The 144,179-nt window shown below is 40.7% G+C and overlaps 1 protein-coding gene across 3 annotated transcripts; it reads right to left on the bottom strand.

Moving 5' to 3' along the window:
- Positions 1-79,850: 79,850 nt before the first annotated feature.
- Positions 79,851-140,887, bottom strand: SH3BGRL2 (SH3 domain binding glutamate rich protein like 2). Of its 3 annotated transcripts, XR_009054308.1 has the most exons (5): positions 140,633-140,887; positions 103,671-103,856; positions 87,998-88,078; positions 80,900-84,655; positions 79,864-80,387 (listed from the first exon to the last, which is right to left on the bottom strand). XR_009054308.1 is itself a non-coding variant. In XM_057738865.1 (4 exons), the coding sequence occupies exons 1-4, from the start codon at positions 140,134-140,136 to the stop codon at positions 84,644-84,646; spliced, it is 324 nt and encodes a 107-aa protein (XP_057594848.1). In that variant the 5' UTR covers positions 140,137-140,273; the 3' UTR covers positions 79,851-84,643. The 3 variants fall into 3 exon arrangements, 2 of the variants coding, with proteins under 2 accessions (XP_057594848.1, XP_057594847.1); XM_057738865.1 differs by lacking the exon at positions 140,633-140,887 and adding an exon at positions 140,092-140,273 and having other exon boundaries at positions 79,851-84,655; XM_057738864.1 differs by having other exon boundaries at positions 79,856-84,655.
- Positions 140,888-144,179: the final 3,292 nt, after the last annotated feature.

The raw sequence follows: 144,179 nt of genomic DNA, 5'->3' as shown, positions 1-144,179 counted from the left end.
CTTGGAAAGCATCTCCCACGGATAAGGGGGGGACCTGCTGTGTTTAGGGATGGAGCCTGCATTCAGCCCCCTGCCGTCTGCTCCCAGATCCTGTACCCTGTCCATACTGTGCTCCCTCCACTCACTCCTCCTCGGAGGCCTAAACATGTATCACACATGCTGATACCTCGAGGGCTGCCCCGCATTTAAATATGGTGGGTGAAGGGCAACCTCACAGGCCAAAGGTATTGGTCATGCTTGACTCCTTTTCTCTTTTTCTCACCCTTCACACCCAATTCATCAACATGATCTGTGAGTTGTATTTGTAAAATACTTTCAGAGTTCACTGTCTTATCACCTTTCGCTGTATCCACTCTGGTACAAGCCGCTGCCATTCCTTCCCTGGATAAAGTGTGGAACAAGCACCAGGGCACCTTTTATATGTGAGTGAGATCGCATCTCCCCTGGGACCGGTGGCCTCCCACCCCACTCAGAACGCAATCCTTCCCGTGTGTGGCCTGTGTGGCCCTTGGTAATGTGGCCTCAGCCCCACCACGGCCTGCCTTGCTAATTCTGCTCTACCCTCCCTGGCCTTTCAGTTGTCCTTAAGAACAAAACAAAACCACCAGCAACTTTCTTCCCCCAGGTCTGCACATGGAGACCGTTACTCCAGGCAGGGCTCTGCCCAGAGGTCCCCTCATCACAAAGTCCTTTTCTGACAACTCATCCGGGACAGAGCCCCTCTCCTCTCTCACTTTGTGTGGTTGCCTGCTTTATTTTTCTCCTCAGCTCATATGTTATGTAAATAGACCTGAGGTGGCCTCTGTGTATTGGCCCCCAGCTTGCCTATTTCTTCACTGTGGGCAAAGCCCCATTGGCTTAAAAGCCTACCTGAGCCCAAATCAAATTTTTTACACATCCAATTATTTTAAAAGTAACCCACATGTGCAGATTTTCAGCCATTTAAAGCCTAACCACCTGCTTTGCCTACCCCTCAAAACCTCACCGCTGGGTGTTACTCACGGGTAAGATGGGCAGTGCCGCTCTAAGGCCCCAAGGCAGTGCTGCCCCTCGGAGCTCTGACCCGAGACTCCCGCCAGGCTTCCGAGTGCCATCAACCTGACATTTAGCCCCCTCCCCTGTCCCCTCGTGGGCAGCGGACCCCTCTCCACAATCCTCTGGGTGGTCTCATGCTGGGAGGTACTTCCTTCTTATGCAATCCCGTCATCAGTAAAGCTTGTGTGTTCCTGCCTCTCTCGTAGTCGTGTGTTTTTCCTTGGTCAGCCCCCAAATCACTCGAGCTCAACCCCTCTAACCTGCTGAAACGAGCAGGGCCCTGTGGGGCTCCTGTGCACAGAAGCCTTTCTGTGCCCATCCTACCCAGCCCCATTTCTTGTTTGTAGGGAATAGGCTTGAGCCTTCATGACCTTCCCTGATCCAAAGGGCAGGTTCAAACAGTTGCTAATCAGGGAAGGGAGGGGATGAAGAGAGAAGGGAGGAGCAGTCAAGAAACAATAGTGTAGACTTGGGGCAGGGTCCTGGTTCCCCCTCAAGGGATACATTTAACAATATCTTTGAACTCTTCTGCAGAACTAAACCCCCCAACAAATGGACGATGTTAACTACTTGATGAAACATTCTTCATTCCAGACAGTTTGATAACCTTGAGAACCACAGAAGCTCATTAGGACCTGAGACCAGATTAAAGGGGTACAGGCCCTGCACACACCCTGATCCTTACCAGCAACCCTCCCTCAAACCATTGCTATAGAACTCCTCACCAAATCCCCCAGGATTGGGACGCACAGTTTTGAGGACATTAGCCCGCTGTGTCCCCCTTTGCCTGGCAAAGCAATAAAGCTCTTCTTTCCTACTTCACCCAAAATTCTGTCTCCAAGATTCAGTTTGGCATTGGTACACAGAGGCCAAGTTTTGGCATCACTACCCCCTTTATGTATTTTCTGTCTCCCCTTAAAGGAAGGTAAGTCTCAAAGAGCAGGGCCTCTGATGTGTTCACCCATGTGTCCCTCCATGCCTACAACATCTCCAGGTTCCTAGGAGACACTTGATACATGCTTGTTGAAGTAGCCAATGAGTGAATGAGTCATCACTGTTCATTCCCCTTCCACGCAGTCGTGTGCACCACTACCTCCCAACAATGACTCCTCTTTCACAAGAGAGCAGAGGAGAGGCCAGCATTATGGTGGAGAACAATAAGGGAACTTGCAATAGGGAAGCCACACCCTAATGAAGGAAACTAGACCCACGTCTCCCTCCACGCAGGTGTTGGTTGAGATTTCCACCTCCCACTTTGCCACTCCCAGCAACTCTTCTTTCAAGTCATGAGTTGGCGAAAGAGATATGCAGGCTGCCGGCTCCTGACCTTCTGCTCTACCTTCTGCTCCACCTGTCTGTCTGCAGCTTCAAACCCAACACCGCCACACTGCCTCTCACTGAAATTTATGTAAACACAGACTGACTGGCCTCTCCCTCTTAGAAGAGAACAAAATAAGCCATCTCTTGTAAGAGGAATGGGTGGATTGGTGGGGAATTTAAGGTCCCAACCATTTCTAAGTGCAAATTAGTTCATCCCATAAAATTTGCTAGCAGACATTCACACATCCCTGTCTGCTTTAGGGAGAATGTAGAATTCTATGGTGCAAAGAATAGAGAAGATTCTATTGGCAAAGCATGAGAGAAATTCCCTCACTGCTCAGTATAATCTGGCTGCCCTTTCAGAAGAGCACAGGGATAGCATGGTTAACTTGGGGATACCCTGGATATCTGCCCACACCAGGCCATTTTAAGTTCACTCCCAAAGCCACAGCCTTGATTTTGTCATCACTTTGATCTATTCTACCAATGGCATCTTAAATTCTAACCCAGATACCCGCTGCTTATCCACAAAATTTCCCCACCTCTCCCACTCCGACAACTTCCACTAAGGCTCCTTTCCTTTTTGGCAAGACCATCCAGTTCCTTCCACCTTCCTTGGGTCCCTGGAATGCAGGATTGCTCCCTATCAATGGTTTCTTTTTTAAAAAAATAAATTTATTTATTTATTGGCTGTGTTGGGTCTTCGTTGCTGCGCACAGGCTTTCCCTAGTTGCAGTGAGTGGGGGCTACTCTTCACTGTGGTGCGCGGGCTTCTTCTCTTGTTGCCAAGCACAGGCTCTAGGCACGTGAGCTTCAGTAGTTGTGGTATGTGGGCTCAATAGTTGTGGCTCGTGGGCTCTAGAGCACAGGATCAGTAGTTGTGGTGCATGGGCTTAGCTGCTCTGAGGCATGTGGGATCTTCCCGGACCAGGGCTCGAACACATGCTGGCAGGCGGATTCTTAAACTCCGCACCACCAGGGAAGTCCCTATCAATGGTTTCTTGAACCATACTTTAACTCCTTCAATTTCTTCCCCTGTGACCCCTCTGCTGCACCTGCACTGCACCATCTTGCCCAAACCACCTCATTTTCTCTCTTCTCCTGTTCCAGCACCCCACGTACGCTAAGGGAGACATTAACATGCCAGGCAGTTAACTGGCTGCTCTCTCTGCTGAATGGCTGCCTCCAGCACCACCACCCCCATCCCCGCCCAGCAATACTATGGCCAACTCCATCACCTCCTTCAAGTCTTTGAGGACAACAAGGACTCCCCTGAAGAGCTGATTTAGAATTTGTAGTCACAGTTCCCACACCCCACAACATCTGACATCCCTTATCCTGATCTATTCCTTCTGTAATATGCATCACCTTCTAGCCTTCCATTCTACTTACTCATCAATTATGCTTACTCTTTATTTTTAGTTCCCCTCCCCAACTAGAATATTTCCAAAGGCATGGATTTTTTTTTTTTTTAATTTTTGCCCACCAAGTGCCTTGCAGGTTTGTGGGATCTTAGTTCCCTGACCAGGGATTGAACCTGGGCCCTTGGCAGTAGAGTGCAGAGTCCTAACCACTGGACTGCCAGGGAATTCCTTATCCTCATCTTTTAAAACAGTGTGATCACATAATAGATGCTCAATAAGTATTTCTTAAATACATAAGCGAGTGAACAACTGGTTTCCAAGATCCCATGGGCCCTTATACAGGGCCTCTCTCTCTGTAGCCCCCCTTTTCTGCAAATATGCTTCACCCTTACTTACTGTTCTCCTCTCCGCTTTTGAACATGACATCTGTATCTGTTCCATAATGAAATATGGATGGAAACTGGCTCCAGGTCTCCCCAGTTCACTTCCCTCCACTAGCGTCTACCCACCCAGCCTCCTTCTCTCCTTTTAAAGTCTGACCCTTACTCTCTCTGTCTTCTGCCCTCCCCATTTTTTAGGAGGGAGGGCTTGCACAGTTAATGTTTCCACAAATTGATGGGATTTGCACACTGAGTGAGGCACCCTTCTTTCTGTGAGAACTAAAAAAGAGAGGACGGCCTTCCTGCACTCTGGGGTCGGGGGAGGGAAGCCCTGAAGAAGAAGGGGGCAGAGCCATGCAACTCAGAGTTTGTGCAACTGAGGCAGGATCTCTGGACCCGGCCAGGATGATTGTGAACGTGCGCCTGGGAAGATTTAGGCAGTCGATTGCTGAGTGCAGGTTGCTCAGCCCCAGTGGGGCAGGTCTCAGGGAGACACCCCTGAACACAGTGAGTCAGCAGAGGCTCCAGGGGAAGAGGCAGGAGCTAGGCCTCCAATATCTCTTCCTCCTAAGTTGGCAGCTGCACAGGAGGTGGTGGGGTATGGAGCGGGGGGATGGAGGGGCCCAGTCAGTAGGTTCCCAGGACTGTGCAGTTCCAACCCAGCCCCACCTCCTCCTCCCCTCCAAGGTCAAGGAGTGTTGCAACCGCTGGAGAATCAGTGCCACCTTGTGGCCACAACAGTACAGGCCGCCCCTGCAGATGGAGCTGGCCCCCCATTCTCTTTGCTTCCTACCGCTGTCCCGTGGACGCTTAGAGGATGCTTCATGGAGCGGACAGTGCCTAGGCTGATCTTAAACAAGATTCAGGGGCCTTCTTACAGGATATTTATCACACTGTCAATGTGATGATCTCTTCAGGTCTATGTATTCATTTCCTAGGGCTGTCTTAACAAAATTACAACAAACCGGGTAGTTTAAAACAACCACCAAGGGGTGGTATAAAATGTATTGCCTGATAGTTCTGGCTGCTAGAAGCCTGAAATCTAGGGGTCAGCTGGGCCATGCTCTGTCTGAAGGCTCTAGGGGAGGATGCTTTCTCTTCTCTTCTAGCTTCTGATGGTCGCTGCAAATCTGTGGCTTTTCTTGGCTTACAAATCCATCATTCCAATCGATCTCTGCCTCTGTCTACCCTGTGTGTGTCTGTGTCTCCAAATAATAATATGTTTTAAAAAATTTTTAGTTTCCAATTTTTTACTTGCTTCATAAAAGCACAGTGTAAGTAAATATCCTTACACATGTTCTTTTGAGCATTTGTCTATTTCCTTAATCTAAATTTTCAGTAGTGGAATTTCTAGTCTCTCTGTGTCTTCAAATCTCTTTCTTTTTGTAAAGATACCGGTCGTTGGATTTAGGGTCCACCCTAATCCAACATGACTGCATCTTAACTGATTACATCTGCAAAGGCCCTGTTGCTAAATAAGGTCACATTCACGGGGTCCAGTGGTTAGGGTTTCAACAATATTTTGGAGGGATAACACAATCCAACTCATAACAGCTTGTGTGTTGGTATTTTTTTACACTGAGAATGCATGACTTTTATAATCAATCTGAAAACATATTTCATTAAAAATAATAGGAGAAATTAGTTTTTAGCCTATTGGACTAGCAAAGATAAAAAAGAATGATGACACCAATTAATGATAGGCTCGGGTGGAAGAGGAGGGAGGAGGGATTGGTCCAATCTTTGTTAAAGGCAGCGTGCAAATAAGTTTAAAATTTTTAAATGAGCATGCATACTCTTTGACCAGAAATTCCACTGCTGAAAATTTAAATTAAGGAAATAGACAAATGTTCAAAAGAATGCATGTGAAGCGACTTCCCTGGTGGCTCAATGGTTAAGAATTCGCCTGCCAATGCAGGGGACATGGGTTTGATCCCTGGTCCTGGAAGATCCCACATGCCGTGGAGCAACTAAGCCTATGTGCCACAACTACTGAGCCTGTGCTCTAGACCCCATGAGCCACATTTACTGAGCCCGTGTGCCACAACTACTGAAGTGCACGCACCTAGAGCACGTGCTCCACAAGAGAAGCCACTACAATGAGAAGCCCACACATCACAACAAAGAGTAGCCCCCACTTGCTGCATTCTAGAGAAAGCCTGTGCACAGCAACAAAGACCCAATGCAGCAAAAAAAAAAAAAAAAAAAGAAAGAAAGATAGAAAAAAAGAAAGAGAAAAAAAGTGTGAGGATATTCATTACAGTGTGGTTTTATGAAGCATGTGAAAAATTGGCAACTACTTAAAAATTTTTTTAAAGTAGATTATCCAACAGTATTTTGGTGAGAGAGAGGGTGTGCATGTATGTGTGTTTACAGAGAAAAAGGTATGGAAGGATATCAATCAGAATATAAATGCCCACAGGTGTATGGTGACGATGTTAAAAGTGGGGTGGGAAGAGGGAGGATCCAGAGTACCTGATCCTTACCTGAAACCATTCTCACCTCCTTCCCTAATGCCCCTTCACCCATGCAGGTCTGCCCCTAGAAGGCTGGTCCCCCGTCCCTCTCCCGACGGTTCTTTACTGATGGCTTTTTTGTTGAAAAGCTAGGATGGAAGGATATGTTCGCTCACCCCCATTCTAGGCATATTTCTGGGTGGTGGGTTTTTAGTCTTTATTTCTTGACTCTACTTCTCTGTACTTTTTGACTTTTTGGCAACAAAAATGTGCTATTTTTATAATAATAAAAAAAAAGCTTTTCTAGTCTTTTGATAAGAAGGTGGGTAGGTGTTTCCCAGGCAGATGGCTGGGGGCGGGTGGGGGAAGGCATTCCAGGCAAAGGGAGAAGCAAAATCGCAGATGGGTTGGAGGGAGAGTGGAGAATAGTGTGACATTTTAGGTAAAGTGCACTTGAATCAATGTGATTAGAGTTTAGGCATTACAGTGAGAAAAGAGGGATTGAGAAATCAGGCAGAAGTCAGCTCTGGGAGGCTTTGTTTGCCATGCTGAGTGTGCCTTATTATATGGGTCATAGGAGAGAAGGATTTTAAACAGGGGAGATAATTGATGGGAGATTGCTTTAGAAACAAGACTCAGATGTATGGATTGTATCGAATAGATGAAGGGGGAGAGGGAGATGAGAATGGATGAAAGTTGGGGGTTGACCACACTATCGCGGGCCACCCTGAGGGTCTGAGACAGGAATAAGGGGTTGGGAGAAGTAAATAGATATGACAGATGCTAAGAATGGGAATCAAGCTAGTCTATTGAGGGGAAAGGGGAGGACATGGTGTTTGGTTTGATTGACTCAGTGGATGGTGGTGTCAATCACCGAATTAGAGAACTGAGGAGGAAGAGGAGCAGTAGATTTGGGGAGAAAGTACATGAGTTCGTTTTGGGTTTTGGGTGCCTAGGAGGAGAAGGGCAGTTAGGTAACTCCATGTGCATGAGACAGCTCTAGGCTGAAGGTAAAAGCAAGCAGTGGGCTGAAGCCATGGGAGTGGGTGGGATGCGCGGAAGGTCATGTGCGATGAGGAGAGAGGAGAACTCAAGGCCAAATCCCAGAGTATCACTTAGAGTTCTCTAGTTTCAAGGTGAGAAAACAAGCCCAATAAATGTCAGCAGTAGATAACAAAAGAGCATACTGGAAGCCTGATGGGTAGGTCACAGAATAGCTGAGTAACCAAGCTGCAAGGGAGGACAGGAAGAAAGGGAGCTCCAGGGACTCTGGGCAGAACTTGTGACCTGCTGTCTCTGTTAGTTCTGGCTGCTATAACAAGAATATCATAGATTGAGTGGCTTAAACGATAAACATTAATTATTCATGGTTCTGAAGGCTGGCAAGTCCGAGATCAGGGTGCCAGCAGGGTCAAGTTCTGGTGAGAGCACTTTTCCTGAGAAGGAGGAAGTAAGTACTCTTTCTCTCTCATGTAAGGGATGTGTCTTTTCTTATAAGAGCACTAATCCGTAGGGCAGGCCATCAGGAAGGGCAGGCCAGGCTCTCCTGCACAGTCTGAAGCTGCTGTCCATAGGCAGAACTTCTTTTCAGGGAAGCTTCAGCCTGGATTTTAAGGTCTTTCAACTGATTGAGTCACGGCCACTCAGATGATCTAGGATAATCTCTCTTAGTTAGTCAGCTGATTATGGACTTTAATCATATCTACAAAACACCTTCACCATAACACCTAGATTACTGTTTGGTTGAATCACTGGGGATTGGAGCCCAACCAAGCTGACACAGCAAAACATCTTCACAAACATATTCTAAATACTCAACACACTCTAAACATGATTCCAAATATTTTAGCCAGAACATTCTTTTCAGGTTCTATGCTTACTGTTTTTATTTTATTTTTTCAGATGAAGACATTAAAACTCTGAATGAGTGAACAACTTGTCTAATATTTTACTGCTAGTAAAAGATGGAACTGAAGTTTGACCCAGATAATCACTCTACAATCAACCAGCTGAGCCATTTACTTGGCTGCCTTCTTGGAGCAGAATAGGATTAAATGAGGGACTTTGCTGGTGGTGCAGTGGTTAAGAATCCACCTGGCAATGCAGGTAACTCGGGTTTGAGCCCTGCCCCAGGAAGATCCCACATGCCACCACAACTATTGAGCCTGCTCTCTAGAGCCGATGAGCCACAACTATTGAGCCCATGCGCTGCAACTACTGAAGCCCATGTGCCTAGAGCCCGTGCTCTGCAACAAGAGGCCACCACAATGAGGAGACCACACACCACAACGAAGAGTAGTCCCTGCTTACCACAACTAGAGAAAGCCCATGTGCAGCAACGAAGACCCAACACAACTACTTCTGTGCTTATGCCCAAACCCCTCTGCCATCTCTGCCAATCCATGTTATTCATCTCTTTTCAGAGCTCAATAAAACTTCTCTCCTTCAAAATAAATAAATAAATAAATAAATCAAAAATTTAATTAGTTAATTAATTAATTAAAATTAAAATTACAAAAAAGAATAGGAGTAAATGCCTCGAAAGCGAAGACCAGCTGTACTCATTCTGTATTCTTAGCACCCAGCCTGGTAGATAATAGGGACCCACTTGTTGAGTTAACTAGTTAAGGTATAACATTTAAAATAGTCTGTGTATACCCAAGGGAAGATCAATGAACTCCATTTAACGGATTCTTCCAACTGAAAACTCCTAAAAACAATTTTCTTAATTTCTGTTTAATTGTTCTTTGGTTATCTAAAGGAATTAAGTGGTATTTAGTTCAGAGCTGAAGTTTTAAGTAAAATACTTCATGAGAATTTTTTCTAAATTGGCCCTTTAATTTTCTACAATGTGGCTTTATCCCTTTATGCATGACATGAAGCCAAATTCCAAATTTCATTAAAATTCAATATTTTTATGAGCATATAGGAGGTATTTTTATGAGTTCTTTCTTGGAAAACTAAATAGAACATATTTAAATATACTAGTGACAAAAATCAAATTGGGGTTTTCAGTATTTAGTAATAACATAATGAAATTGCAAAACAAATTCTATGTGGCTCACAAAATGTCTTTCAATCAAGAAAAGTAAAAGAAAACCACAATTATTTAAAATTCTGGAAAATCCAAGTGGAAAAACACTTCAGAAAAGAAGTGAGAAATGGGGCGAATAAATTCTATTGTATTCATGAGGCTTCTTTTAAAACTCAGTGAGAGCTGATATTCTATGAGAATAAGAATCTGAAAGAAATTTGGCAGATGAGAGAATCCCAAAACTCTAGCACTTTATAACTGGAAAGGGGTCTTCGAGATTATTTAATCCCATCTAGGGCATTTGACAGAGAGATAAGACCTAGAGGCCCAGGAAGATAAATACAATGTCCAAGGGCACAGTAGGACTGGTCCAATCCTGCATTGAGTCCCCCTGCCCACCCTACGGCTTCAGCGAGCAGAAGGTGTTGTGGGCAGGTGTCCACAGCTTCTGCCCTGCCCACCCATCATCCACTTTTTAAAGAATTAATTAATTAATTAATTAATTAGTATTATTTTGGGATGCGTTGGGTCTTAGTTGCGGCACACAGGATCCTTCGTTGCCACACACAGGCTCTTTGCTGCAGCCAGTGGGCTTCTCTCTAGTTGTGGCGCACAGGCTCCAGAGCACATGGACTCTCTAGTTGTGGCGTGCAGGCTCTCCAGCTGAGGCGCACGAGTAGTAGTTGTGGCGCACAGGCTTAGTTGCCCTGCAGCATGTGGCATCTTAGTTCCCTGACTAGGGATTGAACCAGTGTCCCCTGCGTTGGAAGGCAGATTCTTTACTACTGGACCACCAAGGAAGTCCCCCATCATCCACTCTGAACTCACTTGACCTGCAATTATTCTTTCTTCCCTCTCTCAGATGCCTAGGTCTACCCTAGCCTTTCAGAGACGCCCCTCCTCAACGCAGGACTCAGTTTACCTGCTTACTTTTCAACTGTTTTCTCTTTTGGTTTTGAGGGTTCCTGGCTGCTTTGGCTGAGAAGACGCTGCTTCTTCCCCTGAACCTGTAGACAGAGCCAGCCTTCCCAAGACAAGGGAAGCGAGAAGTTCAAACACAGTGCTGTGTCTCAAGTTTGAGATTAAGCTTGGTGAGGAAGCCTATTTGTAAGGTAACCCCCAAGGTACTTTCCAGCATGGATGTTTTGTTCTCAGCACTTTGTGCTTTTAAAGCCACAGAATCCTGGGTTCAGACAGGCCTTTGAGTCCATGTCTTGAGCTAATCTTGTGACACATGGCTGACCTGGTTAGCGTTCTTGTCCAGGGGTTGGTTCCAGCACCAGGAACAATAACCCATTCACCTTCAGATAATACTGGCTCTTACAAACTTCTTTACATGAGCTAAAAACCTTTCCCTCGGAGGCTTCTGTCAAGGAGCTGAGGGCTTCCCTGGTGGCGCAGTGGTTAAGAATCTGCCTGCCAATGCAGGGGACACGGGTTTGAGCCCTGGTCCGGGAAGATTCCACATGCCTCGGAGCAACTAAGCCCGTGCGCTACAAATATCGAGGCTGTGTGCCACAACTACTGAAGCCCAAGCACCTAGAGCCCGTGCTGCACAGCAAGAGAGGCCACCGCAGTGAGAACCCCGCACACCGCAGCAAAGAGCAGCCCCCGCTCGCCACAACTAGAAAGAGAGCCTACCCGCAGCAACGGAGACCCAACGCAGCCAATAAATAAATAAATCTAAAACAAAATAAAGTACTTTGATTACTTTTTATTGCCCTTTGCTCATTGGAATGAAATCTGAACTCTTCACCATGGTCACTTTTGCCTTCTATGATGTAATTTCCTTTTCTCCAACCTCTTTTTCACCCTTTCCTTCACGCACTACACACCCTTTAGCCTCCATGCAGGTTCCCAAGTTCACACTTCTCCTCTTTTGCTCTGCATGTCTCTAACCCCAAATCTCTTTCTCCTCGCTGGCTTCTCCTCGTGTCTTACATCTCAGTGGGCCTGTCCCCAGTGCAGATAAGCCTTTTCTAGCCATCCTTTATCTGAAATAGACACTCCCCTCTACCACCAGACCCACATCTCATCACTCTATTTACTTCAGCCACAGCAATGATCAGTTTCTAAATTTTTCTAACTTGATTACATGTTTACATTCTAGACTAGAAGCTTCACGAGGGGTGGGACCTTGTCAATCTCAGTCAGAAACCCCACAACTGGGGATGGTTCTTGACACTGTGAAGTGAGCAGTGAATACTTCCCTGCAGGAATAAATCATGTGACTTAAGCTCACATCATATTTGGGGGATACTGACCTCACGTGGTACCTCTAGTAGTTCCTAGTATTTTTTTGCAAGCACAGCTGGTTCACTTATTTCTGTTTTCTTGCTGAGTCAGCGCTGTCTGCAGCTCTGTGTATAACACTGATGAGGAAGATCGCTTTGGAAGGCAAAATGGAGTCCATTCCCCAATGGCCTAATTTTTTTGAATAGTGAGAACAACATATGAATGTATGTGTTCACATATGATATTCTGCTCACCAGTGAAGCTTCTGTTGTATGATAGGTGCTGTGTTAGGCATTGAGATGCATATGATATGCATTTCTATATGTATATATATATTGTTATTATGCATATAGAGAGATATAGACAAAGGTCAAAGTTTCCATTAAATATAAAGGTACAGATATTCTCCCAAGACCCAACTGTTCATCAGAATCAACAAAACGTGTCAGAATCTCAACCAAGCTAAATGGCTAACAGGATTTGGGATGAGAAGAAAAGATGTGCAAAATGTGTCTTAATCATGGTGGCTAACCTCTCTGTCCCACGTCATGGGGTTCCTGTAAGTATTGGGTGAGATGCCCACACAAGCCTCTTACCACAGAGCCTGGGACAGAATACGTGTCCAGTAAAAGCTAGCTCTTCCCAAGGACAGTTTCTACTCATTGCATAACAGGCTTGCCGTTGTGACTGCTGGGTGAAAGGGCTTGGCCTCTGGAGGTCATGAAAGTCTTATGGAGGCTTGGGTGGGGGTGGGGGGCAGCTCTGCTTCACAACTTCCAGGGCCTGCACTGCAACTCCTCCAGCAACCAGCAGTGCATAAGGGTTCTGATTTCTCCACATCCTCGCCAATCCTTTCTCCCCCCCACCCTCCCTCTCCTTCCTTCCTTCCCACCTTGCTCTCTCTCTCTATTCCTCTTTCTTTCTTCTTTCTTTCTTTCCTTCCTTCCTTCCTTCCTTCCTTCCTTCGTTCCTTCCTTCCTTCTTTCTGTCTTGTCAAACTAGTGGATATGAATGATGTCTCTAATGACTGATGATGTCTCGAGCTGCCAATCACTGCCCTGCCTGGATGCAAATCCTGAATCTTCATTTCGTCCTCAACCTCGGTTTGCTCCTTATAGGGCCACATTTCCTTTTACCGCAAATTGGTCTCCCAATTTCAATTGTTCTTAGCATCTTCTTGTGACTGTTCTTCGTTGATGCTCTTGGACATGGTAAAATCCATGGTCTCTACCTGCCCGTGAGTCTGAACTCCCTGTTCCGGTTTTGTGACCTCACCCATTCCACAACACCCCATCTCTAGTTAAGACACAAGTAAGTGAAAGGTCTGGGAACAAAGGACAAAGCTGAGAAGGGAAGAAGCAGGCCACTGCCCAGGGTCCCAGAGGCAATTTCAGAATTTAGGAGTGAAACTGATATGGACAGGACGATTCAGCCTCGGGCCTCCTTCATATATTTCTTGTTAAATGTGAAAAGGAAATTACTGAAGAAAGGACTGCAGTGAAGTATATCATAGGTCAGTGTTTCTCAGACCTGATTGATGATTCGAATCACTGGCAACACTTTTAAAAATCCCAATTGCTGTACCTCACCTCAGAGAATATGATTCAAATGAGGACAATGAATCAGCATTTGTAAAAATCTCCCCTCCCCCCCCCCAATGATTTCCATGCGCAGCGGGGGCGGGGGGGTTAAGAACCACCAGACTACGGGGAACCAGGACTACAATTATTCTCTGATTGTGGTCAGCAAAGCATAGGAAACCTGGGTGAGCAGAAGTTGCTTAAATGTGACAGCTGCGGTTTAAGAAGAGACATACCCTCAGCCTCACAGAAGAATATAGGGGAAAACATCCGGCTCAAAAAAGCCATCAGTTACAACAGAACGTGATGTCCACTCTAGTCATCTTTCCTAGAATGTTTCCTCTTTCAAATGAGCCAGGAAAATAGCATCAATGTCTAAAGGTATATTCATAAGCTTTAAAAAATATAACATCTGCACAGTTCCATTGTTATGCCTTGCTCAGCATGAGGTTGGAAAAACGGCCCATGTTTATACAGCATTCCATACACATTAATCAGAGAAAAGCTTCAGGGTTTAGGATGGACCTGTCGGAGGTGTGCTGGAACCTGCTGGTACCAACTCCGAAGATTCGATTGTATTTATTTCTCAAATCCATGTCCAGTCACGCTGCATATGTAGCTTGACTCTGCTGTTGTGGGAGTATTTACCCCATGAAAAGTGGCAAATGCTGCAAATCAAGACTTTGCTTTTAGACTGCTGATTCTTGTTCCCAGCACACCCCTGGGCCCGATCCAAAAGTCCGATGCTCACTCTTTGATCGGTTCATGCCAAATATTCCGCTGCATCATTTACTTTCAATGAAATGAAACGTTACTGCTGATTGTGCAGGTGTGATGGGGAGTCAGTGCACTGGGACACTTAACCTGGCGCCACCCCAGAGACAGAGCCTAGTAGGGTGGGTACCAGGTCAGTGCGTTCGGTCACGCAGCTCCCCTCTGTTCCACTTTTATCCACACTGATTGATCTCTTTTTGGCTTTGCATGTTTCATCCTTTTGAGAACTTGGTTAGAATTCTATATCACTTAATGATTAGACAGTTCTATCCACAGTAATTATAGATGCTCTTTTAAGTCTTGCAAATTTGAAAAGACTGTGACATAGGAAATATTTAAAAAGAAAGCATGAAAGGATGTTCTTCAATCAAATTACTGAAAGAAAGTGGAATTCCTCTCATAAACAAAGACTATGCAATTTTTGTTGCTAAGTTACTGTATAGGCTATGTACTGACCCTATATATATACATTTTTAATTTTACCTGTTTCCTTTAATTTTTTAAAATATTTTTAATTGAAGTATAGTTGATTTACAATGTAAAACATTGTAACTCATATATAGTATGAGTCTTTATATATATATAAAGGCTAACTTCATTGCTCAAAGTAGTATCCTGGGAAATTCAGAGACAAAGCCAATGTCATCTCAGTTCACATCTTAAAGTTTCTTAAGTATCTTGTCTTCAGAGGTCGATTCCTATCCTATCCCAGGACTGATAAACTTGCTTCCTTCCTATTGATCCAAATCATTTTAATGTAGAAAGACAGATCCCTTCTGTTACCACTTGATGAACCACTTGATAAACATTCCTCAAACTCCTCACCCTTGGCCATAGCATTTAATCTCCACCTGAGATGGTATATGCAATTGGGTTCATTGTTCTCTGAAGGGCTATAAACACTGAATTTTTATGTATTGCCTCACACTATCAGCCCACCGAATTATCTTTTTTTTTCTTGGCTTATTATTTCTTAATATTTGGCATTGTTCAATACATACAGTGCTGCTGGTGATAGGAAATGGGGCGGTTATTTACCTCAAGATGAAATGTAATTAAAAATCACCAGATTGTTTTTTAAATGTCTAACCTATGCCATGTGGGCTTCTGAAATGATTGATAATTCCAAGAAAAACTGAGACAGAGCCTGAATTACTTAGCATCCATTTTCCCAGGGTTGCCAGAAATGACTATTTTGGGTCTTGGGTCAATGAGTGCAATACATTTATGAATAGAGTAGAAACTTACTTCTAGATCTCTGTTAGTCCACTTCCCAGTACATGAGTCAGCATCTCTCTTTGGAGTGATCTTGTCTGTATGTCACTGCAGTTAAAAGCAAACCTCTGTATGCACACCCTTGAGGAAAGAAACGCCCTCCAGTGATTTCCATGCTTTACCACTAGGGGAGCCAAAGAGCCAGTCATCCAGGTACAAAGCCAAGAGGTAACTAAAGACATTGACGGACTTTCACATAGAATTTGCCAAGTAATTCAGCAAATGGCCAAAAAGTGTATGGCGCTCTTAAAGCCAAACAATGACAACTTCATTTTTCCCGAATGGAGTGTTCTCTTTTCTCGTGCTTTTTCCCACAGAGCCCAAGCACATGAAGGCTTAATGCCCTTCTGGCATTTTAACAGAATTTCCAAACATTTATCTGTTTAAATGTCTAGATCCTTTTAAGAAGCAAAAGAGAGAGTTACTAATTAACTATTCCGAAGAAAAATTCAATTCATTACAACTTATCTGGCAGCTGTACGCTCCATTCCAGCTGTAGAGAATCAATCCTTCTCAGGGAATTATGAGCCCTAGCTTCTATATTAAATTGGTGCCTGCCATTTAAAATTATACACGGATGTATACACACCTGAGTGCGGAGTGAGTTATTTATATGTAAATAGTACACATACCCAGTTTTTCTAAAAAGCAATTCATTTGTTCCAGACTTTAAAAGCTGTCTTCTCTACCTGTACTTAAAAAAAATTTTTGCCAGAGCCTGAATTTAAAGCTTTCTTCAATAAGCAAGTAAGAGTCGCACGCCAATCCTTGAAGAGATATGCGATGCAAAATTAACATGACTGTTCAATAATCATATCTGCGATCTGATCCCAAGCTTACATCTGCCTCCAGATAGCAAGAGAAGGCCAAGTGTCCCCCTCCCCCTCCCCACCAAAGAGTATTAACATGTTGGATTCTTTTTCCATTTTCCTTCTTTATCAGCACTGAGCTTCCATCACAGCTGTTAAGGCTACAGAGCTGAGCCACATGACAAGAGGTGTAGACTTGCAATGGCTCAGATGAAAACAAAAGCATAAATGAAAGAAGTAGCTGCAGTTTCTGCGGGCGAGGAAGGTGTAGTCTGGAGTGAAGGCTGGCTCCCTCCATGGGAAAACTTGGGCGAGTCAGCATACTGACTGGAAGCTCATAGTCCCTAGATCAGGGAGATTTACACATCCCAAGAGGAGTTGCTTTATGTATTTGTTTGTCAGTTGGTTTCCATTCCACTCTGTTTAAAAGATACATGCAACTCCTTCTCCTCATCATATTTTAAAAACAATATGTGAAAATGCAGGGGGAAATTCTGGCCAGTGTTTGCTCCAGGGCTGTATATTTATAGAGACAGAGAAATCTGTAAGTAGCAATGTCAACCACACTCTTCCTCTGTGAGCCTTGTCACGTGATTGGCCTCAGCAAATACTGTGCATCCACCCAAATTTCCAAGCAAATATTTATTCCCATAATTTACAGTATCTGTGAAATGTGAAAGCCTAAAAATGAGACTGAATGGAAATATTTAATGTCATGCCTCTAATGATAGAGTCCAGGAAAAAAAACCTAGAGCAAAAATGTAAACCGCAGTTTTAGTAACACCAGAAATCTCAAAGTTTCACACTCAGCTGACACACACTTTAAAGTCTTCACTGCTATAATTTTTAAATTTTCTTTGAGAGTTGAGTGACAGGTTGGTATCAATATACTAAAAACATTTATGAACTAGTTGTGTCTTCCTTACACAAAATTTTGTAAGAGGTAAATTTGCCTTCTGGGTCTCAGTCCCTGCTTTGGGGGAAGTTTTCTCTGCACCCCTGTAATATCTTCTATCTTCAAGCTTTATTTTTTTACTTATGAAAACCTAATCTTAGGAGCTGATAAATTCAATCATGATAAGGTATAAAAACGACGGGAAATAGACTTAAGGTTAAGCCTTAAGCCAACACTAAAACAAATTCCGATACTGGAATTTTAACCAAAATCATGATAAGAACGAAGTTTTAAACTTAAAAATATCAGAAAGGGACTGGCAGTTTTGCCCTATATCATAAATAACATCCATGAATGAAATGCCTTGCCTAAACTCTACAACTGTAAATGAATGTATTCTAAAATTTTGCCACTGTTTAAAAACTCCATGGTGAGCTAAAGCCATTTTAGAAAAATCTCTATCCATAGTGAGATGCATGTGACATGTATGTTTAGATTCATGACAGCAGTATTTGTAATAGCAAAAAACTGCAAACAACATAAATGTCCATCCACAGGAGAATGGCAAATTAATTGAAATATAAATATATGTATATATTTCAATCATTTTGAATGATTGCATATATAGGCAATCATTTGAATGACTGAATACATATGCAATATATATGCAATAATATATGCAATCATTTTTTGGTGATTAAAAAATGCTCGTAAAATACCCATATAAAATTTCCCATTTTAACCATTCTTAAGTGTACAGTTCAGTGATAATGCAAGCATTTAAAACCCAGGTTGACCTCTGTGTGCTGGAAAGATTAAAACCCTTCAAGACATTGTTACATGAAAAAAGTACAGTGCAGAACATCATGTATTGAATGAATCTACTTTGCTTTTAAATTTTCATTTAAAATACATTTAAATATAAATAATGTACAGAGAATAAGTTTCACCCATGGACCTACTGCTGAAACTGACAATTCTTAACATAGGTCATATTTCCTTTAATATGTGTGTATGTAAAAAATTTCCAGATAAATTTGAAGTCCCTTATGCTTTCTTTTTTTAAGTTCTTTATTGGAATATAATTGCTTTACACTCTTGGGCTGGTTTTTGAGGTACACCAAAGTGAATCAGCTGTATTTTTACATATATCCCCATATCCCCTCCCTCCCTCGACTCCCTCCCACCGTCCCTGTCCTGGCCCTCTAAGGCATCAACCATCATCGAGTTTATCTCCCTGTGTTACGCAGCAACTTCCCACTAGCTATCTGTTTTACATTTGGTAGTGTATATATGTCAATGTTACTCACTTCGTCCAAGCATCCCCTTCACCCCCTCCCAACTCTGTGTCCTCAAGTCCGTTCTCTACATCTGCATCTTTATTCTTGCCCTATCACTGGGTTCATCAGTACCTTTTTTTTTAGATTCCATATATATGAGTTAGGATACAGTATTTTTTTTCTCTTTCTGGCTTATTTCGCTCTGTATGACAGTCTCTAGGTCCATCAACCTCATTACATATAGCTCCATTTCATTCTTTTCTTTGGCTGAGTAATATTCCATTGTATATATGTGCCACATCTTTATCCATTCATCTGTTAATGGGCATTTAGGTTGCTTCCATGTCCTGGCTATTGTAAATAGTGCTGCAATGAACATTATGGTACATGTTTCTTTCCAGATTATGGTTTTCTCTGGGTATATGCCCAGTAGTGGGATTGCTGGGTCATAGGGTAGTTCCATTGTTAGATTTTTAAGGAACCTCCAAACTGTTTTCCATAGTGGCTGTACCAACTTACATTCCCACCAACAGTGCAGGAGGGTTCCCTTTTCTCTGCACCCTCTCCAGCATTTTTTGTTTCTAGATTTTGTGATGATGGCCACTCTGAGTGGCATGAGGTGATACCTCATTGTGGTTTTGACTTGCATTTCTCTAATGATTAGTGATGCTGAGCATCTTTTCATGTGTTTGTTATCCATATGTATGTCTTCTTTGGAGAAATGTCTATTTAGGTCTTCTGTCTATTTGTGGATTGGGTTATTTACTTTTTTAGTATTGGGCTGCATGAGCTGCTTGTATATTTTGGAGATTAATCCTTTGTCCATTGCTTTGTTGGCAAATGTTTTCTCCCATTCTGAGGGTTGTCTTCTTGTCTTGTTTACGGTTTCTTTTGCTGTGCAAAAGCTTTTCAGTTTCATGAGGTCCCATTTGTTTATTCTTGATTTTATTTCCATTATTCTAGGAGGTATGCCAAAAAGGATCTTGCTTTGTTTTATGTCATAGAGTGTTCTGCCTATGTTTTCCTCTAGGAATTTTATAGTTTCTGGCCTTACATTTAGCTCTTTCATCCATTTGGAGTTTATTTTTGTTTATGGTGTTAGGAAGTGTTCTAATTTCACTCTTTTACATGTAGCTGTCCAATTTTCCCAGCACCACTTATTGAAGATGCTGTCTTTTTTCCATTGTGTATTCGTGCCTCCTTTGTCAAAGATATGATGCCCATATGTGCTTAGGTTTACCTCTGAGTTACCTATTCTGCTCCATTAATCTTCCTTTCCATTTTTGTGCCAGTACCATACTGTCTTGATCATTGTAGCCTTGTAGTATAGTTTGAAGTCAGGAGGCCTAATTGTACCAACTCCATCTTTCCTTTTCAAGATTGCTTTGGCTATTCGGGGTCTTTTGTGCTTCCATACAAATTGTAAGATTTCTTGTTCTAGTTCTGTGAAAAATGCCATTGGTAATTTGATCAGGATTGCATTGAATCTGTAAATTGCTTTGGGTAATACAGTCATTTTCACAATGTTGATTCTTCCAATCCAAGAACATGGTATGTCTCTCCATCTGTTTGTGTCGTCTTTGATTTCTTTCATCAATGTCTTAAAGTTTTCTGCATACAGGTCTTTTGCCTCCTTAGGTAGTTTATTCCTAGGTATTTTGTTCTTTTTGTTGCAATGGTAAATGGGAGTGTTTTCTTAATTTCTCTTTCTGCTCTTTTGTTGTTAGTGTATAGGAATGCAAGAAATTTCTGTGCATCAATTTTGTATCCTCCTACTTTACTAAATTCATTGATTAGTGTTAGCAGTTTTCTGGTAGAATCTTTAGGGTTTTCTATGTATATCATGTCACCTGCAAAGAGTGACAATTTTACTTCTTCTTTTCCAATTGCGATTCCTTTTATATTATTTTCTTCTCTGATTGCTGTGGCTAAAACTTCTAAAACTATGTTAAATAATAATGGTGAGAGTGGGCACCCTTGTCTTGTTCCTGTTCTTAGAGGGAATGCTTTCAGTTTTTCACCATTAAGAATGATGTTGGCTGTTGGTTTCTCATATATGGCTTTTATTATGTTGAGGTAATTTCCTTCTATGCCCATTTTCTGGATAGTTTTTATATAAATGGATGTTGAATTTTGTGAAAGCTTTTTCTGTTTCTATTGAGATTATCATATGGTTTTTATCCTTCAGTTTGTTAATATGATGTATCACATTAATTTGAGTATACTGAAGAATTCTTGCATTCCAGGGATAAACCCTGCTTGATCATGGTGTATGATCTTTTGAATGTGCTGTTGGATTCTGTTAGCTAGTATTTTGTTGAGGATTTTTGCATTTATATTTATCAGTGATATTGGCCTGTAATGTTCTTTTTTTGTGACATCTTTGCCTGGTTTTGGTATCAGGGTGATGGTGGCCTCATAGAATGAGTTTAGGAGTGTTCCTCCTTCTGCTTTATTTTGGAAGACTTTGAGAAGGATAGGTGTTATCTTTTCTCAAAATGTTTGATAGAATTTGCCTGTGAATCCATCTGGCCCTGGGCTTTTGTTTGTTGGGGGATTTTTAATCACAGTTTCAATTTCCGTACTTGTGATTGGTCTGTTCATGGTGTCTATTTCTTCCTGGTTCAGTCTTGAAAGATTGTACTTTTCTAGGAATTTACTTGTTTCTTCTAGGTTATCCAATTTATTGGCATATAGTTGCTTGTAGTAGTCTCTCATGATCTTCTGTATTTCTGCGGTGTCCGTTGTTACTTCTCCTTTTTCATTTCTAATTCTGTTGATTTGCGTCTTCTGCCTTTTTTTCCTGATGAGTCTGGCTAATGGTTTATCAATTTTGTTTAGCTCCTCAAAGAAACAGCTCTTAGTTTTATTGATCTTTGCTATTGTTTCCTTCATTTCTTTTTCATTTATTTCTGATCTGATCTTTATGATTTCTTTCCTTCTGCTCACTTTGGGGTTGCTTTGCTCTTCTTTCTCTATTTTAGGTGTAAGGTTAGGTTGTTTATTCGATATTTTTCTTGTTTCTTGAGGTAGGACTTTATTGATATAAACTTCCCTCTTAGAACTTCTTTTGCTGCATCCCATAGGTTTTGGGTCATCGTGTTTTCATTGTCATTTGTTTCTAGGCATTTTTTTATTTCCTTTTTGATTTCTTCAGTGATTTCTTCATTGTTTAATAATGTATTGTTTAGCCTCCATGTGTTTGTATTTTTTACAGTTTTTTTCATGCAATTGATGTCTAGTCTCGTAGCATTGTTGTCGGAGAAGATGCTTGATACAATTTCAATTTTCTTGAATTTATCAAGGCTTGATTTGTGACCCAAGATGTGATCTATCCTGGAGAATATTCTGTGTGCACTTGAGGAGAAAGTGTATTCTGTAGTTTTTGGATGGAATGTCCTATAAATATCAATTAAGTTGAGATGTCTAATGTGTCATTTAAAGCTTGTGTTTATTATTTTCTGTTTGGATGATCTGTCCATTGGTGAAAGTGGGGTGTTAAAGTCTCCTACTAGTACTGTGTTACTACTAATATTGTGTTTCCTCTTTTATGGCTGTTAGCATTTGCCTTATGTATTGAGGTGCTCCTATGTTGGGTGCATAGATATTTACAATTGTTATATCTTCTTCTTGGATTGATCCCTTGATCATTATGTAGTGTCCTTCCTTGTCTCTTGTAATAGTCTTTACTTTAAAGTCTAATTTGTTTGACATGAGTATTACTACTCCAGCTTTCTTTTGACTTCCATTTGCATGGAATATCTTTTTCCATCCCTTTACTTTCAGTCTGTGTGTGTCCCTAGGTCTAAAGTGGGTTTCTTGTAGACAGCATATAAAAGGGTCTTGTTTTTGTGTCCATTCAGCCAGTCTGTGTCTTTTGGTTGGAGCATTTAATCCATTTACATTTAAGGTGATTATTGACATGTATGTTCCTATTACCATTTTCTTAATTGTTTTGGGTTTGTTTTTGTATGTCTTTTCCTTCTCTTGTGTTTCCTACTTAGGAAAGTTCCTTTAGCAATTGTTGTAAGGCTGGTTTGGTGGTGTTGAATTCTCTTAACTTTTGCTTGTCTGTAAAGCTTTTGATTTGTCTGTTGAATCTGAATGAGATTCTTGCTGGGTAGAGTATTCTTGGCTGTAGGTGTCTCTCTTTCAGGACTTTCAGGATATCCTGCCACTCCCTTCTGGCCTGCAGAGTTTCTGCAGAAAGATCAGCTGTTATGCTTATGGGTTTTCCCTTATATGTTATTTGTTGCTTTTCTCTTGCTGTTTTTAATATTTTTTCTTTGTGTTTAATTTTTGTTAGTTTGATTAATAGGTGCCTTGGGGTATTTCTCCTTGGGTTTATTCTGTATGGGACTCTCTGTGCTTCTTGGACTTGGTTAATTATTTCCTTTCCCATGTTGGGGAAGTTTTTCCACTATAACCTCTTCAAATATTTTCTCAGACCCTTTCTTGTTTTCTTCTTCTTCTGGAATGCCTATGATTCGAATGTTGGTGTGCTTAATGTTGTCACCAAGGTCTCTGAGACTGTCTTCCATTCTTTTTATTCTTTTTTCTCTTTCCTGCTCTGTGGCAGTTATTTCCCCTGATTCTATCTTCCAACTCACATACTCGTTCTTCTGCCTCAGTTATTCTGCTGTTTATATCATCTAGAGTATTTTTAATTTCAGTTACTGTGTTGTTCATTACTGTTTGCTCTTTAGTTCTTCTAGGTTCTTATTAAATGTTTCTTGTATTTTCTCTATTTTGTTTTTGAGATTTTGCATCATCTTTACTATCTTTACTCTGAATTCTTTTTCAGGCAATTTTCCTATTTCTTCTTCATTTATTTGGTCTTGTGGGATTTTATCTTACTCCCTTGCCTGCAAGGTATTTCTTTGTTTTCTCATTTTGTCTATTTTATAGTATTTGCTGTCTCCTTTCCCTTTGCTGCCTAGTAGTAATTCCTCTTGTTTCTGCTCTCTGTCCACTGTGTTGGGGTTATTCCAGTGTCTTGAGTAGGCTTCCTGGTGGGAGGGTCTGGTGCCTGCTTTCTGATGTGTGGATCTGAGTCTCTTCTCTCTTATGAGCAGGGCCATACCAGGTGGTGTGTTTTAGGGTATCTGTGAGCTTAATATGGCTTTAGGTAGTCTGTGTGCTGATGGGTGGGTTTGTGTTCCTGTCTTGTTTGTAGTTTGGTGTGAAGTATCCAGCACTGGCAGTTGTAGACAGTCAGGCAAAGCCAACTCTTAGGCTCTGATAGAGGGCTCCATGAGAATTCTCTGCAGTTAATCTTCCCTGTGACTGAGGATTCTCTAGTGGTCTAGCATCCTGGATTCAGTGCTGTCTCCAACTTGACTTCTGGTCAAGTAATACAGACTTCAGACGTCGCCAGTTATGCTGGGATCTTTGCAGTCCTTTCTGGTGTCCAAGGTCTTTTGCTGGTGTTCAGCTGGTTTTCTGTGGGAATTATTGCATCTTTTGATGTATTCCTGATGCATCTGTGGAGAGGTATGCATTCCACATCCTTCTACTTTGCCACCATCTTTCCAGTCCCTTATCCTTTGTTTCTTATTCTTTGCACCTTTCTCACCTCTTGAGAATCATGGGTTTAGTGTGTATCTGATTAATCTATTTTTATTCTTTTTCATACATATATAGGTAACATGAATACAACATTATTGTTTAGTATGCCCCTTAAAATTTGCTTAAATGTATGCCCTCTTGAACTTGCTTTCTTATTCCTCTATGACTCTGAAGCTTGTTTTCTTTATTTGACATTGTTTCTGAGTGTGAATGCCTGTGCATTTTTTGTTAAAAAGAAGTGTGTATTTGCTTGGTTTTGCAAGACAGCTTCTGGATAGCATATCTAAGACATTGTTAATAGTGTTCACATTTGGCAAGAAATGCTGGGAATCAGTTGGGGGGGTGGTAGAATTTTTGCTTTTCATTTCATACCCTTTGAAGTGTTTAAAATTTTCGTTCAGTTTTTATTTTGTAATGAAATAATTAGCTTAAAGATGTAAAATTTTGATCCTGTTCATGTGGCAAGGGGTGTGAACATATCATTGCAGCTTACATGGGTTAAGTGAGTTTTCCTTGTCCACATACCACGTTGCCCATGTGAAATGGGGATGTCAGGGATGTCATATGTGACAATGAAAGCAGCAGAACTTTAACAGAAATTATAGATTCTAGAAGGTAGGAGGCCAAGAGATTACATAGAGGAGGTCACTCAGCTCCTAGCTCGTTGAGTTTATGAAAACTGAAAGAAATCTGTTTGTTGGGAATGCATTGAATAGGAGCAGAGAGGGTGACTGAAAGGGCCACCAAAACATGTACACATTGGAATGGGAGTCAATAGATCAGTTTTCAAGTCCTGGTTCTGTCAGTAGCAACCACCTGTTTTGACCAATTTGCTTAACTTTCTCATTGTAGTATTTCTCGGCCATAAAATGAGAAGACACAGGTTTCTCATTCATTCATTCATTCAGTAAATGTCTATAGAACCTCTTGTAAGTGTCAGGCACTGTATTAGGTACTAGAAATATAAAAGTGGACAAGATGGAATTCTTGGGACTTCCCTGATGGTGCAGTGGCTAAGAATCCGCATTCCAATGCAGGGGATGCATGTTCGATCCCTTGTCAGGGAACTAAGGTCCCACATACCATGGGGCAGCTAAGCCTGAGCATCACAACTAGAGAGGAGCCTGCATGTCACAGTGAAAGATCCCGTGTGCTGCAACTGGGACCTGACATAACCAAAAATAAATAAATAAATATTTTTTAAAAAAAGATGGAATTCTTAGCCTCATCCCAGAAGCTGCTTGACATTCTAAGAGTCTAAGCCACCAAAGGGTAAAAATAGACAGAATGCCAACCATCAGAGGCTGGTGAATTCTGGCTATTTCCCTAGACAGACTTGATGGTGCTAAGTCAGAAGCCAGATGACAGATGAAAGAATAGTTACTTGAAGGGTTCAAGCAGGAGTCCTGGGGCCAAAACAAAAAAAGTCCCCATTTTGAGGGGACTTGGGGAACTCGGCTTCAGCTGAGGAGCAGTGGGATGAATGAGAAGAATCCCAGCCAGGACTATAGAGGAAACTTGAAAGCAGAATGTAACAGTGAGTGACTACAAGAGGGTATTTGATTCTTTTATTGTCAATCAAGTTAAATGAGAATATGGAATTTATTCTACATCTTAATCGTTTGTACTTTGAGATTCCCTTAAAAATTCAAGTGTATGAACTTAAAAATGGCTGACCACATAAACTGTATCAAAATGGGTCATATAGCATACACACATTACTATGTATAAAATAGATAACTAATGAGAACCTACTAAATAGCACAGGGAACTCCAGTCAATGATCTGTGGTGCTCTAAATGGGAAGGAAATCTAAAAAAGAGTGGTTATATGTATAACCGATTCACTTTGCTGTACACCTGAAACTAACACAATATTGTAAAGCAACCACAGTCCAATAAGAATTAATTTAAAAATCAAAATAATAAAATATAAAACAAAAAACACAATGGGTCATATAGGAGATGGAGTCACTTATGGGGAGAAATCTCCCTTTTCATATTGGACTTGCCTATACGGTGACTGCAGCGATACCGTGAGTCGCACAGAGGCGGTGTTTTTGTGCTGGGGACTGAGGAGTGCTCCGAGGGGTTGTCTAGGTTTCTCAGTGAAGGATTTGTCCACCATCAGTGGAGCCAAAGTTGTGGATGAGCAAAAAAAACACTCCTGTCTTAGGATTAAACTTTGAGTCCCATCATTTAAGAAAGTAAATTAGTAAAATGGGGTTAATAATATCTACTTCAGAGGATCACCATGAGGAGGAATACTTTTTAAGACATAAGACATATGTTGTAAACTATAAAGGGGTTTGCAAGCATGAGACTGTCATTATTACTCTAGTAGGAGTTCCAGAAGATATAGGTAATGTGTTTCCAGGAATCGTTTCATTCCCTGGTGCGTGGGTTGTGCCAAAAGCCCAATCTATCTCAAGCCTCATCCTGTGGACCAGCCTCCTTATCTCTTATTTGTGAGAAGGACTCTCATTCCTAGAGTTTAGCAGAGGTCTGAGGACATTTAGAGAAATATGATTTTGACAAAATCCAGGAGGGAAATTCAGTGGCATTTAAATCAAGAAACACAAACACACCAGAACCTTAAAAGTCCTTATGGGGTTTGGCTCGTGATGGCAAATGAGGAATTGAATTACAGTCTCTCTGTTTCTTGGATCATCCTCAACTATTCTTAATCATGGCAAATACATTGTCATGAGAATCTAAAATCTAGAAAGACATTTCAAAGACTTCCAAGCTAATAACGGCAATGATGAAATTTGTCTTGTATCTTTTTTTTCTTAATATCCTTACATTTTTTGCCACAAAAGATACAGTGCTCAATAGTTACACATTTAGAGAGAAATGAGCCCAAAGATAAAACGCTTTTGAAATTGCTTGATTCTTTTCCTGTAAACACTAACAAGGAAAGCAATTTCTTAGCCCAATACAATCAATATTCTCAAAAGATTTTCCAGTGTTCCAATGATGAAATGCTTTCTGCATACATAACTCAAATGTAACAATTTCTACTCATTATTTAAATGAGAAATTTGAGTACGTTAACAATTTAGAAGACGTTTACATAAAAAGAAATCATTTCAACTTGATAATTATCCAGTCCACAAGAAAATTATGGGGCACTCCTCTGGGAAAGACAGAGCAGAACAAATGGAAAGAAAAAAAAAAAAGAATATAATGGAAACTTGGAAAACAAAAAAGGAAATTATGTCATTTGAAAAAGCATGAGTTGCCCTGATTCATGCAATAGTTTTTGGCTAGTTTATGAGAGAGAATTTTGTGCATATTGGACCCAGGTACATATTTTGGAAACAGATTCAGAACTAAATGTTTCTCCCTTGGGATTCTTTTTTTTTTTTTAATAAATTTATTTTATTTATTTATTTTATTGGCTGTGTTGGGTCTTTGTGTAGCTGTGCGTGGGCTTTCTTTTAGCTGTGGTGCTTGGGGGCTAGTCTTCATTGTGGTGCACGGGCTCCTCATTGTCATGGCTTCTCTTGTTGTGGAGCATGGGCTCTAGGCACATGGGCTTCAGTAGTTGCAGCACATGGGCTCAATAGTTGTGGCTCACGGGCTCTAAAGCGCAGGCTCAATAGTTGTGGCGCACGGGCTTAGTTGCTCTGCGGCATGTGGAATCTTCCTGGAGCAGGGATCGAACTCATGTCCCCTGCATTGACAGGTGGATTCTTAACCACTGCACCACCTAGGAAGCCCTCTCCTTTGGGATTCTTGAAACCATAGGTAATATGGGGATAAAGTCAAAGTCCAAAGAATAACGCCAATGGGAGCAAATCCCTGAAAGAAATTCACAGGCCAGACCAGTACAAGCCTAGAAACAAAGGACCATAGAACACGGACCAGACAGGAAAACACACCAGGTTTCTGCAAACAGCAGCATGGGGACAGGAGGGCATCCACACATCTTGTATCAAATGGCCCATGAGGAATCTGAGTTTATCCAAGTACAAAAATGAAAGTTTCTATTTTTTTCCAAAAACGTCTGGTAACTGGGCTCTATTGACACCTCATTTGCATGCGTTTTCCCAGCAGGTGACAGACCCCCCTCGAGGACATCTTAGTCTGATTCCATAACTTGTCAAACATGTATGATTATTAAGATGGGGCCATTTTCTTTGTTAAAAGTTAATACTCTCCACTTAAAATTTCACTCCTATATTCAGTAAAAGGTCTACCCATACTCTTGCTTTGCCTCGCCCCCACCCCCACCCACTACTTAGCTTGCGGCTCCAGAGGCTTGATGGGATGACATGGGATAGGTTTGGGGTCAGGGAGAGTGGAAATGGAAAATGTTGTGTCCTTATAAGGCTCCACAGAGCAAATTGACTTCCTTTTTTTTTTTTTTAAACTCTATCAAGGGGCCAGTGCTTTGTTCATGATAATGAGGTTGCTGTTCCCTTCTTTTGCTAATATTGTTTCATTATCTAGACTTTTCCCAAACAACTTCCTTAGGTGCCATAGCGCAACTCCAGGGCCTCAGTCACAAGCACACGCTTGGAAATTTGGGGACAACCCTGTCCCCCCTCCACCAGGCTGTGCTTTCTTTCTCCCACTTGGAGACACTAAGGCATGTCATCAAGCTTGATAGCCAAGCAAGCACGCCATCAGGAAACAAGAAACCAGTTCCCCTTTTTAAAATAAGGCCACAGATCTTAAAAATGATTCTCTCGTCTGGAGAATCATTACAGACCAGTATTTACCAAGACAGGCTGCTGAGAGGGGTCCACCCTGGTACAGGCAGCAAGGCAGTGTGTCATCGGCAGAGAATTTAAAAACAGTAATAGACCAACTATAAATTAGTGCTTTTTATCATCACCACACACTGGGAATTCTAAACAACATCACTGATAAAATATTTCTCCCTGTAATTATCTTTTGTTGGTCTAAATTCTAAACAATTATTGGGGGGATGTGTTTCAAATTAATACACTTTTATTATCTTTTAATAAATATTTATTCTATATGGAAGTTAATTTGGAGAATTCCCCATTAATCAGCTGGCTCCCAACACACAGGGATTCTGTAACTTGCTTTCCCTTCAAGAGTAAGTTCGTAAATCTTCAATTTGGAAACAACCGCTATGGTTCTCCATATTCCTTCTTTTCAACAGTGATTCAGAGTTAAATAATGGTTGATGAGAATGTAAATTGATACAGCCACTATGGAAAGCAGTATGGAGGTTCCTTAAAAAACTAAAAATAGAACTACTATATGACCCAGTAATCCCACTCCTGGGCATATACCCGGAGACAACCATAATTCAAAAAGATACATGTACCACAATGTTCATTGTAGCATTATTTATAATAGCCAGGACATGGAAGCAACCTAAATGTCCATCGACAGATGAATGGATAAAGAAGATGTGGCACGTATATACAATGGAATATCACTCAGCCATAAAAGAGGATGAAATTGAGCTATTCGTAATGAGGTGGATGGATCTAGAGTCTGTCACACAAAGTGAAGGAAGCCAGAAAGAGAAAAACAAATACCATATGCTAACATATATTTATGGAATCTAGAAAAATGATACTGATGAACCTAGTGGTAGAGTAGGAATAGAGATGCAGACGTAGAGAACGGACTTGAGGACACCGGGGGGAGGGGAAGCAGGGACGTAGTGAGGGAGTAGCATTGACATATACACCCTACCCAATGTAAAACAGATGGCTAGTGGGAAGTTAATACAGAGCACAGGGAGACCAGCTTGATGCTTTGTGAAGACTTAAAGGGGTGGGATAGGGAGGTTGGGAAGGAGTCTCAAGAGGGAGGGGATATGGGGATATATGCATACATGCGGCTCTTTCACTTTGTTGTACAGCAGAAACTGACACAATAGTGTAAAGCAATTATACTCCAACAAAGATTAAAAAAAAACAAAGTTAAATAATGGGAGTTTGCGATTAGCATATACACACTACTTTACATAGAATAGGTTACCAACAAGGACCAAATACATAGTGTAAGGAACCATACTCAATACTCTGTAATAACCTATAAGGAGAAAGAATCTGAAAAAATGGATATATATGTATGTATAACTGAATCACTTTGCTGTTCACCTGAAACTAACACAATATTGTAAATCAACTATACTTCAATTTTTAAAAAGCAAAAAAAAAAAAAAAAGAGTAAGAAACATTAATTCTCTAATTAAAAAAACAAAGTTAAATAATGATAGCATAGCAATTGTGAAGAGAAAGAAATAGAACTAGAGAACTTCAGTTCTGTTATTTTATGTGGCCACTTGGAGTTTTTATTTGTGTTTGAAATGTAAAAGAGTAAAACCGCAAACTGTGAGGTATGATATATCTGATATATATATATGCTATATATTTGGTTTGTGCAAATTTCAGTTTGTACATGCAATATTTTACTGCATTTGAATGCTATCTTTAAAGAGTTGAAACATATTCTTCTTTTTAAATTGCTAACTAAAGAATGGATCAAGAAAATAAAGCGTTAAATCAATGGCACCATTCAGTAGTGGCAGATGTTTTAAAAGCACAGTGCTTAGGAATTACTTTTGCTAGTACTCTCCACATTTCATACAGTAATTGAACATGCAAAATGATAAGATACATCCATAGTGAAGATGGTAAAGTTGAAATAAAGGAGTCATTCTTGGGCTCCTTTGCTATTTCTGGAAAACACTGCTGAGCCCACAGAAGAGATGTTGAAACAACTGAATGGTAGTGGATGAGTATAATCACCTATCAAAGCGGAAACTATGACAGATACTCACAGTGGCGTCAGGCACCAATTAAAAAACTACTCCCAATCCTTCTGTGTGTCTTGTGTGAAGCACTCTTTGAAACTTCACAGAGTTCACGTCTTTCAGAAGTGTTATTTTAGGTCTGGTTCTTATGCAACTTTGGAAAACTTTTATTCATTCATTCAGTTCCCACCTCATTGATAGAAAACACCACAGAATGTGTGTTTAACAGTGAAAAGACCTTCCCAGGTTAGACGACACGCTCGTTTTGGAGCTATAGAGTCAAAACAAATTTGAAAAGTTGATTTCAATCTTCAAAGTACAATACAATCTGAAAGAAAATGTGGACCCAAGAGGATTAGCTTAAAATTTCTCTGTTGCACGCAATTTTTCTTTCCTGAGTTAGCTTTTTTCTGGTGTGAAGTGTTAAATGAGGTTCATCAGACCTCAAAATATTTGCAAACAGCCCAAATCAGCCTTGAACAACGTACAGTGAAACACCAAGTTTTAAAATTATTGCTTGAATATCAACACTCAGAAATTCTGAAGAAGGCTGTAATTATGCCACCTAGCATTGAAAGAATCAAAAGCCCACCAAAATGGTATCAAAGTGAAAACATCTGAGCTACAGCAGATGCGACAAGAAATTGTACCTGAACTTTCCTTACCCTTTACAAGAATCAGCCGTCATAGAGGCGACGGTCCTTAGGTGCTGGAATATTCAAAAACATTGTGTAAACAAGCTTCATCGGAATCTTCTTCCATCCTTTGAAGCTCTAACTCAACACCCCTTCCTCTTATTAAGCTGGTGTATAAACCTATTTTCCTACCTGTCTCTGTAAAGTACTCCCACATGTGTAATACATTTTTGTCCTGTTACTCTGTTTATTGTCAATTTATTCGCAGGGCCCTGACTTAGAGAGAATAAGTTTTTCCTCCCAAGATAAAAGACAATGGATGTTTACAGAGAAAAAAAATCAAATTTTAAAGAAGAATGTCAGGAGAAATAACAAGAGATGCTGGTCCTCCGTTAGTAGGAGATGTAGAAACAGCTGGGATGGAACCACCTCATTGTTCTTACAGAGAATTGGACATTTGTTCTAAAGCTAAGGATCAAATAGCATCTCTAATTTTTGCAGAAGAAAAAAATCCAAAAGTTTGTATGAAACATGATAAAAATGTATGTTGAATTTACTAGTTAAAGATAGCTTAATGAAAAGTTTTTTGATGGAAATATTTGAAAGATGCCAGAATGGAGTGCAAAGAAACAATGACATGCTTAGTATTGCAATTTCTGGAATTCACTGTGAAATGGGATTTTTATGAATCTCTGTCAAACATCCTTCTGCTTAAGACTTTTCACTACTATTTGTATATGTATTGCATCATGTGAAAGAAAGTTTTGAAATTAAAATGAATAAAAAGTAGTTCTTCAACCAACCATGAGAGAAGATAGATGGACAATGCTGGCAAAATATGAATTTACACAGAAGATCCATTTTGAAAAAATTATGGTTTGAAGACAGAAGTTAATGTTATTCATTACTGTGCTAGACCAATATGAAGGAATACATTTTTCCTTTTCTTTAAGAAATGTATTGGGAATTCTCTGCTGGCACAGTGGTTAAGAAGCTGCCTGCCAATGCAGGTTAGATCCCTGCTCCAGGAAGATCCCACATGCCACAGAACATCTAAGCCCATGCACCACAGCTACTGAGCCTACGCTCTAGAGCCTGCAAGCCACAACTATTGAGCCCATGTGCCACAACTACTGAAGCCCACATGCCTAGAGCCCATGCTCTGCAACAAGAGAAGCCACCACACTGAGAAGCCCAGGCACCGCAACGAAGAGCAGACCCCGCTCACAGTAACTAGAGAAAGCCCGTGTGCAGCAACAAAGACCCAATGCAGCCAATAAATAAATAAGTAAATAAATAAATAAGAAATGTATTAATATAATTAAAATACAATTAAGCCATTACTTTTTTACCTTTTTCTACAATATTTTGTTCATTTTTTATTGCTTTCTTACTGGCATGATTATAGATACAGAAATTCATGAAGTACCCTTCACTGTTTACATTTCTTTTCTGTCCATTATTATGTACTTGTTTCAGTCTACGATAATTACTGAAATAATTTTATGATGAGGGGGTATGAAGAATCTATCAAAGATCCTAGGTGGGCCTCTAGGTGCACCACTGCTTGAGCCCTCTCCTCAGCCTCCCCCCAACAAACTTGCCTCCCACCCAGCCTCTCCATCTCAATCAGGGACTCTGAGGTTGAAATGCAGGCTTTGCACCATTGAGGTCAATCAACACCCCCTCCCACACACACACAGACACACGCAGCTCTAATCATTCTTTGAGCTAGAATATGGGGTACTTAGTACCATTTATTCTCAGAATTGCTTTTATCTTCAATTCTGGAAAACAGGAAAGATTTTAATCAGCCCCTCACAGCTCCACACATTTTAAAATAAGTAGGAAATCAGTTCTTGAATCACTTCTTCTATTGAACTTGATCGTACCAGATTGGCAATGCTTAATATGAATATAAAATAATTTTAGTTTAATGGGATAATTTTGAGACTTTCCCTAACAACAATTTTGTAAAAAAAAATTCTCAACTTTAAGTATCTTACATCACATAAACCTGTAGTTTTAAAATAGAACAGTAGAGAAATTTAAAATATGTGACCACACACCTTTAATGCACAGGAGAAAAAATCGTATGAATTAACATCTTTGCAGCTGTTGCAATACTAACAGGATTTGCCAGTAATGGAAACTTTGCTTCTATTCCCAGTTGAAAAAGACAAAATTGGTTCCGATTGGCACAGCATTATTTTGCAAAGAAGACATATACTTATTAAATTAGGTTTAAAAACTTGAGACTACGTGACATAAATCCTCTCTGCAATTGTTCAGAGTTGCTCTCGGGCAAATCATTTTCCGATTTCTTCATCTGCTTTTGCTTCTCCAGGCTACAAGTGTGAGAGTTTGAGGGCAAATGATTCTCTGTGTGGTTCCCTCCTGGGAAGAAGTCATTAATGCAGGACCGCAAATGAGCAGCCCAGGCTGTGTTCCTTCATCGAGGAGCCAGGAGCCTGGGCAAGTGGAAGCCAGCTTTTGTTTTCTTTTCCTCCTGTTACCGGTTGGCGATTTACGGTCTTGAGATCAGTGCGTATTTGAGTTTTCTCTGTGTAAACTAAGCCCTTTGGGTACAGCCCTTGCAATAACATTGCAGAAAGGGAAAGAGAAAAACAAGGTCGTGAAGCTTAGGTGCCTTTTGCTTTGGAAGGGGATTTGTATTCTGTTTAGTGATTTCTTTATAATATACACTGCATGTAACTTGAAATTAAGGCTTTTGAATGTCTGCTCTCCATTTAAAGAGAATATTGGTTCTTGCTCACTGACACAGAGGCAGGAAAATTAGTAAGCTGAGTTCAGTCAACATAATTGATGGCTTCCCAAGAAAATCTTTAAAATCACGCATCTTTTATCTTTTAACAAGAGGGGCCATCTAGATCTGATTTTTTAAAAAATACCAAAATGTTTAAAGACTGAGACTTCAAAGGAAAAAAGCTTAAGCATAATGGTGACAGTACAGTCTTGATATACACAATAAGGTCTTTTATTTTGGGCTACATCACGAGCATTATGCCATTTCCTTTTTATCATTCCTATATTTCAATCGATACTTCAATGAAATACACTGGAACCTGAAACATATATTTTCCCAATTAATTAAGATTGGCTTCCCGTCCTGTAAGTCACAGACTGCTTGGGCTGGGTGCTTCAAAACCTTTTTTTAACGTCTTTAACCTGCAGTGTTTGCCCAGTGTAAGGAAATAAATGTGAAACGCTAAACAGGTGCTGACTAGAAAGAGAATACTGGTTGTGTAAATTTTACTAACTTATGGTTATTGAAGTCGACCAAGCCTGCGACTGGAATTTGTCTCCCCAACAAGCTTGCCAATCCCATTCTTCTCAAAACAGACTCTGGTCCTTTGGCCACAGGGCTGGAATGAGCTAATTCTCATGCATTTTCTGTCTTGGAAACAGTGCTGATTAAAGTGTGCGTCTGTGTCCATGCAGGGCAACTCCTTCCCCGAAATTGATAAATAAACACTCGGAGGAAAAATGTTCTTTCTCTTTGCTACATTAGGACTGCCGAGGGCCAGGTTCCCTGCCACAAGGAGAGCCATAGCAGCGGACGAGCACAAGTAAAAGAACTGAAAGTCAGATGTGGAGAAAGAATCTGGCCTCAGTGATCTCCAAGTCTGTCTCCTAGCTCGTTCCTGAAGCCCTAGCCTTTAGGTTGGGCATCTACCACAGGAGCTCATCCAGCTACCTGAGCAGTGAATCAGCTCGGTCTCGCTCGCTCTCTTTTTCCTTAAAAATCATTTGTTTCACTTATGGTTACCAGGGAGTAAGGGGTGGGAGGGACAAATTGGGTGAATGGGATTGACATATACATACTATTATATATAAAATAGATAACTAATAAGGACCTACTGTATAGCACAGGGAATTCTCCTCAATGCTCTGTAATGGCCTATATGGGAAAAGAATCTTAAAAGAGTGGATATATGAATATGTATAACCGATTCACTTTGCTGTACACCTAAAACCCATATAACACTGTAAGTCAACTATACACCAATAAAATTTTAAGAAATCATTTGTTTCTGCAACTTGCAGCCCCAAAGTCCAGACATGAACCATTTTTACAGCATTTTTTTTTTTAGTTTACATACAGGAAGACTCTCTTTCTTCCCCTTTTTTTTTTTCTGATGGTGCAGTTACATCAGTTATGTTACGTTGAGGAAATGCATAGAGTCATGTAACAACCACTGTAACAAGATACAGAACAATTCCATCCCCCCCTGCACCCAAGCCCAGTCCCTGGGAACTTCTCCATCCCAATAGTTTTGCCTTTTCCAGAATGTTATGTAAATGGAAGCATAGAGTATGTAGTCGTTTGTGTCTGGCTTCCTTCACTTAGCACAGAGATTGGCAAACTTGTTCTATAAAGGGCCAGGTAGGAAGTATTCTAGTTTCATGAGCCATATGGTTGGTCTGTGTTGCAACTGCTTAACTCTGACATGAAAGTCATGAAAGCAGCCACAGACAATACATAAATGACTAGGTGTGGCCCAAGTTGCCCTGCAGATCAGATAGTTTGCTGACTCCAGACCTAGCACAGTGCTTTTCAGATTCCTCCATCGTATTGCCTGTTTGTTTCTTTTGATTGTTGAGTAATACTCCGTTGTATGAATATACCCAGTATATTTATCCACTTAGCAATCAAAAGACATTTGGATGGTTTCCAGTTTTGGGTGATTATGAAGAAAACTGCTATCAACTTTTGCATACAGGTTTTTGTGTGAACTTCAGTTTCATTTCTCTGGGGTAAAGTATGCAGGTGTGAGATTGCTGGGTTGTGTGGTTGTTGTATGTTTAGTGTTATAAGAAAGTGCCAAACCACTTTTTAGAGAGGATACAACCATTTTGCATGCCCACCAGCAACACATGGTGATGCCCCTTGCTCCTTGTCCTTGCCAGCACTTGATGTTGCTAGCTTTTTTTTTTTTGCCATTCTAGTATGAGTATAGTAGTATCTCATGTTTTTAATTTCATTTTCCCTATCGAATAATGATGTTGAGTATCTTTTTAGGTGCTATCCATTTATCTTGTTTGGTGGCTGTTTATCCAAATCTTCCGCCCATTTATAAATTGGGTTTTTTGGGTTTTGTTATTGCTGAGTTTTAAGACTTTTTCATATATTCTGGATACAAGTTATTCATCGTGTATGATTTGTAAATATTTTCTCTCAGCCCATGGCTTGTCTTTTCAGTCTCTTGAAAGCATCTTTCATAGAGCAAAAGTTTTAAAATTTTGATGAAGTCTGATTGATCATTTTTTGTAGTCATGCTTTTGAAGTTATATCTAAGATTTCTTTCCCCAATTCAAGGTCACACAGCTTTTCTCCTATCTTTTCTTCTGAAAGTGGTACAGTTTTGTATTTCACATTTAGGTTCATAATCTACTGGGGGTTAATTTTTCGTACAAAGCGTATAATGTCAACTTTGTTTATGGCTGGACGACTATTCTTTCTCTGTTGAATTGCCTTTGTATCATTGCTAAAAATCAATTGACTGTATTTCAGTGGGTCTATTTCTGGACTTTCTATTCTGCTTCATGGATGTACACGTCTATCCTTTTGCCAATATCACACTATCTCGGTTAACGTAGCTTTGTAAGAAATCTTGAAAGTAGGTAGCATCCATCCTCCAACTTTGTTCTGCTTTGACAGAATTGTTTTGACTATTCTAGCTTCTTTGCCTTTCTATATAGGTTTTAGAATCAAATTTTTGCTATCTTAAAAAAAAATTGTGTCAGAATTTCAATTAGGGTTTTCTTGAATCTATAGATCAATTTGGCAAGAATTGACTTCTTAAAGATATTGAGCTTCCCTTTAACATGGCATGTCTATTTATTTAGGTCTTCTTTGATTTTATTCATCAGTGTTTTATAATTTTCAATGTGGAGAAACTGCATACGTTTTATTAAATATATACTTAAGTATCTGATTTTTTTTGGAAAGGATAATTTCCTATTATTACTAGTATATAAAAATACAATTGATTTTTATACATTAACTTTGCATCTTGTGACACTGTTAAACTTACTCATTAGTTCTAAGAACTCTGTTGTAGATTTCTTAGGATTTTTCAGAAAACAATCATGTTATCATTGAATAATGACAGTTTTATTACTTCCTTTCAATTCTCAATGCCTTTTATCTTGTTTTCTTGCTTTACTGCACTGTTAAAACTTACATTATGGTACTAAGTAGAGTAACTATGGTGAGAAAGAACATTCTTGCATTGTTTATCAATTGTATTCATCGTTTTAAAAATACTAGCTTTTCATTGTATTGATTTTTTTTTCACTGCACTGATCTCCTTATACTTGCTTTGCATTTAATTTGCTTTTTTTTTTTCTAGTTTCTTTGCGAGGAAGTATAGAACACTGATTTGAGACCTCTCTTTTCTAATATGAGTTAATGCTATAAATTCCCCACTAAGCACTGCTTTAGCTACAGCTGGAAATTCTGATTTTCATTCAGTTCAAAATATTTGAGGCTTTTTCTTTGATCCATGTATTATTATTTAGAAGTGTGTGTGTGTGTTAAATTTCCAAATATTTGGAGATTATTCAAATATCTTCTTATTGTCAAATAGGCACATGAGATGTTATAAAACCATCTAAGCTTTCATGAAAAGAATCATAAAAGTCTGAGCAATTTTGACAAAAATGACTAATACAGGAAAATATAACTTTAGACAAAATCGTTAGCCAATTTCAGTTCTCCTCTCCTCTTTCCCTCCCATATTTTACACTTTAGAAATGTAGATAAATATTTTCATACACAGCATATGCTTTGCAACTTGTTTTTCCCTTCAATTTAGCCTCAGCTTGATACCTGTTGTTCCACTTCATTCACATGACCCACCCTACTGTTAACCACTGAACAGTGACACAAGCATTTATTTATCCATCTTTCTCTTGATAATACTGCTTTCTGACTTATGCTATTGCAAACAATGATGTCTTATTTAAACCATCTTATTTCATATTTGCTGTTTACTTTTATTTTTATTTTCTTTAATTTCTGCCCCCCCCCCGCCCCCTGCCAATTTGGAAGCTATAGCTTGTATTTTATGCCTGAAAAATTACCTTTAATTTTTCAATATAAATAATTAACTACATATTTTTCTAACAATACTTAAAGTTTTTCAGTGTCTCAATTGTCTTCCTCAATAGGATACAGACCACAGCATGCTTCAGCTATTCATTAAGCAACCCCTTCCCTCCTGTTATTTTTATCTACTTTTAATTTTTAAGTGTTTTGACACACAAAAAATAGTAGAAGCTATATACTTAATGGCTAACTTGACTTACTTTAATCTCTTTTTGTGATGAATTTTGTTTCTTGTAATTCAAGCCTTATGAATTCATTTCTTTTTGCATAGTATGTTCTTTAATAATTCTTTAGTGAGGGTTAACGGGTTGTACACTTTCTTAGTTTGGGTCTGAAAATATCTATTTTTTAATCTCAATCTTGAATAATAATTTACCTGGACAGTAAAATTCTAGATTTACAGTTATGGTCCCTTTAGCATGTTAAGGATATTGGTGTATTACCCTCTGCCATTCACTGCTGCCCCTGACAGATACGCTGCCAGTCTAATTGTGATTCCTTTGTCACAACAGCTAACACTCTTCGAGCACCTGCTCTGTACCAGTGTGCTAAGCACAAATAGGAACTCACACTTCACAATTACCCTCTGAGGAGGTATTGTTAATATTTTCATGTTATAGATAAGGAAACCAGAGCACCAAGACTTGAAGTGTCTTGATCAGTGTCCACAGCCAGTTGGTGGTAGAACTGGACGTGTGTATTGACCTTTCTGATGCTCAGTACTCTGAGTGTGCTTTGAGATTAGTATATCACGTCTTTCAACCCTGGAAAATCCTCAGCTCAAATCTCTTCAAACACTACTTTTCCACTATTCCCTTCTTCCTCTCTTATCAAATTTCTATGTTGGCAAAGGTTGTGCCGGTAGCGCACTGCACAATTCTAGGCGTACCATTCACACCAGAGGCTATGAGCCTTTAATTTCCAACTTATTTTCAGCCAATTAGCATAGAGATGATTTTGTCAATTCTCAAAGAATTGATGTTTAAATGAAGAAATTTCTACCACATGTCTGTAACATAGGAACTATGTATCTGGTGCTCCAGAAGATGGTTTCCGATGACAAATTGCTTAGTCATTCAGAATTACCTCAGCATTTAATGTAATAATAATAATAAAAATAATGATGACTATAATATTAATTATAATACCTTCCTCATGTGTCATGTTCCACCATTTTAAAACTGATTCACGTACACTATTTAACCTGATTCTCATTGAAATCCTGGGAGACAGCTTGGGAGTATGGTATCATCACCCCCATTTATTAATAGGAGACCAGATCTTAGTTAAACCAAGTGGCTTACACAAACTCACAAGGTTACAAAGCTTTGAATGGCAATTGGACGCGTGTCTTTGAGTCTAAAACAGTGCTCACAACACTCTCAAAGAAGTAGAAACGTGCAGAGAAAGGTCCAAGACCAAAGGAACATCTGTGGACATCGATGAGGTCTATTGCCCCACCCTTGACATCAATGAGGTCTACTGCCCCACCCTTGACATGTCATTACTATTACAGTATTAACTTTACTGTAAAATGAACTGCATTCAGCAACACAATTACCAATGGTACAAGGGAAAAAGTTTTGATGTGACACACAATTATTTAACATAAATATCACCAGTGGTTTCCATGACTGAAGGACAAAGTCTAAGCACCATAGTTTTCCACATCTTGGTTCCTCCTTACATTTTTCTGGTCACTTTTCTTATTATTCCTGTTCCTGGTATTATAATTTTTCAACATTCCTGAACATCTCAAGCCCTTTCAGAGCTGACATTTCTCTTCTTTCTGGTTTCTGCCTCCTCTGCCCTTCTGTGGAGCCCGTGGAACAGGAGACCACCTAAGAGGTTGCCAAGGATGAGATCACCTCATCTGTGACTTCTTTGCCAATTTCTTTATTTTCTGTGCCTGTTTCTTTCCCACTTAAACTATGAGCTCCGAAAGAGTGGGGCTAATTCTCAGTTGTCTGTGAATTCTCAGGTCTTAGCGCAGGGCTTGGGCCATACACAGTGAGTGCCTAACATTTTGTGAATGAATGAATGAATTGAAATACAAAACGGATTTCCAGATATACTAGTTTCATGAAGTTTTACAGTTGAAACTGCTTTCATATGTTAATACTGAACCTTTTATTTTCACACTCTCTGAAAAACACTAAATACTGCATTAATATACATCAAAATAATAATAAGTTAACTAATGAATAAATTAGTGGATCATAGCGATAAAATAATGCAATACCTTCATGTGTATTTAATAATAACTACTCACTTTAAAATTTAAGGCAGTCAGTTTCATGTGCAATTAACTCAATGTTTACTGACATTTAAATCTATAAGCACACACACTTAATCTTTAAAATGAATGCAATGTAAAATGTTTAAAATTTGTCAGGGAGCCCGAACAAAAAGGCACAAGCAAATACAACTTGCCATGTTAGATGTTGATTTCATCATTTCTGACTGGGGAATATAAAGTCGATGTTTAATATGGCAGCCGGTGATGAATGCTGGGGGCTAGATGAGCTTCCTGTGTGTATTCATTCTGATGATAAGTGAAACAAAAGGGATCCATTGTGAATTACGTCTGTGGCGAAGTTGATTAAACCTGCCTGCGCAGTCACAGCGTGACTGAAAGAGCATCACAGCCACGATGCGTTGCCCCTGCAGAGGCTGTTTGCCTTGCGGGAGCAGCAGGCAGGCAGATCCTCTGCAGTTCAGTGATTTTACTGCGTATGTACAATTTCAGACAAGTGACACAGAAAATACTCAGAATAAGGGCAGCCCCGGAAAGATAGCCAAGCCATAAATGAGAGATTGGCTGTTTCAGAGACGCAAGGAACAGGGCAGCTCGATAAGGGCTAAGAAAGGAGCAATGGACACCTGGCAGGCAGTTCATTCCAACGTCAAAGCCGGACTGGAGAATATCACGTCTCTGCTGGGTTTGTAAGCAGGCTAGGAAGGAAAAATACAAGCAAATATTCAAGGAGAGAAAACTGTAAAAGCACTCTTTTCACGGCTGGCCCAAGTACACCATGCCAGATGAGAAGAGGAATTTAAGAGCTGTAGAGACAGGCATGACCACAGGGAAAGAAAATTCCATCATGTGGTTGTTTGTGATGGTCCACTTCCCTTTTCATTCAACAGATATTAACAGGATGTTGCTAGGATATATAGAGAATGCAAAGGGAACAGTTTACACCTGTGCTCATCTAGCCTTCTTTGGTTAAAAATGCCCTTATATCATGATGTTTGTGGTGGTAGTTAGAGGTTATAATGAAAAATGTCTGATTCTTTGTGTGTGTGTGTGTGCATGTGTTTTATTTTATTTATTTATTTATTTATTTATTTTTCATTGACCCAAGATGTGATCTATCCTGGAAAATGTTCCATGTGCACTTGAGAAGAAAGTGTAGTCTGTCGTTTTTGGATGGAATGTCCTATAAATATCAATTAAGTTGAGATGGTCTAATGTGTCATTTAAAGCTTGTGTGTCTTTATTTTCTGTTTGGATGATCTGTCCATTGATGTAAGTGGGGTGTTCAAGTTTCCCACTATTATTGTGTTCCTGTCGATGTCCCCTTTTATAGCTGTTAGCATTTGCCGTATGTATTGAGGTGCTCCTATATTGGGGGCATAGATATTTACCATTGTGATATGTTCTTCTTGAATGGATCCCTTGATCATTATGGAGTGTCCTTCCTTGTCTCTTGTAATAGTCTTTACTTTCAAGTCTGATTTGTCTGATATGAGTATTGCTACTCCAGCTTTCTTTTGACTTCCATTTGCATGGAATATCTTTTTCCATCCCTTTCCTTTCAGTCTATATGTATCCCTTGGTCTGAAGTGGGTTTCTTGTAGGCAGCATATAGAAGGGTCTTGTTTTTGTATCCATTCAGCCAGTCTGTGTCTTTTGGTTGGAGCATTTAATCCATTTACATTTAAGGTGATTATTGACATGTGTGTTCCAATTACCATTTTCTTAATTGTTTTGGGTTTGTATTTGTAGGTGTTTTCCTTTTCTTGTGTGTCCTACTTAGAGAAGTTCCTTTAGCACTTGTTGTAAGGCTGGTTTGGTGGTGCTGAATTCTCTTAACTTTTGCTTGTCTGGAAAGCTTTTGATTTCTCCCTCAAATCTGAATGAGATTCTTGCTGGGTAGAGTATTCTTGGCTGTAGGTTTCTCTCTTTCAGGACTTTCAGTATATCCTGCCATTCCCTTCTGGCCTGCAGAGTTTCTGTAGAAAGGTCAGCTGTTATCCTTATGGGTTTTCCCTTATATGTTGTTTGTTGCTTTTCTCTTGCTGCTTTTAATAGTTTTTCTTTGTGTTTAATTGTCATTAGTTTGATTAATATGTGTCTTGGTGTATTTCTCCTTGGGTTTATTCTGTATGGGACTCTCTGTGCTTCTTGGACTTGGTGAATTATTTCCTTTCCCATGTTGGGGAAGTTTTCCACTAGAACCTCTTCAAATATTTTCTCAGACCCTTTCTTGTTTTCTTCTTCTTCTGGGATGCCTATAATTCGAATGTTGGTACACTTAATGTTATCACTGAGGTCTCTGAAACTGTCTTCTAATCTTTTTATTCTTTTTTCTTTTTCCTGCTCTGTGGCATTTATTTCCCCCATTCTATCTTCCAACTCACTTATTCATTCTTCTGCCTCAGTCATTCTGCTGGTTACAGCATCTAGAGTATTTTTAATTTCAGTTATTTTGTTATCCATTGCTGTTTGTTTTTCTGAGTTCTTATGAACTGTTTCTTGTACTTTCTCTATTTTGTTATCGAGATTTTGTATCATTTTTACTATCATTACTCTAAATTCTTTTTCAGGCATTTTTCCTATTTCCTCTTCATTTATTTGGTCTTGTGGGGTTTTTTCCTGCTCCTTTGCCTGCATGGTGTTTCTTTGTTTCCTCATGGTTGTCCAAGCTTTTGGGGTTGCTTGTCCTGGCGATAGAGGTGTTTATAGAAGACTGTCCAAGCCTCAGACTAATGTCCAAGTATTGGATTAAACGAATATTAGGTCTAGGAAACACATACATGTATAAGAGACACAATTACTGAATCCGTTAGGACATAAGGCTCTAGAAAGACCTGACAGAACCCCAGTGTGCTATCAGATATTCAAAGAGAAACCCAGCAGAAATTGACAACTGAAACAAAACAAATCAGAGACAAAAGCAAAAGCAAACAAACAACAAATAACACCTTACACATACAAACATTAATCCAGGGAGATTTTGTAAGCTAGGATCAAATATAGAAAAGAGCCAGAGTACCACCAGAGAGAATGGAGATTCTCAGAATGTAATTAGACAACTGTACTAAGAACTAAGATAAAGACAAAAGCCTAATATTAAATACCAAGGCAGTGCGTCATCTGGAGAATAGAGCAAGGAGTCTGAGCAGACCGATAGTGTTGCTTATACGTATGTTAAGATAAAATAAACTTAAAATGGCTGGAAGAAAGGGGAACAGAAGAGCGTAATGTGGTTGGAAATATGCAAATAAAAAGAAAGGAATAGAAATGTATAAAAGATAGGGATGAAAGGAAAGTATGAGAGATATATTGTCCGTACTACCAAAAACTTAGCTACATATAGAAGTATATAAAAAGGCAAAAAAGAAAAAAAGAAAAAAGAATAAAAAATATCATTAAAAAATTATGTTATAAAACTTGTAGATCCCTTAGGGCTAAGATCGTATTTAATAAAGAAAAAAAAAGAGAGAGAGAGAGAGAAAATGAAAAAAAAAAAAAAAAATCCAGAACTGATCCCAGAATGGACTAGTTCAATAGGTATTGATACTACTATTTCTGTTTCCTTAGGGTCTCAGCTGTAAGTGTCCTTCTCCTTGCCTTGGGTTTTTTTGCATTATTCTGTGACCAGCAGAGGTTCCTTTATTGTTCGACTGTAAGCATCGGTGTGTGGGGAGGGAGAGGGTACAATAGTGGCTCCTTCTCCTGGGAGTGAGTGAGCAGTGGTGCACTGTTGTTTCAGTCGGGCTTGGAGGTGCCTGTTGCAGAGGGACGCCAGTGGCTCAGGCGTAAACAGAAAGTCTTAGAGTTGGGCCTCTCTTGGGTTTTTTTTTTTGTTGCTGTTGTTGTTGTTGTTGTTTTTTCTCTCTGCAGCCTCCCTGCTGCTGGCGTTGCAAGGGGTTTTAATCTAGCCCCGCCCGAGTGCCTGAGGGTGCTTGTTATCCCTGAGCACCTTAGGTGGCCCATGGGCGTCTCTCCACTGCCTGTTGCAGAGGCGCCAAAAGAGAGAGAGAGAGGCTACGCGCGGCTCCTCCCCCCTGCCCATGAGCCTGCAGCCTCCAGCCACCATCATGGCCGGGCAGCTCTCAGGGACGGGCACTCCTCTCCACGGACCTCCTCCCTCCTGTCCTCTCAGTCTGTCACCCTACCAGCAACAATGTTTCTCCCCCTGAACCAGCTCTCCGGTTCCCCCGCTCCTGCTCCTGGACCCTCCGTTCAGCCGCGGATCGATGTCTCGGTCTGGGCACGCTGAGCTGCGCTGCGGACCCTCCGTATGTTTCTCACTCCCTCCCGTCTGCCACAGCTCCGCCGCTTCACCCTCTTTGAGCCCTCGTAGATGCCTCCCTACCGGCTATGTCAGGCTCCCCGCAGCCCTCTCTGGTGTCCGAGGCCGTCTGCTGGTGTTCAGCTGGTTCTCTGTGGGAATGACTGCGTCCTTCCGTGCATTCCCAATGCATCTGTGGAGAGGGATGCACTCCACGTCTCTCTACTTAGCCGCCATCTTTTCTCTCCCGTGTTTTATTTTTTTATTTTTATTTTTTGAATGCATAAGTTTTATTTTTTTTATTTATAGTTGTTTTACAATGTTGTGTTAGTTTCTACTGTACAGTGGAGTTCCCTGTGCTATATAGCAGGTTGTCATTATTTATCAATTTTATACATATTAGTGTATATATGTCAATCCCAATCTCCCAATTCATCTCTCCCCCCCTTACCCCCTTGGTGTCCATAGGTTTGTTCTCTATATCTGTGTCTCTATTTCTGCCTTGCAAAAAAATGCCCATTGACAGATGAATGGATAAAGAAGATGTGGTACATGTATACAACGGAATATTACTCAGCTATAAAAAGGAACAAAACTGGGTCATTTGTAGAGACATGGATGGACCTAGAGACTGTCATACAGAGTGAAGTAAGTCAGAAAGAGAAAAATATTTTTCCTTTTGTGGGATGCTCTGCGTCTGTGGGTTTTCAGAGCAACTGGATGTAGACATATTAACATAATCACTTCACAAGCAGAACTGAAGGAGGAAACATCAGTGAATGTGAATGAAATGCATTTTGGGGGTCTTTTGCTATTTTAAATAATTCTCTGAAATACTATTGTAGGCATCTTAATGACAAGCGGTCTTTATCAGTCTTGACTATATCGTCTCAATTATTTGGCAATTTGAACAAATACTTTACTTTCCATTATGTTACACTTGTTTAATTCAATTCAATAAACATTTTAAAGCTTCTACTTATACTCTTTTTAACTGAAAAATGTGTATCCCAAGGGCTGTGTGCTGGAAAGTCTAACTAGCTAAAAAGCAAAAACTGTGGGGCAGTTTCTAGAGTCTAAATTTTACACAGGAGTCAATTTAAACATTTTTTCACAAAAATTACTGATACTATATGATAGATTTGAACATAAAATTCACTTGAATTTTTAAGATAAAGCACAGCTTCAAAGAAATTTCATCCTAAATCAGTCTGAAGGCATGTAAGTGGTACCTAAGGGGAAAATGTGAGAACATTCTATGCCAGACAAGTGATAAGTCACAGAGCACTGAGAAGTACAGAGAGTCTCGCCATGGTCTTCTTACTTATGGAGATTATAATTAGGAGGCAGAAAATACGTTCACGATGAACACAAACAGAAGCTGTGAAAAAACACAAGGGAAAGATCGATTCTGATTAATACAGGTGCCATGTGGGTGTGAAAGTTTGGAAAGGGCCTGGAAATCCTAGCAGAATTCCAGCAGGTAGAATGTGGGGGAGGGTGTTCCAGGTGGAGGGATCAGCCTGTGCAAAGGCCCAGAGGCATTAACTGGGATGGCAGATTTAGGAACAAGAATCTGTGTTGTGCACCTACAACATAAGTGCAAGAAGCAAGAAAGAAGATTTATCAAAAGTTGTGCTTAAGTGTATTTTTCTGTGTTATTTTTCTGTGTTATTTCAGATAAACCAACATCTTTAAAGGAAGATTCCTTAACTTTGTGAAATGAGATGAATCCATTTATCTGCAAAAAGATTGGATTTTTAAATTCATTTAGATTGGGGCACAGCTGCATATTGTCATCTTTTATAACAGAGTAGGTGAGCATGTTTTTCTTCATTTACCCACAGAAGGATTTTTTTTTTAATTTTCACGTACAATTATGTAGTGCCTACTATTGCCAAACACAGTGCTAAAGCCAACTGGCAAAGAATGCCTCTCCCCTTAAAAAAGAAGATAGAAAAACTCCTCTGAAAGAAGACTGGGCAGTTCTGCTGTCTTCCTGTTACCAACACATCCCAGCTGAGGCCTGAACTTAAGTGCACAAAAAAAAAACAGTCACCATGAAGCCACCAATTACAGACACTGGTTCCCAATATTCCCACAAACTTGGAAGAAAGCAAATAAATCACATCATTTAACTCAATACCAATATTTCCTCCCCAAGATGTGGTGGATTCCCATAGCAGCCTCCCCTTCCTTCCTCTTCCACTCACTCAGAAGTGTATCCTTGGCTTCCTATGAATAATACTGAGAAATTATATATTGTGAAAAGTTAGGAATAATGACCGCATTTAAAACTTTTTATCAGAGTGAAAAGAACAGCTGCTGAGATGGAAAATTATTTCAGTGTCAAGAAGAATATTAACACTGACCCACATTAAGGTCACTGAATGACGTAGAAAGCAAAATTAATTGGGACCTTGTCAGAAGAATTTAGTGCTGCCTGAGACAGGTCGAGAGGGATGAAGTAGAAAGACTGACCAGGCCAGAGGGCAGTGTGTAGTGTGACGAGTCCTTGCTATGGTCACCACAGCCAGTGTCTGTGCACCAGCTCTCTGGGGTCAAGAACTGAATTTTTCCAGTGCTCTCAGAGCTATCAGGCTTGAGTGATACAAAAAACAAAAAGCAAAGCAAAACCTTTTATGTGACAATGTCAATTTTTTAGTCTTGAGATCAACGGTCAGGAAAATCCCTGGTCATACATTTCTGCCACAGGAGCATCCCCTCTGCCACCAGGATCCTGGGAAGGATCAGAAGGCTGCTTGATGAGCCTAAAATTGGAACAAAGGAAGGTGGGAGTCAGAAGGCTGAATCACACAGGTCCCAGCGCAGCCCCACAAAGGGAATGCCTGCTTTTGCACCAGAGGAAGTGCAGTAGTGATGGGGGTGGAGATGGGGGGGTTGGGAGGTGGTCAGATCTGGGTTTGAGCTCATTTACCAACAATCACCCCTGGAGAGTCAGGGAGCCTCTCTTAAAGCTGCAGTTCCATCTGTGAAACATTAAACGAATAATAGCAATAGGTAACCCTTAGTGAGCACCCAGTGGACCAGGCGGTGTGCCAAGCGTTCTGCAGACCTGTCTCAATGACAGCGATCCTCCAAGGTGACTGATGAGGAAACCGAGGCACTGCTGCTCCCTGCAGAAACAGTGACGGGCCAGCCCCACTGTGATACCTTGTAGCTGTCCCATTTCATGATGAAGGGCTTTCTCCTTCTGCAAGTTTCTTCTGGCTCTCAGGGGAGAAGTGAGAAAACTGCTGTCTTATCCCTTGACTCCTGGGGGAGCGTGGAGTCTGGAAGGGAAGCAGGAACTCTAGTTCACTTCCTAGATGAATGCAGAGGAAGAAGGGCCAGTGGGGTCTCCCAGTCTAGCTTGGGGCTCCTTGTCTCCTAAGATGTCTAAAATGAAACAAACATCACACTGACATATACGAGTAATCTGATTCCTGTCCCACTCTCTAGATCTCCATCTAGCCCATGAGAGTGATTCATATTTCTCTTATTCAAATATTTTTACCCTTAGTTTGTGTAATACTTCTGACTTCAATTTGTTGAGTGCATTCACACCTCCCTCCTCCATGGTGTATACTTAAGTGTCCATTCACTGGCCAGCCTTGAAAGAGGTCGCGCCCAAAGCTCCTTGCACCTTGGCTTCCTCCCCTGGCTACAGAAGAGGCTTGAGTACAATTATATTTTACCCACTTCACCCAACCACAGGAATTCTTTATCAACTGGCCAGAACATCAGCATTCGCCAAGTCAGGTGTTTTTCTTCTCTGGGCAGTGTGGAAAGAGCACTCTCAAGGTCTTTAGAAATGTGTATCACACAATCCAGAGAAGAATAAACCTGGCCAAGGTGGTATTTCATCAAGAGAGCTTCTTGGGTCTTCTCACCCAAGTTAACAGACTCTTAAGGATAATTTCCAGTCATTATAAAATATAGGTTTTATTATTAATATTATTCAGGTATGGCAAGGTCAACAGATCAAGAGACAATTGTCATGCAAGAGTTAGTTTGTTATATTTGCCGATCCCAAGAGGAAGGGGCCTGCCATGCCCTGGAGGGCCACAAGGGGAAGCACCAGTTTTGGTCAGGAGGCAGAGGGAACGAGGGGAAAATGTGGGCAACAGCCCTTACTGTAGTTTCTGTGAGAAGAAACCAGTGAGGCGAGTAAACTGGTTTAGGATTGACTAGTTTGATGAATATCAGCAGGCCCTGAGGCACAGGGGCTGACCCTGGTTGTCTGGCGATTAGAGCATATAGTTAGTGGTCCAGAGAGTGAGAGCCTGGTAAAGGAGGTGCTTGAGGGGGCATGGGCTCTGGATTGGCTAGTTTCCTTAGGAAAGGTGTGCTCACAGGTGAGTTGTTTGCTGTCTCTGGGAAGTCCCTCCAGAGTCAGCAAGGTCTCGAGGTGTCAAAGCATCGGAAAATAAAAGGCACGGTTAATACACCAATCAAGATCAATCAGATATTGGCATTAATATTACAGAAGCTCATTAACTCAACCCTTAATAAAGATCACAAAAAGAACAATTGAGAATAACTTAATGAAGACCATATGGAGTAAGAACTATAAACACATTACACTAAATCAGCTTGGGCATAATTCTTCATTGCAAACTATAAGCACTACACACAGTAGTATTTATAATAACTTCCAACGCTGTCTCACTTTGAATCCCTAGAACCCTTAGTGGCACGGCTAAAGGAAGTTTTCAGTTTTTTGTCTTCTTCACCTCAGTCCTGATATAACCTCATCTGCAGCTGCCCTCTTTTTTTTTTTATTGTAGATGCCAAATTTATTTTTATTTATTTGTTTTTTTGGCTGCTGTGCGAGGCATGTGGGATCTTAGTTCCCTGATCAGGGAGTGAACCCATTTGCCCTGCAGTGGAAGCTCTGCGTGTTAACCACTGGACCGCCAGGCGAGTCCCGCTGCTTCCCTCTTTTATGAGTCTCATCACTCTGTAGGAATGCTTGTTTCTTTATTCCTTGTAACTAATTTCAAAACTTTTTATCCTCTTGATCTATAACTATTGAAAACTTAGATTTTAGGAAGGTAGATTTTCTCCAACTGTATTTCTACAACTTTGTCAGTCTTTGTTATTAACTTTACATTTTTTTCCAGGACCTTCTCATGAAAGGCACATTGACAGTCACTTAGCTGAGAATCATGCTGATATGCAGCTAGAGTTTCACAGGTTTGTTTGCTAGGAGGTTTTTTTCTAATATTTGGTCATGAAAGAAAATGACATTTTTTTTTTATAATTGAATGCATCCATTCACCCACTAAGTTCCTTCGAGTTGTACCTCTCATGTGTAGGTTTAATCCATTCGGAGTCCACCCTGTCTGGGCTTCTCCACAATGCCCCATGCAGATTCACTCTGCCTGTGCTGAGCTATGCATTGGTGCTGTGGAGGTGTGGTGGGCTTTTACAAGGTAAGAAGCTTTTGTTGAGGGTATTACTTCATTCTCCCAAATAAAACTCTATGTTCAGATTCTGTTTCTGCCACTTACCAAATGTCTGACATTCAGCAAATTAACCTCATCTCAGTTTCTTCTTCTATAAAATGAGGTTCATAATAATAATACTCACTTCACAAAGTTGTTGGGAGGATTAAATGAGATAGTGCACACAACACAGTACAACACCTGGTGCATCATGTGCTCAATGATGGTCATCATTACATCACAGATTTCCCAACATTGCTCTTCCTGGAGGCTTCCTGTATGCTAGCTATTATTCCCTGTGCCGATTTACGAGTTTAACTCTTAAATGTAACTTTATTTCTAAGTGTCACCACCAAGTACTAACTACTAGACGTAGAACACAGGAACCGTTTCAGTTTTGCCTAGGTTCCATCTAATCGGAAGTGCTCTAAATTCCTGTACATCAGGACCTGTGGTGGACAGGACCACATTATGACGGGTGCGCCCTTTCCTCCATTAAGAAAATTAAAAATTATATTTTATGACTGAGTTGGTATAAAGACAAATATAACCAAGGCTGCATTTATTATTACACATTCATCATTATGTTCATTTTTTTCCCGGTTTTAGAAGAAATTAATGTTAAAACATTTCACGGGTCTCTAAAAGTATCATGGACCACTGTGTCCACTCCATTGTGTGTAAAGGATCAATTGCCCTAATGGTAGCCTCAGACCACAGAGAGAGTTAAGGAGCTCCAGTGATAGTATTTCTGAAAATACAGCTAAACATATTGCTGTAGTTGTTTTGTTAACAGGGATAATAAAGCTATTTCCAAAATCAATCTTGTGGTAAAATATTATAGAATGACAAGGGCATCCAGCCCCCTTGAGAACGCCTACTTCAAGACCCGTGGTTCATAAGTGAAAAATGAAGACTCAGTGATCAAGTGATCTGCTCGGATTCATAGAGATCTAGAGCTGGTACCGGGTTCTCCTAATTACCAGGTAGTATTTTCCTACCACACTCTCCATTGCTCTTCAAAGTCTTACTTGGGCTTATGCCAAAGTGTGCCATAGTTAGAAATCATCCCTTTTGTTCCCCCAGCAAAGCAGAACTTGGTACTGTACTTCCATGGATATTTAGAGACTCTCATGGAACTGGACATGAGCTCTGATTTACGGGGTGAGATTTGAAATCGCTCTCTTCTTGATTGAGTTACCAGCAACTATCTTCCAATGTAAAATGACACAGGGTTTCTTTAAAACAGCTGTTACTAGTTCTCCAACCTGAGATAAGCCAATTTAGCCATTAGAGGATAATGGACAGAACCCTGCTATATTTGGTAGCTTTAGAAAATAACATGTTTATATGAATGGCCAGATAGGAAATGTTACAAAGATGGAAAAACAATAAATCATGTCAAGTGTCAGTCAGTCAGCAAATATTCATCGATCATTTGTCCTGTACTAGGCCTTATGCTAGGCATGGGTCACAGAAATTTAAAATTGGGGAGTATCTTTTGTCTTACAGGGTTACATGTATAAGCGGTAGTTTTGTTTTCTGATTATAGAAGTAGTATATGCTCATTGGGGTTAATTTGTAAATTACCCTAGAGTTAGACACTACATGTTATTTTTAAGCTCTGGAGAGAATTTGTAATGAGCAGTCTTGGTTTTTATTTGTTTGAAATTTTGTTTTGCTCTCATTATTAAAAGATAGTTTCTGTGAGCATACAATTCTAAATTGGTAGTTATTTTTTTCTCAGCAGTTTGAAGTTATTCTACTGATTTCTAGGTTTCATTGATGCTATTGAGAAGTTACCTGTTAATCTAATTTTAGTATAATTTGTCTAGATTCTTTTATAAACTTCTCTGTGTCTCTTCACATCAATGTGTCTAAATAAAAATTACTTTTTATTTATCTGGTTTGGGATTTGTTTGGGTTTCCTGGGTCTCGGAATTTGAGTCTTTCTACAATTTTGGAAATTTTCAGTATCTTTTTGGATATTGCCTTTCATCCATTCTGTTCTCTTCTTCGAAAACTCTAGATTGAATATAGTTAAAACTTCTTACTACAGACCTTCCTTTTATATCTCTTATCTTGTTTATTTCTAATTTAATTAATTTCTTCAGATCTATCTAGCTTCTAGTTCACAAATCTCCCATTATTTATCTGTGGAGTTTCTCATTTCAATAATTACATATTTCTTTATTTCCAAAAGTTTTATTTTTTTTACCCTGCCTGATCATTTTGTAAATCTCTTTGTTCCACTCCTATTCTCAATACTTTTTATACTTCTTTAAGCATAGTAATACTTTATTTTATATTCTTGTATCAAATATCTCCAATATCAAACCTCTAATTCTATAGTTTGCTGTTTCTACTCTCTTGGTTATGGTAGTTTATTTCCTCTTGCATTTAAGTGGTTTTTAATTTGAGCTCATGTATCTTGGAACATCTGTAAGAATTTTTTGTGTTCTGGGTTTGCAACACTTACAGTAGAGAACAATACCATTTCCTACTGCTGTGACCTTGTTTGGAGCAGTTGGTCAGAGCTAGTTCTCACCTCTGTACTGTCTCACAGTACAGAGCATCCCTCTAGGGCACCTCTGTTCCATGGAGGAAGGTTGTCTGGTCACAGTAGCCCTGGGAGAGGGCAACTTTCAGTGTGGTATCTCCCTAGTGACTGAAGTCTCAAAGGCCAGGTAGTAAAGTCGGGGAAAAGGGAATTAACATTTGTCAGGTGACTATTATACGACAAGGTCCAAATTGGGTGTTTTATATCTAATCTATCTTTTAATCTGGAAAGTACTTATCAGTATCTCTCATCTTGACCCCTACACCCCTACCACTTGCCAAGTGACTCAAATAACTAGCAAAGATTAGAGATAATTGATCTATTAAATATGCTAGCCCTGTTAGATACCACCTTATTTAGATTCATAATTTTGGAGTGAATTCCAACACTAATTTAGCCTCTAGGGTTGTAGATCAAGCTTCTCCTAAATCCATATGGATTTGAATACTACACTCTCTGGCAGAATGTTCCAAGTGGCTTGGTAACAATGATTCCAGCTTTGCTATAATACACAGGTTTATTGTATCCTTGGGACTGTTCTGAAAGTTTGGCCTCATTTCCAAAGGGACTGTGTTTATCTACAGTGATTAAGTATTCATTGACATTTTTGAGAAATGTCCTAGCACTATTTCAAAATCTTCCTAATCCAGATAGATCAATCCTCTTGTGTACAAACCATCAATATTGCCATAGGATCATTTCCATGTGGATCATCCGCACGTTAACATATTCAAACCGCATTTAGAATGAAATATTTAGCCTAAATGGAGAGGTGTTAGAAACAAAGACCAGATGTTGTGTCTAGGAACTTGGTAAAGAAACAGCTGGAATCAATATAGCATTTGGACACATGGCTAAAGATGTGCTTTGTGTGAGGAATATGCCCTTAGGGGAAAAGAACCTTTGCATTTGTGTGCAACTGAAGTGGAAAATAGAAGAGAACCTTGAAAGCCAGGGACTATCTTCAGTTACGTGACAGAAGTGAAGAGTGAAAGCTTTAAACGTTATTGATTACAAGGCAGCCATGATAAACCATGGAGTTTTAATTAAATCCTGCACGCTGGCAGTGAAAGTCCAGTCCCAACTTTGTGCTAAGTTTTAGGACCTGAGTATGAATAGAGCCTCTTAAGGGTATCTAAGTGGCTTGCACATAGTAGATCTGTGCTGTCCAGGATGACAGCACTAGCCATGTGTGGCTATTTAAATTAATTTAAATGAAATACATTTAAAATTCAGTTTCCTGGTCTTTCTAGGCACATTTTGAGTGCTCAGTAGGCACAGGTGGCCACTGTGCTGAACAGTGCAGCTCTGAGGGAAATAGAACATTTCCCTCATGGAGGAGAGTTTCTTTAGACAGCACTGTATTAGACATTCAAGATATAAATAAAATAAATAAAATTCGATAAATAAATTGAATGAACAAATAAATGCCCAAAATTCAAAAGGGGAGAAAGTATCACTTTTGTAAAAAGTTGAACCAGTCCTCTTAAAGAAGATGTAATATTTATTTGGGGAGTGGGGACAGAACCCAGTGGTGAAGTGCTAGAACCACCTTTTAGGAGTATAATGTCATGATTCCATTCGACACGGCTTAGATTCATGACAAATTCCTCCTCTGAAATCTTCAGTAAAGTCTGTTTTGTTCACGAAGGCTTGTGTGGGTGGGGATTTTTTTGAGTTGTTCAGTAAAGGGGCTATATTTCACAGGAGGGTCAGCAGGGTATAGAACAGAAGCCAGACATATGGAAGGAGGAGCCAGGAAGTTGAGGGGGTCATCTATCCACCAAGAATAGACAGGAAACTTAGGGACAGCTTTCAAATTCCACAGGCCAGAAACTGGGCTCAAGCCAACTTTGCCTCAAATTAAATTACCCTGGTTAATGTCTAAACTGCCCTTTAATAAATGACATCAGTTGTTGGCAGGCCAAATCTGGCCTGCCATCTGTATCTGTAAAGCCTACCAGCTAAGGATGTTTTTTTTAAACACTGTTCAATGATTGTAAATATAAAAAATAATTTTTTTTGACATATGAGAATAATATGTAATTCAAATTTCAATGTTCATAAAAAGTTTTCTTGAAACACATCCACGTCATTTGTTCACATAGGTATTGTTCATTGCTGATTTCATGCTCCAATGGCAGAGTTCAGTAGTTGCAACAGAGACCGCAGGGCTTTCAAAGCTTTAAATACTTATGCTCTGGTCCTTTATAGAAAAAGTTTGCCAACCCCTGTACTGTGTGATCAATAGTAAGAAAAAGAGATCTACTAGATATCACAAAACACTGAGGCCAGGAATCGGTGGCACTAAAACATTGCTGCCTCATGGGGAATCAGAAAAAAGAGAAGTTTTTAAAAGATTAGAGACGGTGAAAGGAGTAGAGAATAGGTTAACTGGAAAAAAAATCTCTCCATCAAAGGTAAAGTGCTAGAGTTTTGTTGATAATGATAGCAGGAAACTAGACAGATAAACAGAAGACTGTGTGACCAATTAATCAGCTAACCTTTTTGAGGATCAGTTCAACATCAGGCAGATGTCCATCTGTGATACAGCAGAGTCCAGCACCAGATGCTGTAGCTCATTTGGTCAACAAATGCCTATTTAGTGCCTCTCATGGGAAGGCCCAGTGCTAAAGTTAGTGGGAGGAAAGGACGGGAAGCCTAAATGTTGGCCTTTATTCTCCAAAAATATGCAATCCCCTTTGGGAAATAAGGAAACATTTTGGATTATTGGTGATAATCAAGTGGCAAATGAGAAATTCTGGAAACAAGTTTTGGCACCGTTCAGAAAGGAATGAGCTACAAACCAGCAGAAGTAGTCGAGAAAGTCCTCCAAAAGAAGGAAGGAAGGAATTGGGTTGGAGCCCTAAGGCTGATTGGGCGGAGGGCAGGGAAGGAAAGGCATTCTGGATGGGGTAATGGATGAGTGATGGCTCGGCACTGAGTGGGAGAAAGGCACCCTCAGCCAGGTTGAAGCAGGTGGGTCTTAAGGGGGGAAGCTGAAGACAGAGAAGGAAAGGGCAGCAACAGGGGTTTCGGAAGGTTTCTGAAAGCCAAGATGCAGGGTTTCCCAGATTGACAATGGAGAAACCTAGTGTGTCTATGTAAAGAGGAAGGATAAGAAATTGGTACCCTTCAAAGCTATAGCACAGAGAAGAGTTATATAAGCACAAAGAAAACAGACAAGTCTAACAGCATTCCCGTAGGAGAGAGAGGAGCAGTAGGCAAGACTGTGCACCTTAGATTTTACAAGCTGGGAAAAAGTCCTAACGGACACATCATCTAGAGCTTCTGAAGACAAAATACAACAAGAGTCCTTGAATAAAAACGGAAATTGTGCAGCCAGCGCTGTGAATTCAGGCACATCATGGCATGGCCAACAGCTGGCCACCCAGCCAATGGCTTTATTTACACAAGGATGGATCTGATGAGCTTCTAAAAAAAGGTAATGAGTAGAAGCACTTGCATAAACAACTGGTTCCTTAGATGGTGTCCTACACAACTGGGGAAACACAGAAGTCTCTTACCCTCTTAAACAAAGGATTAGAATAAAAAGGGAAAGTGGTTCAAGAGGTAAGAGACTCAGAAGATATTTGGTAAATCCATCAACCCCGAATGGGGAAAGGAGAGACATTCTGAGTGGATCCCTGAGTAACATTCGTATTAGCTTCTGACACAGCCTTTACAGAGCTTCTCTCCAAATTCCTGGAGAGTAAAGAGTGGAGAAAGTGTAATGCTCAAGAGTGAATCAAAAAAAAAAAAAAATCTCTATTAGGGAAGCTGTTGAAAACACACAGCACACTCACCATCTTTTTCATCCATCTTTTTTCTTGACCATTTCAGTGCAGCAACAATTAGAGTGAAATCATGGCTATGCCACTGACCTCAGTGGCTGATGGGTGGCCATATCCTCACCGGTAATGTTGAAAAACAGTAATCAGAGTCATGAAGCTTGGAGAAGACCATCATAAGGGATGCTCAGTACACATATGAAGGTCCATGACTCCTGCTATGAAAATGATAGAAAGAGCCTGAGGATTTCCATTTCAGAGATTTCACTAAAATGGCTAGTAGCAGATGCTATTGTTTTTATACTGCCCTTAAGAACCAAGATGTTTACCATTTGGTTGGTGACCAAACCTAAACATCTTGGTTCATACAATAAAACAAAACCATTTTTTGTAGACTGAAGAATAATAATTTTGTTAGTTTTACCAACAGATTTAGCATTGTATATGGTTTTTACTAGAAGTCATCAAGTCCCAGTGGTGATGTACTAGAGAAGACTTCGGGTACCCCATCAGTGAGCCCTGATTTGAGCAGATCAGACTGACTTCGGATGAATGACCCAAAGGCCAGGTTCATTCAACATGGAGGTTCTTGTCAACACAATGCACTTATTGTTTGCAAGAGAACAAAGTGACTGGGGAAAAAAACATAAATAAAAATTATTCCATGATTAAGATGGCTTCTTGTAGGTATGAAATAGAAGGTAATTGATTATCAAATTAACCTTGCACACTTGAGGAAATGAGCTTGTTAAAAAAATTAACAAAACCTTTAAACCACTATTTTCTGATGACCAGAAGTAACTGTCTCCATGTATAAGCAGATTTAGTGTGATGGTGAGAAAACATAGGTTATAAGTTTTATATTTAAGAAGGTGTCCAAAACATCTGAACCTTCTGCTAATTAATCCACAACTACATGAGTGACAAGAATCAACAGGAACTGACAGCATTGAAATTGAAACATGTTTCTAGACTAATTTCTGTAAAATAGGGTGACTATACCGCTGAATGAACTAAATTCTCTGAAAAATAAAAGGGTACATGATTTAATTTCACATGATTTATTTCTACCAACAGAGAGGGAAGATAAATGGTTAAATCTGAAAACAAAATGTAACTGGTTTATTGTAAAAGCTTTCACATTTTTCATTAAAAAAATAACTTCTGGATTAAATTCTTCCTGTTACATTTTAATGTGATTCTTGAGGCAATTATAATTGATTATAAAGCTTTAGGAAACTCTTCCAAAAGTAAAGGAAAACAAAATTTCAAAAGGAAAGACAAATTGCCAGCTCAGAAAAAAGTATTTGTGTACCTTTCAAATGAAAATAAAACACTTAAAAGTCTGGTTTCTTTAAAAGGTTATTTTAAAAATCATGAATTTCAGGCCAGTTCCTGCAGTAAATACTAATGAAGGGTGAATAGTTATTCTGGTGCTTTCTCCAACTCCATAAATTCAACAATGGTGCAATGTCAAAATAAAAAAATATATTTTACTCATCTGCTGGGAACACCACCTCCTGAACCCTAATTAGAGGGTGATGAATAAAACATTTTTGCTAATATATTTGGAGCTGAGATACTGTCCAGGTAATATACATTCAAATGAAGAGGAGAACTTATTTGGGGTAATGATTAATCTTGATTATTAAATGTCTCTCTTCTCTGCTTACAGTTGAATTGCTCTGAGAGATATTTATTTTGATTTTTTTAAATTTTTATTTAATATTGGAGTGTAGTTGATTTACAATGTTGTGTTAGTTTCAGCTGTACAGCAAAACAATTCAGTTTTACATGTTTATTTTAAAGAAATGTTTATTTTAAAGCAGCAAATCAGGAAAATGAAGGTAAATACAACCAAGTTCACTGTTTAGAGGCAAAGATATACTTATAGATGGAATTTAAATGTAAAACACAGACAATTTATCTAATAGTCACTTTTTGGCTAGAAAAAAAGAAGGAGGAGGAAGAGGAGGAGGAGGAGAAGTAGGAGGAGGAGAAGGAGAAGAAGAAGGAGGAGAAGAAAGAAGTACCATCTTTGTTTTCAAGTAACTAGTGTTTTGAACACAAATTAAGGAGTCCGGGGTAGAAATGAGGGCACATGGCACAACTGGCTGACACAACCCACATCAGGGCAGAGCACGTAGCTCTCTGGTCAACAGGGGTAGCCACTGAGATGGCTGACTGTGGATCTGTTTCAGGGAGGTTCCGCTCACTCTGACAGAATGTGGAATTCAACAGACTAGAACTGTCCCTATCAGAGACTACGACAATTCCTAGAACACTAACAAAATAATGTTTCCCAGTAGATAGACCATCCCCAGATAAAACACTCTCCACACAGCCCTGGAGCCTCGCCTCCTACAGCTCTGGGGAAGATATGTCTGCAGGTCCAGAGCACCATCTTGGACTGTCAGTATCACAGTGACACAACATAACAGGAAGCCTTGCTCTTCAGGAACAACAGGCTATTCTTATTTAGCTGAAATGATGGAGATTTTCTTCTAGTGTTCAGGGGTGCATTCAAATTTTATGGGCCCTGGAGCTTATACAAAATTAAGAATACAAAATTAGGTATGAAAATAAACATTGGCTATAGTCAGAAAAGATAACACATAGAATTATTAATTTAAAAAATTGACTAATTGTATTAAATTAATTATAATACGTTAAAAAAATTGACTAATACCAACATTCCCAAATGCAAAAAGAAGCATGTTTCTTTTAATTAAGTGCCTAGCATATCCGCATCATAACTTTTCCTACACTTTATGAAAATTATTTTTAAATCCAATTTTCTGGAGCGAAATTAGAAACAATACATTCCTTCCTCTGGCATACTTGACTGAACTTTTAAAAAACTCTTGATAGCTTAGAAAAGTTTTTTTGAACTTCATACCTCATTATTGGTAATGGTTTTGTATATTTTTAGGAAATTTCTAGCAAATTTCTTCCATATATGTGTTGTAAGATTTCAGGGCATTTCAAGTTTTTTTTAATGCAGTGACTAATCTTAAATACTATTTGAAATGGAAAATGCCAATTGGGGGGCAAATAAAGTTATAGAATTACTATGTTGGAAAAGGCATGGTTTTTTTTAAAGTGTAAAATTTGATATTTTTTTTCTTATTAGTAATGTATATATGGCAATCCCAATCTCCCAATTCATTCCCCCCAGTCCCCCGCTACAACTTTCCCCGCTTGGTGTCCATATGTTTGTTCTCTACATCTGTGTCTCTATTTCAAAAGGCATGTTCTTGACCCAAGTAGAAAACATTGTGACACTCTACACTGTTTCTGAGCAGTTATTTCACAAAGTATCTCTAGCTTTCCCATGAGAGACAAACTTCCATGCCATTTAAGCCACTGTAACCAGGGCTTTGTCTATTGGTTGCAGCCCATACTACCCTTAACTGAGAGAGGGGAGTGTAAAGGGATTACCTGGGGGAGGTTTCCTGAGTTACCTGCTCCTCGGTTCTGCTGTCCTCCCATGCAGGGAGGGGCAGAGCGTGAGGCCTTCTGCAGGAGAGAGGGGTAAGGAGAGAGAAGACGACGTGTTTCAGTTGTCTACTGCAGTGAAACAGGCCACACTAAAGCTTAGTGAATCAAAACAATTTCTTATTTCCTGTGATGGTGTGGGATGGATCAACTAGGCTGGAAGGTTCAGCCTGCACAGTGATTACATGGGTGGCTGCATTCAACCAGGCCCTCAGATCAGGCTGAAACACCCAGATGCCTTTGCTCACGTCTGGACCTCAGCCAGGGCTGGTTGGGTCTCACCACGTGCTCTGCCATTATTCTGTAGTCTAGACTAAGCTTCTTTACACAGGAGCTAGAGCCCACAAGAGCAAAAGCGGTTATAGCCAGACCTTGTAAAGCCTGGGATTAGTGCATCACTCCCACCACACTGATGCTGGTTGAAGCAAGTCACTAGGCCAGCCTGGATTCCAAGGCTGGGGAAATAGACTCTATCTCTTGGTAAGGCAAGTGGTTTGCAGGTACGGGAGTGAAAAATGATTAGCAACCATCTTTGTAGGTGGCCTACATGCAAAGAGATGAATAGAGAAGTAAAAGGATTCCTAAAAAGATCAAAAAGTAGGATGGCATGGAACCCATCCTCTTGGTACCAAGAATGAAATGTCTCTGTCAGATTTCAGCCATTCTTCCTATTTAATCACTTCACCTATCAATCACTTGCCCCTACAGAAAACAGTGCTTTGAAAAGAGATGCTGCCTGCTTTCCTAGACAGGTCACCCAGGATAGAGCAACCAGTGGTGACCATGTTCCAAGGTCCAGCTCCAAGCTAAAGTTTTTCAATATATGCTGAACTGATCTGATTCACTGAAACAAACACATAACACACAAATACACACACATTATAAAAATCAGACTGTCGATGTATTAATTTGAAATTAGAAAATAGCTGCTAGGTAACCCAGAATATTGTGTTTTCTGATCAGTACATTTTTTTTCTTAGAAGTTGGACAATCTACTTGAAAAGACAAATTCTTTCCAGAGATTGCCTAAAGAGAAGTGAAATCAGAATGGAAGAATTAGAGAATTCCCTGGTGGTCCAGTGATTAGGACTTGGTGCTTTCACTGCAGTGGCCTGGGTGCAATCCCTGGTTAGGGAAGTAAGATCCCACAAGCTACAAAGCATGGCAAAAAAAAAAAAAGGAGGAATTAGATTATCTTAATATGATGTCCTCTTCTATAAGACTTGAAGGAAGCACCTGCTAAATGGGCAATTGGCTAGAACTCCACTAGTTAAATCCAACCTGTGGTCTGTTTGTGTATGAACTTGGAACTAAGAATGAAAGTGTTATAAAGAAAAACAAAGACAAAAATACAACAGAGACCATATGTGACCAGCAAAGATTAAGATATTTTTTCTTTGACTCTTTACAGAAAAAGCATACCAAGCCCTGAGCTAGACAGTCAATTATTTGACAGAATGGACTCTCTGTTTCTGCTGGGACAGAGTTTAGGAACTGCATATCACCAGCTAATAGCGGGCTATGAAATTAAGTTATTGAGCAGAAATCAGTGCTGAATTGTTATGGGCTGAATTGTGGCCTCCAAATTTATATGTTGAGGTCCTAACCCCCAGGACCTCAGAATGTGACTGTGTTTGGAGATAGAGCATTTAGAGAGGCAATTAAGTTAAAATGAGGCCATTATGGTGGGTCTCAATCCAATATGACTTGTGTCCTTATAAGAAGAGGAAATTTGGTCACAGAGAAAAGATGATGTGAGGACATCATCTATTAACCAAGGAGAGAAGTCTCAGAAGAAACCAACACTGATGACACCTTGGTCTTGGACTTGTAGCCTTCAGAATTATGAGAAAATACTTTTCTGTGGTTCAAGCCACCTAGTCTGTGATACTTTGTTATGGTAGCCCTGGCAAACAAACATAGAGAATTTTAGGTATATGCAATAGACTAAATAGAAAAATGTCAGAGAACACTGTATATTGAAAGAGTTGATATTGTTTAATATAGCCCCAGGGAGTGAGTGGTGAGAGCCACAGATTGGGCACCCAGTCCTCAGGTCCTATGTAGCCCCCCTTGGCTGGTTGGAGAACCACTGGGACTAAGAGGAGGGCCGTGGGAAGCCTAGACTCCGCTAGTGAGGAGCACAGTGTGCTGGCCTGCCCCCAGGCAGGGTGGTGAAAGATCTGCTCTAGTGACTGCTGGCTTCCAGTAAGCACCTCCACACATGGCCCAGCCCAAGCTGAACAAGTGTTCCAGCCCTGCTCACTCTCTGTCACAGAGTCGCACTGGTGCTGGGACAACCATGATGAGGAGAAAACTCAACCATGGGATGCAGAGGCAACCTGGTTCTGGGGCAGAGCCTGGGTGGGGCAGTGGTGGCCACTGTTGACACTTACTCAAGCAGTGCCTCAGAAGAAGCCCAGATCTCTGATGGTGGCCACTCCACCACAGCTCATCCCTCTTACATACTGAGAGCCCACATGGGCCCTGCCTGCCCTGTGGTGAGACTCCACAACAGGGCGAGGGCTAGAGAGACTGGGGACAGTGATTGACTGTGAGGGATAAAGGGAACTTGGGCCCAAGGTTGCATCTGAGCAGAGCAAGAGACACAACTGCAGGTGCCTGCACAGGCAGCTCATCAGAGACAGCTTGGACCTCTGTCTGTGGCCAATGTGAGCTAAGAGCTTACTCAGGCCCCACTTGCTTCAGCATTCTCCTGCTCTGGGGCAGTGGTCCCAGTGTGGGGACAGGGGAAAACACACACTTAAAAGGGAACAAAGCCAGCTTGGACCTGACCCTCAGGGCTTCTGCTCCAGCAACTTGGGATCAGACCCCATTCCTAATAGGGCAGTGATGGCCACTGAGCAAAGGGTAAGTCCCACCTCATATACAACTCCAGCTCTAGCACCTCCAACTCCAACCTCAACCCCTACCAAGATGATAACTACCAGCGCACCCTAACAAAATACATGACTGGCATCCATGTCAAATCCTGCTCTCCCACCAAAGGCATTGGCATATGCAGTTTGCATAGGGACACTCCCACATAAGAACACCATTTCACAACTATAATAAGTAACTGTTTCACCTGAATTCAAAGAGGCAAAGAAAGTTAAGCAAAATGAAAAGGCAGAGGAACTGCTCTGAACTGAAAGAGCAAGAGAAAACCCCTGAAAAAAAATAAATGATGCAGAAATAAACAATTTACGAGAAAAAGAATTCAAAGCATTGGTGATAAAAATATTAACTGAATAAGGGAAAAGAATAGATATACACAGTGAAAATTGTAACAAGGAACTAGAAAATATTAAAAAAGACTCAATCATAAATGAAGAATTCAATAGTTGAAATTAAAAAAAAAAACACTACAAGGAATGATTAGCAGACTAAGTGATACAGAAAAATACATAACTGATCTAGAAGACAGAGTAATGGAAATAAGAAAAGCAAAAAGAAAAATAAGTTTTAAAAAATGAAAACAGTTTAACAGATCTCTGGAATAATATTAAGTGTTTTGACATTCACAGTATAGGGGTCCCAGAAGGAGAAGAGAAAGAAGAGAATTGAAAATGTATTTGAGAAAATTATGGCTGAAAAATTCCCAAACCTGAAAAAGGAAACAGATATCCATGTACAGGAAGGACACAGGGTCCCAAACAAGATGAACCCAAATAGACCCACACCAAGACATACCATAATTAAAATATCAAAAGTTAAAGAGAGAATTTTAAAAGAAGCAAGAGAAAAACAGAGTCTTATACAAGGGAATCTCTATAAGGCTATCAGCTGCTTTCTCTGCAGAAAAACCTGCAACCTAGGATACTATACCCAGCAAGATTATCATTTCCAGTAGGAGAGATAAAGAACTTTGCAGACAAGCAAAAACTAAAAGAGTTCATCAATAGTATGCCTACCCTAAAAGAAATGTTAAAAGGTCTTCTCTAAGTGGAAAAGAGTTAAGAATCTATAGGAAAGGGAAAATCTCAAATGGAAAGACAAAAATATAGCAAGGACTGGGGATCAACCACTTAAATAAGTCAATATGAAGCTTAAAAGACAAAAAAATTGTAAAACAACTACAATAAACAGTTAACAATAAACATGAAGATATAATATATAACATCAAAACCATGAAATGTGAGGGAAGTAAAAAAATGTAGATCTTTTAAGATGTATTTGAACTTAAATGACTACCAGTTGAAAACAAATAGATACAATTATAGGTCAATATATATGAACCCCATGGTAATCATATATCAAAATCCTACAATATACATACAAAGACTAGAAAGGAAGGAACACAAAAATACTACTAAAGAAAATCATCAAACCACAGGGGAAGAAAACAAGGACAAAAAGAAATGAACAGAGAAGACCACGAAAACAACTAGAAAACAAGTAATAAAATCAATAATTACTTTAAATGTTGGGGATAAAAGCATTAAAAAAAACCATAGCAATTTCAATTTGGAAACAAACTCACAAAATAAAAAGGGATAATTTGTGGCCACAAAAATATAAAAGGAGAATAGGAAAGGACAGAACCTGTATACGTAAATGAAGATAAGATACTATCAGCAGATAAAGGACTATTTTATCTATGAGATGTTTTATACTAACCCCATGGTAACCACAAAACAAAAATATAGAGCAGAGACACAAAACATAATAAAAGAGGAATCTGAGAAAAAAATTACAGAAAACCACCAAACTAAAAAAGCAGATAGAAACACAAGGAAAAAGAAAGAATGGAGATACAGAGCAACCAAAAAACAAAAGACCAAATGGCATAAAAAGGAATGAAAATGAGTTATTTGTAGTGAGGTAGATGGACCTAGAGTCTGTCATAAAGAGTGAAGTAAGTCAGAGAGTGAAAAACAAATACCATACGCTAACACATATATATGGAATCTAGAAAAATGGTACTGATGGACCTAGTGACAGGGCAGGAATAAAGACACAGAAGTAGAGAATGGACTTGAGGACATGGTGAGGAAGGGGAGGCTGGGACATAGTGAGAGAGTAGAATTGACATATGTACACTACCAACTGTAAAACAGATAGTTAGTGGGAAGCTGCTGCATAGCACAGGGAGATCACCTTGGTGCTTTGTGACGACCTAGAGGGGTGAGTGGGGAGGGTGGGAGGGAGGCTCAAGAGGAGGAGGATATGGGGATAAATGTATAAATATAGCTGATTCACTTTGTTGTATAGCAGAAACTAACACAACATTATAAAGCAATTATACTCCAATAAAGATGTATTAAAAAATAATTACTTTAAATGTTAATGGACTAAATAAATGCCCCAATCAAAAGACATAGGGTGGCTGATTGGATTAAAAAACAAACAAATAAGACTCTTCTTTTTGCTGCCTACAAGAGACTCACTTCAGAGCCAAAGGAACACACAGACTGAAAGTGAGTGGATGGAAAAAGATATCTCATGTAAACAGAAATGCCAAGAAAACAGGGGCAGCAATACTCATATCAGACAAAATCAACTTTAAAACAAAGGCTATAACAAAAGACAAAGTAGGGCATTATATAATGATAAAGAGATCAATACAAGAAGAGGATATCACACTCATTAACATATATGCACCCAATACAGGATCACCTAAATATATAAAGCAAATACCAACTGACATAAAGGGAGAAATTGAAAGGAATACAATAATAGTAGAGGTCTTTAACACCCCACTTACATAAACGGACAGATCATCTGGTCAGAAAATCAATAAAGCAACAGTAGTCTTAAATGACACAATAGACCAATTGGAGTTAATAGATACCTATAGGACATTACACTTAAAAACAGCAGAATACACATTCTTTTCCATGCACATGGAATGTTCTTCAGGATGGATCGCATGCTAGTCCACAAAGCAAGTCTCAACAAATTTAAGAGGATAGAAATTATATCAAGCATTTTTTCCAACCACAATGGTATGAAACTAGAAATCAGTTACAGAAAGGAAAATGGGAAAAGCACAAACATGTGAAGAATAAATAACATGCTACTAAAAAACCAATGGGTCAATGAAGAAATCAAAGAGGAAATCAGAAAATACCTTGAGACAAATGAAAATGGAAACGAGAGCCTGCAAAATCCATGGGATGCAGCAAAGGCAATTCTAAGAGGGAAGTTTATAGCAATATAGGCCTTCCTCAAAAATCAAGAAAAATCTAAAATAAATAGCCTAACCTATCACCTACAGGAATTAGAAAAAGAAGAACAAAGCCCAAAGTTGGCAGAAGGAAGGAAATAATAAAGGTCAGAGAGGAAATAAATAAAATAGAGACCCCCTCCCCCAAAAAAAGCCAATAGAAAAGATCAATGAAACCAAAAGGTGGATTTTTGCAAAGACAAGCAAAACTGATAAACCTTTAGCCAGGCTCCAAGAAGAAAAGAGAGAAAACCCAAACAAACAAAATAGAAATGAAAGAGGAGAAATAACAAGCAATACCACAGAGATACAAAAATTCATAAGAGGGACTTCCCTGGTGGCACAGTAGTTAAGAATCTGCCTGCCAATGCAGGGGACACGGGTTTGATCCCTGGTCTGGGAAGATCCCACATGCCACAGGGCAACTAATCCCATGCACCACAACTACTGAGCCTGCCCTGTGAGCCACAACTACTGAGTCCATGCACCACAACTACTGAAGTCCATGCACCTAAAGCCTGTGCTCCACAACAAGAGAAGCCGCCACAATGAGAAGCCCACACATTGCAACAAAGAGTAGCCCCCACCCGCCACAACTGGAGAAAGCCCACGCACAGCAACGAAGACCCAATGCAGCCATAAATAAATAAATAAGTAAATAAATAAATAAATAATCTTTTTAAAAAATCATAAGAGAATGTTATGGACAGTTATATGCAAACAAAGTTGGACAACCTAGAAGAAATGGAAAATTGTAAATCATAGTTCAATTTAAAGAAAGGAAGAAGAAGAATGAAAGCCAGATCATCCAGATTTGCTTCTCCACCCTCCAATAAAGGGACACAACAATTATAGGAACAAAAGGATAGCTTCAAACAAGTTTCAGTGAATTATTCTAGAATAGGGGAAGATAAAATTAGACACAGCTAGTTACCCAAGTGTCCAAAACCCAAGAGAGGTTTTGCCATTCTTCTATATAGAATCATTCCTGTGTGCTTTGCTTCCTGAGTAGAACAGATTCCTAGAAGCATATATTTTTTGAAGACACTAAAAAATAAATTACCATGATAAAAAAAAAAAAACACACACACCCATCTCTCTGTAGCTCATGGACTGTGAGGCATTAAGAAAGTACAAGAACTTGATGGACACCGCCCCCCCCCACCTCCAGTTTCTAATGTACTAAAGAATTACACCTGGGAGTGAAATATGGAGAGGCAACAGGAGGCCTGGGGCATGCAGAGCTTCCAACACATTGTGTAGCATGACCAGCCAACAGAGAAGCTATTAGTTATGTAAGATAATGGCAGGTTTAACTCCATACACCTGCTGTTAATGAGATAGCACAAAATTGAAGATACTCTTAACCACCACAGTTTGAAAAAGAGTTACTCTGTCTCCATCACTTACTTCCAACTTTCTTCTCTGCTTTCCGTCTGTAAAAACCTTCAAAGCACCTCTAACACCTCTGATCTCCATTTTCTCCATTTTCCTTCTTATATCTAGGCTCCTCGTGCTCCAGTTAGCTCTTATAAGGTTTCTGCCAAAGCATCCTTTCCAAGTGGCTTACCTGCTTCCAGGAGAGTCCTTAAAATCTCACCTGCTACTACAAGTCCACTTGCCCCAACTTAGATTTTTTTATTTAGTGACTTCCTGCATGCATCCAAGGGTCCTGTTCCATTTCTGGTCACAATCTTCCAATTTCAGCAATTTTTTCTTACATTTTTTCGGCATATAAGTAATTAAGGAGCTCACCCAGAATTTCCAAAGTGTCAAACTCATAGGATACACTCGAGTGTTTGTTTGATCTGATCTTTCTTTGAGACTCTTCTCTCTTGCAGCCTTCCTCCTGATGCTTTCTTCTGGCTTTCCTACTTCTCTGGTGGCCCTTCATTTTCTGTTTTCCAGGACTTCCTGAACTTTCTCATCACACCAGAGAGTTTCATTTGCTCCTCAAACTCAGAGTATCCATACGCAGCCTCATTATCTCCCCTATTTTGTTTAACTGCATCCATCAACCAAGCCAAAAAATATGGGTGCCAGCCTTTACTCCACCCTCTCCCCAACTGCTAATAAGACATCTCCATGGCCATGACCCTAGTCTCAGCCCTTACTGTCCCTCAATTAACTTTCTAATTGGTCTCCCAGCCTCTATTCCTCTCAACATCATCCTTCCCTACACCCTATCTTCTCCTCTCACTGCCAACCCTGTGATTTCCTGTAAATGGAAATACGATTCTTTGATACTCTTGCTTTCAACACTTCAATACCTTCTAATCTCTATGGCAGTGCTTCTCAAACTTCAATGGACTCTGAATCACCTGGGAGCTTGTTAAAATGTGATTTTGATGGGATGGGGACATAGCTGGCTCCCCTTGCTCCTGCAGCTGCTTGGACCACACTTTGAGTAGCAAGAGTTCCAAATTCATGTTCAAGTACATAGCTCCTGACAGTCTGGTCCTGCTTAACGTTACAGCTTCAATTTCTGACATTGCCCAGGAATCATCTGTCAAACCTCAGTCACTCCAAACCTTCATTCCACCTCGATCCAGGGACCCTCACAGTTTCCTAGACATAGTTCCAATTTCTTTTGTCAGCCAGTGAAATAAGCACCATCTGGGGATTAGTCCATATTCAAAAGATAAAATCAAATAAAATTTCCATAATAGCAGAGCAATACACATTTTACAAGCGCTTTAGTGTGAAATGGTTCAATAATATCACATTTGTTTCAAATTTCTTAACAATTCACCTTTGGGTCTTTACCATGGTAATCTTTTTCTCTTAATGAAAATCTTACTAAAATTTTCATGAGGCCAGTGGTAAGAGAACAGAACTATATTGAGTCTTATGAAAAATATATTATACATCTTCCTCTAGATATTGTCTTTTAATATTTTCATGAGATTATCAATTGCTTATCTTCATTTTAGCTTTATAGCTTCTTTTTCTTTTATCATTAGAAGTGGCTAATAAAAAGGTAGATTAAAATACATTCGGCTGTTTGACCGGGGTTGAATATACTTTCCTAACACCATGAATACTGGGAAGGAATGGGTTTTTAAAAAGTTTTTATTGAAGTATAGTTAATTTTTGATGTTGTGTTAGTTTCAAGTGTACCACAAAATGATTCCGTTATATCTAAATATATGTATATTCTTTTTCAGATTCTTTTCCATTATAGGTTATTACAAGATATCGAGTATAGTTCCCTGTGCTACACAGTAGGTCCTTATTAGTTACCTATCTTATATTTAGCGGTGTGTATCTGTTAATCCCAATCTCCTAATTTATGTGAGAGAAAATCAGCTTCTTTGTTCCCTGAGCCCAGTGCAGGAACCCACCATAGAAGAACCACCCTTACCACATATACAGTTGAGCGGTTAGGTTCAGCCTCATCTCCTGCCACATCCAGAAACAAAGCCCAACGTATTTTTAGTCATGAAAACTGCTGAACTATTTTTACACATTCCTGTACTTTTGCATATGCTATTTCCTCTGCTTAAAATTCCCTCTCTCACCTCTGTAGCTAACTCATCCTGATCTTTCAGAACTAGGTCAAACGTCAACTGGATCAGGAAACCTGAGCTGATGGCCTCAGCTGAGCTAACTTCTTTCTGACTTACCTATGAGGACCGCCATGTGTAATGTGGAAGATCTGATTTATTTGCATGACCCCCGTCCCCACCCCATTAGAGGCAGGGACCTGATATCTCCTGAGTCCAGCTCAAAGAGTCTTGAATTACATGGTGCTTGTGGTAGGCAGAAGAATGCCCTCTCCTCTCACAGATGTACATGTCCTAATCCCCTGCACCTGCTTTACTTTGGTAAAAGAGACTTTGCAGATGGAACTCATGACCTTGGAATGGAGTTGATCCTAGATTATTATCTGGGTGGGTCCAATGTAATTACAAGGATCCTTCTAAGAGGAAGGATGTAGTGTCAGAGGCAGAGAAGGAGACGTGAAGTGAAAACAGAGGTCAAGCAATGCAGTCTGGAGCTAAGGCCTCTGGAAGCTGAAAAAGGAAAGGAAATGGATTTTCTCCTGAAGCCAATAGAAAGGAATGCATCCCTGCCAACACCTTGATTTTGGCAGGTGAGACTCTTTTTGGACTTCTGACCTCCTGAACTCTAAGATATGGTTGTGTTGTTTTAAGCCACTATGTTTGGGTGATTTGTTACAGCAGCAAAAGGAAACTAATACAGTGCTCAGTCAATGTTCTTTTACAGAATGCAGGAAGAGAAAAGTGCCTCTGAACTTACCTCCTCTGTCTTGTGCTCTTTCTATCTCCTCTTTCTCCCTGAGCTGCAGGGGAAGCTGCAGGTGATGGCTCTGGGAACTGACCAAAATGCATTTCACACCCATAGATGTTCTGCACACCTCCACCACCACCCGTGGCATTCTATTGGCCCAGCTGGGTGATCGCTGGGAGGGGAAATAGGAGGGGCTACCTAAGCTGTCACTCCACCAAAACGCAAAGTCCTGCTTCATGAAGTATTTTCTGTCACCTACTGGTGCAAGACCCTGTGCTTGGTACTGTGAGAAATCTTATTTGGCCTATAGTTTACTATAAGATTCTCTAGAACTCCTTGATGACGAGTACTGCAACAAGTTAAATTCAAGCAAAACACCTCTGGCGATCCTCCGCCCTCCACCAGGTCTCTCTGTGCTCCCCTTCTCCCCCAGGAGGATAGGAATGCCTACCTCCTTGGAGAACTAGGTTTCCTGAGCCACTTAGGTAACCTTCTGAGATACTGCGAAATTTTCCCCTTCCAAAGCCTTCATTTCCAATGTAACATATGTAAATATATACTGAAAAAGACCTTTTTGGAAAGGTAGATTTCCTTTACACAGTTATTGTCACAGGTCTTTTCATTGCTATGGTGATGGTTAAAATGCAACACGAAGCCCACTCTGTAACTTGCACTCAGCTGTCAGGCCTCTAGGTGTCGCCACCACCCAAGTCCTGTTATCAGAGGACGCCGGCCCTGCACACAAGGACCTAAATGTTCAGTATTGTTTCAAGATTATCCAGGAAAAGTATATGTATATATATACATTATATATATTATATATACAACATATATATTTGTGCCTATATTATATGTATAATATATATTTTTGGCCTAGATTTTATATATATGTAGAGAACACTGGCATTTTCCTCCACTCCATTTCAGCTCTAGTTTTCTGTGCAAAATTCAAACTAAGAGAGTAAATGATGTACCTGGCTACTTTTAAATTTTATTATTTTGTTCTATTTTCCACATCAGAACTGGAACATTCTGCATTTTGTTTGACTATGAAAATATTCATTAAAATGCACCCAGTTCCACAGACAGACACACAAAATTGTTCTTGTACAACACGGTGTCAGTGTTTTCCCTTCCTCTGGACTCACACCCATTTTTGAAGATGACTGTGAGCTGGTTTTCACAGCAAGTGGAAAGCAGCAGACATGGAAGCATGGAGGCATTTAGAGTTCTGGAAATACTGGACTTCCCTGGTGGCGCAGTGGTTAGGAATCTGCCTGCCAATGCAGGGGGACACGGGTTCAATCTGCAGTCTGGGAAGATTCCACATGTTGCAACTAAGCCCGTGCACCACAGCTACTGAAGCCCTTGAGCCTAGAGCCCGTGCTCTGCAGCAAGAGAAGCCACCATAATGGAAGACCGCACACTACAACGAAGAGTAGCCCCCACTTGCCACAACTAGAGAAAGCCCGCTCACAACAACGAAGACTCAATGCAGCCAAAAAAAACAAAAAACAAAAGAAAACAAAAAACCTATATATATATATATATATATATATATATATATATATATAGTATCTATATAGAGAGAGTATTTCCGGAAATATATATATATATACTCTGAAACTTCACTAGTTAATCACTAACATTTGGTTCTTTCCCATTCTGAAATTTTACAACTTACAGAAGTACATAAATGGTATTTGGAATCTGAAATAAGAATGCTGGGTAGGAGAATTCAGAAGGGTTTCGAAGGGTTGAACGTCTCCCCTCCAATTCTGTTCCTTTGTGATCTTATGAAGTTTTTAGCTAAGCTGCCAATTCAGAAGATGTGTCTGTCTTGATTTCAAAACATATGACAAACTTCTACAAAAATCATCAATTCAATTGCTCTACTTTTTCTCTTTGGGCTAGAACTGCCCCCGCTGTTCCTGTGTCCTTATTTATGCCATGGCTCCGGAACGGCTTCTGCAGTTCTACTTGTCACTCTCTCCCTATGATTCTTCTTGCTCCTGAGTTTGTAATTTTTGCATTTTACTTCCGATGTCTGCTGTAGGTCACGTTTCATAGGCTAGGCCAAGACTTAAATTGAATAACTGGAAGGAACATTCCATTTAAAGATATTCCTTGCCTCTCTTTTTTTTAAAACTAAGATTTGGTAGAGCTAAAATTTGAGACAAATCTCCACTAAGATATATATGTATGTATGTATATACACACACATGCATGCATACACACACAAACACACACACATAAATAAATGGGAACTTTCCAAGTCTTACATTTCAAATTTAGACAGTCATTTTCTGACAGCTTTGAATATAACCAAAGCTATTGTTAGGCAAAGAACTTTGGCTGTAATCAAGGTTATTGTAAGACGAGAGAACATGCTGTTTTTATCATCCACCCCCTTGCTCTACCCTAGAAAAATACTGAACAGCATTAAGCTCATATTAAGGGCTATATCTAGTTACTGTTAACCCGGCAGGTTTCTGTCAGGCTTCTCAAAGCAATTCACATTGATTTCTGATTTTGGAGCTGAAATTAATAAGGAGCCCAGGAAGGCCAGGGTTTTTCCTTGAATAGAAAAACAACCCAAAAGCTATGTTTGTGCATCAGTTGGCTGTGCTAGTGAAGGTTTGTTGTTGTTGTTATTTTTTTAAGTACAACAGAGTCCCACTGTATAGCACAGGGAACTATATTCAATATCCCGTGATAATGTATGTGTGTGTGTGTGTATAACTGAGTCACTTTGCTGTACAGCAGAAATTAACACAGCATTGTAAATCAACCATACTTCAATAAAATAAATTCCTTTAAAAAATGGAAAAAGTGGGTAGTTACACAATAAAAGTAAGTATCAAATTTTGGTCCGCTTCCACCTTAAGCCAGTAGTAACCCTTCCATTTGGCTACTGGGGGAATTAGAATGTTTACTTAACTAATACTTTTGTAAAGTAATAAAGTCCCAAACCTCCCTGGCATGCATATTAGAAGTTGACAAGTCTGGGCTTGTGGTAACGGTACTTAATTCCCAAAACTAACTCCAGGGTTACCTCTGATTTACTTAATTCCCAGAACTAACACCAGGGTTACCTGTGAAATCCACACCATAGAACCTAAGAATTAAAACGGTGCAGAGGCTGCCCAGGGCAGCTCCTCGGCACCACAGAAATCTTTTCTACAAGCGGGCTTGGGGGCACCACAGTGACATCAACACCATAAGCTCCTAAGATGACAGAGCCACACTAGAAGTTACTTTTCTATTCCCAACAAGGTCCAGAACGGAGCTGGTACTCTGAGCATCTAGTTGTTACTCCTGATTTAGTAAACATGACTTGATGCACAAATACTGTTGAGAAATCAAAACAGAAAGCAAGCATTCCAGCAGCCAGCCGAGAAGGGTGTTGGGAAGGAGAATCCTGGGCCAGTCGTCTTGTGAGGCCAATTACTTTCTCAGTAAAGTTAATTTTTCTCTCACTTCAGGCCCACTTAAAAGTTAATAAAGGAAGGCTATCTGGCAGGATCATCTATCTCTCCATTTACCCAACCGCTTAATCACTACCCACCACGGACTGAGAATCTGGGAAAGCACCTCATCATTGGATTTAATTGGATCCGGCACCTACCACTTCTTCATGACCTTTTCTGCCTCGTCTTCCATTAGAGGTAGATCTTTTAGGGTGAGTACATAGGTCAGATTTTATGGGGGGGGGTTTCAATTTTCTGTTTGCCACAGGGGTAAATTAAAAACAAAAAGAGCGGGACTACCTAGGTGGCGCAGTGTTTAAGAATCTGCCTGCCAATGCAGGGGACACAGGTTCGATCCCTGCTCCAGGAAGATAACCACATGCCGTGGAGGAACGAAGCCCGTTGTGCCACAACCATTGAGCCCATGTGCTGCAACTACTGAAGCCCATGTGCCTAGAGCCCATGCTCTGCAACAAGAGAGGCCACCGCAATGAGAAGCCCGCACACCACAACAAAGAGTAGTCCCCACTCGCCACAACTAGAGAAAGCCCGTGTGCAGCAACAAAGACCCAACACAGCCAATAAAATAAATAAATAAATAAATTTATTAAAAAAAAAAAAAGAGCCAATAGCGCTGTTCTTTACATAAGTATTGGGTTCTTGGTATTTATTGTTTGGGAATTCAAGAAAAATTCTGGTGCTAAGACCAATGCTCTAAAAATAGGTTGGTGCATACCTTCTAAAGAACAGATTACATGAAGAGTCATTTCTAGAAGCTTTAAATATATTCCTCAGCAGCATGCTTTTTCCTTTAAATTTCAGGAGCTTTATAAAACTGAGAACCACAAAGTAAAGATGACTGGAAGTCAAGGTTTTAGATCCTGAGCTTTGCATCTTCCGGTAACAGGTAACGTTTATATTTGTGACAAGACACTCACCAGCTTAGTAAGCAACTGAGTTGCTAGCTTCCTACAATGGATACTTGACAGCAAGGCACCCGTACTGCTTGTAATGCAAATGTTCACTTAAATTACCTATACTTCACACAACAAGGATCATCCTTTGTTCTTAGTGAACATGGCTAATTCTGGATAGTAGTCACTAAGAGAATCCTTTTATGATATGTGCCAGCTATCACTTTATTGTGTCTCAGCTCCAAATTCACCCACTAACACATGTTCTGTAACGACAGACAGAACTCCTTTAAGCGCCTTTCCTTCGCAGTGAGCGCGAGGTTGTGCTTTCTCGGTAGAGGGTGTTGGAGGGACACTGCAGGAGGAAGGGGGGCCCCTGTGGGGCTCCTGCACTGTGTGTCAGTGGTGTGGGTCTGATGGTGCTGCTGTAACTCGGGGTCCCGGAACACGTGGTGCCTCGGGGACCTTGTCGCTCTGGCCTGATGATGACCAACCTCCTTGCAAGCGCCCTTGACATAGACATACACACCTCAGGCCTCCTGCCTGCACTGGCCTCTCCTCTTGCTCTGCAAGCACATGCTGGCCAGTGCCCCTAGCCTGCACTCCGGGGGGTCGGGGTGGGAGCGGGGAGGGTGGGGTGGTGTTTGCTTCCTGTCGCCAGCCCCACCTAGGGAAACTGTGAACCTCTTTGGCAGCCAGTAGGCTGTAAGTACAATTTCCCCAACGAACTCTGAAGCCCAAGTTTGTCCTTCCTTGGGTATTCTCCTTCAGCCCCAGGGTAAAATATAGTTTTCTTACATCTGAGAGTCACCCTTTCAGCAACGTTGAATAATTCTTTATACTTAACCTCCCCTGTTTAAATCACCAAGGTGTGTGTATCTTCTGATTGGTCACAGTCTGATACAACCCGTTTCCCACTTAGCAACCAGTAATTGTCAGCAGAAAAGACCTAAGTTACCAGTGATACCATAAGAAAAAAAACTCGACTTTTCAGTACATAGCCATATATTTAATTATCAAATAGACTACTGAACACACACTAATATACCATGTATTTCACTTGACTGTAGGGTCAGCTTTTATATAACAAATTTATTGTATACAAAGAGGACATATAAGTAATTCTTTCTCTTAATGCAAAGCTGACCCAAACCAAATAGTATAAAATTTAAAAACACCCCAAAAGCAGCTTCTGAGACACGAAACAGTACACATTTATGCTCACGGGTAAGGTACAAAGAGCACTACATCACGCAAATGCAAATATCAATATAGGTACCAATGTAGGTACCAACAAACTCCACGTGATGGTCTTAATAAAAGATAAGAGATACGGATCTAGTTTTATAACATCGTATTTAGGCTTAACGAGTGACTGGTGATTATGCCCTTTCTGAAATAAGAAAGGGCTTACTCTGTCTTCTCTCAGATGCTTACTGGGTAAAAGATACAAACCGAGGTATAAAGGAAAAAAAACAAACATGACTTGTTAGCACAGAGTTCTTCAGCTTTGGCGGGACAGCTTATTTGGTGACTTATGTCACCACACAAAGGCCACTGTTCCAACCAGCAAAAATTAAAATACAAATTGTGACAATAACATATTGAAAATAGTACCCAGTAAAGGGCTGTTTGCAATGAGAATGACTGAAAAACAGTTCTCAGTAACACTGGAGAAAACTTAAAATCCATTCTCTGTTAAAATGACCCATTTTTAGGAACACAGCTGTCTCCCTGGGTAGACACCACTACCACCCAAATTCCCCTCATTCATTTGTCATTTTTCCTGCACTACCTCATTCCAGTAATACCTGTCCATCCTCACTGCAGATATAACAGTTTATGTTCTGGGGCTTGGGTAAAGCTGTCCCTAGAGAACTGGGTCACTCTGGAGTGGTCTCAGAGGCAGCCTCGTCCCTAAATGACTCAAAGATAGGGAAGAGGTTTCTTGCTGTCATCGTTCACAAACTGCCCACAAGTCTGAACACTGTAGTCATTTTGCCTGCTAAATATGTAACCGCTGAAGTTCTGTGTGCGCTCTCACCTGATGACTAGGATGGGAAACTTGTCGGTATTCGGTTTCTCATTTATGACTGGGATCCAGAATACATGTTTCCTAGGCATGTAAAACGCTACAGGAAGGGAAGCAGCGGCCGGAGTCGTTCCTTCTGGTTGCTGATCTGAGGAGTAAAAATATTGCTGTTGTCACCACTTCTGTTGCCCGTACTTGTTGGTGAGGATGCGGCTAGGAGCGGATTGTGTAAGAGTGGTTTGCTGCGAAAGACAGGCAGGGAGAGAGAAAAGGACGAGTCTGGCCTAGGGGAACAGTCAATGTCAAATTGCTGGTCCTTCTGCCCCAGCTCTTGATCTCAGAGTCACCGCTGAGCCTAGCCCTGGGCTGTCCTAGGACCCAGAGTCTGTATTCTAACCTAGTGATACTATTAGCACGTGACATGAAATGGATTGACAGGGAGAAAATGGAGAGAAAAATATCATCCCAACTGAACAGATGGGAAAATAGTACCAATAAGCTAGATCAAATTAGCATGAAAAATGTGTGTCTATCATTTACCTTGGACAAGTAGCTCCACCCATTCCCAAAGGCTAAATCCTGCCTAGGTGTGGTGGTTTATGAGAATGGCAAATAAAGGGCCCCAAAGCAGCATGCACAGCAGCTACAGGAAACACAGATGGTTGGCATCTCTTGGCTGGCAAGGGCTATACTACACTCACTCTCTTATTTCAGGGAAGGGTCCTAAACTAAATAACCCAAAGAAACATTCTTCCACTTAATGAGAATGTTACCATCAACTATTCTCATAACAAAAATTATACAGGTTTTCCCCCCAACTATTTAGAGTAGCAAAAAGAAAAAAGTTAAAAATGCTGGGCAGGGAAAGGAAGCTATTTTCCCTTAATACTCACATTCAGTTTTAATCTTTGGCAATGAGACCAGAATGAAACTTTTAAAAAGCAGATTATCCATATATTCTTCTGAGCTCAAATGAGTTTTACAGATACAGAGAACTAACATTTCAGGAAATCTAGGACAAAATCCTATTAATATTCATCACTGTTCTGCAGATTATAGATGGTATCTGTGTGATTCATTAAAATCCCTTTTTTTAAAAAAAGAAAATACACAAATGCCACCAAGACTTAGTTCACAGGTGTGGGCCGATTCAACAGGGGACATCAACTTTACATGACAATAAAGGAATGAGAGTCTGGACACAGAGAGATGTCCCATGTTACAAGACACACATGTTGCTCTTTTATTCCAGGAAAAAAAGAACCTCCCCCTTCACGATCGAAATGCTTCAAGCTAGAGGGACAAAAAAAGCAAAAGGAGAAAAGCATTTATCCTTGGCAGCAGTATTAGAAAATTCTATTCCACAAGAGGGTCACATTTCCTTTTGTATTACAAATGAAGAAAGGAGATATTTTTCCAAAACCTAAAAAAACATTCACAGGTATTTCTTTCTCTACTATAAATTCAGGTAAAGAGGCAGGAACAGTACGGAACTGTCCAAGAGAACTATAACGCAAGCCACATAGTAACTGCAAATTTTCTAGTGGCCACACTGAACAAGGTGAAATTAGTTTTTAATATTTAATTTAACCCATGTCCAAAATATTATCACTTAAAATATAAAAATTAACAGCGACATTTTACATTTTTTTCATACTAAGCCTTCACAATCTGCAACATATTTTACACTCACAACACAAAGTCAGTGAGGCACATTTCAAGGGTCCAGTAATTCTGTGTGGCTTGCTGGTACCACACTGAGCAGCACTGTGCTGTACTATAGAGCTTTCATTCCCATTACATTAATGATGGTGAGTATTTGCACTAGAGCTTTTTTAGTGGAAAGTTTTGTTACAGTGAATTTTATTATTATAGACCCCAAAGGGAAGTATATTTTAAGAGTGTGGACTGCTGTTTTAATAAAAAAGTCTACGTCTTTGTGCCATTCATTATAGGCAGTACCGAGTTTTCAATTAATATGCTTCCAAATGCCAGGATCCTTGGTCTATTAAAAATCTCCCCTGATTAGTGGGAGCCTCAGAAGACGGCATTGTAGTTTCTTGTTCTTACACCTGCCAACCAGTTTATATATACATGGAGGCATGCTGCTACCACACATACTTGGTTATAGTCACATGATGGTGACAGTTCATTCAGCTTAAGAATTATTTAGAGTAGAGGTTCAATACAATCTCCTATAACTCAAATAAATCATTTCATTGGGGGCGGGGGGGAGGGGGGGAGGTAGAAAAGAATAGCTTTATTGCTCTGCCAGGCAAAGGGGGCCACAGCAGGCCAATGCTTTCAAACCTGTGTGTCCTGCAAATCATTTTTTTATGTCCTTTTAAGTATAACATCATTTTGGTCTATTGTTGTAAGCCTGTTCTATGTTAACATACTAAGGAAATGTGCATATGTAAGCATGTAGTCTATACAAAGATTTCCTTTCGGTTTAATTCTGTAGCAGAGAACCAAATCATGACGTTAATTTCCTACAAAATAACTGGAATTGATGAGTCTTAAAATCACTTGAAAGAAGGAACCCTTTGAGAGCAAATCTTCTCTCAGCTGATATGCCAACAAGGTGAAAGTTAGCACGCAATAAAAACACAATATATGCATTTAATTTTATTTTCTCCAAATAGAATAAAGTTTCACATACTATTTTCATAATTCTGGAAATAGTTTCAGAAGATTTTTCTATTCTAAATATGATTTCCCTCTACTTTAATAGTTAAGCATTCATCAATAAAAGGTAAGTATAAGGAACTTGCAAAAATTAATTAAAAACACAATAGAAAAAATGGTAAAAGACATGAAGAGGGATTTCCAGGGAGAAAAAGGAATTTCCATTGTAAAACATGTTCATTTTATTAGTAATCAAACATATGCAAAGTGAAGCCATGAGACACTGTTTTACACTCCTCAGCTTGACAAAATTTTGAGTCCAAGGATCTCCAACGTTGGCGAGGATCGAGAATACCAGAAATCCTAGTACACCAGCGGGAGTGTCAGTAAGGTACCATTACTTCGGAAAACAATCTTGCCTTCTCTACGTAGGGTGATGATGTGCTTTATTGCATGTGTGGCACAGCAATTCTGCTACTCAAGGTATACATCTACTTGTGTACGTGGACCAGAAATCACGTAAAAGAACGTTTGTAGTAACATTTCCTTTTTCTATTTCAAAGAAAGATGTGTTTCTATATCCAGCAACAGGAGAAGGGAAAAATTGTGATATAGTTATACAATAAAATAATACTTAGTAGTGAAAATAAACAAGCTAGGGTACTGGTTTCAAAATGATTATGCCCAAATGCAATGACCATAAAAAGGTGACAGAAGAATACAGTTTAACTCCATTTATTAGTTTTTAAAGATAAGTACACAAAGGCAAAATAATAAAGGGCAGGAAGGCTACAATCAACACAGCGTTCAGGATGGGCTCCCGCTATCAAACAGGGACGGACGGGACAGGGTCAGTGAGGAGCACACAGTGCCCCAAAGGAAAGGCAGCAAGCTGGTGGCAGACACACGGGCGTTTGTTTATTTTTCTTTACATGTCAGTGTATATATTATATGTGTGTATGTGCATGTTTATTCCGTTGCGTGTATGAAATAATTAATAAAATTGGACGGGTTGAAACATACAAAGAAAAAGATTACACATCACGTTTCAGATGATGAACCATCGCTTGGAACACTGTGCACTTACCTGTTTCTCAAGTGACTGCTGCTGCCACTGCTTCTCTGTTTCTTTCCTCCTTAGGGTGGAGATTATTGTTCTACTCGGACAGTCCCCATCACATTCTAGGGGCTCAACACACGCTGATTAAGGGAAGGACCAAACTAACCTGCATTCCTAGAAAATTAGGAAAACTTTGAAAATCTGGGTTACAAATGGGCAGGGATTACTTGGCTTCTTTGGCTTCACGATTTAGTTCATTCCTGGAAACTGAGAGCCTGGTCGCTTTCTCTCTTCCTTTACCCTCCCTCATCCTGGTGTTTAAGTTAGAAACAGTTCAGGGATGGGCTTAACCTCAGACGCTGCCTTCAGAAACATCTTCTGCTTTCAGGGGTGGCTGCAGCAAAGGGAGCCCTGTTATTAAGGGTTGTGGCTACACTGTACTTTTTTTCATGAAATTAGGGAAGCGAATCCACAGCCCATTGCTTCAGCGTACTCACAAAACCACCATCATCCATTTGAACCAGGTGACGAGTGACCTAACGCCATGCTTGGTCTTGGTCACTGTCTGATTCTGCAGTCACCTGCAACACACACACACACACACACTCATCTCCTCAAGTGGTCAAATGATCCATCTGCATTTTTACAATGAATCTGCAGCTTTTAGGTATGGGGTTCATAATGGGAGCAAAAATACAGCATCCCAACTAAACAGGAAGGTTTCAACCAAAAACAGAAGTAAAATTAGAAAAGGTGTAAGAAATGGTCGGGAACAAACACTCCATTTTCAGAATATGTGTTTTCTGGAATTTATTTCTCTTTAATGCTGAATATAAAATCCAAGATTTCACCAATGCCTTTAGAGACAAATGCATACAAATTGAAATCTAAAAACAATAATTTTGCAGATCAAAGTGGGCCCTGACACTTTAGAAAAGATGTTAAATGAAAAACATTTCTAGAAAAAGCAAAACCTTATATAGCAAAATCAAATTAAAAAACAAAACAGAAGAGGCTTTGGTACCTTTCAACAACAGAGGACAAAAAATAAGTTTAGTTCATTATTAAATTCATGTAATAGAAAAACATCTACGTGGGAGTCTTGAATAAATCTATAAAACAGAAACAAATCTAAAATACGTTAGAGCCTGAGAGAAAAAAAATCTTCCTTTTCTCCTCTTTGATTTTAATAGAACACCAGAATCTGGAAAAACAAGTTCTTCCCCAACTAAATTTTCTTCTGGTCCGCACATACCTAGCAGGATAGCACTCTGTATTTTATCTTGTTTTAAAACGGCATAATTTGATTTTTAGCAGTACATTTTCTCTGCCCCAACAAGCCTACTACAGGAAATAAAAATTGTCTTGAAATGCTCTTGATAGCACATCTATGTCTGCAATTCCCACCCACTTCCTAGGTTTTTAAGACTGATTATCCAGATCTAAAGGCAGCTAGTTAAAGAAGGGATGAAAAAAAAATCATTACATGTTTGGAATTCAGCTGGTAAAACACAAGTAAGGACACAGTACTCTCTGAACATGGTGTGGTCCCAGAGGGCAATACCTTAGGACTCTGCTGAGTCTGGGTGCTGCGGGAAATGCCACACAATGTGCTTCTAGCTCATGCATGACAAGTACAATACCAGCTGAAGCCGGTCTCTCCTATTTCTTTGCTGCTCAAAAAAAAAAAAAAAAAAAAAAAATTGGGGTGGGGTAGATGATGTGTATCTGTGGTAATAACTTAGTTCTCCTATTCATCTAATCTGTTTCGGACAACCATACTGGGCCTACTATAACCAAAGTAATTCAAAAATTTCGAGACAAAACAAGTCTGAGTAGCTTTCTTGGTCTAGCAAGAATTGTATTGATCCTACAACCCCAAGACTCAATCTTACCAAGCTGCTTCTTGGTACTCACTGGCAAGAGCAGACAAAATGAAGTTAGATCATTGCAACATTAACTTTTTAAAAATTGCCGTATCTTAAAAAAAATTCTAAGTGTTCTTAGACTTTAACACAGTATCCAGTTCAAAAAAAAATTCCCTGGATAGTCCCTGGGATTTATCAAGTGGGATTTGACCTGGATCATATTTAATGCCAACTAAGCAGTCATAGCCATGATTTTACAGCAGCTTTCCTTGGAGAGAAAATTATGGATTATGTATCTGCGCCAGTCAAGTAGGAATAGGTGGCATGCTTTTCTTCTGGTGGTAGTCCTGGGATGCAAATCTCAGGCTGGGATGTCAGCTTTAGCATTCAACAAGTTCTTTGGAATAGTCCACATTTAGCAAGTTGGAAGGAGAGAGAACACAGGTGACAGGGACTAAATTCTTCTGTTATTTCCATTTCTTACAAACTTCCTGCTCAGAATCTAAAGGGCAGGTCCACCAGTAGGATGCTGAGAAAAGCAGAAAATCTTAGGCAACCCTCTGAATTTATTCTATTCAAGACTATTCGCAGGTTTGGCAACTAGAAACTCTAAAAAATGTGAGCAGGGACAAGGATGCAGAAAAGGAGCCTTTGCCCTAATGAAGTAGACAGTGTTTATCAGCACCCATTCCGAAAGGAGTAGAGATTTCACATGCCAAGTACAATTCAGAGCGAGTCTCTGACAGCCCCTTTCTTGTGTATACTGTTTTGAAAAATCACTGGTGTTCATATGTGGAATGAGAACATACGTTACTCTGAAAATCCGGGACTGTGCATTGGCCAGAAATATGAGCTGGCAGTTAGAGGACCAATGAAAAGTAACACAGGAAAAAAAACTAAAGTGTACAGCAATATTAGCATCTTTTAATAGGCCTCATCAAGGGTTCACAAAATATTTCTAACCAAGATCTTCCTTACCCCAAAAATATAATCCCTTCACAAAATATATAAGCAGCTATTAGTCAGGGGAGCTGCGTTTAAAAATATATGTGCACTTACACATAAATAAGTTGCTAGAGCTGAAATGCCTTCAGAAACGAGTCAGATAATGTCCCTATAAATTTACTACCAGTGCACCTCTTTAAATATATCTTTTAAGCAATCTTACAATTAGGTGAAACTTGCCCCTTGCAGGAGACAAAGCAGCATATATTTTTCAAAATAGCAATTCTTTTCATCCCAGTCACTCAGTTCTGATCACGCATTGTTGCAACAGTGATTTCTGGAAACACCTGTAGGAGCTCGGAGGATTTATGGGGGGGAGAATTTCCGTTACTAAAAGGAGGCCAGAATATCTAACTTCTTCTATGGTTATGACAAAGCACTGGAATAGTGATGTCTGCGGTTCTGCAGCAAAAGTTTTCAGCCCTTTGTCAACCAACATTGCTTTTTCTCTTTCTGATCAAAATATTCTAATAGCCTGGCAGACTAATTTCAAGGATACCACCTAGGCAGCTTAAAGAGAAGCAGGTCTGAGCAATGCTAGCATCAGCTACAACCCAGGGTAGATCCAATATTTTCTCTCTGACAGTGCTACCCGCTTATCACTCAGTTATTCAGGGAGCACACCTGCAACAGGTGACAGTACCTCCAGGTGAGTGAGGCAACTGCAGGCAACTCTGAAAATAAGAAAAAAAAAAACCCCACCACAGTCCTGATTTGGTTTAAAGCAATCATGCAATCCCATTAGACCCATGTCTCCCCAAAACACCTTTTCCATGGCAAGCAAAGTTACTGATAATGCATGTGGCTTCTGTCACAGTGATACATTAGGTAAGAAGGTGTGTGCTGAGTACCAGGGGGTGCTCCAAAATGCATCTCCGTCCTCTTCCACTTGTCTTTGCTAAGGTTCGGCCTATTTATTGGAAACAACAACAAAAAAGCCAGTTATTGCACTGCGTGGACAAGAAAATTCACCCCGGTGGTGATATTTTAAATGTGAGGAACAGAGATGCTGGAATTCACAATAAATCACCCCTCTGTGACGGAAAAGAGCAAATCCTGGGTTTCAGGATCAGAGCCTAGATTTAAATCACAGTCACCTGACCTGCCACATATAAAGGTGGAAAGAAAGTCATGTTTTCCTCTCAGAGGTACTGCTCTACTCGCACCTGGGTGATGGGGGGGGCGGGGGCTACCTCACTCGGGGGCCCTGCGGAGGGTGACCCGAGGGGAAGAACAGCACCGGTATAGCCATACCTATCGGTGAACAGCTGAGACCGCAATCCCCCAAGTGCCACCATGATCCAACCACTGGATGGTGGACCCCTGGTATCGGTGGGGGGTGTGGGGGGGGTGTGGGGGTGGGGGGTGTGGGTGGGGGCTCTGAGATGTGCTCCCCGGCTGGTCAGTGCTTAGGGTGTACTGGGGGTTGCATATTTTCAATATCACCCCTGAATGGGAGGGATCTGAAAGAGAAACTTCCATTTCAGGCTCTGCTTTGAATCTATGACAATAACAAACTCGATGATTTTCTACCTGATAATTATTGGTGAAAAGGCCTTTCCTCTTAGGTAGATACCATGGCAGGCTCCGGCCAGTCACAGAAGAATATGGGCCCCCCCCATCCCCCACCAGGGTTTCAACAATTCAAGTTCTGGAGAAAAGTGGGAAATCTATATTTTAAATATCAGCAGCCCACGTGAATTCTTTAAAAAAGTCCACGCAGGACAAACACATCCAGAGCCACTGTGGCTTACAGGACACTATTCTGTGACCTCCTACCTTCCTCTGTCCCATCCACTTTTGAGAACTGCTCAGTGTCTACACGGCACCTGTGCTTGTCGGGTTGTAAACGTTCTTTACTCACTGACCTTCTGTCCCTGACTGTGTGAGAGCAATTAGACGCTAATGGAGTCTTTATATGTCCCCTGGCAGGCTTGCTCACCTGGTCTTTCATGTGTGTGTACTGCAGAGAGGCCAGGAAAGGAGACAGGAAAGGAGGCGCCGTCTTTTAGCACATTACTCCTGGGAATGCTCCGTCTAGGCCTTAGAGTGCAGACTGTATAATGAATTACTACCAAGGTACAAAATAAATGACTAGAAAGGGGGAAAACTGTGACTTGCCCTTAAAGATATTGTCACTGCTCTCCTGTGGAAGTGAAGTACGAGCTGCTATTAACCCTTAAGGCCTCGAATGGCTCATGAGAAGGGGTGGCACACACTCTGGTTCCATGGGCTCCCGCTCAGGTATGACTGACTCAGGCACCTGAAAATGGGGCGCGGAATGGGTGGGATGCCCAGAGCCCTCACTGCTTATGCAATGGTTTCCTGAACTCAAGCAAACCTCAGTGGCATCGAGAACAACTTTAATCCCATGACCGTAAGGCACGTGAGAATGCGTGTTCTATAGATCATAGGTTTCCTGGGAATTTTCTAAGAGAATAAACATCTTCAAAGAGTAAAAAAGTCAGCCCGCAGCATCTCAAAGGAATCTATACCTTTGGGGGAAATGAGAACAAAGGTGGAAAGCGCACAGTGTTTTTCAAAGGTTTTGCGCAGACGCTGATGTCTGCTGGATTTATGCATCCATTAGATTGTTCCTACCCCAGTTTTTTCCAGTTCTTTGAAGATAAATCTGGATTGTTTAATATATTTGCATGAAGCTTGTTATAAAAATACTTTCATTTTCCTAACAAGTATTCCAGTGTTCTATCTTTATAAAAATAGTTTTAAGAGCCTTTAAATATTTTATGTGTGGGTTTTGCCTCTGTTTAGAACATGTGCACAGAAACCACCCACAACCATCTGTGAACTTACTGATGTATAACAAAGCAAGATTTCACATTGGCGAGGAACTACAGGTGCTGGTGTATAATTTATATTATTGATAGTCTCTGCCTTCCTCCCACAGGTGTTCCAGAAATGGTACAAATCCCAAGTAGCCTCAAAAGACCTATTACTTACAGACATCAAAGTTCCCAGCAATGTAGTTTCATTTCAATTCAGTGTTAAAAACAGACACTTTAGAATTCAGTCTCAATGTGAAATACAGTCAAAATCTCAATTGCTATGTATATAAAGACTGTAAGGAAATACAGCAAAAATATTTACGTGGTTTTTCTCTGGTGACTTTTTATTTTCTACTTTAATACTTTTTCATATCTTCCCAATTTCTCTAAATGAGCCTAGGCTACTTTCATAATCAGAAACAAACAGTATTTTTGAAGTGGAAATAACAATCAAAATACTTTATTTAATAACAAAATATTACCTTATTTAATAAATATTTCTTATTTAATAAGAATGCCATTTGTTATTTGAAAGAGATTCCATGTGCTTCACAAAGTTATAATAATATATAGCACCTATAGCTCCAAATATTAGAAAAGCTGGAGACTTTTACAGTCTCTAAAAGACATATGACAGGGATTTCCTAGTGGCACAGTGGTTAAGAATCCACCTGCCAAAAAAGGGGACGTGGGTTCGATCCCTGGTCCAGGAAGATCCCACATGACACAGAGCAACTAAGCCCATGAGCCACAACTATTGAGCCTGTGTGTTGCAATTACTGAAGCCTGTGTGCCTAGAGCTGGTGCTCTGAAACAAAAGCCACCGCACTGAGTAGCCCATGCACCACAATGAAGAGTAGCCCCCGCTGGCTGCAACTAGAGAAAGCCCATGTGCAGCAACGAAGACCCAATGCAGCCAATAAAAATTTTAAAAAAAATTAAATTAAAAAAAAAAAAAAAAAAAAAAGACATATGACATAATAAAGTGGCTTCAAAAAACACTTTGATTAGTTTAGGACTTGCCCTCTTTTTCAAGGCTGACCATTTGTTACTGCAAACCAAGTCCCTTCCAATGTAAATGACTTAAATGTGTAGAAGACCTTGAAAATATGGCTTTGATTCTATCTCAAAAAATGGAAAGTAATGTGAACTTGCACTTTAAAACATAATACAAAGCACCTACTATTTTTTGCTACCTTAAATTTTTCTTGGAAGAAGTGGGTATAGATTATAAATAAACTGAATTTTAAATGAAGATACTCTAATATTCAGCAACAGTTGAAAATGGGAAAGAAAGAAAAAAAACAACTGGCTTCTTTGTGTGTCTTTATCCTGGGCAGTCCTAACTGTGCATTTGAGAAAGCAAAAACTGAAAATTGAGGAGAGTGGATATGCACTCCTTTCACCTCAACCCTTAAGAACAACTCAAGAAAGACACATTTTAAAACAAGAAAAGATTGACCTACCTTTGATGCCAATTGTGATTTCAGGCCTAAGAATGAAAAGACTGTGTTGCTTTCCTTGGATTCAAAAAAACTGTCATAATCCTAGAAACAAGAGGAGGAGAAAATAAGCAAAAGCAAATAACTGTCTTTGTACTTGGTGCTTTTGACAAAGTCTTTATGTAAATAAAAAAATGTGCCACTGCTTCGTACATAAATCTACTGGGTTTGCTCTGTTTGAGCCTCAACATTTGAGCATGATGATGAAGGTTACAAGTTTTTCGTCCAAAGCCTGTGACAGGATTAAAAGGTAAAACATCGACAACAGAAATCAAATCAGCATACGTTCCCTCATGTGTCAAACTAACATTTATTTGTGTGGAATCACTCTGACCTAAGATTTTACTTATTTCCATCTGGAAGGCTGCCTCCCAATTCTGCTCCTGATATTTTGTTATCCAGGGCTTAAAAAAAAAATCACTGGGTAAACAGAAAAGCTGTAAAGGTCTCTGTGTGTCAACTCGAGTGCTTCTATTCTGCTTTTGAAGTTTTCCAGATTCTTTGAGACTGTCTTCAGAGAGAATAAAAAGATCAAATAAAAACTAAAGGAAACTATATTCTCTATAACATTTATCTGTGCCTCAGACACTGAATTATTTTTCTCTTCGCACCTTCAGAAGAGAATCCATCAATGAATTCTGGCCAATGTGTTGATCAGTTGTTTTCTTTTCAAAAGTTTGCATGTATAATACTATTGTACCTAGTTGCTAAGTTGATATGAAGCAGTCTTAAAATCTGATAGAAGTGCCTTGGATAACTTTAGACAGAGGATAACTATTGCAGGCAGACAACAATCAGAATCACCTGTAGGCAATTCTTTGTGCTCAGTGCCATTTCATCAGCACATCATTTAATCCTCACCATCACCAACCAGGTTAGAGACTGGCTCAGAGCAAAGAAATATGGTACCCAAGCTTGACAGCCGATATGTAACAGAGCTGAGATTTGGACCCAAGTTTCACCGGTGTTGAAATCAATGCTTTTTATATTCTATGATGCTTCTTGCCCAAGAGGAAACCAGGTATGGGGCACCCTGTACATCAGAGTCACTGAGCCCTCATGAACCCACTGCTGAGCTGGGTCAATGGCATTACAATTACTTTTGAAACCTGTCTAGGAATCTAAAAAAGTCAATAACTTAGAGTGATTTGCTTCTTGCAAAGCCTGCCTCAGTGGATAAAAAATCTTTGAATTATCTGACTCTGTGTAGAGACTCTCTTGTCCAAGTGCCTTAGCAAGCTGAGTCTCATGTGGTCTGAAGGCAGCTTGATTTTAGTTCCCGGTCATCTCAGCCTCAGGCTTTGCATGTACTGCTCCTTCAGTAGATCTTGAAGTGGTCACTCCTGCTGTCATTTCGGATCAGCCTTGAGGCCAGTCACCTCCAAAGGGAGGCCTTCCTTGACCATGCCAAGAAGGAGCAACGCATCTGAAGGGGGAGATTCAGCAAACACCTCCTTGGAAAATGGAGTTTTAGGTTGAAAACTGAAGAATGAATAGAATTGGCCAAGTAAAGGGTTGGAATAGGAGTGTTTGGGACAAGAAACAGCAGGGAGGAAGAGTGAAGCTGGTGGGTGTGACCTGGATCAGCATGTGCCAGGCTTTGTCAACCAAGAAAAAGATTCTGAGGTTTATCTTAAGTACAAAAGGAAATACGTACGGGTTCTGAGCAAGGGAGCAGACAAATCTATTTCATTTAAGAAAATACCCATGTTGAGTGTGTGGAGAATGGCTCAGAGAGAGGGCAGCAAGAAGAGAAACAGGGAGAGAGGTTAGGAGAGTATTGTGGGAATTCAGATAAGAGATGGAGGCAGCTTGAACCAGAGCAATTGTAATAAAGACAGGAATGGACAGACTGGAAATATATTTTGGAGGAGGAATTGATCATACTCAATTGTGGAATTGGTGTAGAGGGTTAGGGAGAATTAAGAATTAAAGCAGCTCTCATATAACTCAACATCAAAAAAACCCGATTAAAAAATGGTCAGAAGACCCGAATAAAAATTTTTCCTAAGAAGACATACAGATGGCCAACAGACAAATGGAAAGATGCCCAACATCACTAATCATCAGGAAAATGCAAATCGAAACCATCATGAGATATCATTTCACACCCATCTGAATGGCTATCATCAAAAAGAACATAAATCACAAATGTTGGCGAGGATGTGGAGAAAACGGGAACCCTGGTATACCACTGTGGGAATGCAAATTGGTGCAACCACTGTGGAAAACAGTAGGATGATTCCTCAAAAAACTAAAAACAGACCTACTATATGATCCAGCAATTCCACTCCTGGGTATATATCCAAAGAAAATAAAAACATTAATTAAAAAAGATTTATGCACTCCAATGTCCACTGCAGCATAATTTATAATAGCCAAGCTATGGAAGCAACCTAACTGTCCATCAACAGATGAATGAATAAAGGAGATAGGGTACATATATACAACAGAAGAGTACTCAGCCATAAAAAAAAAGAATGAAATTTTGCCATTTCCAACACATGGATGAACTTGGAGGGTATTATGCTTAATGAAATAAGTGAAAGAAAAAAAAATACTGTATGATATCACTTATATGTGGAATCTAAAAAATAAAACAAACTAGTGAATATAACAGAAAGAAACAGACACAGATATAGAGAGCAAACTAAACAAGCTAGTGGTTACCAGTGGTGAGAGGGAAGGGTTAGGGGCAAGATGGGGATAGGGGATTAAAAGGTACAAACTACTATGTATAAAATAAATGAGCTACAAGGATATATCATATAGCATAGGGAACATAGCCAATATTTTATAACTATAAATGGAGTATAAACTTTAAAAATTGTAAATCGCTACGTTGTACACTTGAAATATATAATATTGTAAAAACTATACCTTAATAAAAATCTTTTTGGAAAAAAAATTTAAAGCATCTGAGCTTTGTGACTTGATGGGAAAGACCAGAGAAAAAGCAGGTTTGAGGGTAAGGTTGGAGTTGAGTTTCAAAATGTTAAATTTGAGAAACTATATGAGACATCTGAGTGAAGAAGATCTCAACGGGGCAGTTGGCGGTTCCAAGTGACTCTAGGTATTACAGGTCTCACAGGAATTTATGGAAAATTTTACAACGTTTAATGAGAAAAACTATGTCTCCGTTTGATGTAGAATTTAGGCAAAATCCCATGAACTGAAAATGTCGTTACTAATATTCTTTGTAACAAAAATAGTTCCAAATAGTTGAGGAGCATTTCATAGACCTGGGCTCAAGAAATAACCCTGTTTCACAAATACTTTCTCTATCTGATCATTTGTTGCTTATATTCAATGTGGTAACAGGAGGAAGAGAGCTAAACTAACCTTAACTCATCCTTTTAGATATCCACCATATGAAAACTGGTGTACTTGTTTCTCTCTACACCATATCCTGCCACCACTCGGTCTGAATTCTCTCCCTAGGGAATCTCATTCACAGCCATGGTGCTAATTAAATTCAGATCCCTCTGATTCTCCTCTCAATTCTGGTTCCATGTAAACAACGAACTGTTCATGGACTCAAACATGACGGGTCTAAATCGCAATTCAAGCTCTTCCTTCCACCCCACAAGCTAGACCTCTCAGAAGGCGGGCACCACCAACTAATGGGCTCTACTGATCAGAAATCAAAGCATCACAGGACTCCTCTCTTCCCTCAACCAATAACTGTCTTAAATATCCCTTCAACCTCTCTACTTTTCTACGTCAGTCTCTTCGCCCTAATCCAAGCTTGACATCTGTAATAGCACTTCAACGCATCCTTCTCCAGTCTAAACTATCCACGCCCCCCCCATCATTTTTAAGTTATGATACATTGATCCTTCAAAAATGCAAATTTGATCATATCACCCTCTGCTTAAGTCCTTTCCTACAAAACTTCTCATTTTCTTTTGGGAGAAGAGGGGTCTTGAACTTGACCTGCACCAACCACTGTCTCGTTCACAGCTTCATTTCTGGGAAACTGAGAGGTATATACACCCAGTCAACTGTAGATGAGATGTCCGGCAATCTACTGTCTGAGTTATGACCTTGACCAACTCATTTAACCTCCTCAGACTGCTTTTTCCTTCCCATATCAGGACACAACCAAAGTCCCTTGAAGCTCCAGAATTCTAAAAATTAATGGAAACATATATGCATCCAATATAGGAGCACCTCAATACATAAGGCAAATGCTAACAACTGTAAAAGAGGAAATTGACAGTAACACAATAATAGTGGGGGACTTTAACACCCCACTCACACCAATGGACAGATCATCCAGAAAGAACATTAACAAGGAAACACAAGCTTTAAATGACATAATAGACCAGCTAGATTTCATTGATATTTACAGGACATTCCATCTAAAAAATAATGGAACATTCAGTGGAGTTGCTCTTAAACAGGTTGTTAGCTGTGTCCAGATGTAAAGTCCAGCCTGTGCATTCCAGCTCCTAGAGATACCTGTTTGAAGAGTTTACCCCTTTCTGAACAGGAAACAGGTTTAACCAAACAGGAAAGGGAAGGGACAAAAGTGAGAGCAAAAACTGAGGACTAGTCACTAAAATGTTGTCCTTGTTCTTGAATTCTGAAAGGCCTTCACCTGCTTCTACTTGATAAATAATCTCTGTCAGTGTGAAAGCGCAGGAATGAAAAAACTAACAATATAAGAAATAAAAAATGAGAAACAGTGCCTGAGTCAATCTCTATAAATGTAGTGTGAATTTTACTTTAAAGATGGAAGTGCTAACATGAAAATACAGCGCATGCAAAAGATCAAAAGGCAAGTTACCATGAGACTTAATGTGTATAATTCAGGTTTCAGTGTTTATACTGAAAACCTTAATCTTAAAATGATTACAATCCTCCAAATCGCAAGAATAGAAATAAGGTCAACCCTCACAAGAGAGTTTCATACATACAAAACAAGACACAGACCATATACATGCAGAGAAAATATGTAAACAATCCATTTAACCACACTGAACCAAAACTGTTCTCATGTTAGTCAACAAAGGTATTTAGAAACGTTAGATATTTAGAAATCTCAGGATGGCAACACTTCTTATTTACATAAAAAATTCTCTTGAACTGTATTTCTGCCATAAAAGTTATAACTATTATTTTTAGTTTATGAACCTTTATCTCAGTGCCACATAACTATGGCTGGGGGGTTTCTTACCAAATATTAAATTGGATGCTCCCAACAGTTTCGAAACTGTCACCCACGGTAGTTAACTCCCAAAGTGACATATATAAAATCTGGTAATTAACTTTAAAAGCTGAATAATTTAAAGGAAATTATTTTTTATTTTTTTAAGAACTTTTGTGATATAATTGACATACAATAAACTGCATATATTTAAAGTGTAAATTTGATATTTTTTTCTTATTTGTAATGTATATATGGCAATCCCAATCTCCTTCATCCCCCCCACCAAGCCCCTGCGCTTTCCTCCCTTGGTTGTCCATATGTTTGTTCTCTACATCTGTGTCTCTATTTCTGCCTTGCAAACCAGCTGATCTGTACCATTTTTCTATATTCCGCATATATGCGTTAATATACCATATTTGTTTTTCTCTTTCTGACTTACTTCACTCTGTATGACAGTCTCTAGGTGCATCCATGTCTCTACAAATGTCCCAATGTCATTAAAGGAAATCATTTTTAAAGCCAATGTGAGAACAGTACCTGACACACACCAGGCAAAGTGCGTGATGAGTTGTGTCTGCTAATTAACGACCAACATGCCATGTTTTAGGTAATCTCATGCTAATAATGTAATTTGAGCAAATCCTATTTGTACTCTGTAATTTACAGATTTTAAAGAACTATGTAAAAAATTTACTTTCTGACATATAAAAGCTTTTCAGTGGCCTGATGAATCTCAAATTGTAAGAAGTTATTTTCTGTCATGTTGCAGCAAAGAGTAGGTGATAGATAATTTAAAATCTAGAATTTAATACCCTCTTTTAGAAATAATAAACTAAACAGTATGATGTGAAATAATTTAAGAGTAAAATAGTATTAGAAATCTTAAAGCACCTTCTATTAAGACAGAAGTTCTTATATGCTGGCCTTAGACATTTCCCAATAAAGGAGAAAGATCTGCTTTCTTATCAAATTCATTTCCCTTATGAGGCTTATATTAAAAAACAAAACAAAGCAGAAGACATTCTAGGGTTCATACTGCAAAAGTTAAAAGCACTGTATTTTTAAAACTCACTATAAAGTTTCCAAATAGGCTTGCCGATTTCCTTACAGTCAAAGACACTCTCTTCTAAAGTGTTTGTAAATACACGTCTGCAAACTGCACACTGTAAGACCATCAACCTCCTGTGACTATACAATACAATAATCAGTTAATACCACCTTTGGAGAAGAGTACAAATACATAAAGCATATGCAAGAAAAAATCACTCAGTTTGAGAAGCTGGTATATTTTTACTACATTTAAAAAAAAAAAGGCTGAAAAATTCACTTTGTTTCTAGTGCCAAACACTTATGAAAAGAAAAAATTCTGGGTTGTAAAGATATCAGGACAACTGAGCAGGTTACTAATGGAATATTTATCTAAATGCTGCAATTTTAAGAAGAATAAAGCAAGCTAAACAACTGTTAAAAAGAAAAAGGGAAAAAAAGCTTCCATTACCTATACTTCTGTTTCCGTCTAAGCGAAAACCAATGTTGGAGACATTTATAAGCTCAAGATAAAATCTACAACAGGTAGCGCTCACAATAGTCTCATTCTTCCACAGAGCTTACTTAAGGACATTACCCGTGCACTACGGTTAGACTACTATGGACTGGACAAGCATTTGAGACAAAGGCCTTAAAGTTCTTTGCCCTTTTAGTGTTCCCTAAGAGAAGGAGGAGGAAACCCCACAGCAGCCACTCTGAAAAGCTGTATCACTTCCCACGCTAAGTTGATGACAATTAAGTGACAGAACTATATTCTTCCTACACACCAAGGGCCTTTCCAAACAGAAGGCTGCAGGGAACAAAAACAACACGTGACCCACCAGGAAACGGTGGCAGCAATCACTTCTAAAGGAGCCAGAGCAAATTTGGTTTACTCCAAAGAAGAAATTCTTTTAAAAAATTATTGGTAAGGCTTGCTACAAGTAAGAGTTACTTACTTACTCTTACTGCTGCAAATGGGCAGAGACTTCTTCCTGAAATTTCTTTCAAGCCCGAGGGTAGCCTCTGAGCAGAACTTCTTGATTCAGTGGTTAAGGATCGTTAATGTGAAATCTTGATAGAGAAGGAAATAATAGTTGACAGCTCCAATCCCAGTAGAATATGTAAGATGTAGCTGTCTAAAACAGCTTCATTCAGCAATTTTTAGGCCAAATACAAAAATACAAATAAGCCCAAAGCTGAAGATTTACAATTCCTATCTTATGTTTAATATTTCTGACCATTCCGATACAAGGTGGCAAAGCGAGCAAATACGTCTACCCAGGCACCCACTGCAACTGGATGGGAAAAAACTGTGCTAAACAGAGCAAAAGCAGCCAGCAATAAAAGCTTAAGAAATACTCGGAGGACGGGACTTCCTTGGTGGTACAGTGATTAAAACACTGAGCTCCCAATGCAGGGGGGCCTGGGTTGGATCCCTGGTCAGGGAACTAGACCTCACATTCATGCAGCAACTAAGAGTTTGCATGCCACAACTAAGGAGCCCACAAGCTGCAACTAAGGAGTACATGTCCTGCAACTAAGAAACAGGCGAGCCACAACTAAGGAGCCTACCTACCACAACAAAGACTTGGTGCAACCAAATAAATAAAATAAATATAAAAAAAAATACTCAGAGGAGTAAGTGAAAAGGCTAAAATCAATTAAGAGAATCTCTTATAGATATCTGTGTCATCCTTCAAGCCGCAGGAATTTAGTAAAATAGCATTATACACCTTCCTCTATGACCGCTCACGCAACTAAACAGTTCTGTAGAGAATAATATTTATATGTTTATAATATAAATGTGATATATTTACATATTATATAATAGTTATAGTTACAGAAGAGAATGCGACTGTTATAAGCTTTAGCAATGCTGCATGTGTGTGCACATATGTGCACATGAGTGTGTGTGTGTGTGCATGTGTGTAAATCAAAATGTGGGAGAAATGAGAAGCTATAATAATGCAAATTTCTCATCTTTCAAAGGAAAAAGTAAATACTACCTAATTTAAAATCAAGGAATACAGATATTAATATATGAAACATAAGAGTGGTGATAACTTAAGAAAACCACAAAGCAGAATCCCATAAAAGAGGCTACATCTTGGGAATCTGGGGGAGACTTGATTTTCATTTTGGACCCTCCTGTCAACAGACTTTATTGTCTTAACATTGATATTAACATGGCCTTAGTGTTTTAACACTTTTGTTTTCTTTTCATTAACTGTGTAATAAGGCTCCGAAAAGAGGAAAATATTAACAAAAGGGAAACTGCCAGTTTGGATATTAGTTAAGATATATTGCTAAACATGCAATTGGGGTGCCTCAAAACTGTCTGCGTGAAGGTTTTCAATATTCAGAGCACAAACCATCATTTTTTTTGTTTGTTTGTTTGTTTTATTTATTTTTTTTTTAATTTATTTTTATTTTTATTTTTTTGGGGGGGTACACCAGGTTCAATCATCTGTTTTTATACACATATCCCCGTATTCCCTCCCTTCCTTGACTCCCCCCACCTCGAGTCCCCCCCACCCTCCCTGCCCCAGTCCTCTAAGGCATCTTCCATCCTCAAGTTGGACTCCCTTTGTTATACAACAACTTCCCACTGACTATTTTACAGTTGGTAGTATATATATGTCTGTGCTACTCTCTCAAACCATCGTTTTTATGAAAGACATGTCACAGGGATTCATCACTGTAGAATACTGAGACAAATATCTCAGTAAGGTGAAGATGGAAGACAATATTTATAGACAGAAGAATAAAAATTAGGGTTATATAGAAAAGATAAAACTGAAATGAATATCTAATTAAACTGCTGTGCTTCTGGGCATCCAGCAATCAGCGATAAAGAGGAAATGATATCACCCTTCCCACCACCCTTTCCTAGCATCTGTGAGGATGCTGCGTGAGATCACATACAGTAAAACATCTGAAGGAAAAGATTCTCTTTGATTAGATAACTGATCTTTTATACAGAAAACCTTGGAATACAGATTTTCAAATTCAGATCAAAAGTTTCCTAAGAAAATTCTACCTGTGGGGTAGGTAAGCTTCTAATAGAGGTGATTTCCCACATAGATTTCATTGTAAAATTTAGAAGAAGATAGAATAAGCTTGCTTTTGAGATATCTGGTTTTGAGTTTTATTAATAAACAGGAACTCAAATACTCAGAACCTTGACAAAGCGAGACAGCTAACCCAGCTACCTGCTTGGCTGAAAACACCTATAGAGCTATTCACCCATTCCTAGAGCCAATTTTTGTTAAGTATGTTCTATGTTCCTAGTGTTCTGACAGGTACCAGATACTAAGATAAATGTACCACGTAGCCTGCTGTGGGTGAGGACGAGGAACTCAGAGACCAGCTGAAGGCAAAGACATGAAAAAAATTCTATGAACTAGAGGTCATAATAGGAGTAATGACACACAGGTTTTCTGGGCATGGGGGAGAGGGAGGGATAACCAGCATCCTAGTTAATTAAAGAGAGTCAATAACAAGGCCCATTTGAATTGAGTTTTGAAAGAGAAACAGGACAGAGTTATGTAGGAGGTAAAAATTATAGGATTTGGTAACCAAGGGAGGGAGTATCGAGATGAGGAAAAATGGGTGTGGGGTGACTTTCAGGGCTTTGCCTTGAACCTACCTAAATAACATCCCTACTTTAGAGACAGACATCTCCTGTGGATAATGAAAATTTTGGACTTTCCTTTTTATTTTTCTTATTGACTCTAAACAAAGTCCTATTAATTACTAAGACAGCTGGATTTCAACATAGGTGCGTGAGGATTAAGCTAGTTTTAATAATCCACCCAAGGAAATAATAAGCAACCTCTAAAAAATTAGTTTACCATGACATGGAAACTATTTTTGTTGGAGAACAAAAGCAGGGCTCAAATGGTAATACAGTATGATAATTTGTGGAAAGTCCTTGAACCAATCCCTGCATATACCAAGGGTGTATGTGTGTAATCTTTTTAAAAATAAAATTATATGTATGAGGTAGGGATTTGTAAAACTAATAATTAAAGGAGTTGGTTCTTCATCTTCGAAAAAGATTCCTAAACACACTTAAAATATATTATCCAATCTTCTCAAGAGTCTTACATAAACACTGCACTTGGGAACAATACAACTGCATATATTTCGGTACTCTTGTGGTGTGTTTCTGAACCTCTACCAATGATTAGAAAATGCTAACACATCTCCTCGTTTCCTTTCATAAGAAAGAAAAGGAGAGGAGACTCCACAAAGAACCACTGCTGGTCATTTAGCCTTTCCGTGCCTCCTGAAGATTAGTCTAACCTGTTTCTCATCTACTTTCAGGCTCCATTAACCTAGGTAATATGGGGAAAAGCAGTCATAGCTGGCCCCCAAATCATTACTTAAACAAAACTAGTCCACAGCTTTAATGTAATCTCATTTGGTTAGCAATACACCCAATGCTTGCGTACAATTTAACATTCTACAAGCATCACCTAAAAAGTGCAAAAAAAGTAATCAATAGTTTTAAAATATAAATAATTTTATAAGTTGCTTCATGGAAAATAATCAAATGATTATTTTTTCTATAAAAGTCTGCCATCTGTCTCTCAGCTGAACTGTCCTCTCTTCATTAGACAGGACTTTACATGAGTAGCTCCAGCCACACATTCCACATCACTTCATCTCTCTCCCCACCCTCACCCAGCGCCCAGTTCTAAGTAAGCATCCTCGGCCAAACATGAACCCGCTCATCTCGATGATCTGAATGGTCCCTGTGTCATTCCCCCTAGATGGCAAATCCATAAACTGGTTAATGTGACCCCAGTCAAATAAAATCTGGCTGCCTTCCCATTTCTAACTACCAGTTTGTTTTTTTAATAAAATGAAAGAATTAATAAATTAATTCAGCAAAGTTGCAGGACAAAAAAACAACATATAAAAATCACTTGCATCTCAAATACACAACTGGAAAAGGAAATTAGGAAAATAATTCTATTTACAATAGCAGCAAAACCCCCACAAAACCTAGGAATAAACTTAACCAAGGGTAAAAGACTTGTAACACTGAAAACTACAAAACATTGCTGAAAGAAATGAATGGAAACACAAAAAAATGAAAAGACACCCATGTTTGTAGACTGGAAGACTTAATATCGTTAAGAAGTCAGTTCTACCCAAAGAAATCTAAAGAGCCAACATATTCCCTATCAAAATCCTAATGGCATTTTTTGCGGAAATAGCAAAAACAAAATCCTAAAATTCATACAGAATCTCAAGGGACCTCAAATAGCCAAAACAAGTTTGAAGAAGGACAAAGGTTAAGAAATCATACTTCCTAATTTGAAAACATATTACAAAGTGATAGTAATCAAAACTGGTACTGGGGGACTTCCCTGGTGGCACAGTGGTTAAGAATCCACCTGCCAATGCAGGGGACACGGGTTTGACCCCTAAGCTGGGAAGATCCTACACGCTGAAGAGCAACTAAGACCATGTGCCACAACTACTGAAGCCCGCATGCCTAGAGCCTGTGCTCGGCAACAAGGAAAGCCACTGCAATGAGAAGCCTCCGCAATGAGAAGCCTGCACACAGCAACAAGGAGTAGCCCCCGCTAGCTGCAACTAGAGAAAGTCCGTGCGCAACAAGAACCCAACGCAGCCAATTAATTAATTAATTAATTAATTAATAAAACTGGTACTGGCATGAAGACAGGCATACAGACTAATGTAACAGAACAGAGTATCCAAAAAACCATAAACCCTCACATATATGGCCAAATGATCTTGAACAAAGGACAAACACTGGGACTCCCCTGGTGATCCAGTGGTTAAGACTTCCTGCTTCCACTGCAGGGGGCATAGTTTCGATCCCTGGTTGGGGAAACTAAGATCCTGGATGCTGTGTGGCATGGCCAAAAAACAAAACAAAACAAAGCAAAAAAAATGACAAATACTGTATGATTTCACTTTTATGAGGTCTCTAAAGTAGTCAAATTTATAGATATAGAAAGTAGAATGATGGTTATAAGGGGCTGGAGGGAGGAGAAAAACAGGAGTTGTTTAATGGGTACAGAGTCTCAGTTCTGCAAGATGAAAAAGTTCTGGGGACCTGTTTTACAGCAATGTGAATATACTTAACATTACTCAACTGTACACTTGAAAGTGGTTAAGATGGGAAATTTTATGATGCATGTTTTTACCATAATAAAAAAATTTTAATAAAAAATCAGGAAAATATAAAGAAATCCAAATCTTCTTTTTTCCCCCTTCTGAATGGGGAAGGAGAAAAGAAATGGGAGGAAATGTTTTCCTTTTGTGTAGCTGTGTTTTTTATTTCTGGTGCATTCCATACATGCCAGTTCCACAGGGAGAGAACAGTGTTTAAACCTTGAACATGAGGACCTGAACTTTCTAAAATGAGGAAAGCTTAGGCGTTGGGATGTTGACCTTTAAGACCCCACTTACAGAGAAGAATCTTGCTCATGGTAGGACACTTCAGGGAAACAGCAAGAACAACCAGTCTGTGCCAACAAGGGTTCTTGCCTACAAACAACTGAAATACACTCTGGCAACTTAAAAGGAAAAGAATGTATGAAAGTATAGTTGTGCGCTCACAGAATCCACATTAAGGTTGGAGGACCAGTTACAAAACAGGAGGAATTTCCATGTCTGGAAAGCCAAGAATACACCCAGGCCACACCCCAAGATCAGCCTCCTTAGGACACCAGCTATATGGTGTCCAGCCACCAGGCTACACCTGGCCCTATCACCCCTGGACACACTCACTGAGCCACCTCCAACTGATGCTGCATTGTTCCTTCAATGTCCAAATCTGGGATGGGAAGAACTGACTGAACATGCCAGGGAGCTTCCATTCGGTGGAGAATTCCTCCCAGTAGGAAGGATTTTCAAATGCTAAGGGAGAAAAAAAGAAGGCAATTGTCCACACTGGTTAGCAAGCAGCTTAGCAGCTATGTATGTCTCACATGCCTAGCTCATCCAGTTTAAAACAAAGTAATGTTTCCAGCCAATTTCAGCAGACTCTTCATGCTTACTGTATCCTGTCACTTGTAATATGCCAGGTTTCCACAGGTTATCCAACCTGATAACACCACTCATAAACTATCACTGGGCAAAACAAGGCACACAGGAGCAGGCGGGATGAATGAGGCCATGGTTCATTGCCCTCAAATGCTTTTGCTTTTGTCAAAGTCGAATTTATTTGACCTTGATAAGAGCAGACATTGTCTTCAAAACTCCTGCCAGAACAGACTATAAAGACAGAGTGCATATACCAGCACTGCTGTCACCACCAGAGTGGGACGGACACTGCTCAAGCAGAGAAGATGCCATTTACCTTTCATGGTTTAATCAGTATGTGAGCCTCTAACCAGCTCCCACACAGTCTACCTGAAAAAATTTCCCTAGACTCCATAGGGCAAAGATACATAAAGATTTAGAAAGTCATAAAGAGGTGAAAATAAAGACAAGGAATTAACTTTATTTCACATCTCATTCTCTTTTACTCATTAAATACATTCTTCTACTCAAAAGGCTCTGAAGACTTTGGCTTTTATGGTGATAGAGCAAAGATGTCTCTGCCTCCTTTCTCTTGAAAGGTCTATGAAACAACAAGGATTAAAAACAACAACAACTCTATTTTAAAAATAAAACTAGGAGATGTCAATAGCCCTGAACCACGTATGCAGGAAGTGGGTAGAGAAATGGAGAGAGAAGTAGAGAGCAGAGGATGGTCAAACCTCAGTGTCTGCAGAGGCAGCATCAATAAGAAATAAGCTGCATTATTATATAAGAATAAAGGTTATTGCTTCTGTAGAATTTTGGGGGTCATGATCACATATTTTACTAGGGAAAGTATATGGTAACCAAGGGTGTATCCCATTCATAATTACAGAGTCTGGAAAATGTACTTTTGTGCCTGCAGACCCAAATAAGATAATAGTTGAAAATGTGAGTAAACCGTACAGTTCAAAATAAAGCTATTAGTCAAACAGTGCTAGAAAACTTAAAACAAAAAGCCAGTGGTTCTCTGTTCCTCAGACTTTGCAGCTGTGAGAATGCCTTTATTCTGGTCTTGAAGTTGAGTGGTAGTTTGGCTGGGTATAGAATTTTAGGAGAACCTTAGAAACAGTCACAAATATCCTGGCAAATAAGATAAGTATTATCATCCTTTGCTTAAAGATGAGACAATTGAGGTATAAAGAGAGAAGCGACTTTCCAAAGGTGTCAAGCCAACATAAAGTAGTACCAGAACTCAAATCTGTGTCTAGTGCTAGATTCTGTTTTCTCTTTATGACATATAAAAACGCTGGGTGCAATCTTTATGGCTTTATGTGTCAACATCTCATTCTCCCTCATGTTCATAGAGAACTGTTTCCTTTCTAGCCACCAAAAGCACTGTTATCCCTTTTCTCCACCCTAGTGTCCACCCAGTTATTTCACCTTGAGCACCTCCGCACTGTAGCCCCTCCCCCTTCTCCTGGCCATCATTAAAGAACCGTAGTGCAGGTCTCAAAATAAACACTGACGTACAGACTCAGAGCTATGGCAGAAAGCAAATCCTAACTACTCATTAGAGTGACGTTTCTCAATATTTTTTCTTAACCTAAGGAGTGAGAAGGAAAACAGATGATTAGTCGAAAGTGCCTTCATTTTCTCAATGCCACATATAGCAGGAAGGCACCTGTTGTATTTTAGTTGTTCATAATGATCCATCTGGCTCATGATCATAAAAAAGTGAAACTCTGGTTTATAATCAGCCATTAGCAGTTTTTTACACTATAGAGAAAGATTCAAGAATAATTACCTCTTCCCCTCTGCCCCCCAAAATGTATTAATCAAAAAATATGTTTTAAAATGTAGAACAGGGACTTCCCTGGTGGCGCAGCAGTTGAGAATCTACCTGCCAGTGCAGGGGACACGGGTTCGATCCCTGGTCCAGGAAGATCCCACATGCCGCAGAGCAGCTAAGCCCATGGGCCACAACTACTGAGCCTGCGCTCTAGAGCCTGCGTGATGCAACTACTGAAGCTCACGCGCCTAGAGACTGCTCTGCAACAAGAGAAGCCACTGCAATAAGAAGCCCACACACGGCAACAAAGAGTAGTCCCTGCTTGCCACAACTAGAGAAAGCCTGCATACACAATGAAGACCCAATGCAGACAAAAATAAATTAAAAAATAAATGAGTAAATAAAGTTAAAAAAAATAAAATGTAGAACACAGCAAACACACATATACACAGCCTCCCTTCCCACCCCCTTTTCCCAAAGCAAGCAGGAAGGACTTGTACACCTCCTTGACTTCACCCTATGTTAGATTTGTGGACCTGACTAGGTACTAGGTGAGGAGGTCAGTCTGCACTAAAAAAAAACCCAACTGAACTCTAGGTGACTCTGTTTTGAATCAGGTAAAGAAGTGATGTGATGACAATCCAGCTACTTACTCCACAGTATCGGTCACCATTAAATATCTGAGGTGGCAGAGGGTTGCCCTGATCAGGCTTCTTCTCTGGGGGGATGTTCTTGTACATCCACTGCCTCTGCTCTTCCGACATCGTGATGTCCACTTCCTCAAACTCTATCTTGTTGGCTTCCAGAAATCTAACCACATCCTGCTGCTTCTTCTTTATCTGCAGAGAGAAGACAAGCACATAAGGAGAAATGCTCCACTGAAACCATGTGGAAATATTTCCAATTTGAACTAGATTTGACTGATGGCGATTTTTGCAGACGCCAGGTACTGTCCACTCCCTGGTGATCCAGCAGATGTCTAAGCAAGGCCTGACACAGTACTTTCTTCACAGAATTCTGGGGCACAAGTCAGATGGTCTGGGAGGGCCACACTAGGTCTGAGATGGGAGATTCACTTAGTTCTCAGGGGGCCATGACCACCCACTCCCACCCCCAGAAGTTGACATTTACAGTCATGAAAGCCCCCTCTGTCCCCAAACATTTGAAAGCCACGTATAGCCCATCGGAGGTGCCAACATTTCATTCATTCCTGGGAGCAGCGATATTTTTATTCTCCTCAGCAGCCTCTTTCAGATATTCCACAGCTGTAGCCACTGTCATGAAAGCATCCTTTCATCAACTCACAAGAGAAAAATGTGCTCCACTTCTAAGGTGAGTGTAAACAACAAGCACCATCTGACTTTGAACTCTTAACCCTTCTTGCTCCTCTGATGTTTCATGTTTCCTTCCTCAGTCACTAGGGGTCAGGTGTGCTCTTGAAGAGCTGCAAACACATCTGCACGTTTTCCAAATGGGACCCATCTTCTTAATTTAAGGTACGTTATTAACTCATTGAGATGGGGTGACAATATTCAGTATCTTAAACATGGCATGTAAAATGTGAGAAAACAAGTGTGCTTTTTCTAAACGATTCTGGGAAATCTGCATAAAAAACAAAAGTGGTGAGGTAAATCTTATAATGCTCAAAGAAAAGAATCACTTTGAGAAGTGAGGCAGCTAGAAACCTCTCTCAACCTAGAAAATAAAATGCTGGGCACTTCCCTGGTGGCTCAGTGGTTGAAAATCTGCCTGCCAATGCAGGGGACACAGGTTCCAATCCTGGTCCGAGAAGATCCCACATTGCCGTGGAGCAACTAAGCCCGTGTGCCACAACTACTGAGCCTACACTCTAGAACCCATAAGCCACAACTACTGAGCCCATGTGCCACAACTACTGAAGCCCGCATATCTAGAGCCAGTGCTCTGCAACAAGAGAAGGCACCGCAATGAGAAGGCCACGCACCACAAGGAAGAGTAGCCCCCACTCACCACAACTAGAGAAAGCCCGCACGCAGCAACGAAGACCCAGTGCAGCCAAAAATGAATGAAAAAATAAAAAATAAGTAAATAAAATTTGGGGTGACTGTTCTTCCACTGTAATTTAAAAAAAAAAGAAAGAAAAGAAAATGCTAAGGAACAAACTTTCACAAACTGACTGCCCCAACCAATCCCCTCCTCCCCCCACCTTAATCAACTCCTCCCAAAATGCCTCAGTGACGTGTCTCTGGCGTGGAAATCTGTAATATACCATCAGCACAGAGGTGCCGATCATTGGGTTCAAGTTTATGAATGACTAACAAGATGCCGTAGTTAATAATGGACAGAAATAAAAGGCTGTCATCTTTAAGTTCAATGGTATTATAAAAGGAGAGAATTACTGTATCGTTGTAAATCCAAGTTGAAAATGACATTATTTCAGATTCTTGAATCAAACCATCTCTCATGTCTGAAATAGTTAACTTTTTCTCCTCACTCACAGAATTTCAGAATATAGTTATATTATTTTGTAACTTTGCTGTGCAAAAACGTATCATCCATCCTACTTAATTTCCCCTTAAATCCTACTAGTCAGAATTTATTGACCTTGACATTGAAAGTCTTCACTTATTTTGACCAAAGTCCTCGAGTGTGTTCTTGTCAAGACAATCATGTCATTGTCCTAAAATCCCTCTTCAGTGGGTCCCCACTGTCCTTTGTAAAACAAACAAGAAGTTACCTACAATCCTACTATCCAGACAGCCACTGCCAAAAGTTAAACAGAGGAAAGGGTCTGGATTTAATGTCCATATTTGGAGCTCTACATAGCCAGCACATTTCAATTGTTCATGAGAGTGATCAAAAAGTGAAACTTATCCATCGTCAAAGCTTGGCTTTCCATATATAATGTATAGACATACAACATTCACCACGACCTCAAAATGTGCGTACTTAAAGGCTTAAATGTTCTCAATGAGAGTAAATCAAGACATATAGACAGCTTCTTTACTCCCCCACTTCCTGGCCCTAAACACATAAATACACACACACACACACACACACATACACGCACACACAGTATTTATTGCTAGACTATAATCCCCTACACCTTACCTGGTCTTTCCTTTCACAGGATCACACTTGGTAAAAATAGCTGCACTTTGCCCCTTTTACTGAACAATAAAAATATCATGAGTACCACCCTCTGTCATTAAAAATTTTTCAGAAGTATGAATTTTAATATCTTCCTGGCAATTCCATCATGTAGATGTACAGTTAACTACCACTCTGTTGTTGAATACCTAGCACGCTTGCAGGTTTCACTGCTAGAAATAATATCACACAGTGAACATCCTTGTAAATCTTTGATGGTATCGCTCAAGACTACTTTAGGACAAAGCCCTGTGAATGAAACCCAGGTGAAAGGACAGAGACATTTTTCAGACTCCTGAAGGAGTCAAGGTAAAACTGTCTTTCAACAAGGCCACCTCAATTTACATTACCATTAGCAACGTAATGGTCTAAGAGTGTCCATGTCTCAACACCCCTCCTCCTTGTTAGCCAATATTCGAAAGTTGTATCGTAGAATATTAAAATTCAAATGACGTGAGGTGATGGATGTTCATTAAACTTATTGTGGTAATCAATTCACAATATATACGTACATCAAAATCATTATGCCGCACACCTTAAGCTTATACAGTGTTGTATGTCAATTGTATCTTAACAAAATTGGGAAAAAATGGTCGCTGTTCTAAGAAAAAAATTCAAAAGCATCATTACACACTATCAATACTCAGGAAGCAAAGGATAGTTCCCCATCGGGGTGATGGTAATTATCTTCGTATCTTTAAGAGGAAAGCAGGAGAGGCAACGCCAGGTTTGTGTTTTGAAGAGATTACTTCAATACTATGCATCTTAAAAAGAAAAAAGGAGAAATTCTGTATGTATTGTTAACACTGCTATGAAAAGGTCTCCAAGATGTTTAAGTGGGGGGCGGGGGGGAAGAGCAGAACTGTGTGTAGACTAGGCACATTTTTTTAAATGGAGAAAAATAGGAACACATCTGTATTTACTTGTATTTTCATTTTTAAGAAAAATGCTTGAAGGTTATATAAGAAACAAACAAAAGCAGTTGCCTGGGGGGTGGGGCATGGGAACTGGAGGATGGGGACAAAGTGAGAGCAAGCGTTTTCACTCTATGTGTGTAAACTTTTTGGAAATGCATCAACATTTCAAAGATTAAACAGAAGAAATTTAAGAGAGGGAGCGTCCTATAGAAAACAACCCAGAGAGGGGTGGTAGTCCACGGCCATAGAGACCTGGGGTGTTTCATATAAATCAGCAAGACTTCTGTTACTCCCTGGCCTCCTGAACTCCTTACACTTAAAAGAAAGGCCAGATGATTAAAAAGGGGGGGGGGGGGGTAAGCTACAAATCCTGGTTCGCCCATTTATTTACTGAGTGAGTCTGAGCAAGCTGCTTAACCTCTCTCTGCCTCAGTTTTTCCATCTTTAAAATGGGAATAATAGTATTCCCTACTTCATCAGATTATTGTGAGGGTTACATATAAATTATGTGTCACTGACAACATTTATTGCCTGACACATAATAGTGCTGTATCACATTTTAATTATTATTGTTGAATTTGTTATTTGACATCACATTAAAAAAATCTTTTAGAAGGCAGTGTCAGGGAAAAGTTCACTTTTTTGAGACAAGATGAATCTAAAATCTCATATTTTGCTTTGCCTTTGTTGAAGTTTAGAAATAAATTTACATGTTCAAAAATTTTTTAAATTTAAAAAAAAAAAAGGCTAAGGCCACAGAAAATTAGTAGAATAGCAGATCACCCAAATAAACAAAGGGGAGAAATTTACCCCAGAGAAGGAAGTTTCAAGGGGATGTTTGTGACGTCAGTCTGAGGAAGGAAGATGAGTCACAGCACCAGGGCTGTTCTGAGATTTAGCAGGTGAACATGGCTGGAACTGTGGGAGCCCAGGGCCGAGCTGCAGGGACAGGCCCGCTCAGGAGGTGGGTCCTGGGAGAAGCCGGAGCCCCAAGTAATGGAAAGGCTTCCTAAGTGGCATGAGGAAGCCATCAAGGGCACTGCACGGGCTGGCAGAAACCCAGGATTCAGATAACAATAACATACATCATCACTTCCTTGACACAAAGTTTTATTTACACGTTTCAACCATCCTGAAACAAAACACACCTAGCAATCAATAACGAAAGAAATCTGGGGAGAGAAATTTGTGGAAGAGAAGAAGGAAATTGTGCGGCAACAATTGCAGCCTTCGTTCATGTCAACTAAGCCATGGGTGATGGTACCTATAACTCATGTGGCTGGTGTTTTAATCTTCGAACACACTTGGAAGCCTCAGCAGACAAAGCTAGTTATTTACCTAGTAGCCCATCTCCCTTTCTTTCTTAATAACCGAAGCCTGATTTTGTTTAAGAAAGCAATGTGTCGAGCTTCCCTGGTGGTGCAGTGGTAAAGAATCCACCTGCCAATGCAGGGGACACGAGTTCGATCCCTGGTCTGGGAAGATCCCACATGCCTCGGAGCAACTAAGCCCATGTGCCACAACCACTGAGCTTGCTCTCTAGTGCCCGAGAGCCACAACTACTGAAGGCCCAGTGCCTAGAGCCTTTGCTCCACAACAAGAGAAGCCACTGCAATAAGAAGCCCGTGCACTGCAATGAAGAGTAGCCCCCCGCTCTCTGCAACTACAGAAAGCCTGCGCACAGCAACAAAGACCCAATGCAGCCAATAAATAAATAAATTTATTTTAAAAAAAGAAAGAAAGCAAGCAATGTGTCAGCTACAAAAACCTGTGGACCCAGACTCCTCTGTGGAGGTGATCACAGAACACAGTGCTGGCCAGTGAGATGTGAGGCGGCCACTCCTTGGAAGGTTCCACTTAATGAAAAGACAAAGCCCATTTTGCACTTGGTCCTTCTTTTCCTCTCTCCCTTGCAGAAAGGCAACCTGTGGGGCCTGAAGGTGCAGAAACCATTTGGCAAATGTGATACACATACAACCCTAAATTAGTTAAGCCATTCTTTATCAACTTTCCTATAGATTGCAGCCTAATGCAATGCTACCTGGTAAAACTCTTAATTGCTATGTAAAATGTCTTCGGCAATACTGTAGTATGATGGATTGAAAATAAAAGCTATTACCGCACAGCAGAGCCTAGAAATAAAAGCAATAAGACATAAATTTCACATAAGTGAAATAAACATGTGTCACTGGATAAACAGAAGATATCTACAAAAGCATGAAAGTTGCATTTCACCTTATCATTCAAACATACACCCATACACGTCATTTAAAGCAATTAAAGAGAACGGACACTGTTAAATCTCTCAGGCTCTATCGCAGGGAGGCCTACAGGCCAATTCTAGCCCATTAACTATGTTTGTATGGCCGACAGCCAAAACTAGTCTTTCTTTTTAAATGGTTGGGAGAAGAAAAAATCAAAAGTATAATAGTATTTCATGACATGTAAAAATTCTATGAGGTACAAATTTCAATGTCCATAAGTAAAGCTGTATTGGAAGACAACTACATCCACTCATTTATATACTCTCCACCGCTGCTTTCATCCTAGAGAAATTAGCGTAATTGAGCCATTGTAACAGAGGCTGTATGGTTCTCAAAGCCTGAAATATTTACCAGCTGCCCTTCACAGGAAAAGTTTGCTAACTCTGCGCTAGATCACAGATCTTCATTTCTGGCTCCAAGCTCACTTTCTCAGTGAGGCCTTCCCTGACTATGTGATTTTACACTTTTACCAGCCTCCCTCCCCCAGAACTCCCTATTCTCTTTCAATGTTTTATTTTTCACCACAGCACCTAGCATCTGACATACCGGTCGTTGTACACCTCTTCCTACTAGAACACAAATCCCACAAGGGCAGGGGATTTTGTCTGCCGTTCTGTTCACTGCTGGATCCCCAGGGTCTAGAATGGTACCTGGCACACAGCGGACTCAGTAAACAACGGTTAATGAACAGCCAGGGTTTTCACGAGTAGAAGGACTAGTATAACAGCAGTGCTAACTCTTTTATCATGAGAATGAGATACTTCAAGTACCACCTCCTTGAAGAGCCCTCTCTAGCCACCTAAGCTTAAGTTTCATTAGTTAAATTTATTACAATTTATTTATCTCTTGTTTTTATGCTCACCTCTTACTCCAGAGTGTCAGCTCCATAAACGCAGGGCCCAGCGTACAGGAGGCCCTCAGAAAATATCAATCGAGTGGATGATTAAAGAATTATCATCCCAGTGCTGAACATCAAGGCTTTCCAGGTGATATTCAAGAGATCAAACTGAATTGATAATTTAATTTAGGAACAAATGTAACTGAAGTTTAGCCAAACAGGAATGTAGATCAAACACCAATATTTTTCAATGAATGCTAAAGCTGTATGAATTTGAAAAGCAGTATGTCTAGGAGCTACATGAAACTGTAAATAAGCCTAAATAATTCAGAAGAATCTCTGGACCCCAAATGCGAAAAAGGCTTCCCTTCTAATGTTGACACTGACATTGAAGAAGGAAGTTGGATGCGATTCTATGTTTAAATAAGTGCTATTGTCAGTCAATTTTAAAAACTGCAAGCGCATAATGTAGTATTTTGTTTCGCCCCAATTTTTTTATAAGAGCTGTTGATACACCTGCAAATTGATGGCAACTGAAAATTAAGCAAAAATGTTGGTATTTCCCTGATCCTGCTTCCAACTGCTACCATAGAATTCTATCACCCTCAACCACTTTTCCCCAAATATTTCTAGGAGCTCTGAAGCAAGCTCCTCACACAATCTTCAAAGGAGCCTTCTTGGCCACTGCATTAGTAAGTGCTATGGCCTCAATGTGTCATCCCAAAACCCCTATGTTGAAACCTAGCCCCCATCCCAAGATGATGGCCTTAGAAGGTGAGGTTAATGGGAGGTAATTAAATGATGAGTGGAATGTTCTTTTAAAAGGGGCCCAGGAGCTCTCTTGCCCCCACCCACAATGTGAGCACACAGCCAAAAGACTGCAGTCAGCTACCCAGAATTGGCATTTCCCCAGCACCCAACCATGCGGGCACCCTGATCTTGAACTTCCAGCCTCCAGAACTGTGAGAAATTTCTGTTGTTTATAAGGCACCCAGGGACTTCCCTGGTTGCACAGTGGTTAAGAATCGCCTGCCAATGCAGGGGACGTGGGTTTGATTCCTGGTCCGGGAAGGTGCCACATGCCATGGAGCAGCTAAGCTGCTGTGCCACAACTACTGAGCCTGCGCTCTAGAGCCCAAGAGCCACAACCACTGAGCCCATGTGCTGTAACTACTGAAGCCTGTGCACCTAGAGCCTGTGCTTGGCATTAAGAGAAGCCACCACAATGAGAAGCCTGTGCACCCCAACGAAGAGTAGCCCCTGCTCGCTACAACTAGAGAAAGCCCCCGTGCAGCAACAGACCCAAAGTAGCCAAAATAAATAAATAAATAAATAAATAAATAAATAAATAAATAAATAAATAAGTAAATAAAGACAGATAGATAGACAGATAGATAGAAGTGGGAGTAAGTGTCCTTCTACTAAAAAAAAAAAAAAAGCCACCCAGTCTGTGGTATTTTCTCATAGCAGCCCAAATGGACTAAGACAATAAACCTTTACCCTTTCACCTCCAGGGCCCTGCAGGACCCAGATCTGCTGAGGACCCCAGCCCTGTGACCCAGCCCTGGTGATACGCTGTCTGGGCTGGAGCTGCTGAATCTGCTGACGTGGCATGAACACTCAATGACCCATGGAAATCTTCGTGAAGACGCTGATAGCTTTCACTGGCAACCTCCTGACTCCAGGAATCCACAGGGACTGGATGAGAGGCCAGGCTACAGAAATTACTTGCACTTACCCTCTATCCTGAGGCACCAACTTATAAGTAAATGTGCACTCCTCCACTCTCTCTTTGTGTAGGATTAGCTCTTTCCCGGAAGGCTGCCAGTTAACTTATGTAATTAAGCAGCCCCGGCCAGATTCCTTGCAGACGCTTCCAGACGTGTCTAGCCATGTTTGAATTCCGGAGTGAACATGGCTGAGGCTGCACCCTGGGACCTTGGGAGTCACTAGTAAATAAAGACATTACCAATTTGAATAAGATAGGGCTTTTTTTTTTTTTTAACTGAGATTTAATGTGAGCAATTGAGGGAAAGCAACTTTAAAGACAAAGCACGAGAAAAGAATGAAATAATGCCATTTGCAGCAACATGGATGGACCTAGAGATCATCATACTATGTGAAGTAAGTCAGAGACAAATATCTTATGATATCACTTACATGGAGAATCTTAAAAAAATGATACAAATGAACTTATTTGTTGAAGAGATTCACAGACACAGAAAACAAACTTATGGTTACCAGAGGGGAAAGGTGGGGGGGGGGGGAATAAATTAGGAATGTGGGAGTAACATATACACACTACTGCATATAAAATACATAAACAACAAGGACCTACTGTACAGCACAGGGCACTCTACTCAATATTCTGTAATAACCTATATGGGAAAAGAATCTGAAAAAGAATATATATATTCACACACACACATATGTATATCTGAATCACTGTTCTGTACACCTGAAACTAACACAACATTGTAAATCAACTATACTTCAATAAAGGCACAGATGGAAGACAACAAGAAAAACTGGAAAATAATAAAAGTATGTATTTTAGACTTAGAGGCTGTCCTGGTTTTAACCTGGCCCTGTCAGTTGAGTAGCCTTGGTGATATTACTAAGCTTCTCTTTCAGCCTTAGTTTCCAAATCTGTGAAATGGACCCAGTATCTTTTTTCACAGGTTTATTGGGAGGATTAAATAAGAAAAGAGCTAAAAAGTAATAGGCATTGCTCAATTGTTTCATTCATGCAAGCACATTAACTTTTCTTTCTTTGCCCTAGATGTGGCCTTCTGCAAAAAATATAATTTCATAGAACTTTCAAAGCTTTAGGTATTCGATGCAATAGTTCTTTATTTCACTTCCTTTCACACTTCAAATACACAGTTTTCTTTCTTCTGACATGAGGCAGATGCAAGGCTGATTAGGGCCTTTTATGTCTCTCATGAGGAAAAAGTCAAAGGCAGGCAGAGGAAAGAGGACAGAGAAGACAGATTTTCTCACAACTTGATAAGACTTACAGAGGCGGCGCTGGACTAGACTAGGTGGGGTAGGGGGCCCAAAGACAACTCCTCCTTCCAACTAAAAAGGGAGGAAAGGACTGATGATCTTTCCCAGGTCAAAGACCTAGGGACTCTCCAGTGATTGAGTAGAGTATCTTGAAGATCTATTGTTTCATAGCAAATCCTTTAACTAATACCACACTGTTGGACTCACCAGGTGTTATATCCTCATAAAAAGGATGTAAATGGCAGACGGCAGACTAGTTACCCCAAGCTATTCACTACCTCTCCTGTGAAGACTAGAAGGGAAAGCCCCGTGTTCCCAACCACCCTTGCAGCTGGGCAGCCTCATGACCCAGAGCCCGCTGCTGAGCTGGGGGCCAAAATCCGCAGGTAGAGCTTCTGCACAAGGCTCTGCTCTCCTGCTGACGCTGATGGATCAGTGCCAGGGCCCTTTGTCCCTGCCCTTCCTCCCTCTTCTTGCTTGGAACCTTGGTGTGAGGGCTGGAGGTGCAGGGGCCACCTTTCCACTGTGAGGCAACGAGCATCAGGAAAGGGCCAAGAGAATCCCAGAAACACAGGCCCTGAACAAGTCAGTCTCCAGACTTACCCGGAGACACCAAAACACCTGTTTATTTAAGCACAGATTACTCAGGTTCTCTCTTACCTGCAGACGGACACACTCCTCCCTAAAACACCCCCCGTACATTTCCTTGCAGGGGAGCAGAACAGGGGTGTAGAAGAAACCCCAACAAGCCATCGGCTCACTGGCAACATTCAAATGCTGTTTAACTCAGCATGAGATTTCAGGTAAAGTGCTGTGTCCCTGGTGTCTATTTCAGTCTGTCTTACTAGAAAGCAAATACCAGGTTACCAAGCCAAAGATAACAAGGGAGAGGCTGTCCTGCAAGAGATTGAAATTTGAGTTTTAGGAAATCAGTGTCAGAATACAGGGCAGTTTTTGAAAGAATCATTATTATATGTCGTAAATACAAGCAACACAATTTTAATGATGGAAAAGATGGTGCTTTTTCATGTGTCTCATTAGCACAGTCCCTGGTACTTACTAGGTAAGTAAGTACCATAAGTACCATTTGTTTGTATGAAATACATAAACACTACTGAGCTTGAATAAATACTTTTAACATATTTCCTTTTTAACCAGTAAATATTTTGGATCCTGTTTTCTTAACCAACTTGCATTGGCTTCTTTTTTCTATGTTTATAATGTTGTCATCTTTCCAATGGAAAAAAAAAAAAACACCATAATATCAACCTGAAGTAATTATTTTTCATATTACCTTCCAAGGATTCAACATTCAGAAACAGACTTTATATGGTTGCCATAATAACATACACATTTGGGGTAGAATGTTTCAGCTGTATTACAAATATTTTCTGCTTTTATAATTTTCAGTTATCTTATTGAATGCATGGATTCTATTAAATATTTACTCTAAACGAACATTATCCTACCACTGGAAATTTAAGTATGTTCTGGAGATATTCTTCTTTTATAAAAAAAGAGAACTGTTCCAAATGGGCTGACATTTTTCATGATGACAAATGATATCCACAGTAAGCTACCTAACATATTAAAACACAGAAGTGTTCACACGTACATCCCCCCCCCACCCCCCGCCGCTTTCTTGTTTTATCCCTTCAAAGTAAAGATGATACTTTATCAAGTAACTATTTCACAAAATGGATTTCAGGAAATGTTTGATATTATTATTACGTTACTGAAAACAATGCCTGTCATCTATAAAAGCTGTCACTACGAAAACAGAGAAACATAATTTTCTAATCTACTAAAAATCTACCAAATGAAAAGCTGCGGTGAGTTTTTTTAATGTAAAAATCTAACATCTTTCAACCCGTTTTCAGGAACAACTCACTGACATCAGGGAAGAGAGTGGGATTTTAACAACAAAATTTTAAGCACTTTTGCATTATTGATAAATGGGACCAGAAAAATGACTATCACTCTCCTTTAATTCTGATGATGCTTGTCCTCCATTGCAGATCCTTCATGATCTGCTTCCTCTTCATACTAATACTTTGAAGACGTCACATACTTCCACATCTTCAACTGTTACCTCTATGGAGACATATCTAAAACCTGCATTTCAAAACTGGCCTCTTTCACAAGGGCCAATCCATAGTTCCAAAGCCTTTCTGGAAACGCATGCTTAAACGTCCCACCATCACCTAAAACTTGACTGCTAAAACAAAGCCGCAAAAACAACAACAAAATCTTGCTGTTATAAGATCAACCCAGCCATCTACTTCCTTCTCCTAACTTCCCAGTTGGTGTTAACAACACATCACTGTGTTGATGGCTCAGCATGACCACGACCTGCCTGTGAGTCGAACATATAACATAGTTAGAAAAATAACCTGCCTAAACTAAAGCTTTCATACAGACACACACACACAGACACACACACAGAGGCACAGAGTCGTCATCCCCACCCCCCGCCCACCGTGTGTGTGTGTGTGTGTGTGTGTGTGTGTGTGTGTGTGTGTTAGATGCAGAGCCTCTCTGAGCTCACTTTGGTAGCACTAGGACAGGAATGGTGTAAAAGATACTGGAAGTATGATTCTGACATCCCCGAGAGGCCCTGGTTCATCTGTGATTTTTTTTTTTCCTTGATGGTCAGAACATTTGCTGATGATGTCATGGGCCGTGGCCTGATCCTCATTTGAGTCACTTCACTTTGATTTGTGTTCGAGTTCTGTAAAACCAGAATTAGACGGAACGGATCTGTGTCACCTTGGGCAAGTTACTTCTTCTATCAAAGCCTCAGTTTCCTCATAGGTGAAATGTAGATCAGAATTTAGTGCAGATGGTGGTGATGAAAATTAAATGACGTAAGGTTCTTAGTGCACGGCACGTGAGGAAAGAGCTTAACACACGTTACTGTTTTTATTACAATTTTAATTCTAAGGCCACAGCCTCATCAGCTATTGTTCTTTGGCAAGTGTACTCTCCTGCCACTCACTGAGGATACTTGGGCCCAGTTCAACGCCATTCCTTCAGTGAGTCACTCATTTGTTCATTGCAGAAGGACATTCTGAGGGTTGAGCAGGTGCCAGGCACTGCGCGAGGCTTAGTGGGTACACACCTGCCTCTGCCTTCCTTTAGCTCAGCCCCCAGAAAGCAGAGAGTTACAGGCAGTCAACAGTTAAAGCACTGACAGTGCCCGAACTATAAAACTAGCTGATGCAGAGACGATTGATGAAATAAATGTTCACAGATTGAGATATAGGGAAGTCATTCTGGCTTATCCATGAGTTAAAGCTGAATTTGATGCTAACTGAAATAGCCTGTTTATGGCCCATCAAACATACACTGTACACCTGCTTTATTAAAGAAAAGGACACACGGAGCAGAAGGAAAGAATGTCCATGTTGAAAATAAAGATTAAATACCTCTCTTCCTGGGATGCCAATGCTGGTCCTTTGAGGATAAGACTCCCTTCCCAGGAGCAAGGTCATGCTAACTTGCTGGGTACTTGCTGGGCTGTTCTTTTTCTGAAACCTGAAGCAATGTACCCCTGACTTGGGTAATGTTCTCCATTCTGACAAGATATAAAACTGCTGAAAACCCTGCTTCTCCCAAGCAGTTTCTCAGAGTCATCTGGGAAGCAGGCTTCTGGGCTAGCCCCCAGTTTGGCTCAAATAAAACTCTTCTCTATTCTTAGGACTGATTGCTTATCGATTATTGCCATTGACAGGATCCACTCTCTGGGAACACACCCTTTGGTAAAAATGAGTTTCTCTTTAGAAGTGAGAATGACTGCTGTCACGCTAGCACATATTCTACGAGGCTGTATCCTCATGCCAACCCTGTCGTCCTCCCATCCCGGGAAGCAGGCTAGGGCAGCCTGCAAGTGATGAGGGCAGGACAGGGTCTCCTCAGGCATACCCTGCACAGAGCTCATCACGGCAGAATGTGGCTCAACTGCTCCGGCCACACTCACCAAACCCAGAACAGACAGACACTGTCCTTTGTTGTGTGTTCACAAGAGTAACCTTTTTGACTTGCCCATCTCCGCTGCATACAGGAACTGAGAAAAAGAATGCTAGAGTTAAATAGAATGTGGGGGTGGGGGAAGGGAAGGACTGGGAGTTTGGGGTTAGCACATGCAAACTATACATGGAATGGATAAACAACAAGGTCTTACTGTAGCACAGGGAACTATAATCAATATCCTGTGATAAACCATAATAGGAAAGAACAGGAAAAAGAATGTGTATACATATGTATAACTGAATCACTTTGCCGTACAGTAGAAATTAACACAATCCACCAATGGTAAATCCAACATACTTCAATAAAACAAATTAAAAAAAAAAAGCTAGAAAGTGAAACAGGAAGAACCACAAATGTCAGACAAGTAAAGAGGAATTAACAAATGTCCCCATGGGTGTCCTCTAGGACGAAAAGTCTGTCCTGGCATATTTTTAAACTGATAACCGACATCAATTTAAACTCGTGTTTATTTGGAGTCACACTCAAAGTTTTGGATTCACAGATTAAGATCAAGAAGTTAAGATGTAAGTAAATCCAATCACTTCATTTAGTTCCCTAACTGAAACTTAGGCGGGTGTCAGTGGAGTTTATGGTCTATGGTTCTTGAGTTTAAAGAAATATTTTAGAACTGATTAAAGAGAGGTTCCAGCTGTCCTGCCGCTGGCAGAATGATTCTTCCCATAAACTCAAATCCAATCTACCATTAACGAAAATGTTACCTATACGTATTTTCTGATTGTGAACTGGTATTTTCACAACACCTTAGCTAAGTCCCTGCACACTCCAGATCATGGGTTACTGAAATAATATTTGCTTCTAACTCTTGGTATGATTTTAAAAGACAGCCTAGTAGGAATGACAATCAAATTAAAATGAAAAGATAAAGGAGTCAATAAAATCTACTACCTCAAATTTATTTTTCAAAACTACACTTAACTATGTAATCCCATGTGATCATTCACTCATTAAAAAACTACAATCTTTCAGTCTTCTTCACTCTACAAGTCTTCCATCACAAAGAGTATAAGATCTTCCAGTTTCCTAGAAACAACGAAGTCACCTTCTTCTTTTCTTTGTTCTTCACTCTTTCCTTCAGCTGCTAAGCCCTGAAAATTCTACCACTCCCCTTATCTTGCTGATTTCACCCCACTTCTACAGCCCTTACGCTGCTGCCAGCCTTACCTCTAGGGATTTTACTGTCCTACCCACTCCCCTCTAAAAGCAGGCAAGAATGTTCTTCTCAAGTACATACTACTACCTTTTCAGATTTTTACAATTCCTTATTGGCTCTTCACAAAAAAAAAAAAAAAATTAAGACAGCTCTACAGTCTCCTGCTCCTAGATTCCCAGGCCTCTCACCAGCATCTCATCTCACCTCATGCCGGCAGTCCTTCTAGAACTGACCATGACCTCACCTCAGATCTCTTCTCTCCTCTCATCAAACACTCCATATCTTTTCTCTCTAAACTATGGAAATTCACCTGTGTGCTTGCAAAGACACACACCTGAGTCCAAACACTTTGCTTACATCTTTGTTTTTCACCTTCTCAGACATCATTCTTTAGTTTTATATAGTGACACACATTAATATTATGGTTCTAGATGTGAATGGCGTGTCTCCCGAGAGTACTTCCCACATGGTATGTACTCAAATGTCACCCAATACATTGTCCATGAAGGTTACTTGAAAGAGTAGGTTTCAACGGGAGGAACAGCTCTAAGATTTACCCACATATTAGAAAACCAGAAAACCCACAAGATCTAGTGATGGTACCACCACCCACTCACCTGCCCAGCCCAGAAACCTGGATTCCATCTTTGACTCTCCCCGACAATATGATTAATCATCAAGTCATTGATTTCAAATTTTTTGTAATCATGCTTTCAAATTTTTTCTTGAACCCATCCATATTTCTCCATTTTTACTCCCACTAGTCCACGCAGAGATATCATCTCTGGTCTACCTGTACCTTCCTGTATCTTCTTCCAGCCAGATTTCCTCAAAAGCTACTTTTCACACAGAAGCTAAAATGAATTTTTAAAAAATTTTATTTATTAAGAAATTTGTTTTATTTTTATACAATTCTAAAAGGTTAGTTTCCATTTACAGTTATTACAAAAATTGGCTATATTCCCTGTGTTGTACAATACATCGTTTTTAAAATCAATTTTTTTAATAAGCATAAACCTAACGGTTTCACATCTCTGTTTAAAAACCTTCCAGAAACTTCCCATTATCCTTGAGATGCAGATGGAAATCCATGCCCAGGCCCACAAGGCCCACCTCCACAGCTCATGCCCCTCTCCGACACTGCAGCTGGGGCTCTCCAGCCCTAGGTGTACCTGAATCACCTGGAGGGCTTGTCAAAACACAGATCACGGAAAAGAGGTGGACTCCAAAGTTTCTGATTTGGTAAGACCTGGGTGGGGCTCAAGAATTTGCATTTCATATCAATCCAATGGAATATTATGTGGCCATATCAATGAACGAGGTATTGATATACGCCGTGATAAGGACGAACCTTGAAAACATTAAGCTAAAGTGAAAGAAACTAGTCATGAGGACCATATAATGTATAATTCCATTTACATAAGATGTCCAGAGAATAGACTAATCTATAGACAGAAAGCAGATTCATGGTTGTCGAGCGCTGGAGTGAGGAGGATGGGGACATGGCAGGTATGGTTAAGGGGTGTGGGACTGGCATCTGCAGTCCCAACTTCTCCAAGTAATCGCCCACCTCTCCTTTCCCTACACTTCCTTCCTCACCGCAGTGACTAACCCTTGACTTCTGTGCCTTAAATGCCCTCTTGACTTCTCAACAGTGAAGTCCTACCTCCTACAATGCCCAGCTTCGAGCCCAACGTCTCACACAGCACCACCCTCGTCCAGAATATTCTCCGCTTACTTCCTCTGAACTTTCAGAGAACATGACCCACATTCGTTGTGTGTCGGAGAGCTACTGGGTCCTGCTGAGTCAAGTATTGTTCATTTCAGTTCTGGAGGGGAGGGAACTTATGCTTTACCTCTTTGATTTTAAAGTGCTTGGCCTCTGCTGCCCTGGCAAATGAAGTTGCAGAAACAATGGACGTGAAACTGCCAACGCCTAGACCGTGATCCTGAAATGAGTCATTTATCCTACAACTATTCAATGACCTGTCAACCTGCTCTTTTGACAAAATGATAAAACTGAGACACAAGTTAGTTAAATAACTTACCCAGTAGTCAGGATTGGAATCAACGTCTCCCAACAAGCAGCCCCAGCCCCACATCCGCTTCCCTACTCTGCCCAGTGATGTGCCTTTAGGAATTGGGAAACCAAGATTTCTTGTCCCAGAATATCATCCCAAAAGAAAATACAAAGTCTTAAGCTCTGTGCATTATTTCAAGTAACTAGTTTTAAGATATTAGAAAGGAAGCAGTTAATATTCAAAAATTAAGCATTCTAGAAACACACAATGCACCATGAGTCAGAGATGCAAAACCAGAAGGGAAGAAAAAAACCCCACAAACACTTCAGATATTAAAATGATCAGATACGGAATATAAAATAAGTATGTGCAATATGTTCAAAGAAAGAAAAGAGGGGTAGTTAAAAAGTAAGTGGCAGAAGGGGGGTGAGGGGGGAAGAAAGGTTTGGGAGTTTGGGATTAGCAGATGCAAACTATTATATACAGAATGCATAAACAAGGTCCTACTGAATAGCACAGGGAACTATATTCAATATCCTGTGATGAACCATAATGGAAAAGAATATGAAAAAGAATACATATATGTATAGCTGAATCACCTTGCTGTACAGCAGAAATTAACACAACTTTGCAGATCAACTACACTTCAATAAAATTTTTTTAAAAAAGTTTAAGTGGCAGATGGAATATCAGGAAAGTTCTTCAAAGCTTCTAGAGACGACGTGAGCAAAAGGACCACGGCCACAGGCTAAGCAATCAGCCTCTACAACCCCACACCAATGCCATCCAGGGGTCCAAACAGGAATCCAAATTACAAGTAGAGAGGTACAGACCCACCCACGCCACTATAAAAACAGTGCCAACAGCACAGACCTTTTTCCATTCACAGAAGATGCAAATGAACCAAAACGCATTCTCCTTTATTTCTTTAGGGAACAGCTTTAAGCCTTGCCAAATCATCACAAAAGTTCCTTTGTGTCAAAGACATTAAATTGTTTACAAATCCCATGAGGGAAGGACACATATAATGTGAACACAAGGTCTAAAATGTACAAGTGAAAGTTTCAAATGGACAATTAACCAGTTGAAAATCATGGTCCAGGGCAAGCAACGAGAAAAGGTTTCTAAGTGGGAATAAGCAGAGGACTGAAGACAGACCCAGTCAATTTCTACATCAGTCAGTCTTACAGCAGGCTGCTACTCAAAGTATGATCTGTGGACCAGACCTTGTTATCTATACAAGGACTGCCATCGAGAGTAAACATTGAGAAAACTTCTAAGGCAAGTTTAGACCCAGAGGCAGGCCAAATGACAAACACCCTCCTAAACGTCACTCCCATCTCAAAAATAGCCACTGGGTCCCCCTCCCTACTCCGAGGTCCATCCTGCTCTGCGTGGACGCTTTCTGGTCATTCATTCATCCTGCAAATACTTACTGAGTAAGGAGGCCTGAGATGTGGCAGGCACCCCATGAGGGCTCAGAAACCAGTCCAACTTCATGGCCCACGGGAGCCATACCCAGTGCGCCCTATTGCCCACTGGGCACCCTAAGTCCAGTCTGGTCACAGCCTTGATGCTCCTCAGAGCATCAGTGGTGAAGGACCACTCTGCTTGTTGTCCTTGCTGTTTTACTGCTCCCATACTTCGAACTTCCAACGTTGTCATGTTCTGATACTTTCAGAAAATGAATTTCTAGAAAAAAATGAAATGACAAAGACGTACAAAGGAGAAGCCTAACATTTTCATGATTTGAGTCAAAAAACCATAAAGCTATTCTGTAAACTTGCCTTAGAATTTTTCTCAATGTTTACTCTCGATTGCAGTCCTTCTATAGATAACAAGGTCTGGTCCACAGATCATACTTTGAGTAGTAGCCTGCTGTAAGACTGACTGATGTAGAAATTGACTGGGTCTGGGGGTGTGGGGGGAGGGGGAGAAATAAATTAGGAGGAGTTTGGGATTAACCTATACAATACTACTATAAATAAAACAAAGAACTACTGTATAGCACAGGGAACTATATATACTTAACATCTTACAATAACCTATAATGGAAAAGAATCTCGAAAATAACATATATATGTATAACTGAATCATTTTGCTGTATACTTGAAACACAATATTGCAAATTAACTATACTCCAATAAATAAATAAATAAATAAATAAAACATCAAGAAAAAAAGAAAAAGAGAAATTGACTGGGCCTTTACATAATGGTTCCTGTTAACTAAATCATCTCCATATAGTCCATACTTCCTATCCAAGTTCTATTTATTCTTCAAGGTTCAGCCCCAAGCCCACACTGTGCTCAACTATGTCTACCCAGTGGTTCTCAGCTGGGGCAATTTTGTTGTCGTCCCCACCCCCCCGCCCCCGCTGAGAAACAGTTGTCAGTGCCTGTGCACAATTAGGGTGTACAACTGGCATCCAGTGGGCAGAGGCCAGGGATGCTTCTAAACATCCTATGACATACAGGACAGCCCCCCAAAATGTCAACAGTGCTGACGTTAAGAAACACTGACGGGGCTTCCCTGGTGGTGCAGGGGTTAAGAATCCACCTGCCAATGCAGAGGACATGGGTTCAATCCCTGAGCCCGGGAGATCCCACGTGCCACAGAGCAACTAAGCCCGTGCACCACAACTACTGAGCCGATGTGCTGCAACTAGAGAAAGCCTGTGTGCAGCAATGAAGACCCAACGCAGCCAAAAACAAACAAACTAATATTTTAAAAAAGAAAAAAAGAAAAAAAAGCAACACTGACATACATCAACCATGGCCCTTCCAGATCATCTCTTCCTCAAACTCCCATCACACCCACGGTCACCACCAACCTAGCATTTAATGGTATGTATCTGTGCTTCTTTCTGCAACTTAACCACAAATTCCTCTGGAGGATGAAGACCATGTGTGTCTCACATCTGCTCCCCTCTGGGACTCAGCAGGGTGGCTCCAAGGAGCTGCTCATCACAGATCTCTTAGCTAATCTATCTCCCTCCCCACCTCCTTGATGCAATATAAATGGCTTTAACTAATTTCTCCATCAACTCATACATTAAATTACTTTTACTCTGCATTTTGAAAAAACAAAAGCAAAACAACTTATATTACTTGGCAATGTGAAGCCATAAAAAACATTAGCAAAAACCTGGAATGAAAGTGTGGGTGGTTTGATGTTATTGTTTTTACATTCCCTGTCAAGGTTACACGTTTACTTCCTTAAAGGAAAAAGTCAGCCAAGTATAAAATATGAACTTAGAATGCCACTATTTTACAAGACTATCTATGAAAATTATATACTACTGTTTCTACACACGCTTCCTGTTAATTAGAGGACACTTTGTAGAAAAAGCTGCCCCAGCAAAGCTTGCTATGATAGTGCAAACCCTCTGCAGTAAGGAGGAAATCCTGCTGAGGATGGTATTTTCCACCAAGAATGACAGGACTGCAGCCAAAAGCCATGCTTTTATCAATGGCCGGAGGTGCTGCACTGCAACAGGGTGTTTGGAATATATTCTTCCCAGTTCTACACCAGTCCCATCTGCAGATGTGTGAAAAGAGGTTCTGAGAGGTGATCTAGAAACTGTATCTATTTAATGTTTGACAAATAATATGGGGACAGCAGACTGTTCTCACAATTACATTTCACGGGGGATCATATAATGAATTCATATTTCCATAGTGAGTGCACACTGACGTCTCAGAGAACGTCTCGGAGTTCTCACCCGCATCCATGGACCGGCCCCTGTCAGCTTTCTCTTCCCTCACCGGCTACTGAGCCAGGCCAGTCAGTGCATCTTGTCTATTGAAAATTCCAGCTATCTAACTTCACTCTGCCGGACACTCCATTCTGTTTAGATCCCACACAACCGCCCCTAAGAGCTTTCAAAGCTTGCCTGAATCTCCGCAAGCTCTCACCCTTCCCACAGATGACCCCGATTCCTGCAGCCCAGATAAGATAAAGTCTGTCTTGAAGAGTGCCTTCAAATTCTGGGGTCTCCTCTTCAAATTCCTCACTATCTTCAGTCATGTAATTTCTGTATTCTGTCTTGACTCCAAGCAGTCAGTGGAGAAATTAACAAAGAATGAGAAATTAACGAAGAGTTAGAAATTAACACAACATTGTAAATCAACTATACTTCAATTTAAAAAATATTAAAACTGAAAAAAAAAAAAAAAAAGAAGAATCAGAGAGAGAACAGAGAGACGCCACAAAGAAAAACTGAAGTCTCTAAAAGGTCAAGGAGCCATGGTTCATGCGACAGGTTTTACAAGACCTTGCAGAGACCTTGAGAGGTTGTAAATGCTGCCCTAGGAACTAGGGGAACACAGGTGACAAAACAAGGCCTCCGATGTGATGCAGTGCATAGCTGTTGGGGTGAGGGCATGGAGACAGGGCTTGTCAACAAGTAACTTCCATGTGAAACTGGCAGTCACACAGGAGTGCTCACCCGGCCAGGACAGCCCAAAGGCAGTGCTCTGTGGGGAAGGTGCCCAGGATGGGCTGTAACGCTACAGCTGATGTGTTAAGCAAGAAACAGAAGCACAGTGTGAGAAACACAGAAAGAGGGAATATAAAATAAACGGCTCCTAGGATGATGAGGGAAAAGAGTCTACAGCTGTACCATCAGAAGGTAGAGAGAAAGAAAAGTGGAAGGCAAAGAGGAGTTGCCACACCCGCACAGATTTAAGAGCAAGTAAGTTACTTTCTCCTGGGATTGGAGAGTGAAGTTTTCCATGTAACTGAAACTTGGCCCTTTGAGCACAAATGTATTATTATTGTATTTTAAGCTACTTTTATTTGAGAAATCTTCCTGAAATGCACCACATGTGTTCCTGCATTGTTCAGCAGGGTACATCAAACCAAAATATGCCAACCCTGATTTGATCTGTTCTGGACCAAGCATCATCCTCTGACCCATTTTTGTCCTTTGATGTGGTGCGCTGACAGTCTCCGAGCCCACTTATGTGTCACAGCCCGCTGTTTCATTTTATGCCAAACAGAGCCCAAAACTGCGCTTCCGGAATTCTCCACTTCTGCCTTCAGAAGGCGGCTGCCCCTTCTCTGAGCTTCCCCTGGTGCCCCCTCAGCGGGGCTCAAGGCTGTGGGCGCCTATCTGGGTAAGGCCCTGAAGGCAGCGCCCCAAGCCGATGAATGCAGAACAGCTGACTGCCTCTCAGAGTCCTTCCAGATGAAGGTTCTAGAATTCTGAATCTGGATAAGAGAAGTAATACTGTAATAAAATCATCCTTGATAACATAGATTCTTCATGCCACTTACTTAAGAAGCAGGGAAATAAATCATGCCCCTCACAGCCTTTCTGTTTTCCAATCAGATTTTCATCTAATATACACCACACTCCAGTCCCGCCCTGGCGGTCACTAACTTTTATTAGCTTTTGTTTTTGATGTGGAAGCTACAGAAACAATATTTCTTTTCCATGTGTTCAATAAATGCAGTACGCCAAGTTCTCTAGCAGGAAACCAAGTTCTCTAACAGGAAACGTGGGGGAAATAAAAAGATGAACAGAACCATCCCCGACCTCGACAAACTTAGAACTTGGAGTTCAAACCATCTGGGTACAAAATAAGTGTAACCAAGGGTGAAATGTGTTGAGGCCCCAGGAGAGCAGTTCCCAGGGCCGTACCCTGGAGGGTCGTGGAAGCAGCATCCTCCCGGTTTGGAGGACGAAGGCGGGATGGCTTCATTGGCAAATGTTATCAGCATGGGCTTCAAAGAAGGGAGGGGAGTCTGACTAGTCCCAACACAAGGTTAGCACAGTTAAGGCAAAGAAAGTGGCATGAAAAGATGCAGGGAAGGCAAGGGTTAAAAAAAGGTCTGGTATGTGTATACAGTTTAAAAAATAGTGGAAGAAAATACTGCAAAGGTAGGTCAGAATCGGATCAGCGGGCCCAAGATGCCAGGCCGAAAGGCGAAGCCCTGAAGGTAGACGCTCTCAGGATCCAGTGAGATTTTCCTTCACTCTCTGAACCTAACACAAAGTCTTAATCTTGCTAGGATGATGCTTTTTTTACCCCTTTAATAGAAAAGGAATTCAAAAAGGTGAATTATTAACCATCTCATCTCTGTTAATTATCTCTTAAAACCAAGCTCGCTATTGAAATATCACTGTGGACTTCACTATTGGGCATCCAGGTGTCACGTCTCACTCTGCAGGAAACGCACACCAGTGGAAAAGGAATCATCTAGTCTACAACAAAGGGGAGTGCGGGTACACAAAGCCGATTCATTTCTTTGACAAAAAAAGAACAGGAAAGGTGACATCTGTTCCAGTTCACAAGCTTGTACAAAATATTTGGGGGAAAAAAGACTCTCAATTTTCCACTGGAGGCTTTTATTTAACTGACACTTTCTAGAATCTTAAAAACAGCCACCTTCCCAACTCAACAGATGCTCTCTTTCTGTCTAGCTCTGAATATGGCTTTCTTTGTCCTCATCCAAATAAATACACCTGCCCTGGAGACACCTACAGGATAGGTCATTCTAGCATTATATTCCCTATGGCTCTGGTTTCTGTGTTCATCCTTTCTCCTCAATCAGACGATTAACTATTTGGGAGCTAGGATCATGCCATATATTCATGCTGTGCCCTGAACATGGCTGAACACTGGGCAATAGAAGGTACTCATGGGACTTCCCCGGTAGTACAGTGGTTAAGAATCTGCCTGCCCATGCAAGGGACATGGGTTCGAGCCCTGGTCTGGGGAGATCCCACATGCCACGACTAAGCTTGAGCACAACTACTGAGCCCTGAGCCACAACTACTCAGCCTGCGCTCTAGAGCCTGCGAGCCACAACTACTGAGCCTGAGTACTGCAACTACTGAAGCCCGAGTACCTAGAGCCTGTGCTCCGCAACATGAGAAGCCACTATGATAAGAAGCCCGCGTACCTCAACGAAGACCCAACACAGCCAAAAATAAATAAATCCAAAGAAAAAAAGGTACTCATGAATATATGGGAATTGGTTAACTCAATTATTTATATATATATTAATTATATATACATATATATTTAATATAGACTTAAAGACTAGATTCTCCCTTAAAGACTAAATTCTGTCATATTGGTCTAAGCATGGAATAAAAGAAAAAAAATTTTAAAAAGCTAGCTCTTTAAAAAAAGAAAAAAGATCTAAACCAGTTCTTAAACAACAGCAACAGTATTAGTCACTAGGGAAATGCAAATCAAAACATAGTGAGATTCTACTACATACCCACTAAAATGGCCATAATCAAAAAGACAGACAATAACAACTGCTGGGGAGGATGCGGGGAAACTGGAACCCTCGTACATTGCTAGCGGGAATGTAAAATAGAATAGCTGCTTTGGAAAACAGTCTGGCAGGTCTTCAAAAGCTCACAGTTATTACCATCTTACCACCAACTCCTCTCCAAGGAATATACCCAAGAGAACTAAAAACACATTTACATAAAAACTCAAACACAAATGTTCACAGCAGCATTGTTCATAATAGCCAAAAAAATGGAAGCCACCCAAATATTCATCAACTGATGGATGAATGAACAAAATGTGGTATATTTATACACGGAATATTATTCAGCCATACAAAGAAACAAAGTACTGATACATTCTACAACAGGCCTGGACTTTGAGAACATGTGCTAAGTAAAAGCAGCTAGGCACAGAAGGTCACATATTATATGATTCCATTTATATGAAATGTCCAAAATTGGCAAATCCAGAAACAGAATATAGATTAGTGGTTGCCAGGGGCTGGGGGAGGAGGGAATGGGGAGTGACTGCTAATGGGCATCTTTTTGGGTTGATGAAAGGAATTAGTGGTGATAGTTGCACAACACAGTGAAAACACTAAAAACCACGAAAACAATTTAAAGGGTGAATGTTATGGTGTGTGAATTATCTCAATTAGAAAACAAAAATAACATGACCAGAAACCTGAAGGCTAGAGAAGTGAAGTTTCTTGTCCAAAGACACAAAGCTGGTTAAATGGCATTACCAGAATCAGACTCCAATTCCCCCACCCCCAGCACACTGCTCTAGAAGAATCAGGACAAGTAGTGTAGACATGAACCAGCTAGTCATTTACCAGCTCACGCCTCAGCAGAAGAGAAAGATGAACTAAATGATCTCTTCTGTTCCTTCCAGTTTCCAAGCAATCTAAGCCTTCTACCGCGAGCATTTCCTGTCTGCTACTAGAGGTGACAGCAGGGGGGGTTCTCCATCAGCAGGGGTTCTTGATCAGGGAGTTCACCTCCCGGACGTGGGAGAAAGTCTAGAGGCATTTTTGGTTGCCACAACTGGGGGACGGGGGCAGGGCGGGGGTATTACCAGCATCCAGTGGGTGGAGACCAGGCACGCTGCTCTCTGTCTGCAACGCACAGGACAATCCCCTACAGCAAAGAACTATGCAGCCCAAGATGTGAACAGCAGCTGCTGATCAACCCTGTCTTAGGGTATGATCAATTTCATTTCTAACCTTTCAAAGAAGTTTTGTCCTAGAGTACGATGACCTCAAGCAGCAGTTCTGAGATTACAGACTGACTGGGAGGCTGGCACGGCAGAGACAGGAAATAGACACTTTTTACCTCCCATAATCAGGTTCCACAAAGAGTCGACTATCCAAATGCCCACAGGAGTCTGGCAGTTAACATAAAGGAATGCAGCCAACAAACACCTAATAACCATTTAGGACTATCACATCCTTCCTTCCTTCCACAAAAAAGCTTTGACTGGCTCCCATTCTTCATGATACACATATAACCCTCTCAACACACTCTCAACCTAACCCACTTTTGATAGACATGGGTGCCGAGAAATACCTTATAAGTAAAAGAGAAGCATGAGCTCAAGAACAAATGGCTCAGAGTTGGGAAGGTGGTGGGAATGGTGGGGGGCTGTGGAGACCCCCCGGGGTATGAGCCCCTAGTGAAGGGGCCACCATTAGTTAGCTTCAGTGGATCCACACCATGATGGGGGGCAAAAGATCTTCAGATGTCGCAAGAAGAATGGGAAATCCAGACGATGTGTGGGGGTGAGAAAGACATCTCCCAGGGTTTAAAATCTTTGCTCAAAAAAATTTTAACACTATTAAGTCAAAAACTTTGCAAAGGGGTTCCAGCCTCTGCAACCAGACCCTGACCTCTAGCTCACACTAAGGGCAATGAACAATGTCAGTTTCAGGTCTGCAGGATCTAATGTCTGATTATAAGAACAATTCTTTTTCCGTAATTAAATCTTCATAGTTCATTAAACTAGAAAATTTACCAAAGAACATAGAATTATTGCTGACAAATTTAAACTCATCATATTATTGACGGCTGCCATTTCTTGAAGCTCCAATGTGTTTACAAATGAAGATGCGGAGATCCAGAGGAATAAAGACCTGCTAAGCTACCCTGCCAGTTAGGGAACCAGAGGTTCAATCGGAACCCAAGTCTTTCTGCTCTGAAAATCCATTCTCTCCACTTCCAACGGCTACCATGCCAAGTTACTTTAAGGAACACAAATAACAATCAGCAAGCCCTGAGTACTTCCTGCACGTGCTGTGAATGGCAGTTTATATGAAATACTACCTTTCCATCTCAATCCATACTCCTTGTAGATTTTATCAGTCTCTGAAGAAGCAAAGCCATTGTTTTCACAAGCCCTGAGGACACTGTGCCTAAAATTAACTGCTCAAGGTTGAGTAGGGGCCCCTGGAACTACTCTACGTAGAGCAGGGGCCCCTGGAACTGCTCTTTGGAGTCCTGCCTCTCCCCTCATCGTTAGCTTGAGCTCACACACTGTTTTCCTAGTCAGCTTTCTGGGTCAGCATGACTAGGTTCTCACTGTTCTCTGATCAGGGGCTTTTCTGGTGGGCAACGTGGGGTAACAAAAAAAGGACCAGACACAAAATCAGAAGACAGGCATCTGAATCTGGTTTAATTGAGCTGAATGATCCTGGGCATGTTACTTAACAACTCTGTGCCTCAATATTCTCATCTGTAAAATGGGTATAATAGACCGCAGTCTGTAGGGTGATTGTAAGGATGAAATTACCCGCAGAAGAAATCTTCCCACATTGCTGGGCACAGGTAAACGCTGACTGTTCACCTGGCCTTTCAATGTCCAAGGTTCAGCACAGTAGGCAGGCTTATCCTGGAATCCACCTATTCCAATGCTTTTCTCCTTCTTCTCTCTCCACCCACCTTTTCCCCACTAAGCCCCTTATCTCTTTTACTACCATCCCCCTGCCCATCTGCTAGATGTGACAGAACCCTGCCATCGTTTCACAACATTAGGTTCAGTGTTCAGTTTCACAGTCAGGATAATCACTATCTTTTCTGGGAAGTACCACTCATTTTCATTAAACACAGAAATTCTGCCCTTTCTCTGTGGCCACGCACCCCCCCCCCCCATATTTGAGGTGAGATGTTTGCAGAGGATATCATCTATCAATTCAATCCACTGTCTCATATTTCTCTTCCCTCTTACTTACAGATGGAAAATATTCTACATTCAGTTCCACAAATGTGAAAGATGGAGTCCGGCTACACAGAGTCTAAGACAGGGCTGGCAAGTATGTGGATGAGCCCTGGCCCTCCCTCCACTGGAGCCAGAGCAGACATCAACAATCAATCACACTGGGTTTTCCAGCTGATCCCAGACAAGGCTCCAAAACCCCCCTCCCAGCTTTGCAGGCAGCCACCATCCATCAGACAGAGCCGCCATTTGGGATGAAATCTACTTGCCAAGTTTAGGAAGCCTTAAATCAGACGAGGACTCTAAAATCTTATACTATGTACAGCAAAGAATAGTGCCCATTTACATCATAGAAAGACTTTGTTAGCTGTGAATAAATATGGTTTAGTGACTCGTGCACAGCATGCTGTGTCCCTATAAAGTGTTCAAAAATTACAGAACTCTAAGTGGTTTGTTTGGGGAATGACCTCAAATTGTAATGTTCTTATTAATTCAAATTTCAGTTGAAAACTACACTTATATTTATTTACTAAAAAACTCTCCAAAAATTATACCAGCATGTACCCTTGGCTCAGCAAGTATTATGTACTGAACATAATATTTTGATGCTTAAAAATCTTGTAAGAGCCAGGGTTATAATTTTTCATGTTTTTATTACTGCTACCACTACTGCTGATGCTGTTAATGATGGTTAATAGAAATAATAGCTAACATGCACTGAGTACTTTCTGTATACCTGGCACTCTATGTGGAATACTTCACTGAAGGCATCCTCACTGCTCACAGCAATCCTATACAGAAGGTACCACGCATGTTCCATTTTTACAAATGAAGGGGCTGAGGCTCCTTGCCTAAGGCCACATCCCTCACCAATAGAAAACTAGGATTTAGACCAAGCCCTGCCTTAACCATGAGGCTACACCAGTGTAGCCAATGTGCTACCCTGGGTGATATCTATCCAATGGTAGACAGTCCAAAAATGAGGCAGAAGTAGGTGTATGGGTTGAAAGTAAACTGACTCCAGAATTAAATAAATTAGCAGATCTACTTTGGCTAGAATGTAGTTTATCATAAAATGACAGTATAACCCAAACCTCCTGTCAATTGGGGATCCAGGCTTAAGGAAACGGCCAATTTCCAGTTCAAAGGAATTGTCCTAATGAACGTGACTACCAGGGCAAAGAACCTGGAAGCTTCACTCCACATAGGAATGTCATGAAAGGAGACCATACTCCCACTTCTCGTGCAACCCACAGAAGGAAAACAAACTGGCTCAAAAGCCATGCTGGCTGTGTTGCTTTGGGTTTTTTGTTTTGCTTTGTTTTATTTTGTTCTGTTTTTATTTGAACTTGTTTTATCTGAAATCAGATGGTGTTCATAAACTGATTTACGCCAGATACTACAGTCACAAACTCTTTTCTCAACTTAACTTGTACATAGGTGGTATTATTTTTTCTTTTAATTTTTCTCTGCTTGCTAGTCTCGATCCACTTTTTTTTTTCTTTTATTCTTTCTTTTTTTTGGTTGCATTGTGCCTTTGTTGCTGTGCAGGGGCTTTCTCTAGTTGCAGTGAGCAATTCTTTGTTGAAATTCACAGCCTTCTCATTGTGGTGGCTTCTCTTATGGCGGGGCACAGGCTCTAGGCGAGCGGGCTTCAGTAGCTGCAGCGCATGGGCTCACTAGTTGTGACTCTTGGGGGCTCTAGAGCGCAGGCTCAGTAGTTGTGGCACACGGGCTTAGATGCTCTGCAGCATGTGGGATCTTCCCAGCCCAGGGCTCAAACCCATGTCCCTGGTGGTGTATTTTTTTATTCCCCCTTTTTCTTTTATTTTGAAGTATAATTGATTTACAATGCTGTGTTAGTTTCAGGTGTACAGCAAAGTGATTCAGATACACATATATCTATATTCTTTTACAGATTCTTCTTTTTTTTTTGGCGGCGGGGGGGCTATGTTGGGTCTTTGTGCTTCACCTGGGCTTTCTCTAGTTGTGGCAAGCAGGGGCTACTCTTTGTTGCAGTGTGCAGGCTTCTCAACTGCGGTGGCTTCTCAACTGTGGTAGCTTCTCAACTGCGGTGGCTTCTCTTGTGCAGCAAGGGCTCTAGGGGTGTGGGCTTCAGTAGCTGCAGCACACGGGCTCAGCAGTTATGGGTCAGGGCTCAGTAGTTCTGCACAAGCTTAGTTGCTTATGGGATCTCCCCGGACCAGGGCTCAAACCCGTGTCCCGTGCACTGACAGGCAGATTCTTAACCACTGCACCACCAGGGAAGCCCCTCTTTTTCAGATTCTTTATAATAAAACCCTTATAGGTTATTACAAGATACTGAGTATCGTTCCCTGTGCTATACAGTAGGCCCTTGTTGGTTGTTTTGTTTTTAATATTGGATTGGTGTGTAGCAATAGCTGCTGACTTTAACTACATATATTTGCATTTACCAAATACCACTGAACTGACCTGTCAAGCAAGTCTCCTCTTACTCTTAGCCCTCAACTCCCAAAGCCACTAGAGCCAAGGTGACAAAAAGCCATTTCCAGATCTGGGCTATCCATCACCAGTAGGAAATGGAAAATTCATCCTGAAGAAGCAGAACTCCCTGCACGCAGTCACAGCCAACATTCCATTTCCGGCTTTGGGAGCTCTGAAGTAATATTGGCAGGGAGCCCACAAAGGTCCCGCAACAAGGCAGACACACCCCAATGCACACCACACCCTACCCTTCCACTCTCAGGGGTCAGATTCAGGAAAGCCCCTTTGGGGTTTCGCCAGTTATGAAGCCAGCCCCAAAGAGTCAGGTCCCCTCAGGAATAAATACACTGTCAATGGCAACAAAAGGTATCAGACCTAGGAGACCAATCAAACTGTTCCAGAGTCTCCCAGGGGCCGTACCAGCCTAAAAGTCCCTGGGGTTATAGGTCGGGCCCCACTGGCCATCAGCTTTCAGTCCTACAGCCAAGCTGCCAAGAGTCAAGAAAGGAAACATTTCATTAAGCACTTTTCCTAAGCTGCTTTCTTTTTTAGCATTTGGGAAAAAACAATCAAACATAAAAGAAATAACAACACTAACTTTACATTACCACAGTCCAGTTCCTGGGGCACTAGCCTGTGCTGGCAGATAAACTCAGATAAGCCCCTTAAGAGGAGGGGGGAAACCACTGCTTTAAACTAGATGCTCAGCTGCAGCTGGTGTCCATTTCCAACCTTCGACTCCCCCTGCCCCACCCCACCCCCAGCCACACCAACCACCAATCAAAAATCTGGCAAGGGTAAGTACTGATCCCTATTGGTCTAAAAACACCAAACAGGAGGGTTCAGCGACTTGTTGTTAAGCTACAATGAGAAAGAGGACCCAAAAAGACAGTTGTACATAATCAGGACTAGAGGATTCCCCTCACATGTTAATAAGCACTTGCCATTTCACAGAAAAAATAAATTTTCACTACATTTCTCATTTGGAAAGCTAAGCTCCTTTTCCACGAAATGGATAAACCAAATAATATAAAACTGATCACAGAAACGTAATGCATACAGGAATGTGATTTGAATGAGAAAACTTTCTAACTAACTCTGCAGCTAAACTAACACCCATTAAAGCAGTTCCTTCTGAAAAACTGAAGAAACCTAAAAGGGTCTCCTTCTGAGTTTAGAGTTTGGAGGTTAACTTTAAAAAATTAACGTTTGGCAGCTAAACTAATAATTTCTTGATCCCATTTTTTCAAATCTGCATTTCAAAACAAAGTGTTTCAAACTTTCATATATAATGATCACTAAGTTATGCTAATTTTTATGCTAAAAGTGAATCATTCACTAAGAATCTAGACTTTTTCTATTCTGTCACCCATTTCTAACTTTACTGAAAGAAAAAAAAAACAATTCATTTCAGAACTGTTAAAAATTAAACATGAAAAAATCTGAAGAAGAAATAGTCTTTAGAGTCAGTATCTCACACTGCTTTGTGCAGAATTGTTGGGTGTTTTTTCACAATAGTAGTTTTCTGCTTTTGATCAAAAAACTGAAATATACAGAAAAAAAACAAGACTCAATTAAGCTTACATTCCTGCAATGTGGAAACTACCTCATACTTTTATAAATAGTTGTCAAAATTTAGTTTCCTCAAATAGAATGAAATATTTATTTAAAGTGTCCTAATGCACACGGATTTTCAAAAGTCCCAAATTTCTTAAAGGAGTCTATGCCCTTGATTACATTTACATTTACAAGTTTAAAATATCACAGAATGGAAAAATATCATATTTGGGAAATATTAAAATGAACTAGGAAAACTAACATCAAGTCTTCACCTGGGATATTGATAAATCTCCCTCTCTAGCAGTGGACCTTATTATACACTGACTGTAATTCCATATCCAGCTGCTGACTTCAAGATTCAGGAAATTCACCCATAGTCTTTCCAATTAAAGGGGGGAAATGCCATTAACTAGTCCTTCTGTTTCAACCCTCAACTTGCATGCTGTTATGGGAATTGAACTGTGTCCCTCCAAAAGATGCTGATGTCCTAACCCCTGATACCTGTGAATGTGACCTTATTTGGAAATAGGATCTTTGCAAACAATCAAGTTAAGACTAGGTCAATAGGGTAGGCTCGAGTTCAGTATAAAAGGGGGGAAATGTAGACACACACAGACACATATACAAGGGGAATGCCATGTGGATATGAAGACAGTTATCAGGGTCATAATCTACACGCCAAGGAATGCCAAAGATTGTCAGCAAACCATCAGAAGTTAGGAGAGAGGCATGGGACACAGTCTCCCCTACAGATCTCTGAAGGAAGAAACCCTGCCAACACCCTGCCTAAGCCCCACAGTTCTCTGTACTCTGTTAATGGTAGGCCTGGAAAACCAATACACGAGCCTTCCCGGCCCAACATTCCCTTACAACCTGTCCTTGCACCCCCAACTTATTCCTGTTTCTCCTAATTATTTCTTATATACTCCCACCACTTCCCTAAACTCACGCCACACCGTCCCCTGCCAATGCCCTTCGGCACTGTTTCTTGTCAGGGATACCACTGGCATTTTGCACGGGGCAGCTCCTATGGGGGACTGTCCAGCACACTGCAGGATGGTGAGCATCTCTGGTACTTTCATGCCACCAAGGGTGTGACAGTGCCCACAGTGGAGAAATTCTGTTCAAGAAGCTTTAGAGCCCCCTGCCTGCCAGACTTTGACTCAGGGGCCCACTATCTACTGCGTATGACCTCAATCAGGTCAGTTAACTTCAGCCTCTCCATCTGTAAAATGGGAATAAACCTTGACGTGTGACTCAGGATTGAGTTAAAGATCCTAGCGAGCCCAGGCTTACCCTCACTAGCTCCTTCTGGCATTAGAATCACTTAGAACTTAATGCTCAGTCTGTTCTACACAGTCACATCCTGACTTTAGCTGCCTTGGAACTCCTTTCCAAGGCTCCCTTACATGAGTAAAGTGTCACAATACATCCTGTGGAGATGGAAATGATCACTGCATGTTTAAAATAGCTGCAAGTCATGCAAAGCAAAGCATGGATATGCCTTTCTACAGCTGAAAAGAGCATGACAACTCTGAGTACAGTTGCTACGTGTTTCCCCTCCACTCCCACCTGAAAACGTAGTTGCAGCCGTGAGCAAAGGTCCACGTCTTCCAACTCTGCTTCCAATTCTGCTTTCTTTGTACTTCCCCCCCCCAACGACCGTCCCTCCAGCATCCAGGGATATCCTACTGCTGTCTAGTTCATTTCACTTTGTCCCATGGAAACATCCATCAGTCCTTCCTTCTCTTTCATGAAATGGTTTGCATCCCAAGTTTTTGGGCTGTGGAGCATCCGCACTGATTTATGCCACGAAGGCAGATTCTGTGTCTGTTCTCCTGACCATCATATACCTAACAGCACCTAACACAGAGCCGGGTACTTAACAGGTCTTCAGCGATTGATAAGTGCATGAGTCAATCAAGGTGAGAACGAACACGGGGCTGAATGATGCACAAACGAATACATTCAGGCCTCCATTTAACCCTCATCTTTGCACTGACTGACATTAACAACCTCAGGGCAGGTCGCTTCATCTCTAGGCCCAAATTTCCCTCTCTGTGAAATGAGGTGGCGGGACTTCACTAGAAAATCTCTTTCAGGTCTAACAATTGAGCCCAAGAACTTCTCACAAAAAGTGAAAAACTTGCCTTCCTTTTTGAGAAATTTTAGTCGAGGCAAGCAGGAGGGTAAAGATTCTTCTGAGATCACATACCAGGGGCCCCTCCCTGTCAGACAGCACCTTGTTCCCTGGGGACAAAAGGCTCTAGACAGCACGCCAGCTGCAGATCCTGAAGACATCTCTGAGATGCTGAGCACTCTGGAGTTTGTTATCATGGGCTGCTTTCAAGGACTCAGAGTCTACCCTGTCCTCAAGAGAGGGCCATAGGGACCCCTGCTGCCTGTCCCCACCCACCTATGGCTTCTCCCTTTCCAGCCTGAACAAGGTGGGCTCAGACACTTTCTCCCGGGTTCCAAATCCAACTCAATCCCTCTCTCTGCCATCTGCCTGAGGCTCCCACATGCATATTTTATGATTTCTGGCACATTTCCTGCTTATCTGACATCCTGCAATGCATCCCTCTGCAGCCTATATTATTTCCATCTCTGGTAAAGAATGTTCCCGAAAGAGGCATGTGTCCTTGGGTTGTACTTTATTACTGGTGGTTTCACCTTTCCTATCTTATCTCCCTGCTTGATCCCCACCTGAATTCCTTGAGGACAGAAAACCACACCCTCTGCTCTCCTCCGATTCCCACAAGACCAAAGACAGAGCTGGGCAAGCGTGAATAAAATAATGAATGAATGAAATAACTGACTGATTTCAATGTTTTTACATTAAAACATCATATTAATATATTTCCTGGATAAAGTCACCAAGACCTCCCCTTCTGAGTATACAACCAGAATCAACTAGATTTTAAAACGGCACTTGTATGACCATGCTATTTTTTTAGGACTGAAATAAAGTGCCCTTCACTATGATAGGAAGGACAGCCGTAGGACTGGGTGCATAAGAAATCTGATTTTCAGGTAGCCATAGAATGATAATGTGGCATTGCTTTTATTTCCTATAAAAGCAGATGTTACCTGAAGCTGGGGAAGAGAAAAGGGCATTCAGCCCTTGGTGTTAATTATTCCAACTACCACTGTTAGGTGCTGTAGCTGGAGAGTTCAGGGAAATCAGAACAAGATCTGAGAGTTTTCCCCAAAGAGATTGTTTGTTTAAATCTATTACTGACTGGGGCAGAGCATGTTTTTGGGAAATTCCTGGGACTTACTTGGCCAAGTGTACTTCTAGTCTCATTCCTTTCTTGTGGTTTTATCAACTCCAGCTAAAATCAAACTGACTTGGGAATCAAATTATTCGTTCTCACTTGCACTTGCTGGTCATGGTTGGTCACCGAATAAAGTGGAGCCAATGGTCAATGCAACACTGCTGGAGGGAGAACACAGCTATGCCCTCACAGCTCAATAGAGCATAATGCCATAAGCCCCAGTGAGCCTCTTCTGCTCAACAGCTGACCTAAACAACTTCATTATCTCTTAGAAATCACTATTCTTGCAGAGAAGCATACACTTATCACCAAAAGCATCGATGTTACATAATTACAGAAAAACTGTGTACTGATACAGAAAATATATATTACTGCTGGAGAGACTCAATGACTGAGGATTGTCTGAGACCTGAAAAGATCAGGTACATTAAAATAGATAATTGGCATTTCTGGGCTGTGTGTATGGTATGTGATAACAAAGTATGTCTTCCAGCTCAAACCATATCTTATCAGAACACATACTACGGGTGGGGCAGTGAGGGGACCTGAGACATTCCAGTAAAACACCAAAGGAAAAGAATAAATTCACTTTGATATTAACACGTATACTGTCAATGTGAAAAAAGCCATTATGAGGATTTATGCACATTTATCCAACAAATAAAGTCAAAGTACTTTAAAGCTAGAGTGCAGTGCTGACTTAATCATCACAACCCTTCATTCTACGGACGAGAAACTCCAGCAGTGACCAACCTTACACCACTCATCAAAGCCTGCCTCAACACTGGGGTCTCTTAAGTCTACCTTCATGTGCAAAACACCCAATATTAAATTTAAAAATTAAAAAGGCACAGAGCAGGCAGGCAATAAATATTTGTTAATAGAACTGAGGAAAGAGAGACATGGGGTTCCAGAACTCTCTTGATATACTACCTACTGACAGCATAAACCAAGTCATTACCTTAAGTTTGACTCGTCCAACATAGATAGCGTAGGCTTCTTAACACTATAAAGCATCCCTTCCGCAATCAATAAAATGCTATTGCAACAATTATCGGAGCATGCAAGTTGATGGTGAAATCAAAAGCTTTGAAGCATTCTTAGGAAGGAGTGAATCTGAAAAAAATGTATCCATGAAACAGTATGGATTTCCACATGCAAGAAGTGTAGCTTCAGTGGAGACATCTAGAAAAGGCAGGTATGACTAAGCAGCCCCACATAACAAGAAACACCGAAACTAACAGCAGTCTGGGCATGCCTGCATATAAAGATAAGCTGGAGTTTCCCATCTATTGCAACGAATGCAAAAGGGGGCATATTTTTTCCTATTACAAGTTAATTTCTTTTTACATAAAAAAAGCTCAGTGTATTGCAAACAGCATTTTCTTCCATCCTCCATCTCACCTGCTTCAGAAACAAATTTGGGGAAAATCTGGTTGAGTTGCTGGGCAGGCAACCAACTGGCTAGACAAAATTTTAAGCAACCAGTATTGCGCTTTTTGATGTATTCGATTCTGTATCTCACCAAAGAGCCTCTTAAATCTATAGTTTAACTCTTAGCTAAGGTAACCAAATCTTAATAATCATGTAAAACATATTGCTACATGTCTCAGTGGGCTATCAAGTATATTACTGAATTTTTCCTTAAAGTCTGACATCTAGCTATGTAACTTCTTCCTAAAAAAAAAATTCTTTTTCCTAAAAAAAATTCAAGAATATCCACCACACAAAACAGATTAAAATAATTAAAGAGACCACAGTTTATATATCCCCAAGATGAAACTGAGCACAGCATTACTGGGGGAAAAAACCAAACACACCACTTTTACATGTAGATGTAAAAACATTTATAGCACCCGAGACCAAAAAAAAAAAAAAAAAAAAGACAAAACAAACAAAACCCCCTGTCACGACAGTACAAACCTGGTTTACTGTTCTCTCTGCGCAGGTATGAAACTGAAGAAACATTCTTGGTGGCGGGACACAGAGGGTGGTTAGCAAGTTCCACTTAAACTTGTTCCATTCGGGAGCTAGGTTAGCAAATCATGCAGCCGAACAAGCTCTCGTACAAAACAGAACCCGGCTGAGTGTCCCAAATCGGCAAGAACTAACACCAAGGGAAGTGGGACCCCCGAAGCTCTCGGACCACTTCTCCCCAAATCCCCGAGCCACACAACCGGAGCGGGGGGCTTCCCGCCGACTCCATCTTCCTGTCTCCCTCTCAGGCTGTGCAGGGTGGGCGTGTGGGTGAGTCCGGGGTCCCTCACCCACCCTGGCTCCCCGCCCCATTCATTGTTGTCCGGGGTTGATGCATCACCTGCGGGGCGCGGGCTCCCGCCGCCCGACGCGCCGCGCGCCGAGACGCACAGGGGCGAGCGCCGCGCGCCTCCCGCAGGACCCGCGCCCCGCGCCCTCTACCCCGCAGACCCGACCCCGGCCCGCGGCCGGTCCCCTACGTGCTCACCGCCACGAAGCCCGAGGAGGAGGCGATGAACACGCGAATGACCATCCTCTCGCCGCTCGGGAACAGACCGTCTGCCCCCGGGGGCTACGGGCTGGCGCGGACGCGGAGGCAGAACTCGGCTGAGAGCCGCCGCCGCCGCCGCCACTGCCGGGCGCAGCGCTCAGGTCTGGGAAGATCGCAGGGGTCCGCCTCCCTCCCGCGCGGTCTGCAGATAAAAGCTCTGGGCTTCCCGACCGCCGGCCGAGGTAAGGAGGAGGGGCGGGGGGAGGAGAGGGGAGGGAGCCGGCTGCGGGGCGTGATGGGAGTTGTAGTCTTGGTCCCTCCCCGGGATGGCCGTGGACTGAGCTCCTTCCAGCCGCCTCCTTGCTGCGCGTGGACCCCGGACGCGCGCAGGTGGCTGCAGAGCCCCCCGAAGCCGGGAAGAAGCTGTAGCGGGGGGTGGCGAGGATCCTGGCCGGACCAGGGAAGAAAAAGATAACTAGGCAAGAATAGCTTGGTTCAAAGTCCAAACTGGGCTTCTGTGTGGTAGTTTACTGGTTTAGAGCATCCCCACCCAGAAACGTCAACAGACACAGTGGTGCCGCGGAGACCCAGCGGCCGGCCGGGGTGGGGCGAGCCGGACGCTCCGGGAGGTGTCGGCGGTGGGGAAGATGGGGGCGGTGGGACTGCGCGCTCCTCTGTTTTCCCAACGGCTCTGGAGATGCGGGAAGGTGATTCTTTGGGGGTACATGAGAGGTTTGCTTCTTCGGTAGACGCTGAAAATTAGAAACCCGGGTGAGCGCGCAATCGACATTTTATTTTTCTAGCAAAACTGTAATTGTAGTAGAAACAATAAATACCAAGCGAAATTCGAATCCTACTATCAACATCGGGAATCAGGACTCCACCCGCCCCACCCCTCCCCTGCACAATGGCTTCGCCTCTGTGCGCCTAATATTTACAGCTGAGCCAGATCTGTCCCTTTTTGAGACCTGCTGCACATTCCAGTGCAGTCTCCCAGGAGGATGCTGTTAAAATAAAAAGCTTTTATGTAGTTGCTAGTAGTTTAGGGTTAGTTCTTCAGCAAGTGTTCTCTGTTTCACAAAAGCGCAAGCCTCTCACAGTTCCATGAAAATGAACCCTTTTTCCCTGCAGTACTGTATTTACTTTATTCCTTTCAGCAGGGGAGTTTTAGCAGAGTTCTGGGAACAATGTTAATTAATAGTTCTAGAAAGAAAGAAATTAGATGATGTGGTCTCTGGCTCTTTGGTAAAATTCTTGCACAAACACGGATCGTTTTGGAGCATTTGATTTTTAGAGCGATTTTGAATATTTCAAGTGTATAACCTTCCATAGTATTTATCCAAAATCATGTTTGTAGTATTCCCTTTTTTACTTAGTACAGTAACAGGAGGTACAATCCTAATGGTACTTTATTTCTTCTTACTGTTCAACAATTTTAAGTATAAATTTTGCTGGCTGTTAAATAATCTCTCTCTGCACATGTACTTTAATTTGGCTATCGTAAATGTGGAAATGGATGTTTATAACTTTTAAAATAATTTTCTTAAAAGGTAGATCCTGTATTTCCTGTATAAATGCGACTGTATAAAAGTCTCAGTTTCTTCGGTTTGGAATTATTCAGCTTTGAGGATACGGTTAAACTCAACAAATGAGAACTCAGAGCCTGTGCTTTGGATGAATGTAGCAAGGGGCTCTCACTGGGTTGTCTGCCCAGCACCTTGCCATTTTCTGGAATCTGTTCCTCCTCTTTGATGGAAGAGGTTGTAGCGGTGGTGTCCCAACACCCTCCTGGTTCACAGAGCAAGACCCAGACCCCTGGCCACAACTGATCTGTCTAGGGGTGAGTGTCTGACTCAAGAAAGGCAGGGCAATAGCTCTGCCCTAAGAATTTGGAGTTAGGACTAAGAAAGAGAGAGCGAGCACGAGCACTTGAACTTTACCTTGTAACATGGAAGCTCAGTGCTTTCAGAAGCCGTGTTCCAACATGAGAACCAGAGAAGCTGAGGAAGGTAGTCAACAGGAAGAGAACAACAAAGAAGGCATGTGAGGGTGATGGAGATGAGTCTCAGAGAGCCCTGATAATGCTTTAGCCCAGGGGCCCTAAAACTCTGGCCTGCGTGTCAAATCCAGTTGGTTGTTTTGTAAATAAGGTTTTTTTGGAACACATTACTTTGCCTGTTGTCTCCAGCAGAGTGCCAGAAACCATATGGCCTGCAAAGCCTAGTACATGTACTCTGTAGCCCTTTACAGAGAAAGTTTGCCAGTCCCTGTTTATGGTTCACCCTGTTCCTATATCCCTGCTCTGAAGGCCTGTGTAATATTCCTGTATCCATGTCACAAATTCGTCACCTTACCTGAGTCACCCCAAATAGGTTTCTGTTTTGTGCAACCCAACGTGCCTCAACTGAGAAGTTTGTACTTAATTTGTAAGCATTCTGAGGCAGAGAAGGATGTGATCAGATCTATGCTTTGAGAAGATTACTCTGGTCATAGTTCTGTTTTTTTCCACCCTCAGTGAAGAGGTTTATCCCCAAAGCTTGTATGCAGGACAAAATATTAGCAGTCCATGAGCCCACAACAAGCCAGTATGGAGTTGGGACCCAGAGAGTGACAGAGAGTAGGAAGCAATCTGGGATATAAGCTAAGAGCTCGGGATCAACTCTAGGGTATCACAGCCCAGAGAGGATTCGATGCCCATCGGACTAGTCAAGGCTGCAGATAGAGCAGCTGGCTGAAACTTAAAGACAGAACTCAGACAATGGAGTCGGTCATTAGGCATCACGGAAGCTGCTCCTGCATTGCCTAGGACTTGATCCTTTTACAAGTCATGTTAGACCATCTGGTGAGAGTGGGTTTTTTCCTTAGTTTTACTGACATATAAGATATATAACATTGTGTAAATTTAAGGTGTATAATGTCTCTTTTTCTGGCAGCTACACAATCCCCACCAGAATATCCATGCAAAACACAGATATCCTGTTCCTACAGGGGTCAGGCAGGTGACATAAATGAGAAAGGTGGGGTAGGTCCAAGTGCACATGTATTCATTGAGAGGACTGTAGCACATTGGACAACTCTACTCAAAAATACAGATTTTTGTCTGAAATATTCTGCTCTTTCGATATTGACTTGATTTTTTTTTTAATATTTATCTATTTATTTATTTATTTATTTATTTATTTATTGGCTGCATTGGGTCTTCATTGCTGCACGCGGGCTTTCTCTAGTTGCAGCAAGCGGGGCTACTCTTCGTTGCGGTATGTGGGCTTCTCATTGTGGCATCTTCCCTTGTTGTGGAGCACAGGCTCCAGGCACGCAGACTTCAGTAGTTGTGGCACACAGGATCAGTAGTTGTGGCTCATGGGCTCTAGAGTGCAGGCTCAGTAGTTGTGGTACACAGGCTTGGTTGCTCTGTGGCATGTGGGATCTTCCCGGACCAGGGATCAAACCCATGTGCCCTGCACTGGCAGGCAGATGATATTGACTTGATTTTTTAAAACTGAGCCAACCAAGCCAAAGCCATCTGCAAGTCCCATTTGGCTCT

Source organism: Hippopotamus amphibius, chromosome 6 (assembly GCF_030028045.1).
Source record: "Hippopotamus amphibius kiboko isolate mHipAmp2 chromosome 6, mHipAmp2.hap2, whole genome shotgun sequence".
Classification (NCBI taxonomy): domain Eukaryota; kingdom Metazoa; phylum Chordata; class Mammalia; order Artiodactyla; family Hippopotamidae; genus Hippopotamus; species Hippopotamus amphibius.
Note: the sequence above shows the minus strand (reverse complement) of the source record. Positions and strands in the feature narration are given on the sequence as shown.

Coding starts and splice junctions, on each gene's coding strand:
- SH3BGRL2 (XM_057738864.1), bottom strand. CDS start 140,677: ATGGTCATTCGCGTGTTCATCGCCTCCTCCTCGGGCTTCGTGGCG. Junction 103,857..140,632: donor CCTCCTCGGGCTTCGTGGCG/GTGAGCACGTAG, acceptor TTCTCTCTGCAG/ATAAAGAAGAAGCAGCAGGA. Junction 88,079..103,670: donor ATGGTGACCGATACTGTGGA/GTAAGTAGCTGG, acceptor TCTTGTTTCTAG/GATTATGACAGTTTTTTTGA.